Source organism: Thermobia domestica, chromosome 7, assembly GCF_964235325.1.
Source record: "Thermobia domestica chromosome 7, izTheDome1.hap1.1, whole genome shotgun sequence".
Classification (NCBI taxonomy): domain Eukaryota; kingdom Metazoa; phylum Arthropoda; class Insecta; order Zygentoma; family Lepismatidae; genus Thermobia; species Thermobia domestica.
Window position 1 is genome coordinate 58,891,235 of NC_137460.1, and position 144,179 is coordinate 59,035,413.

The 144,179-nt window shown below is 35.9% G+C and overlaps 2 protein-coding genes across 2 annotated transcripts; both read left to right on the forward strand.

The window, feature by feature from the left end:
- The first annotated feature begins 14,964 nt into the window (after nucleotides 1-14,964).
- LOC145689198 (prostaglandin G/H synthase 2-like) lies at nucleotides 14,965-79,066 on the forward strand. Its single transcript, XM_081763333.1, has 6 exons — nucleotides 14,965-15,105; nucleotides 16,536-16,607; nucleotides 35,003-35,131; nucleotides 44,543-44,686; nucleotides 77,231-77,374; nucleotides 78,984-79,066. The coding sequence occupies exons 1-6, from the start codon at nucleotides 15,093-15,095 to the stop codon at nucleotides 79,064-79,066; spliced, it is 585 nt and encodes a 194-aa protein (XP_081619459.1). The 5' UTR covers nucleotides 14,965-15,092.
- A 20,351-nt stretch (nucleotides 79,067-99,417) lies between these two features.
- On the forward strand, nucleotides 99,418-132,961 carry LOC145689199 (prostaglandin G/H synthase 2-like). Its single transcript, XM_081763334.1, has 6 exons — nucleotides 99,418-99,421; nucleotides 101,691-101,878; nucleotides 106,491-106,821; nucleotides 108,300-108,586; nucleotides 120,420-120,633; nucleotides 131,677-132,961. Exons 1-6 carry the CDS (start codon nucleotides 99,418-99,420, stop codon nucleotides 132,009-132,011), a joined length of 1,359 nt encoding a protein of 452 aa, XP_081619460.1. The 3' UTR covers nucleotides 132,012-132,961.
- Nucleotides 132,962-144,179: the final 11,218 nt, after the last annotated feature.

A 144,179-nucleotide genomic window follows, 5' to 3' on the forward strand; every position in this document is an offset into this window, starting at 1 on the left:
ATACTATTTTGCTAGTTATTTGTGTATTCTTTAAAAAGAAGTGTTTACTTTTAGGGTTGGCTGATTTACACCAACTTTTTTTTTTAATAACTGGTTTAAACCACAAAAATAAAAAGAATGAAAAATGCGAATCGTGTGAACTTCATGGTAACGTTTCCAGATATCAAACCACCTGCAATAGTTTTATTTCCCTTTCACCTTTTAATCAAGGTGTCCCATGTTCAATTCTCGGTCGAACCACAATCCTTTCATGCGTAACCCAAGTAGCGGTTCGGATGTCAGTTTAAGCGAAAGTCTTCTCCTTGATAACCTCGGTATTTCGTAAGGATGTTAAGCCTAAATATACGAAACAAACCAAATTGTATATTTCTACATGCCTAAATGCGTGTTGTTTTATAAAGAAGCCAATATTGCTTAAATATATTGATAGAAATTGGCAAAATTTATCGATTGCCTACGCAGCTTCCAACATTAGCTCTGATTGGACTTTCAATGATATCTACGTACCGGTACTAAATTTGTAATTTAATACCTCAGTTTTAGCGTACTGATTATGGTACGTTGACCTTTAAATTTTACATGCAAAGCAATAACAGGATTTTCCCGTTATTGTCTTACATTTCAAGTAATGACGGGATTTTCCCAATGGCTAGGGCGGGAGATTCTCAACTTAAGAAATTTACTGACCGCACTTCTTTAAGCTTATGGGAGTTCTTCCGGCATAACCCCGCTGTTGCATAATAACATCAAGGCGAAACAAACTTAGGCTATTTCTGTGAATATGTAATATAAATACATAAAGCAAAAAATCTAAGTCAAAAAAGCCTGGTTTAAACCAAAAAAGCCTGATTTAAATATCCCCCCAAAAACGGGTTTTTGGCATTTTCAAAAACAACCACGGTTCTTGCCAATTCTGCTTGCTTTTGTATATAGGAGGTTAAAAAATTCTTATTATATACATTGGTTAATCCTGTGGAATTCATAATGTAAATATGTTGAAGAAAAATTGTTTGAAATATTTTTTCGAAATTCATAGTTTATTTTCGATGTTTTATATTATTATCAGCATCAACCACTAATTAAATGATTTTTTGTGTTATAGAAAAGCGATACGAAGTCTGTTTCATCAATTTAAAGCAGTATTTTGAAAAAAGCCCAAAATTTCCGAAGCAAAAAAGCAAAGCAGAAAAAACCGAGTTTTTTTCCAAAAAAGCCGGTTTTTTTCCGAGCCCTTGCATCTCTACTAACTTGTTCATCAATGTTAATGGCCCACCGCTAGACAAGTTCAAAGTAGACGAGCTAGTTATTTCTGGTTGAAGGATGGATAGCATTCCGCTGCGGATGATTTACCACGAAAAAGTCCTGGAGGCCAACAGGAAATAAACCCGATTTTAGATTTGTTTTAAGCTGACAAATTACGAGTTATGGAAAATGTATACTTGTATTACTAATGGCTTATTTGTGTTTTTTAGGGATGGGGACGAATTCGAGTCAAGTTACGAGTCGAGTCAAAGGTAATTTTCTCGAGTCGAGTTCCGAGTCGAGTCACTGCTTTGAGGTCGAGTTTCGAGTCGTGTCGAGTTTGATACACGGCTGGTTCGTTCAGCTCGTTTTAGCTCGTTTTGAAATCATAACCTGACTAGACTGGAAAGCGAAAGCCATGAGAAATATAAGTAGTAAAGTGGATTACTTTTAATGTTGCTCACGAGAGGGAACATTGTTCGCGTCTCGTCTCGTCTCGATAACGAGACAATAGATTTTTATAACGAGACAGTCTCAAATGTTGTGAGCACCAATAAAGTATGTATACTGTGTAGATCTTACTATCAAGGCTGAGACTTGTACGGTCGAATTTTTGAGCCCAAACCAGGCAGTGATGTCAACAGGCTCAGCTCGGTTCAAGTGTGAGAACAGCTCGATCCGGGTCGGTTGGAATGATCCATCGGCACGGCTCAATTGAACCGATAGCTTAAGCCGGTTTGGTAGGGATGACCATCGACTCGGCTCAATTGAGCGAAGGCTCGAGCCGACTTGTTTGGGGTGAGCCACCAACTTGGCTCAAGTGAGCCGATGGCTCGAGCCTGTTCGGTTGCAATGAGCCATCAGCTCGGTTTGGTTCGGCTCTGGTGAGCCATCAGCTCGAGCCGGCTCGCTTGAGGTGAGCCATCGGCTCAGTAGACATGACATGCAAACGATTTTTCTGAGATCTGCTCTGCGGTGAACGAGTCGTGAGCCGACCCATTTAAACCAATTGCACCATTAGAGTCGGCACAGATGATTCAACATAATCAAATAGATCGAGTTTGTTTGTTCACTAGAAATCAGATGTCGCTTTTATTGAAGTGACTGTATACCTGGATCAATCGATCTTGTATCTGGGTCCTAGTTTAAAGAAATGCTTGGTTCGGATATAAGGAAGACTATTACAAAACTAAGTTCTTGTACAATCAGGTGTTTCCAACTCGATAAATTTCTTGTGAGCTACACTAAGAAAAAAATGTAGGAAGCGTACTTAAAAAGGTAGGTTACATGCGTAATTCCTGTAGTTTTTGAACTTAACTTACACCAGACTTATAACTGAAAACCTATGTTTTATAATACTTTCCGTATAAGTGTTCCATCTATACGTACTTTTCGTATGAAACAATATAGGCGGTCAGGATCTCATATACAAATGGACGTATATAACATATAGCTGAGGAATGTAACATAAATATATGCATGTGATATACGGAAAAACTGTTAGATGTCAAACATCCTGCAACGGCATGATGTAACATCTAAGGACAGTGCGTATGTAGCATATTGATAACGTATGCTCCATACTGATTTCTGTAGTAAGCAAGAGGATTCCGTGTATTTGTACAATATACCGCTGTCCGGATAACGGATTTTTCTCAGTGTATCTTGAAGAATTAATGGATAGAAGCAGTGATCAGTAGTTTTCGTTGGTTCAAGTTAGTGAGGCCATGGCAGAGGCGGATCTAGGAGGTAAAAACTAAGGGGGGGCGCAGTCGGAACCAAGATTATGATAAGAGTACCTTGTTTATTATAAACTTTCAAAGATATGTAAATAATAGTTTAAATTATTTTTGTCACTCAAAAAACTGGGGGCCTAGGCGCCCCTGACCCCTGCCTAGATCCGCCACTGGGCCATGGGTCCCTAGCCATCCCTTTCTGTATGACTCTGGTACTTTAAATCGTCTCCTTAACTTTGAGAGCTTTTTGTTCATACAGAATATCAACCGGAAAAGAATAAGAAACTTGCTTCTACCGCCTGTTCAAACCGAAGCAAGCAAACTGTCGAGAATAGAGCCGGGACCGCACACATAGAGGGCAAGCATATTCGCCATTTGGCAGGAAAGAGGTAGCAAAAATGACCACTGTTCCCAGTTAAAGTTTCCTTAACGTAACAATTTTCACTTTAGACCTATATACAATACTCAATTATAGATACAAATGCATACATAGGTAGCAAATGCATTCATCAAGAAATTACATGAATGCAATAATAATAGAGAAACCTATAGGAGAGACTCGATAGATCTTAGGTTTAGCTGTTTATCACTCATCTGCTAACAGCAATGCTTCATGCAGCAATGTGATAGTATTAGAATAGCGGCAAGTTCAACAGTTGATATCTACATAAGGTGAAACAAAGGTCGAGTTTGTTTGTTCTATGGTCATTATTTTCTATTTATGACAGACCTCTTGTAGGATGGAAGAAACCTAAAACGGAAGGGAGAAAAGGAAGGTGAAGACAGCGAAACATTCTTTTGACAGTTATCAGTCCTGGCATTTTCTCCCTAGAAAGATACCTTCCAGGAGTAAAATATAGGCCTTGCATAGTTCATTGACCTCACTGAAAAAAAATACTATGTGCCACACAATATTTTTAAGTATATTCTCCTACACTACAGAAAATCTACAGACCACACTTTTAAAAAATCTGGTTTTCCGTATTGCGACGAAAAATCCCTAGATCTAAAAATAAATAAGTAGATCTGGCAACCTGTTATATCCGCATCTGCAAATGGGGGTTATACTTTATCTGTGTTCCTGAGTCTTTTACAGTTGGGAGGGAAAAAATAAACTTTTTCTCTGGAGACCGACGGGTTATGATTTACATGCTGTTTGGAACAATGTATTTACTGATATGTTTCGTATTTTGTGAATCTACCGTCGGCAAATCGGACAAAATGTTCTTTCTTTTTTGTGTCCTGTATGTTTGTTTGAAGCGGTAAAACCTCCAAACTTCTAGATAGTGAGAGGATTGGGCCACAAAAAGTCAACAGAAAGATGCGGAAAGAAAATACTTATAAGCTTGTCTAAGTAGCGGCCTAGCTGATTTGAAAGAAAATGAAATTAAATATTTAAGTTTTACGTTCCTCGATTATGTCAACTAGGCTAAAGAAGACAGTGTTGATGAGAAGTGAAAAAATCGTGGAATGAAGAAAGTGGGAGGAAACGGGAGAACACCGAGAAAACTCATGCACACAGTGTTTGTCCACCACAAAGTTCACTTGGCACGAGCTGGGATCGATCCAAGGACCCCATGCACCAGAGGTGAACGCTCTATCACTAAGTCACTGCGGTTCACCTAGGTGATTTGTCCAAAGGACATGCCTATAATATTTTTATAGTAATAATACGTAGCGTTTGCCTCGAACATGAAAAAATATTGAATATTTCAATAGATCCTGGGGAATGAGTGAGCTAATCTTTTTCAGGACTAAGGATGTAAGAATATCTAGAATAATATGGGAAAAAATATTGTTTATAACACAAAAGGACATTAGAAGTGTATTTCATTTAAGTTTCCCAAATTTTGCAATAAAATAGTGGTTGCCCTGAGTGACTCTTTGCATCCCCAGTTTTTTCGAGGGAGATACCATTGAAGTTATAAATTAAGTGAAGATCAAAAGCATCACAAATTATAGTTCTGAAATTAGAAGGTAACTTCCAGTTGTCTTACGCAAAGAAATCTCGTCTAACAGATTTCTCATGATCGAGACCTATCAGCCTTTTGAATGCTTCTCGATGAAATTTCAATCAGTGCATGTTGTGGAAGTAGGGAGGGGAGCGCAGAACAACAGTCCACATGACATTAGGTCTCTTTAAACTATAAAACGTTCTTTTTATTTTAAGTGTGTTCTGTTGTCTAAGCTATTAGGATAAGGGAGAGTGAAAAGTTAGGAACAGAAAAGGTGCTATAATTCTCATTGTGGATGGATTTTAAATTTCTGGGCTTTCGCCATCTATGGCCATTTAGCCCGTCACGTTTGAGGGATGATATACCTCGACGAGCACAGTCTCCGGGGAAAGGGAAGGAAGGAAGCGGCCTGGGATCTATATATTAGGTACCACACCGGCATCGGGCTGGTTTAAATGAGAAAAACCTAATTCAGGATGATTGGCCTAAAAAAGCTTTTTACACATTTTCGACCGAGTGCCTCCAGCGGAAAGTAAACCCGGAACCTCTAGCACCGAAGAGAATTTTCATTGTGTAATACTATACTGTTTTCAATCATTACGCAGGAAATTAAGCTGATCCGAGGTCTACCAGCTTCTGGTAGAGATGGCAAGGAATGCACTTTCCCTGGGAATGTACTTGATGTCTTAGGTCAATTAATTTGGTGGGTCCTATAAACGTATGACCCAATGAATACCATCACTCTCCTTCGAAATATAAACCCGGAACCTTGTGAACGAAGTCCTTGCCTCTTAGACTTCACGACTACCGAGATTGGCAGTCAACTAGTTTTTAGTATCCATATACAAACCACTTCATATTTTTAGATGATGTCATAATAATAATAATAATAATAATAATAATAATAATAATAATAATAATAATAATAATAATAATAATAATAATGATAATAATAATAATAATAATATTATTATTAATAATAATAATAATAATAATAATAATAATAATATCATTGTAGTAGTATCATTGATAATAATTATATTGTCTATGTAGGATACTTGAAGAGAGTATTTAGAACTACACACAGGAGTTGGCTGGCTCGTTTTGGCTCGACTCGACTCGAAACAAATTCGAGTTGAGTTGGAGGAAAGTTTTCGAATCGAGCTGAAAGATGTACGTTTCGAGTCGAGTCGAGTTTCAAAGAAAACTCGCTCGAACTAGCTCGTACCCATCCCCAGTGTTTTTTCAACTTTGTACCTAATTTTTAATAAGTCTCTTCTTTCCTTTTATAAACTAGAAGGTAAACTACTTCGAATAAATATTCATAATAATTGCAATTATTCATATTTGCAACTTAAATTTAACGTGGTGTTTTAGTGATTACACAAATTACAATTATGAGCATACTTTATGGAGATGCTCTTACAGACAGTACCCGAGCACGTTTATACGCTATGGAAAACTGATTTTTCAAGTCTTTTGGAGAAAAATACTGTGAACTGAGAAATCATAACCTTTTCCATATTGTACAGGGGTATTTTCCTGCGAATAGAAGTTTCTTTTGGAATGCGTTGAGAAATTAACACTCGCAAGAATACTCTCTTAGTACAAGTATATTTTAGGCACACACTAATTTTCCCGCACCTCGAAATGCTTCAATTTCCTCACTGACAAACACTTCACCATATTATATCGTAAAAGTCAGATCCACCTTTATTGTAATAGAGTGGTGCTTGAGCGATTGACCGTAGAAATTCAAACTCCGATTAGTGACAATTTCACAGTCTTGTTTTATTACAAGTGTAAACTCTTTAGACAGTAGAAGAGGCCGTGGATCATGTGTAAGAGTTGATGACGAGATTTTGGTGAGTCAGAGTAGGTCACAGTGGATGAGAATGGTTGATGGTGGGTGGTGGGTCAGAGTGGGTCGTGGGTCAGAGTGAGTCATGGTGTGTGGTGGGTCAGTGGGTCATGGGTCACGATGGCTTGTGGGTCAGTGGGTCGTGGGTCAAGTTTACATTGACCAACGCCAACTCTGGTTCTGAATGTATAAGGGCAAATCAAAGTAATGTAGATACGAGTAGAGGTGACTAAGATTCCTCATGAGCAGACTGGTGCACACATAAGTGAAATTAGAAGAAATTGTACTTCAGAATATCGAAAACCCAATAGAATTTTTACATTAGTTACAGCAAAATTTGAAACTATATTTGAAACGTCGCTTATACTTGCCCCCCCCCCCTTGGAAACTACAACATGGGCGCCCTTGGTTGGAATCGAATCTGATGACTGTGTTCGAACTTCGAATGTCACGTCGAAATGTTACCACTGCTTCAGCAATGTTGCCAGTTATGGACAATGTCTTTGTTAATTGCACAATTTGCTAGCCTGAAGGTTGATTTATTTCAGCAGATGGCTAAAAATCAACAATAATTTGAAAGCCGAATTGAAAACGATAATGCTAGTTTGAAATGTGATGTAGCTCAATTGAAAAACGATAATGCAAGTTTGAAAGTTGATTTGTTTCAGCAAATGAATAATCTTGATGGCAAATTCAGCAAATGAATAATCTTGATGGCAAATTATATCAAGAAATACAGAGCATTACTGAAAACTTAAACAAAAGAATAGATGTTGTAGGATTTCAAATCAAATCTGTAAGTATAAATCTTTAATATAAAACGAGTGATATTGGTTTCCGATTGTCTTCTTTTCAGCTTCGTGTTGAAATAATTTCGAGAATAGATTTGAGAATCAAAGTAAAAAAAAAAAAAAAATCTACTATTACTGTAAATAATTTGAAGCACAATGTAAGGATCTTTCAACTAAGATTGACAGTATAAGTGGGGAAATTGTAGATTTAAGAGTTCATGTAGACAGAAAAATATTGAGTTTGAATGTCGATATTACTGAAGAAACAACAAAATTAGCTTCTGAGCTTCTTGTTGTTAAAGCTAGTGTTGAGAATGACACGTTACAATACACTGAAAAATTGCGAACATTGGAAGCTACTGTACAGAGTTTATCAGGTGATGTAAATAAATTATCACCGGAAATGGCAGTTAGGTGTGGTAAATTACAACGCAATGCTAATGGTTTTAAAAAGAATTGAATCTGACACGCTTAATAGTTTCAAAACTATAGAAAGTATGAATTCTTTCCTTGGGAAAAGTATTTCTAGTAGGCCTGATGAGATTATTGAAGAATTGCAAACCGATGAACGTGCGCCCTCGCCTACTGGTCCGACCATAAAACTCACGTGCACAATTATAGGGACAAAGATGTTCATATTTTTGATAAAGCTGAATCTGATAGTAACGACGATGAAAACAATTTTTCGTTTGTGACGTCGAGTGTCAGTCCAGGTGCATTCACTTTCAGTCACAACCATTAGTTGTTTTAGTAAGAGAGACTTTTTCTGGTTCAGCCCCTTGAATCACCACTTTTATTGTCTTAGTTAACGCCGATATCCCTATTTTTCACAATACAAATGATACCAAAGAACCGACAATAGTTCAAAATTTGAGTCCGTGTGAAACACGGGGTTTGGTTTATAATTCGCTTGCGCCAAATTCGACTTCGGGCCAAAGGCACTGATACTTTATCTAGTTTAAAAATGCATTTCACAATTAAGTTTAGTTATCTTAAACAATTCTCAAAATTTGAAGGCTCTTTAATTCATGAGCATGCCAGTAATTTTTTTTAGAAGAACTGGTGCAATTTATGAACATGTTTCAAGTCCTTGAATGAGATCTGGATTCAATTGCAAGACGTAGACTTTATGTAATGACTTTCTCTTCGTTTCATACCATACAAGGGGCCATCCACCTATATGCAATTAGAAAAAAAAATATTTTTGCATATTACCAAAATGTTACTGTACCTGCATTATCCTCCGCCATCCAAAACTCTATGCCTCGAGGTACAACATGGAAATAATGTTATAATTCTCTGCACTTTACACTTATCACTATTTACTACGTTTTTGAGACAATATGCGCACCCACGGGCAAAAACATATCAAATTTGTCTTCTGCTTAGTTAGAGATTCCAGCGGGACAATAGAATAAAGTGTCATCCCAAACGGCGGGCAACTGTCAATCACTTTTGTGTCTGAAACAAGTTAGGTGGGAGATGAATGCAAGCAAAGGACATAAAAGTGTTAAACAGAGAAGCTTCGTCTGGGTTGCTGAGCAGACAGTTGAGGAGGCAAGATGGTGACACGTGTATGAATCACTAAAAATGTATTTTTACAGTACTTTTCAACTTGTTTCTAGAGAAAGTGTCCGTAATACAGAGGAAAATAATACATATAAAAGACAGGAAAGACTGTCCGTGTCCGTACTAGAGAGTGTCCGCTTTAGAGAGGTTCGCCAATATGTTTTTTCCTATTACAGTGTGTGGGAAATACAAAATGTGTCCGTTACGGGAGGTGTCCGCTTTATAGAGGTGTCCGTTAGTAGTGGCTTCACTATATAATAGTGTAACTGTATATTTTTTTATAATGTAATGACTCCATGTAGTACTGACATTATTGCTACCTCTGAAGGCGTTGACTGGTACAGTCTGTCGCGATTTTAACTAATTATTATTGAATTTTTCATCGTTTTTAAATTCTAAAATTTCGTAGGAGACTGCATAACACACCAATGTGTCGCGACAAAACAATTGAGAACCACTGCCCTAATCTACTAAAATACAATCTTTCTCTGTAAACCATTCTTCACTCTTGAGCTACGTTGTTGTTACATGGTTAGCATACGCGTCTTCGACACGGGAGATCTTGGGTTTGATTCCCGACGGGAGGCTATGTGTTTCGGAACTCACGTCTCATCTAGCATCGGTACTGAAAGGGACGCTACACTCTAATCTAACCGAGCAACCATTATTCACTGTCTCCTTTAGATATACTATCTATTAAATACAGTAGCATTGGCATAAGACAACATTTCTGTCAAACTTTCTTCCAATTGCATGCACCTTTGTTACCTTATCTCCTATTCTAATTCTTAGTTATTGACTCATAAGGTTTGTGTAACTCTTCGGATCTTCTTTGAAATCTTGACTCTTTTTTATCACTTTCATCAACAGTTCTCAGTTTAGTCTTTAAAAGAAGTTTCTAGATCAATAAACATTACATATAGAACTTTGTTGCACTATTCTATTAATAGTGTTGCCCCGAGACGAGACTTCAGGGTGTCTCGTCTCGTCTCGTGCAAAGCATGTCTCGTCTTGTGTCTCGTCTCGAAAAAATGTGCTCGTCCCGTCTCGTGTCTCGTCTCGTCTGGTCTTGTCTTGTCTCGTAAAAAGTATAGCAGCATACCATGGGAACGAAAGTAAAATGTAGCAGGCTGCACCATGCTAATCAAGATACAACTAAGTTACAAGTATTACTCAGAACACACAAGACAAGAAATGTCACGGTAGCTACACCATGAAGCCTTCACCTCTGGTGTATGTGGTAGTCGGTTCGATCTCGGTCAGTGCCATGTGTGCTTTGTGATGGACAAACATCGAATGTGTGTGGGGGCCGCTGTGGCTCAGTGGTAGAGCGTTCACCTCTGGTGCTTGGGGTCTCGGGTTCGATCCCAGCCCTTGCCAAGTGAACTTCTCGGGGTCTTCCCGTTTCCTCCCACTTTCTTCATTCCACCATTTCATTCATTACTCATCATCACCGTCTCCTTTAGCCTAACCGGCATAAACGTGGAACGTAAAACTCAAAGATTTCATTTCATTTTTCGAATGCGTGTGTTTTCTCGAAGTTGTCTAGTATCCTACCACTTTCTTCATTCCACTAATTTTCGCATCATCATTCGGGGTGGACCAAAGTTGCCTAAAGGTCTTAAAAATAAATTCAAATAAGCTCACAAGGCAAGGACAAATAGTTTACAAGATAATATATCTCTGCTGTTAGTTGTGTGAGGCTTCTCGACCTTGGCTTTTTTTTTTAACCATTCTGAAACATTGAAATTTGTTTCACCAGTTTCAATATACGAATATACAGTAAATTGCTCATAGGTACGTCGAAGATGAAGACATGAAGGTTTCATAGTGTTAACCCATACCAATACAAAAACTACTTTCCATTTTAGCATGTTTAGATTTGTTGCAATTATTTTTTTTCTCGGAACCAAATAATTTTATTGAGTAATGGAAAGTATTTGATTGAAATTTTATATGTTACTGCACAGTAAGATCTACTGAAAGTGCCATAGTAATGGGAGCTGAACGACACATCGGTCGAAAGAATGCTTGGGGCCAGTCTTCACCTCCATGGTTCAAATCTGTTCCCATAACCGCGGGGTGTGTTCTACTATGTGGTGGTTGCCCCGTTTGTGTAACAAACTCATGACAGTACACCCAGATTAGCTACTGGCTAAAAAAAGTTGATTTTTGTTTGGCCATTTTATATTAAAGTTTCTTATATTGTCGTGATCTATACGCAATCATACAACGTACATCTTCATACCAAGCCGAGCGGTCTGCGGTAATAGACCATCGGCTTGAAGGCCCCGGGTTGAGTCCCGGAAGGGTCATGTGAATGGATTTTAACAGCATTTGTTTTTTCGTATTGTCAGGGGGCGAAATGGTACGGGATAAAAGGATTTCAGTCTGAAAAAATTGGAAAGAATATCCTCCCCAGGACACTTTCATAGGAGTAAGGAATTAGTAAAAGTATAAGATATACATTTTATAGCAGGTTTAAAATTATGGTTTGGGTATCCTATTTCTTTTCTGTTAATTATGTTCTTCAATGTTTGAATTTTGATCATTCTCATATTTCTGCTTTCAACGGAGTTCCATGAATATTAAACCAAATGTTCTTTACACTCTGTAAGAAACCATTTCTGAAGATAATTCAAATCCTAATGAATATTGTTCACTAGAAAAAGGGAAGTATTCCCCTCCTCTCAACATGGAACCAGAGGGCAATTTCGCACTCTGGTCAGATCAAACATTTCCGCGTAACAAAACGAAGGTCCCCCTGTAAAACCTCTTCACCTAAAGTGTTATTGTTAGTATCATAAATTTGCTGATAGCAAACAATTTGAAGGGTTCGTCGATAATATCTTTGCTTTATTTGTCCTTCGCCCGCCTTCCAAACGAAGAGGTGCATTTTACAACATGACTGTTGTATAATAAGCGAGCGATTGGTAAAATGGTAAAAGTGTGTTTTTATGTGTGTGTGTGTGTGTGTGTGTGAGAGAGAGAGAGAGAGAGAGAAGACAAAATTTTAGTTGCAAGATGACATACTTCAATTGCCGTTTTCGGTTAATTTCGGTTGATATAGCAAAAAGAATACCGCCACCAGAGAATAAAGACAAGTGTAGTCTTCTGTTCTCTTCCGCCATCTCAGCCAGAACTTTCAACTACAGCCTGTAATGAGTGTAGACCTTACCCAGCTTTCAAATTGAATAGGTGGTGGTGGTAGTTCGGTTTCTTGACCTTGTAAAAATTTTCCCTGTCTTTGATTTTGTTTGTCATCATTCCAGCGAGAAATGAAAAAAATGAGAATTCCTCAGTTTACAGCAAGGGGAATTGGGGACAAGACATCAAGGATGATATTCCTGGAAGCCCATGTATCACGATTGTTTCATTCAATAGACAGAGGACACTTTTCTATGAAGGCTTTTCAAATGTTCTATCACAAAGGGATTTTCCTTTTGCAATCTATATGACCACTGGCAATTTCAATCTTGGTCATTCCCGCCAGCGTTTTCATTTTCGAGACACGAGACGAGACGAGACATTTTACGAGACGTCTCGTTTTCGAGACTGGACAATTAGTTTGTCTCGTCTCGTGTCTCGTCTAAAGGGTTCTGTCTCGTCTCGTGGCAACACTATCTATTAACTTTTCACCGATTACTGTCACTAAGCCAATTGCATTCTTATATCCTTACTCCTCCTACATTAAAAGTGTTTCTCGTCAACTTTCATATTTGTTTCTCCATACAAACTTCTGTGTAGCTGATTTCCAAGCATTGTTTTTGCTCCATGCGATATGAGGATGGCCATCACATTTTTTTTAGAGGAGTTTCTTGATTGGTTTTTCGTTTCATTACTGAATCGGAATGATTGTTTAATTCCTTTTCTGAACTCAATTAGTATATTATCTATCCCAGTTAGCTTTCCATGTCTTATCTCATACATCGTTATCTTAAACGACGAATTATGTAAAACCTTTCTCATCCTCGATTACTGTTTTCCTCTTCAGCACCTATTGTAAAATACTATCTCTTTCCTTACTCAAGTTCTCACTATATTCTTTCCATTTTCATAAAATTTGTTCTACTTGGTGACTGTATTCTCTTTTACTGTCATCATTACGAGTCTTTCTTTCCTCCCAAATTTCCTAAAGTTTCCTCCCTGTGCATTGTACTACTCTTTTTAATTTTTCTATAGCCTCATATATTTTTTGTAACATTCTTTGCTCTATTTATTTTTCTTTTATAATTTATTTAACATTCGTATTTTCTGTTTTCTCTGTCGGTTTCATCTTGTTTACAGACTTCCCTTTCCGTCATTTTCTGCAGAATCTTGGAGCTTTGTGATCGAAGAAAACGATAGAAAAAAAATCAAATTTTAAGACTTTCATGGATTTCAATGCTTCATGACTCTTGGACGTTAGAAGAGTAATTTTTCGCTGTTCGTCCTTGTGTGCAAAAATCAGAGGTTACACTAACTAACGTAGCGGTTATACATAATTTCCAATTTTAAAAATATTTCCTCACTCAAAAACAAATGTAATTTACTGAAAAGTGAAAATCGAAAATTACGAGTTTCTTTACATTTTATATGTAAGTATTTCATTAGTAACTCTATAGTATTGCACTTTATTGGTTTCTCAGAAAAAAACTTTTGTACTAGTACTACACTGATGGGAAGTTTTATTCGGACAATTTTGTCAAAAATTATTCAGGAAATTTTGCACATAATCTATAACTACTGTATTTAATTAACAACGTTACATTGTTAAGTTCTTATGTTGGAAAAAGCCGAAAAAAAGTAGTTTACTAATGAGGACAAATTTCGTTCGGATAATATTCTTTAAAATTACTGTACCATTTTTGCCTATAATCGGTATGATTATCAGTCGTACAATATGAGATAGTTCATTTGTAACTTTGTTACAAATTCCCAGAAACGGTAGTTTACTTGTTGGAACGAGATTTGTTCGGTTGATTTTTTTCAAAACTGTTTTAACAGTTTTGTTCTTATTTTGTAAATGAACATTTTTTTATTAAAAACCCGCAATATGGCATTAGCCATTTCTCTTTTTTAAAAAGAAAATGTGATGGGAGTGGTGGTAGTGTTTTAAGGTGATTTTCTCGTAAAGCGTTCGGGTGATTTTGTTCACACTTCATACACGAATAGTTCATTATTAAAACCTATAATACGATGTGAGCAATTTGTCTTCAAAAACTTCTGGAAAGCTAGTTTCTTAATTGATTTGAGTTTTGTTCAGATAATTTTCTCGAGAATAACAATAGTTTGCATATCCTTTGCATATCCTTTTCATATCCTTTCCTTTTTTACATAAATGTTTCCTTATCAACCAGCATTTCCTTTTTCCTTTTCTTAAAAGTTCCAGATGATTTTGTTTTCCTTCTGCATGCTGGCATGCTTTATATTCATTTGTAAGAAATTACGTGTTAATATTGTATGTTAAATATTCATAAGCTCTGATTAAATAATCATATTAAACTGTACTAATTATTCAATAAATTTCAAATGCTTTTGTTTTCAAAGCTTATTAAGGAAAATCACATTTCATAACAACAATCATAATATTTATATGCAAAAAACTATGAACATAAGGTCTATTTGAATCATTTATCTTTTTTTTACGCACCGAATGTCCTTCTCATAATTTAATGGCAACATTTAAGAGATCCAAAAGTATATTTGTATTCTTTAGGAACATGTATTTTTTTTTTTTAAAAAAAAAAGTATATTATGAAAGGTTAGTAAATAATTCAGATTAAGAACTAAAAGTTTTGTTTCTCTTTCTTTTTGGCACACAGGATGCTCAGACTTCCGTTCCTAACCACAATTCTTCCTCTTAGCGGAAAAGCATTTGTGCATTTAGAGTGATTTGAGCTGAAGGTTGGTAAAGACTAAGAAAAAGAAGATCGAACGTTTTTGTCTACAATAGAAGATGTGGCATATAGGTAAGCTTGTAAAACAAAATCTTGCAAGGATACAAGTCGTTAGGATTCTGAATAATAGTGTACCCAGCCTAATTGATCATATATATGGTAGGCTTTAGATAGTTGAAGTTGAGGTAAGCAGATCATCCAAGATCTGAATATTTTTTCGCCTTTGAGAGTTTTTAAATTTGATAGAGTATAGCTATTCTACACTAAGTATAAAATATGTTTTGCAATGTCTGGTTACTTTGTAGAGAAAACAAACTAATGAAAAACATGTGCTTCATATTTGGATCAGGTTTAAAGTATGAGAAACATTGATCATTTCTGTAACACCAAGAATTATATATATATATATATATATATATATATATATATATATATATATATATATATATATATATATATATAGTGTTTTCAAAATAACAACAACGTTTGGGAGATCCTTCCTGAACCAACATAAAGCAAAAAAGTGTAGACCAACCTGGATGCCCAAATGTTTCCTTTCGAAGTTATAGCCTGCCAAACACATGAAAAAAAATGCACTTTAAAGGTCCATAGCTAACATACTATGGGATTACCGTAGTCGGGTTAATCCTTGGGATAGTATGTGCTCTATCCAAATATCCATGTTTCAAAATCCTGTGGTATTTCCGCAACAATTTTTATAGAGGTAGTTGGTGACTACTTGAAATTATATGCCCGTACCCAAACTCCTTCTATAAAAATATTTACGTGAGTACTGCAGGATTCTGAAACATGTATTTTTGGATAACGCACATATTAGTTCCTAAGTGAAGTCTTGACCCGACTACGGTACGTCATATAGTATTTTAGCTATGGACCTTTAAACTTCATTTTACCATGTGTTCGACAGCCTATAACTCCGAAAGGAAGCATTTATGGACCCAGGTTGGTCTATACTTTGTCTCTTTTTGGTGTCAGGAATCACCTCCCAAACGTTGTCCGTGTTGTTTTGAAACATCCTGTATATATATTTACAGTTTTACTGGCTCACGGAGCCGTACTGATATGAGCAAGGAGGTTGGTGAAGACTTTTCGGAAAGACGAATTTAGCCAACATGGCCAGTCCGGCACTGCTTGGAAGTGAAATCTGTTAGGAATGTCCTAATGTCCCAACTAATTTCTCTTCTTGTTCTCAATAATATCTAAAATTGTTCTTCTAATGTATAATTCCTAATGAAATGATAAGTCCAGTCAATCAACAGCATTAATTACGAACATTTCTCTTCCCTAAAACTTTAATACAATAATAACACAAGGTGCAATTTAAACAAAGATGTGAACAATATAAGGAGCAATTTATCTACTCTTACAGTATTTTGATCTCTCATTGGACGTTGTTTTAAAAATACTGTTTTCGTTTTCTTTACATTTTGTTTTGTCTTAAGAATACATTTAAAGGAAATGCATATCCTTTCTCGTTTCAGCGTTGCGCTCAACGTTGTGTGTTCAAATTCTTCTGCTATTATTCACAGTTTCATCTCCAGACAACACAGATGGTAAGTTTGAAAGTTTATCTTCTTTTAGTAATAATAGTAATATTAATAATAATAGTAGTAGTTGTTGTTAGTAGTAGCAATCAAAGATGGGGTGGTCAATGGAAACTTGACCCATGACCCACTGACCACTACCCACCAAAACCCATCGTCATCAACTCTTACCTATGATACACGTCGTCTTCCTCACTGATTAAAGAGTTTACACTTATAATAAAACAAGACTCTGAAATTATCACTAATCAAAGTTTGAATTTCTAAGGTCAATCGCTCAAACACCGCTCTGTTACAATCTGTGAATCTGACTTTTACGATATAAAATGATAAAGTGTTTGTCATGAGCCACATTAGGATGAATTTCAACTTAATTGTATATGTTTATTTCCTTGTTAAATTACAGATTCTTTTCAGTTGAAAACAGAATGAAAGTTGAAAGCCTCAAATGCAGATAAAGTAGGCCAACGTAAGGGGAGAAAAAACAGTGTAAAATTCGACTGTGTCTCGAAAGCCTAGTAAGTCCTATTGTTACTATTATAATTACAAATATCAATATCCAAAAGTGCCTGAAGTTCTTTTTTCACTTACAAGGGACATCACCCAATTGTCCGGCTCTGATTTCAATGATTTTTTTTTTTTTTTTGCTGATAGAGGACATGTAGGGTGAGTTCGCAAATAGTCGACCGCTGAAAAGAAAATCTTACTTTTAAACATTTATATAACATGATGATTTCATAATATTTGACAAAAGTGAATTATATGCTTTATTTGGGTTATTTTGTACCATACAGTATGTTAACTGCTCACTTTTAACATTTTTCAGTGATATAAAAATACGGTTTACGAAAACTCATCAAAATTCCCACTTGTCGACAACCGTCGCTCAGTAGTCGACCGCATTCATGCTATTAGTCGACCGCGCGCGATTTCTATGATTTTTATCGCGTATAAGTAATTGATTGTCTTAGATGATTTGGAAAGTGTATTATTCGTGAGATTTGAACTTGACCAAATGGTTATATAGATTTTATTTAATTTTCTTTAAGGTTTTCTCCTTAGTGATTATAAATGAAAGAATCAGGCTATTAGGGTTTGATACATAGCTACTTTATTTGGAATAATGGATTTGAATATTAAATGGTTCTTCCACGTGAAACAAGATTTCTCTCCTGTGACGTTTTATCTTGTTACTTGTATTAGAAATTCTAAACAAAGTACGAGTCACTAATAATTTAGAAAATCCTAAGTGTTCACGTTTTCCTCGAGTGAAATAGATTTCTCTCCTGTGTTAGGTTTCTCTCCTGATGTGTTACTTGAGCACATCGAGTTTTCTTCTCATATATGATAAGGTATATCTCCCGTGTTAGCTTTCTCTTCTGAGTTACTTGAGTACATTAAGTTATCTTTTCATGTAATAACAGTAAGTTCCTGATTGTTCAAATAATTTATATGCTACAATCCGCACACAGGAACAGTCTATCTGCAAGATATTCCCATGCATAGCCAGATAAATAGGTACATCGAAGTTGGAACTATTTACTGTATCATATTGATTGCAACCCACTGGTTTATTCTCACTTTCCAAAGCAAAATCGTTAATTATCACTCCATGTCCTGCGGATATGGCTCCATCGCCATCACGTCTTCTTCATTGTGATGTTCTTCTACAACAGCAGTGGCCGTCTTCTTCGATCTTTTCTTTGGATTTTCCAGCTTGTTGCTCTTTCTTGCTGTTCTTTTGTTCCTTTTGCATTTCTTTTCCTCCTCTAGTTTCTTCTGTTCTTGTTTTGCAGACAGTACTCAGTGATATTCTTCTGAGCTAATTGCAAATGGTATCTTCTCTACCTTCCTCTTAGGCTTTTTGACTGGAGAGACTTTTTAAAAGTTGACATTACGTATATTGGTCTGATAATTTTAGGCGTTATTGCGATATTTTTCTGACTTGATTCATTTGGTCCAGCAACAGCATCGCTTTCAATGCCCTTTGTTTCTTGTTGTGTTTCTGGTATAGAAGCCAGAGATTCAGTAGGAGGTTCTTTGGGAGTATAAGTATGTTGCCGAATATACTTTAGGTTCAGTTTCACTCAGTGGAGTTCATGTGTTACATTTCTTCTCGTTTGATGGCACAAACTCTGAAATAGAAGCTTTCTTTCTCAGAATAATTAAAGACCTCTCTGATTCTGTTGTTGGAGCAGACATGACTAATTCTTGGTTTGTCACAGTAATGATTCCTTCTTTCTTCTGTGCTGCAATGGCGTGGGATTCCTGAGGTTTCGTTGATAGAATAGGTGCTATATCCACTTTGTTTTCAGTTGTTACGCTTGGATTGCCTTCAGCGAGACAAGTATTCATTGTTATCATCAACTACAGGTATTTCACCAACTACAACTTCGTTATCTACTGGTAAACCGGCACTTTTATCGTCAGTTTGTAGTGCTTCATCCAGCGGCTCTTCTGTTGAAAGTTTCAAAACTTCAAGGACTGTGTTGAAGTTAACCGCAGCCTTTTGAAGTTCATCCTCGTACACAATAATAACTTTTCTTACAGTACGAAGATCTTTACTAACGTTTAGCTTAGTGGAAGTACTCTGTTTTAGCATACGATTTTGATGAATTTTGTGCAGTCAACGGAGTCCGGATTGAAAGGATAGCTACATTCTTTATAATTGGCGGTGTACAGTGTAGCTGCTGATAAGTGATGCAAACTGAACTCTTGTAATGAAAGATAAATTATGCTCCGTTAGATAGCTGCGGACAGCGAATTTCCAATTTGTTTTTAACACCTTAAAGACGGATACATCGCATGGTTGCAAGATACGCGTTGCATGAGGGTACAGGGCATACAATATGATTTCGTTGTTGTTACAAAACTTGCTTACTTCATAAGTTAAGTGAGTTTAGTGACCATAGAAAAAAAATACAGATTTAGGTAAGTCGTGATCTAATAGCTATTTATTGAAACAATTGGCGACTCACTCAAAGAATGTCTTGCTAATCATCCAGCCAGATTCGGATCGTCCTATCACAATCGATGAGGGAATATTAGGCACAATATCTGTGTACTCGCGACTTGTATGGATAAACGATCATTGGAGGTGAAGCAACTGTTTATCCCGAAGCATTAAATGTTCCTAGAAAAGTAAGATTTTTTTTGCTTTATCTTGAACCTCACAAATATTCTTTTAGCCTTTTGGTCCCAAAATTTTCCCGGATGATGGGCACAATTGAAAAGAAGATTCATACGCGTTAAAAAAAAATTCTACGTGGATTTTCTAGAATACAACAACACACTGATATGTTATGCAAGGTTATGTGATAATATGTAACAAAACACGCAATCACGTAACAGTTTCGACACAAAAACTATGTTTTCATCAGACTTCCACTCCTTCTCTGTGGAAGATTCGGGAGGAAAAGAAAATATATAAATAAAATGGAAGGAAAAAGTAATAAAAAGTGCTCAAAATCAAGGGAAAGCAGGGTATATTTTTGAAAATTTTCTTACGATTCGCGTTAGCCATGGTGGCGCTTTGCAACTGGTCTGTCAACTTCACTCATATGTATGGGATCGCAGTAGTATACTCTCGTCCCGGGTGCTTATTTTCCACGGAACGGCACTGACTGGAACAGCCCAATCGAATTTGCTTAATAGGAAACACGCACGCAAGGTTTTACAGCAAGCACTATAATTACAGGAGATAGTGATCATATAAATTTATATCCAGTGCTGTAAGCCTAAAATTTTCACATAGTATACTCTGTTTTGTGAACATCTGTAATTGACATAAAACACATATCATATGCATATGATTTAAAAGAAGACAGAGAAAATTTGTACCAGAAAGAATTAAGAAAATTGTGATGAGGAGTAAGGTGGAAATACGAATATCAAAGTTAAACAATGATTTCGTATCGATACATAAATATATTGTGACACAAAAATTGATAAACTTGTTTACTTTTTTCTACATTTTAATAAACTATATCAAAATTCAGTCAATTTGAACAAAGAACTAACCCTTCAAAAACCGACGTTGAAATTTCACGCACTTTTTTCGTTCTTCAACTTGCAGCACTGAAAGAAATAGCTAAAACTAGCAACACAATTTCTCAGCAAAATAAAAATTAATACACTCTTACGAACTATATTTATTTTTCGCACTTCTTTATTTTTCATCTAGATGTACTCTAGATGTAACTCCATCGCACATCCATGGATATCTGAGAAACCTATGAGTCGATCGGCAACTGGCTAACCTGAAAATCCATTAGAACATTGGTAGGTGAGGCAGACATAAATACCGTATAAGCCATGATTCCCGTTGCCAGCAGCCAGTGGTTTCTACAATGTTGTCACATGTCTAGTCCAGAGACTGCATACAAAGCAAGACAGAGTACACACACACAAATCCTTCAGCGGCTGTATCTTATTACGTACTCATGAAACTTGCATCATTAGAAGAACAGACTAAACTGTAAAATTATTAATCTTAATTAATTTATACGTGTTATAATAATTTCTTCTCCCAATGTTTTAGGACTATTGCCGGTAGGTCCAGTAGTCCTCAATATACGCCACTGTTATGTGGAATTTTCTTTCGAATCTTTTCTTCTCCAGTTTTCACTACTTCGTTCAAACAGAAACATTTTATCGTCGTCTTCTTACTTTTTCCTTGATGTAGATATCAACTATTACAACTGGTGGTGTTTCGTTAGACTCTTATGTAGTATTACTTTGCAGTCCTTTGCACCACCTAAGTTTTCTCTTTTCTATGAGATGAAGTTTATATGAAATCTTGAGGTACCATCTTATATATACACTCATGTCCAAAATCATTGTCGTATATCTATAACTGTCTTCTTGTAAGAATATAATTTGATAATGATTTTGCAGGGTACTTTTAATACTGATACTATGTATATAATCGGGAAATGTATATTTGAGGTAAATTTCACAGGAAAAGAATTATAAATACGAAAATTAGAGCGAGTAAAACAAAATGTTGCTAAATGGACAATGAAGTTTTATTGTTCTTATTTACTGCTCTTTTGACATGAAATTTGCCACATACATGTCTTTGCCTATTATACACATACTAACATTATAAGAAACACCGGGCGAATTCGTTATCAAATTATATTCCTACAACAACATATTTATAGACGTGCGACAATAATTTTGGACATGAGTGTACGTAGGTAATAAGATGTTCTTCCTTCTTCTTATAGAAGGTATTCAGAATAGTAAGATCGTATGCTCCCTTCACTTGCAATATGTTTTCACCTTCCATATGTCTGTCTTTTAATTCATATTCTCCATGTATTATTTTATATCCTTACGTTAATTGTCCTACATTTCAATTTAGATTTCCTGCTAAGACAAGCTTCTCATGAAACGAACAATTCTGCAGAGTAGTATCTAACTCTATTCAAAATTCTTGCTTTGTCTTCTCAATTCTTGTTTTGTCTTCTGGCGTATAGGCGCTGACTCAGAAGTGTACACTATAAAATATTTACCCCAAATGCAAGTTTCAACATATTTGTAATATATCACACTTATAACTGTATATTTTGCAGAGCAAATATATATATATATATATATATATATATATATATATATATATATATATATATATATCCCGATACCGATGGAACGACCATACATTGGCGATTTGCATTCCATCAGGCGACCTGGTCGATCAGGCGACACTATATGGTCGTCCAGTGGGAAACCGTGTTAGACGGTCTCCTCTCACCACCACTAGTGCGTAGAAATCAACTTTGAAAATTGACGTTGGTGGTCCCAACGGTGCTGGGATAACTTTTTCTTGTATAACTGTAGTTCAGGGTTTCATCGGCAGGTGCGCGACAGTCGTGAGCGTATAGCTTGTCGAGCGTATAGTTCTATATACATCAAGGCGCGTTGGACCACCGGAAGTTCTCATTTCGCAGTTGGCAGCTGTGCTCACCATTGGCTCGTGCATGCACTTTGTTCTGTTTGCAGATAGAGAGATTTATCACTGTTTCGGAAGCTAGAAGAAACAACATGAATGAAGGAATCAAACAATGATTAAAAAATAACTGAAAAGAAACTGACAGAATATTTTATATAGTAATATACAAGACGATAAGAAAAAGTTACAATGTTTTTTAGCTTTATTTAGAATACATGTGACTATCTACAAATAATTATTATAATACGTTGTTTCAATTATTATCATACATATTAATCGTGAGGGATGTCAAATACTTTTGCAAGCAGTGTTGGGCGTCTTTGGGCCACTTTCACATAATAAAAGCCGAAAGTTACTGGCAGAAGTTTAAAAATGTTTTATATCCATTTATAAGAAAATTGTCAATCGTTTTATACCAGTTTCCTTAAACCTCGGATCTGTTTCCAGCAGAGCCATAGCAAGAAGGGGACGCGCGGGGCGGTCGTCCCAGGCGCTGATGGCTAGAAAGCGCCGAACGAGAAGAAAGGAAAGAAAAAGTGCTAGAAATGATTAAAAAAAAGTATTGACGCCCTATTAAATCAATGTTGTCGGTTTTGATACAATTTGATACAACTGTAACACTCCGACTTTGATAAAATTTGGCAGTTAGATACCACACATAAAATACACGAATACGTGTTTTTTTTTTCTTTTATAATTTTCTGTGGAGGAGAAACAATTATTGGGGACCAAAGCCCATATCCAATATTTCGGAAGTTGACGCCCGAACGCAGTATGAAGTGGACCGAAGTGAATGAAATTGTACACAGATATTGTACCTAGTAGATGTAAAATGAGGGAATACTTGTTTCGTATTTTCCTGAAACAAAGAAATAAATGGGTGGGGCAAAGACCCTTCCAAATATTTGATTACGAAATATGAAAAGTGCTTATGAGTATACTTTCGAAGTGCCTAAATTACATAGAGAACGCAACGAAAGTATGCTAAGAAACGATACACAAAAATAAGCTAACCCGTGTTTTGTAGTTTGTGCGGAAAAAATGTGTGGATGCCAAGGTCCTCTCCTAAAAAAGTACATAATAAAGCAGAAGCGCAGGAAGGAGTGGACCGAAACGAATGAAATTATACATAGATTTTGTATATGTAATATAAGGCAATACGTGTTTCGCAAGTAGCTAGGTGGCGCTTACTTCAGTCTTTGAACTTGAACTTTTGAGAGCAAAAACACGAAACACTCGAAATTCACTGTATTGATTCCTACTTTTAGGTCATCTATCTATTGCTAAAATTTCACTATTTTCACATTAGTTTTTTTTCTACATATAGCGTATTTTATAGTATTTCGGGATGCGCCTTTAACAGTGCGTCTTATAGTGTTTTTCCCATAAATAAAAGCACGTGCCGATTTATTTGCTGTTTACTGTTCGATGTGCAAATTTGAAACAAATCAGTACGGAACACTTGGGAAACACGAATTACTTTATTTTACATATATAATATCTACACACAATTTTATTCGCTTCGGTTTACTCCTTCTTGCGCTTCTGCTGTAATATTTACTTTCTTCGGAGGGGCCTTGGCCCAACACTATTTTTCCGCAGAAACTAAAAACACGTGTTCGCTTTTTTCTTTTTTTTTTTTTTTTTGCCTATTGTCCTTACACAAAGTGTTGTAGTAATTCTCCTTATCCCTTAGGCACTTCTAATATATACTTATTCGCACTTTTGATATTTTGTAATCAAAGGTTTGGAAAGGTCTGTGCCCCACCCACCTATTTTATGTTTTTTTTTTTTTTTTAAGAAAATACGAAATACGTATTTCTTCGTTTTAATTCTACGGTATCTATGCATAATTTCATTTACTTCGGTCCACTTCTTCTTGCTTTTCGAGCGCCAACTTTCAAAATTCTGGGATTGGGCTCCTGCACCCTAAAGCTGTTTTTCCGTAAAAAAGAAAATACGTATTCATTTATTTCATGTGTAATATCTACCTGCCAAATTTGATCAAAATCGGAGTGTTACACTTGGGAATTGTTACATGTTAGTACTTAAAGAAAGTTATTGCTGTATATGATTTTTAATGACGATGTGATATATATAAGGTGCTAAGTAATGATGTACTCAAGAGCGTTTTCAAAATCAGAAACAGTCAAAGTCTGAGTCTAAAATACGTTGGTGGTGATGAGTTTGCTTACTTAATCATGCTTTTCTACCCAATGGGATTAATATTTCTTGAGAATGAAGATACAAAAATGAAAGGAGTGAAGAGACACGAGAGAACATGCAAGTTGCTGTTTGCGCGGGAATATTAAAAATATAAGTAAACAAGAGGAACAATAACACTTTCGAACTTCAAGCAGTTGTAAAAAAGGAGTCAGCAAATTTTCTCTTTTCCAAAGACTGATCACTACCAGTGTTTTTTTTTTTTTTTTTTTTTTTTTTATTCCTTTGATAGGCTATATGAAATGCTTCCAATTTAAAGGAATTTGTTGGAATCATTTCTCCATCAACCACTTGTATCGCCAGGATATTTTCTTTTGTGCATACGTATCTAGTTTTGTAGTTTTTCTATCAGCATACATACCAAACGTATACACATATATAATATATATGTGTGTATGTGTATTAGTGTATTTTTAATATTAATTAATAATAAGCAACCTTAAATTCAGAACTTTTATTGATTAAGAGATTAAGTAATTACTATTATTTCAAAATGTTGTAGCGAACTATATTTTGGATTTGAAATACAACATTAAACATATTCTTTAGCTCCATAGATCAATATTGAGAAATTCGCAAAGAAGGCTCCTTCTAAATGTCCATTACATTTCACAAATGGGCCGCGGTAGCTCAGTGGTAGAGCGTTCACCTCTGGTACTTGTGGTCCCGGGTTCGACCCCAGCCCCCGCCAAGTGAACTTTGTGGTGGACAAACACCGTGTGCGTGGGTTTTCTCGGGGTTCTCCCGTTTCCTCCCACTTTCTTCATTCCACCATTTCATTCATTACTCATCATCACCGTCTCCTTTAGCCTAACCGGCATAACCGTGGGATTTCATTTCATTTTTACATTTCACAAAATATTTTTTGTCGTAAAAGAATTGAAGTTAAAATCCCATTTGCCTACAGAATAAAATTACAAAAGTTTACAATTATTACTGGAAATTCTATAATTCAGTTCGAACATTTTAAAAGTACATAGTTTCTACTGTACTGAAATATCATTTCTTACCGATAGTATGAAATATTGCAAATAGTTGTACTGTAAGTTTCCATAACTGTTCTCCAAATGTATTTGTATAGAACCAAAGGGAGTTTTGTCAAGTTTAACAAAAATTCCAAAATAAACCTCTTGAAAGCAGCTCTCATTTGTAAAAGAATACATAACGATCGGTTTTGGCTGTTTGATCTTTTAAGCAGCTTAATAAAAATTCAGTGTAGCATAATAACAAAAGCTGCTTTTCTTATGTAAAAAAAAAAAAAAAAAAGAAAAGAAAAGAAAAGAAAAAGAAAAAAAAGAAAGCTTGGTAAGGTGTCTGTACTGGCTACCGAATTCTACTTCACCCCGGGCGCCGAAATCTCTAGTTACGGCTCTGGTTGACAGTATTTTTTTTAAATAAAAAGTTCGAACGGAGTGCCAACAAAACGGAATACCAAGCTCATTCATGGTGTATGGCATGTTTTAACAATGAGAAACGCACATAACTTTAAAACGTCGGCACAATCAAGCCCTTAAATGAGATATGAACTTCCTTTTCTGAACATTTATAATCTCTAGGTTGAAATTGGTAAGGGTAATTTTAATTTTTCATTGTTGGGTAAAGACAGGAAGATTGTGCTGATATATTTACTGCTACAGTCAACTGCTTTCGAGTTTCTTTAAAAGTACGAGTAATTTCATGTGTTTAGGTACAACTCTTCCCCATTGTTCAATCACTCATTTTCCTCCTTAATTATTATTTTTTTTGTTTGTTTTTGGCTGGGGTTAAAATAATTGAAGTAAATGATGTAAGATGGTTCTCAAAATAATTTAGTGCAAACATTATTGGTCAAATAATTAAGTTCTATTACTGACGGTTTTATTCAAAGTAACATAATCTTTCATACTGTGTGTAAATTGAAGAAACTTTTTCTAATAAGAAAGTAATTTATCAATACTTGTATTTTCACTTCCAGTATGTCTTTGTGATAATGTTTGTGACATTTTACATGTTACAAGCTTTGCTTACTTAATATACATTAATATCATCACTGAGCAAATCAGAATGTTTTAATTTAGAAAGTTGAACATTCACATGGGTCAGTGGGTCAAGATTTGTGAGCGGGTCAGTGGGTCGTGGTCAGCAGGACGTGACCCACTGCTACCTACCAATCACCGTGACTTACTCTGACTCACCGACACACTCAGACCGACTGACTCACTCTATTCAGTCCATAGTAGACAGCATCTCCTGAACACTGGTGAATGTGCCTGTGTTTCACTTTCAATGCATCCATTTTATTCATTTTTCATTTTTCTGTTCACTTATCTGAGATGAGTATATCTATGTGAAAAAAGAACTTCAGGTATTTTGGATATTGATATTTGTAACTGTTGTAACAACAATAGGACTTTCTGCCTGGCTTTCGAGATACAGCCTGAGAGTTTTTAGAGGAGCTAACTACTGAAAAAAATACATTTTTGAATCACCTGTAATACATGAATTATTACATAAAAGCGAATGTAACTATGTGTGAGTGATGATCACGGACAAATGGCAAAGCCAAATGAAATGAATTTTGGTAGATAGTTAGACCCTAATCTCAACTGGGATGTTATCATATCGTTTTTATTATAATACATGTACTAAAGGGGGAGAGGAGGTCCAAGTTTTTACGAAAAATTGAGTATCTCACAAGTCGTTCAACTTAGGGAGTGAAATTCAGTATATTAACTCTTTATTAAAAATAAACAGAACGTGTTCTAGCAGTTTTTTAAATTTCTCTTCTATGGGGGAGACTTTCTATATATGGGAAATTGGTAGTGGGTTGATCTGTAAAACTAATCAAAAACCATCGATATTAGTTGAGAAAAAATTAAGAAACAATTATTAATTGAGACAAAAAAATACAGTCTCAATTAATTAGAAAGCAGTAATAATTAGAAAGCAGTGGTATCATATATCCACTACTTTCTAATATAATAATTTTTGAATCTTATGTTTATTATATGGATCCTTCACAGCACAAGACACTGAAGCTATAAGGTTGCGAGAAATATATATATATATACAAAATTTGTACTGTAAGTTTAATTACATGGAAGTCTTAAGTTTTCACTGTATACTTAATTATATGGAAAACTTTACATCTTTATTCACATTTACTTTGGTCCACTATACCTTGATTTGAGACTTTCAAATTTCATCCCATTTTCCACTGAAAAGTATCTGTAATTCAGCAAGGAAATAATTATATATAATATTTCAAATTCATCGTAATTTTACCCATAACAAACACTTTACCATTTTATATTGTAAAGGTCAGATCCACCTTATTGTAACAGCGGTGCTTGAGCGATTAACTGTAGAAATCCAAACTCCGATTAGTGATAATTTCACAGCATTTGTTTAATTGCAAGTGTAAACTCTTTAGTCAGTGTGCAGGAGGACGTGGATCATGGGTTAAAGTTGATTACGATGGGTTTTGATGGGTAGTGGGTCAGAGTGCGTCACGTTAGGAAGTGGGACATATTGGGTCAGGTTTGTTGAAGTGGGTCATGGTGGATGGTGGATCACAGTGAGTCATAGTCATGATGGGTGGTGGGTCAATGGGTTGTGGGTCAATATTTCATTGACATACATCATCTGAACAGTGATCAGAAATAACGAATTGAAGCAAGCATCATTCCTTCTGATCACTGTTCAGACATTTTCTCCTTTATATATTTTCCTTGGAAGAACGTAAACATGATAGTCTAAATTAATACTTGAAGGCTTTGAAGGTTGCCATCACTTTTTCAAGTTTGACGTATTATAAGAAAAGTAACAATGCACTGTAGTGCCTTTCTTTGCTAAACAAACGCATGCTTAATTAGATGCGTAACCGTAGTCTCAATTAATGCGGATAATCAACACCATTGCATTGCTGTCACTACTGGAAGTAAGATTTCTTTATAGATTAATTGGTATTTTAGACTTCAAGACTTTTACTTGCCTCCTGATGTGACACTCGTCAGTGAGCACGTAAGGTTGTAATGAAAAATGAGACTGAATTAAATTGTCCATTACGAAGTAACAGCCTGAAAAAGGTTTGATTTAAAGAGGGTGTGTGTCAAGAAAAAAAAAAAAGTAGATTTTGTTGCGGAGGATGATAGGTAAATATAAAAGTTCGTAGTAAAGCTATACGTATAAGGGTAAAATTTTTAAGGGATGACAATAGTTTCAAGAAGCAAAGAAATATGAAGTTTGTTTACAGGGTGTCCAAAAAGTCCCGTATCATAGATGAGAGCGCATTTGTTCAATGTGCCCTCTGTTGAATTATACCCATGTTTTGAAGCGGAATGGTAAAGAATGAAAATAGGGGGAGGGGACAATTTGGGCAAATTGCTTCCCTTATATATCCTTTGTTTTCGTGTAAGATGAGCCCCGTCGGGAATCTATACGCTGAATTACAACATAGATTAACCGTACTCCCAGAAAGTGTAGTTCATCGAACTCAAAGTAAGCCTTGGGCTCCTTGACGATCAATACAGTTTGCCTGAAATCTAGTGTTCAAGTAGTTTAGTATGAGCAAGACGTAGTGTGCTAGGGCACCAACTTGCATGAACCATGCATTCTTTATATATTCTACTAACAAAGTGCAATATTCTTATCCATGTTCAAGAAATGACCATCTTATCCTCCTGTCCTCCCTTCGTTTTCAAATACCGTATTTACGCAATCCTAAAACGCACATTTTAAATTATTTTTCAGCCCCAAAATTGAGGTGTGTCTTACATTCGAGTTTGTAAGTTTAGGCTTACATTTTGCACTGTCAGTAAGGCCCAATTTACAGCAGAAAACGATTGAGTTTTGACGGAGATAGCTAATCTCGTTAGTTATGATTCTGTGAAAAATGTGTACTAGGAATACCCACATTTTGCGAAAAATGGGAAATTGTTTTATCCGGAAATTGGAAACAAAATGGAAGACGAAAAATTTTCATTGTGTTCACATGTTTATTTATCTTTTTCATTCTTAAAAGTCAATGCCGAGTAGTTTTTTTTTTTGTCTCACATTTGAGGGCGTTTTAGACTCGCGTAAATACGGTATCTAAAATGTCCTGCAACCCGCTTTAATTAAAACCTAAGCTTGAAACTGCTAAACTTTTATTCTTATGAACTTTTAGTTGAGATGCATATTCAACAATTTTTCCAATGGCCACGGACTTTCACCCCAACGAAACTATGTTGGGAACCTCGGAAACACTTAATATATACAGAAGTGAACATAATGTTTAAAATTGTACAAATTTTGTTCTCACACATTTTCACCGCAAATTCTGTTTTACCAATTTCTTGTATATTTCAGCACTTTTGAAGCATTCTGTAGATATATAAATGAAAGTCCACGCTTTACTTTTACATAACAGAAAATTACATTTGAAGAATAAAACGCCATACAGTTTACCTCAGTTGCATATTCACCCATTTAAAGGAAAGTAAACATTTTATTTTCAAAGAACTGATCACTGTTTGAAACTGAAATAAATGTTTTCAAGCCTCAAATGTTATTTCACTTAACCCATTTCAGGAATTATGCAGAAATTTTAAAGTAACATGTATACAGGGTGTATCAGATCACACCGTCCCAGGCTTTTTCTCGGCTCGTAGTGCCCGTATACACTTCAAACAACAAATGGTGATGCTTTCATATTTGGTTCTTCAACTGAGCAAACTAGCTTCAGGCATTCTTATTATGATAATGTCATTAAGCGATCAGCTAACTGCTTCACATGGTATTTGATACATAGATTTGGTGTCTCAAATACTTCTCTGCAACACAGACTGTCACAGCGAAAGCAAGGAATGAAATTACCTGTTGCGCGTAAATTAGGATTTGAGAAAATACTTTCCCCGATATGTATGGAAAAGAGCTGAAATGCCATGTGAAACAGTTAGCTGATCGTTTAATGTCATTCTCAGGTAAGAATAAATGAAGATAGTTTGACTTAGGTGAAGAACTAAATATCAATGACAGGTTCAACAAAGATAAACAGAGTGCTGTGAAAGATTGTTATACGAGTTTAAGAACTGACTTCCCAATTTATTTGTTAGAACACCTGTGTCTACAAGTATATTTAAATCTTTGAGTTTTATTTCCCACGCTTATGCCGGCTAGGCTAATAGAGACGGCAATGATGAGAAGTGAATGAAATGGTGGAATCAAGAAAGTGGGAGAAAACGGAAGAACCTGAAGGAAACCCACACACACGGTGTTTGTCCACCACAAAGGTCACTTGGCGGAGCTGTGAACGAACCAAGAACTCTATGCAGCAGAGGTGAACGCTCTACCACTGAGAAACCGCGACCTGTAAGTATATCGTGAACAAGTTTCAATAAGGAACAAATTGCAAAGTTCTATACAAATTAGTGCACACTGGTGAAGAAATGTTCTTTTCCACCATCACGAATACTGAACGCTCATAAGATGGTTTATCGTGTGTTCATATTAATTCCAAAGTGATATGTGAAAAACGGAAACGAGTTCTGGGCAAGTTGACATCGGGCTGGGGTTGCCAGACTTCCCGGTTTTCAATGAAAGAATTAACTGTCCCGAAAAACGCTTTCAGGACTCCTGTTTTCGCTCTTCAGATTGAAAAAAAAATCAGCCCGCAAGAACTAGTATTTCTTACCTGAAAACGGAAGGTAGTATTTCTGACTCAAATGATGACGCAACAAAGAGTATCTCTTCAATCATAAACGGGAGAGTGTCGGAATTCGGAAAAGGGGTCACCAGGCAACTCTCCCGTTACCTCTCCACATTTTTTATACATCCTTTGTGGGGCTTCATTTGTGCTAACTGTTTATAAAAAGAATGAACTGGAAAATTGTAAGTAGCTACTAATCTGAAAAGACTGGTATAATAGATTCTTACCAAATGAGTAGGAACCGTGATCTTAATGGCTGTATAGCGTGAGATTGGTGTCCGGGTTTTTCGCTTACAAAATCTGGCAATCCTACGTCGGGCGAAAGAGGTCGGAATATAACATTGATATTCTGCGTGAGTGCTACTGGTCAGTTTGTACTACCCCTCTTCATAGTCGTATTTCCGCGCCAGACGAAGAGTGAGGGACTGTTTGTTGATGCTCCACCTAGGGATGCGCACGAGTCGAGTCGAGACAGAATTTTCGAGACACAGCTCTTCCAATAAAAAAATATACATTTTTCGAGTCGAGACATCACTTTTACAGCACATTTTCGAGACGAGACGGTCTCAAATCTTGTCTCGTGCGCATCCCTAGCTCCACCTGAGAGTATTGCTGTAGCACTGATTGGATAACGATTGATATTTTTTTAACTTCGTTGCAACACTTTGTAAAATTCTGTCATCCTTCCCCTCACATCCCAGTTCTGCTAATTGTTGATGGATATGGCAGCCATAAAGAACTGAAAGTGATTAAATATGCGAGGGATCACAGGATTCACTGCTCAGTACTCCTCCACATATCACTCACAAGACTCAACTCACTGATAGGTGTTTTATGAAACCATTTCAAGACACATACAATGATGCTTGTTCACTGTGGATGCGCAAAAATGCTGAAGTAAAGACATCCGAATACGATGTAGCGCATCTTGTTTCAGAGGCACAATAAAAAGTATGTCACATGGACGTAGCTCTCAACCGATTTGCCTTCACCAGAATATATTCACTGAACCCTCAGATATTCACAGACACTGACTATCTGTCCGCAATCGTTCACGAGTATCTGATCGGCACTTTGTGTGCAAAGGATTGGGCACGTCCATCCTCACCACAACAAACGTCTGGAGATCAGGTGACATGTTCAGGATAAACGGTCTCTCGACATCCTTGATGCAGTCTTTATGGTTCCCCAAATCTCAAGAGGACGATTAGCTAGGGATGCTGCTATGAGCCACATAATGATTTCGAGGACTCTGAACAATAACGCGTTAAATCCTTATCATGTTCGTCTGCACCAAAAACTCCGAGAACAAGATTTCCATAACCATCTGGAGTCAATGGCTGAGCGACAGGAACCCATGTTTCACCACAACATTCTGTGTACGGATGAGGTGACCTTCAAGATTAATGTAGGTCAACGTACACAACGCTCACTACTAGTCCAGCGAGAATGCTCACTGGGTACGTGAAGTTGACAATCAACATATCTGGTGTCTAAATGTCTGACGTGGTATAGTGGGAGGCCAAATTGGTCCTTATTTCTTCGAAGGTACTTTAACAGAAGTAGGATACGCTAATTATTTGTCAGATATTCTTTGTGAGCGCTTGGAAGATGTCTCATTAGCAACTCGTGAAATAATGTGATTACAAGACGGTTACTCTGCTCATTTTGCAACAGTTGTCGGACAAACTGTTGCTCATTTATTTCCAAACAGGTGGATCGGAAGAGGAGGCCGTTTCCTGGTCAGCTCGTTCTCCGGACCTGACTCCTCTCGATTTTTCTTTTGGGTACGTGTCAAGGAGCTGGTTTAGCAAGAGCGTCCTACTACAAGGGAATACATAATGAACAAGATCTATAATGTTTGCCATGGACTAAGAGGAAATGAAGTGTTAAGATAAATCTACAATGTCCCGGTGCGCATTCGAATGTGCATCGCACGTGCTGGACGATCCTTTGAACATTTATTGTGTTTTATTTTTTGGGGGGGAGTACGATATTTTGGTGAGAATGTTCAGAACTTGCAGTTCATGTTATTTATTTTATTTATTATCTTCAGTTTGTTTATTTTTATTATTCTTGAACAATTGTTTGTGCAATGAGTTCCGAAAAGTGTTTTATTAAAATGTTTACACAAGTTAAGAAGACTAAGAGAGTGTCAGTGATTTCGTAAGTTTGATTTTTTTGGAGCGGAGTTGTTGGACTTTACACCCAAATTTCTTTCATACGTAGTTTAAAACCAAAAGGTGTTTTTCTCTGTTTTCTGTTTTAAATTGGTTCAGATTCCGAAATTTAAACTAGTACTGTCCTGTAATATTGTTTTCGTTTGTTGATAAGTAGACGAGATATGCCCTAACGTTTGATACTAAATGCTATAAAGAGTTTTCAACAACTATTTAATAGAACATGTGTTATCTGATGTTCTTTTGGAGTCATTACCAACTAAAACTGTTATTCTTAGTTGCAATTCAACAGCAAATAATACATAGATGCCAAACCGTAAAGTTAACGACAAATGTTCCTGTAAAAGTTATTTCCTTTTCAATAATACTTTCAAATAAATCGAAATTGGTACCACTCTCCATTTGAAACTTTGGAGTTGATCCCCCGCGGAAGTATTCTCGCTACGCCACTGAATATGAAAGAATCACAGTTTGATTCTTCACATACGATTTGGTCATTCATTTTTTTGTTTGTTTGTTTGAAGTTTCTACCTGCACTACGAAGTACGAACTGAGAAAAATGAGTGGGACGGGTGGTCTGATTGCAATTCAACAACAAATAACACACATAGATGCCAAACCGTAGAATTTAACGAAAAGTGCTTCCTGCAAAATTGCTTGTTTTCTATAATACTTCCAAAGAAATCGAAACTGAAGAAAAATTTCCATATAAATTTTTCGAAGTTGATCCCCCGTGGAAATATTCCCGCTACGCCACTGGATACGGAAGCACCACTATTTGATTCTTCACATACGCTTTTGGTAGTTCATTTTTTGTTTGAAGTGTCTACGTGCACTACGAGGCGAGAAAAGTGCCTGGGACGGGTGGTCTGATACTCCTTGTATATAGTAAAAAGCTGAAGGAACAGAATAAAGAGCTCGTCGCTCCATCAGATAAATACATACATATCTGCTATCATAACTAGAGGTGCGTAAAACATCTATACACAGCTTCGCCGGAAGTCCGCTTCATTGTAAGGCTAATTCGACGCCCAAGCAAACGTTGGTACTTCTGCTTGAATGGGCGCAGAAATTGCCTGAAACTGTACGCAAAAAAGCATCTATACTGGACTCCGAAGAGGTACTTGAGTGAATTGTCTCCAGAAGAACACCACTTTGGGAACAGGCAGAAATACATTAATTTTGAAGAAAAAAAGTTGACTACGGTGTCATCCTCAATGTCTAGAGACGATATATCCAAAAACAAATTTCTATACTCCAGCCGTTCTACCGGTTGCAAAAAGGATACGTTTTATAACGGTCTCTATATTGGTAGAGGGATTTAAATATATATATATATATATTTAAAAATCTTGTACTTATGTAATTTTTCTTATAGATTCAGAAGATTATAATCCCTGCTGTTCTTATCCATGTCAAAATGGAGGAGTATGCGTATCATTACCGGGCAATAAATATGAATGTGATTGTACTGCAACAGGATATTACGGACGAAATTGCGAAACACGTAAGTAGATGTAGGAGTTAAGAAATGATTATTAAGGGAGACATTTTACACATATTATCATATAACCATCATAATCATAGAGCAACCCATATAATATTTTTTTTTATTAAATTCGAAAAAAGATTATTCTAAATTCGGCTCGTTTATATATCGATTTTGATTATTTGTTATCGATATATCGATTTCGAACATTCTTATTCTTGTTTGAAAGAGTACAATTTACCGTTGGTTCCATGTGAACTTCGTAAGAATTTGATTACAGTCTTTGGAGGTAGGTTCACGCACAACTTCAAGCTTTAGGTGTTTCGATTTTGATGATTGAATCTTTGTTTAAAAGTGTGTACTACCGTGGTATTCCCATGTGGATTTCATTAGGTTATGATGATAGTATTCGTAATTGATTGTACTTTGTATGATCATGTATAATTTAATAGGCGTAGAACGATTTGAAAAAGAAAATATTTTTCACACATATTTCGTAGGTCTACTCGTTTAACTGAAACTTAATGTCGTAGGTTCCTTTGATTTTCAGTTTAGTGTCCCTTTCAGCAGCAAGGCTATATGAGATGTGGACCTACAGCTTAATGTGAAGTCCGAACAACATGAGCTCCCTCCGGGAATCGAACCTGGGTCTCCCATATCAAAGGCGCGTAGGCTAACCGCTTAGCAAGAAGGAGCTCAACACTTAGGTGGAAAAAATCGAATTTGTAAAAAATATTAAACGCCTTTTTGGACAAAAAATTGCTGAAGAGCAGAAGATAAAAACTTTTTATAAAAATAATTTTAATTGACTTCAAAAAAGCGCTTAAAAGCGAAAAATAATGTTAAAAAGTGCTTTAAAGCGCTAAAAGTTAGGGAATTATTAAAAAACTCTCAAAGGTAGATAACGATTTTTAAAAAGCGCTTAAAAGTTACGATAATCAATAGGAAATTTGAAGTCTGTAGTAAGCCAAACGAATTAATGTAAATAAACTTACCACTATAATTTTGTATTAGACAGTAATTTGTTAGCATGGCACAATTTCAAATTTTGGATTGATTATGGTAACTTTAAGGGACTTCGTTTAAAAATTCTGCTCTTTCATACTTTTTAATTATTTTCTGAATTTTAGTGATTTATAAGCACCTTTTATTATTATTATCTGCTTTATAGCACTTTTTAATTATTGCCTTAGTTATTTATTTTAATTATTTACATTACTTATTAATTATTTAAATATTTAAACATTTAGCGCTTTTCTGAAGTCAGTTATCTTTCTTATAAAAAGGTTTTATTCGATAATTATGCTTTATCTCTTTGCATTATGCATTATTATAAGTTTGCTTTTTAATATAAATGATGAAAAGTAAATATTATGTTCTAAATACGTTATTTTGTGTTTGTTTATTTATATTTAATGCGTAACAGTTACTTTCATTCCAATAAACTGAAATTAAATGCAACTACCAATGTCATAAACTGATTTTTTTTTTTTTTTTTTTTGTGACACTGTAAGGTGATATAAATATAAGAGTACACACTCCAATAAGCACAAAGCAATATTTAAGAATAACAATCTATATTCACTATGTTATTCTTAGTGACATCTGAATGACACTGAAAGGGTTGGTTTTTTTAGGGTGGATCGAAAAAACATTTTTTCGAAATTGATTTTGCAATAGGGCTATTTTTGTGTTTTTTTACCTCAATATCACGTAAACAAAATCTTAAGTCGATTGGTGACGACTTGGCTCTCATTTTTTTTTTTAAAAAAAAGAGAGAATTTGTAGATTTTTCACTTTTTTTAAAAAAAAATAAACATGTGATATTCGTTTAGCGGTAGGACTATTGTTTTTGTTTTCCTGCTCCCTTAGCACGTAGAAGAATTCCAGTTCGATAGGCCATATCGTTCAGGTGACGACTTGACGCTAAAAATACGTTAAAACGTGTTAAAATTTGAGAAAATTCGATGATATACCAAAAATTCATGTCAATGTTTCCATCTTGTTTTACGGTAACAATTACCAAACAAAAAAAGAAAAAGAATAAAAGAAAGAAAGCTTTTTAAAAGTATGAATACCTGCACCACGCACGAGAAATCCACTGGCGAGGAGGAAGGGTGTGATATAGTAAAGTTTGAAGTGTACGCAAAGCTCATTCAAATCATAATTCATTTTTATTTTTGATTTTAATTTGTCGTTTTAATGTTTTTTTTTTTTTTTTGCATTAAATTTTCAAGAAGGAAATACTTTTGTAGCTCTTCGCTTATTTCTAAACTGTAGTAATTACATATTTGAAAATAAGCCAGAACTCACCACGAGAAGGGGGCTGCAAATCGAGTTCCGCCCACCCAACCACGTGACTTTATCAAGTTGGTAGATCACTGTCTACTAGTGTCTAGAATAGTGCTCTCAAACGGGTCGGGTCGGGCCAACTCGGATCGGGTTGTCGGGTCGGGTCAATCGGGTCAGCTCGGGTCGGGTCAGTTCACTTTGGTCAACTGTGTTTAGTTTGAGCTTAAACTAGGCTGGAGTCGAAAGCTGTTGTTTTTCACTAGCTGCCTAATTAAAAATAGCAATTTTCAATTGATTTTATAGAAGCCATAAATCTATTTTGAACACTTGCAGCTAGTGTTTTTATAGTAAATGCTTATTTTTGTACTTGTGTGTACTTTAATTTTTAAATGTGGAAGATTGATTTCACCAATCGACTGTAATATTAATATCTACGCCAATTTGGAGTCTGGATTTAGAACTTAACTAGAAGTTGTTTAAGCAAGGCCAAAAGAAAGATTGGATATGGACGACCAAGCCCAAGCGGGACCGCGGTGGCTCAGTGGTAGAGAGTTTATCTCTGGTGCATGGTGTCCATGGTTCGATCCCAGCTTGTGCTAAGTGGGCTTTGTAGTGGAGAAACGCGTGTAGTGGGTTTTCTCGGGGTTCTCCTGTTTCCTCCCACTTTCTTCATTCCACTATTACATTCATTTCTCATGATCACCATATCCCTTAGCCTCGGTGCAGAATCGAGGGACCTTAAACTAAATATTTCAGTTTATTTCACCAAGCCCAAGAACATCGATAAAAGAATAAGATAAAGATTGGATATGCAAGACAAAGTGCATAGTAATCTTGCTCTTGGTCTTGTTTTGGTGATCGCCAAGTAGCGATGAGCATATTTTCTTGCTTTCCGTATAGTATGAAAGACCATAATCAAAATCACACTTGGTCTTCATTTGTACCGATGAGGCGAGCATTCTTGGCTCCTGTATAGCATGAAAGACCACCAAGACTACGAAATGCAGGACCAAGACTTGATTGTGCAAGAAAAAGAATAAGGCGCAGTATTGATGACCAAGACCTAGGGTGCGAATTGTTTGAATTTCACTTGTTGGGCTGAAAGTGATGAAATAAAATTAGTACTTTATAATTAATTATCATACTGTATTTTTAAATTTTAAATTACAATATTCATATTATGTATCTTCTTACTTGCAACTATATATACTGTAAAATACGTTTTAATTACCGAGAAAGAAAACTCAAAGTGGCGCGGGTCCCGGAATCATAAGAACCTATTTTGAAATGAAAGTTGAAGGGTTGGAAAAATCACAGGTGTTCTCCCGTTTCCTCAAACCTTATCATTGTAGTTAAACGATTTCCTTTTATCTCCTCCAAGAGACTCTTGCTACTGCCTTCCGAGAAGACCCCCTGCCGTCCGAGCAGGTGAGAACACTGACCTTGAATAAAAATTTCGTCACATAGAACTAAAGCAAGAAAAAAATAAATTTCTCCCACGTCAGACATTGGTATCAGTTATAAAAAGAAATAACCAAACCTCAAAAGTGCCAAATATTCATTAAGATGCATACACAAATCACCCACTTGATCTAGCTAGTGGTTAACGTGTAAGACTTCGGTACACGTGGTCCGGGTTTAATTCCCAATGGGAGTGCATTTTGGCGTGACCATAGTGCTTTCGGTCTTGACCCGACCCGACCCGACTCGGGTCGGGTTGGGTCAACTCGGGTCGGATTGTCTGGTCGGGTCAATCGGGTCAGCTCGGGTCGGGTTGTCGGGTCAGGTCAATCGGATCGGATCACGGGTCGGGTCGGGTCGGGTTGTCGGGTCAGGTCAATCGGACCGAATCACGGGTCGGATCGGGTCGGTCTTCAACCCGACCAGTTGAGAGCACTAGTATAGAATACAGGGCGTCAAAATGGAACTATTGCCCACTTGGAACATACTCTGGGAACAGCAGTACAGAGATTTGTTTATATATTATACACCGACGAGTTGCTCTTTAGATATCTGTTCGAAAGATTGAATGGGAAGAGCACCGGCTCAAGTACATATTCTGGACCTATTGGAAGATTACCAGAATTTTGCTATTTCAATCAATTTCAATCAATTCAAAAAAAATTCAACCAATTGTAGTTGATTTGATCGACGAGTTTCAAGGTTTGGTCAATTTGAGCACCGACCTACAGTACCTACTCAACATTTGGAGAGCAATCTCAACAGGACAGTGTTCTACAGACCTAAAAAGAGAAAAAATGGAAAGATGCACAAAATCCGGTGGTTGACAACAGCGGCCCGAATTCTGCGCCTTTACTTAGTCATAGACGACACCGATATAAAAAAGGACAACATCAGTCCCTAGCTTTCTACATTATGAAAGTTTATACTCCCATATGGTTTCTCATTAAAATAAAACCATCTTGCACAGACGCACCCCGACACCTCTGGACACTAATTTCACTATCCCGAGCAATGGCGAACTCAACGAAAGAAGTAATCGATCCAGTTATACGTAGGAATGCATACTTCAGTCATCCGGAGAACCTCCTACGTGCTTTAATTAGTGACGACGAAGCTGACAAGCGACGATTGGGGTGGCGAAGACTAGAATTTTCAAGACTCGAAACTGTAGCGCTCCAACAACTGTTCGAAAATTTGAAGTCCCAAAGATTGTGAACTTAGACGCCACGTCCTACGTTGATATGGTTGACTGGTCAACAGTAAATCTGACAGAGACCCTTCTTAACAAATATTTGAACTTAGAGGAGATAAAGGAGAATATTAAAACTACAGCAATGGCATCTGAAAAAAATTAAGTCTTTTCCCTGTCACACATAGAAAGTGGAGAGAATGATAAAATAAGTGATTGAGGCGGCATCTTGTGTGTGTGGACCGCAGGCACATGAGTTCGTTCTGGCTACCTTAAAATCACAGCTGCACATGCCAAACTTTTCATCATAGTCTGACTACAAGGCTGATCAGCAGTAGACACTAGACACGAGTAGACACTGACACTTAGTGATCTACCAGCTTGATAAAGGCACGTGGGTGGGTGGGCGGAACTCGCTTGCCAGGCACCTTCTCGTGGTGACTTCTGGATCATTTCCAAATATGTAATTACTACAGTTTAGAAATAAACGAAGAGCTGCAAAAGTATTTCCTTCTTGAAAATTTAATGCCAAAAAACATTAAGACAACAAATTAAAAACAAACACAAAAATGAATTATGATTTGCATAAACTTTGCTTACACTTTAATCTTTAACTTTATTACATAACAACCTTCCTCCCCGCAAATGGATTATTGGTAATTTCTCGTGCATGATGTAGGCATTGATACTTTTAAAAAAGCCTTTCCCGCCTTTTTGTAGTTGTTACTGTAAAACAAGAGGATAACATTGACATGAATTTTTGGTATATTATCGAATTTTCTCAAATTTTAACACTTTTAACGTATTTATAGAGTCAAGTCGTCACCTGAACGATATGACCTATCGAACTGAAATTCTTCTACGTGCTAAGGGAGCAAGAAAACAAAAACAAATATTCCTACCGCTAAACGAATATCACATGTTTATTTTTTTAAAAAAAAAAGGAAGTGAAAAAGCTACAAATTATCCCTTTAAAAAATGAGAGCCAAGTCGTCACCTGAAGGACGTGACCAATCGACTTACGATTTTGTTTACATGATATTGAGGTAAAGACAAACAAAATAGCTCTATCGCAAAATCAATTTTTAAAAAAGTGTTAGTAGAAAAATGTATCTCAACTCAAGCAGATGATGGATTGCTCTGATTCAAAATGGACTAGTAAGCTTTACATACTATAATATGATCTTAACTGTTCTCCTTTCCTCGAACAGCTGATATTTTACTTTTAAATTCTGAAGTTTCAAATTTCAGCACAGACAAGCTTATGTGGGAAACATTTTTTTTTTTTTTTTTTACTCATCAAAACAGATCGTTGAAGTTCCTAACTTATATTATTCCTGGAATTAAAATTAAAATAATAAATGAACTCCCTCGCAGGTATATGGTAAGTGTATACACCTTAGGAGTGGAGAACCGAGTTCAATTTCCACACTAAACTGTAGGTCCAGGTCAGCACGCTAATATTCCAATTAACCAATCAACTAAAATAATAGATTTAATTCTTAATTACAATAATTTATTAAACTAGCAATTAAACAGGTAGTCAATTTTCCAATAAGTATGCTTTATAATACTTTTAAAATTAATTTATCTGGATCCTTAAATAACCAAAATAAAGTATAGGGTAACAAACATATATATGTCTAAAGCAATGATTTCCAATCGATGTCGCGCAGTCCCATAGGTTGTGTCGTGAAAATTTAGAATTTTATAGTCTAATAATGAAACATTTAATAATAATTAGTTAAAATTAATTATGAGACAGATTGTACCAGTCAACAACTCCAGCGAAAGAATATACAGAGTCAGCAGTATAAGCTTACACCTTATAATTTATATTATTAACAAAAAAATTAACAAATGTGTCGCGACGTACTAAAGTGTTGGCATTCAGTAAAGTGTCTCGTCAGTCTAAAAATGTTTGAACCACTAGTCTAAAGTATTGTTATACTTTTAAGTTTTTAGGTTGCTCTAATATTAATCAGTATATTGTAAAATGCTGCTAGAATTAGGCTGGTAAAGAGAAATAAATTATGGTACTCGTGATTTAAACTTTCTCCCACAACCGCTTATTATGAAACTTCACTACGTATAACACAACACACTTCACTACAGTATAATCCTTTAACAAAGACAATCCGAAGACCAAAGTGACCCTGAATTTGATGAAAGGTGATTAGGATTGTTCCAGAATTCAGTCGCAGCTAAAGGACAGGTTAGGTAGAACCTCAGGACCCGACTAGCCAAGAGGTTGGTGTATTGTTTCTTTCAGGACCCAGACGCAGTAAAAAGAAAAGGATTGGGTTGCTCTCAAGGTCCAGACGCAGACAAGTAAAGAAAAGGTCATGAGTGATCAATCTGTCGTCTGATGACGTCGAAGGTGGTGCGGCTTTTTTTTATATTGAATTTCGTGAATCCTCAATGATCTTCATGAGTGATAATGCTGTAGTCCTCTTGGGGTCGCATGTTGAGTTATGACGTTTGTTATCTACTGGGTGTTGTTATAGTTGAGCACGTGGATTGTTGTCATATGCAGAGGATATTACAATATTATTATTATTTTATTTTTATTTTTCTCTATTTATCAATGATCTACCAGGAAAAATCAATTGCTCAAAAATATTATTATTCGCAAAGTTCTTTAGAGTAGCTAATAATGAGTATGATAATAATCTGCTGCAGAAAGATTTTGATACAGTAAATCATTGGTGCGAAAATAATTTATTAATGATCAACTCTTTAAAAAAAAACTAAATATATGACATTCACTAATAAAACGCAAATATTTTGTAAGTAAATGTAAAATTACTGAAATTAACAATAAACAAAATAGAACAAATTAAAGATTTTGGTATTATATATTACAGAGAATTGAAATTTGATAATCATATAAATGATATAATGCAGAGTAGATTTTATATTTTATCAATGGCCTAATTTTATAAATGGTTGTTCTTATGTTTACTTATATAAGACTTATTAGATCCAAACCTGAATTTGGTTCAGTTGTCTGGAACAGTTTATCTAACACACTTGTTAACAATATCGAAGCTGTACAGAAATGTTCCATAAAGCTACTATGTTATACAATGAAAAAGCATTATTATGTATATGAATGAATATGAATATTGGTTAATTTTGGGGGGACTTCAATTCCTATCGGAAAGAAGGAAAGTTATTGATAAATTCTTTATTCAATTAGTATTCGATAACAAATATACTAGCAAATATTCTATTGCTTAGAAAATATAGGAATAAGAGTGCCGATTTATAGTGTTAGGAATCGATCGACATTGACAGCACTAAAACGTGAAATACTGAGAAGAGTGACAATGTTTTGCAATAATTGAAAATAAACGTATGTTGGGAGAAATAACACAGCAATTTTTACAAAAATTAAACTGTTTTAACTTTATGGTAAGGGATCTAACTGCCAATCTTGATTTTGTGGTTACTATGTATCTGCAGTGCATCTTCACTTTATAATCTTCTATTCAAAGAACCAATCTTTTATGTTCAAATATAACAAGTGACCAAGATTCTTTGCATGCCGAAACTCACACATGGTCAACTCAGGACCGAAACGCTATTCCCAGAATTGTATTTCCAAATTTCCTTCAGACAAACACGTAACACATATCTTTTTCATACAGTACGACCTAGACTTTCACTAGTTCAACGTTCTCTGTTCTACAGGCTTCCTAAACTATACAACCGAATGTCCCATACACCCATAGATTTATTTCATTCTGAAGCTGCATTTAACTCTGCACTACGACGTCGTCAACCTTCTTGTTATCACTTACATATTGTTATTTTGTTATTGTTCCTATTATTGCTATGTGATTATTATTATTATTATTATTATTGTATTATGTTTCATCCCTTAGATTTGTTGGATATCCCAATGTAAACTGGCGTTGAGCTGTATCTGGAATTGTGTTCGTAAATAAATAAATAAATAGGCAATTTTAAGCACGGTTGATTCATTCTCTTAAATGGTAGTTGAACGAAATTTTAATTTGTATAGTTCTGTTATTGTTATATTATGAAATTGACTATGTTTTTATTTTAACCTTGTTTTGTAAATTAGTTTGAACCTTATAATTTGAATACATTAGCCTTCTGACAAGGGCCTTAACCTGCTCTAATATTCATTCTATATTATAAATTTACTGGTCTGTTTAAAATTATTATAATATAGTGCTATAAGTAATATAGTGCTGTATTTTTACCTATGAGCTGTTCATAGCAATTAAAATAAAATTATTTGTTATTATTATTATTATTATTATTATTATTATTATTATTATTAAGTTCATTTTTTCTAATTTCGTTGAGCATGAGGGAGAAAAAGATTTTACTATAATTTTGCAAAACTGGTTCGTCTATTGGGAAAAAATGTATGTAAGTAAAAGAAAAAAGCTAGTTCAACTTAAATACTGATTATACACTTAAGTAACAAATGACGATTTCTTTTTTAGGTACTTGGAGTCAGTTAATTGGAGGTATACTTGAACCAAACGAAGAAATTTTACAATGGGCCGCCACTCGAATGCCATGGTTGTGGGCAATCTTCAACAAAGTGGGTTTCCTTCATGATATGATGATGACGTTCATTTATCGAAGTAAGTATCCAAGCTGAATAAATATTTATTTAAGCAAGCTCGTGGTCAGTGTACTTTTGGCTATTAAGTACTTATGACCATTGACGTAGACCAGGATATTTTTGTGTGGGGTATGGTACTTAAAATTGTCTGTACTTCTGAGTTTCAGTCCATGGTCCAATTATATTCTAGGGAACCATTATTTTTCTAGGAGCCCCCACCACCACATCTATTTACAATTATACCTTGTGAATCTATTTTCATCTTTATTTCGTCACGAAATTACCTTTTGCTTTAATAAATGAATTATAATATAGTGGCTATTACTTTTCCACTTATACTATCAAAGTGATAAAAAGTGCGGATAGCATGCAATTCTACGTGAGATGTCGTGACGAGGAAATAGTGAGGAAGATTCTATACTGTGAGAGCTGACTGTTCATGATGATCCACCAACTGTACCGGATTCAAGACTCTGTTAATCCGCGCCGGATTCAAATAAATTATTTCTAACATTGTTTGGTTGTGTAATCTTAAGTGACTTGCACCTAAAAGATTGTCAACTTTCTTCCACTTTAAAGAAAACCTTTTATAAGTCAGACTTATGGTTGATTTTCCACTCAAACTTAATTAAAAGCAGAATTTTATTTTTATATGTGATTCGGAGCCTACATTATCAACACATCCCTTCCATTATAGCCTCAGCACTGCACATGGACGCAAAAGACATAAACACTCAAACTTAAACTCATGTCGGGAGAAAATAGTAGCCTCGCTGCAAGTGTCTCCCTAACAATCAACATGAGACGCATTTGTGTATATTCGTGACTCATGAACGCGTATTGTCCATTCTTTCTTATATATATATATATATATATATATATATATATATATATATATATATATATATATATATATATATATATATATATATATATATATATATATATATATATATATATATTATGATTAAACCTGCATTATTTATTTAATTTCATCGCTTGGAAGATGAACTTCACCAAATATAATGGACAGGCACGTACGCAGAAATTTATTGCGGGAGGTGGATCCCAAGCTTCATATTAAACTGGACTCTTCCAAATTTAATATGAATATAAATTATATTAAAGTTTGTAAAAATCACCACTAAAACTATACTAAATGTACAGGAAAGTCTGGATTTCGTAGAGGGTCTGGATCCCCAGGACATCCACCATACTCTTAATGATGGGGTTTGTTAACCATAACTTAATAATTGACAGATTTTATGAATTTTACTGGAAGAAGTTCATATCTATCGACTATGTAGCAAATTTCACTGTCAACTAACAAATTATTTATCTATTGTTGTTTGTTGTTTCCTAAAAGTAACACGGATTTTTGTAATAGGATAATCAACAAATTTCCTACAAAAGCTTTATAAAATTTATCCATTTTTTATTAATGTGACAATAATTCAATTGGGGAGACGGTAGGGGCCAGTATAAGATATCGGTAGTAAATTAAGATACCTAAAACCATATAATATACCAGCTGTGAAAATTTAAAAATAAATAAGTTCCACTGTATTATACTGAAAACGGGTTTATGTCTACAAGGATATCTCAAAAGTAATTTATTCTTAATTCGACTGCTGAACGTGACATGTACAGTATATTCTTTCTGTACTGAGTGTAGGAAAAAAAGGAATGTCCTGAAAAGATTACCTCGGGTAGAAAATAATCTCGGAAAAATGACACCGAGAAGAATAGCCCCTATTGTGATGTGCAGGTAGCTAGAGACGAAACTTAGCATACCAGAGAAACACCACCACTATAAAAATGATAACATTAAGGTGGAGTGGCTAGGGATATTCAAAATAATACCAAAATTTACCTAAAATGCAAATAGAATGCATCAGCATACATAATTCCCTGCTTGGAGATAAAGGTGACCTCCTGTGGACGCCGCCACTGCCACTCTTAATAGTCGGTAGAGCATATGTAAATAAATATAAATGAACAAAAGATCTCAGGGTATTCTTGAACTACAGTCATGGTCTGGAAGCTACTTATAGAGAGTTTTCAAAATAATCAATAGGTTAAAAGAAAAAAAATCTAGCTTCAAAAACAAACAGGTAGCAGCCTGTTAATTACTCTCTATACTCATGACGGTGTTCTGTTAGTTCTTTGGGCGTAATTCTCCCTGGGCCCCATTCAGGGAGATGGTCAGATGTACAAAGACAAGGAGAAATGTTTCCTTGACTCACACTCCTGAAAACAAAACATAGGAATTAGCATCAGGTACTCACCATGCAGGAAAAACAGACCTCTAGAAATACCTTGGATAGATGAAGGTTTATTGTTGTCTTGGTAGACCATTGGTGAAAATCAACACACTTAACACTTCGATTTTTCTATACACTTATATTGAATTTCTATTCTTTATGGTGCACCACACACACACTCTTAATTGAAATTTCGCACAAATTTTCCTCTGAGAAATTTATAAAATTAAAAAAAAATGATGATAATGATTTTAACTGGAGATCTGTTAACTCTATTAATTGATCTGATACCCTACATTAATATGCACTCCTCATCATTTTTAAGTTCACTGTCTCTGACTGTCTTTCAGAGAGGAGGATGATTATAGCACATAAATAGTAATACACACTTGATATGTGAAAATAAAATAAAAGGAAAATGATCAATATATATATATTCGCTGCACTGTTCATTCGGTAAGTTGACGCACAGTTCCTGCTGGAAAATCGCCAAGGTAGTGTCCACATTTTCATTCCACTAAAACCAGGAAATGTTCCTGGCGATTCAGATTCGCTGGATAGTCAAAATCACGCTGGAGCTGACATAAGAAATGTCAGTAAAACAGGCAAATTCAGATACTGCTTGTTTCCTTGTGCTAGAGTCCAAGGATGGCACTGCCGTAATAGCGTGACAGGCCAGAAATCTCTCTAATAGAGATTTGAATATAAAATTCCAATTCCATATTGGGAATTAGTGAAATGCACCACTGTGCTACTAAGAAAGTTTATAGACGAATAACTGCTACTTGGTACTGCTGACCAAAATATAGCTACAAGGCTATAGTTAAGTTAATGTTTGAAACTATCATGTTCAGACGTAGCAACTGAGTATAACGTAGTTTTCAAATTTTTAAGGTTGACACTGTTCAAATGCACTTGAGGTAACTCACAATCAAATAGGTGGGTATTAGCACTGTTCACTAGAACAAATAAGTACCCGATACATGTCGGTACATGTATAATAATACACAGGAATCCAGGGGAACGACACTCTCACCTTCCTGGGTCACATTTCCCGGTACTTGAGAAGTATTGAAGACTTCACACACGATCGTTCGAGGTGTACTCCTCCAGATCTATAGATCTATCAAACAACTTCCTCCTGTTCAGCCAGTGAACAAGGTTATTAAACTATGAAATTCCAAGAAAAGCGGGACTCGCTCTTCTCGGATTCTTCCCACAAAGGGTCTGATGCCGCGGGCAACATCTACTGGGTGGTCTCCTGGAAACAGACCACAGCAACTTGCTTCTGACTGCACAGTTAGCCAGACACCTATGAGAGGTGCTGCCCTCAACTTGATGGCGGTAACTATGAAAAGCTTCTGACCAAAACAGAAGTCCATAGCATTTACACATAAACATTAGTTATTTTCACTCAGAACCAACACTTTGCATAATAGAAACACATGATATTATATACAAAAATAAAGAAAAATATACACAGAATACATTGATATTATTATACAGAACTGTCATCTCTCGTGGCATTAAAAGGAAGTCTCCTTTCCTTTGGCTTCCCTTCAAACTGTCTGCTACCAACACCCGTAGCCATGTTTACAAGAGAGAGAGAGAAGAAAACATCTTATGTTACTATTAATTTTGAAAAATACAAGAGCCAAATGTCTTGAACGAAGGGAAACACGTTGACAAATATAGTCATGAATTTAGAACGGTCTTTCCAAGAACTAGTGAGCGTAATACGTTAATATTAATATTTTACATATAAAATGAATCAAAATAAATTACCATTTTTCAAAGCTGCTGTGCATCCTGGGAAAATTTCTTAGGTCCGCTAGCTGACGGGGTAACGAACTTTGGTGAAGAGGGGTGGAATGACGCTTTGAGCTTGCTACTCGAGAAATTCTTTTAAAACGCGAAGAAATCACACCTTTACAAATACAAAATCTATCATGTTGACGCTAAAATTTTTACAACTTTTCCAACAAAGCATGTTGAGCGTCAGTCAGCAATGTATCCAAATCAGCATTGCTTTTCACGAGGAAGTGAACAGGATTCTTCCTATATGTAATGAGTCATTCTCTTGCTCATTTAGTGATTTCTTCAAGTGTGAGTTGTCATGGACCTCACATGCAGTTCTTGATGCAGCCAAGAGTCGCCAAGAAAAAAAATTCTCTGTCCACGTAGCTCTGTACCCAAAGTTCAAGTGACTGTGCATGAATCCATTGTATATTCTTTGATTTCTTCTTTAATTAATCGAATGTAGAACAGTTTAATAACTATCTCACTTCATTTCCATATGTAATATATACAATACAATGTCCCAGTAAATGAGATGCACGCAATAATAAAGGTTAATTAGCATATAAAAGAAGTAACATACATAATTAAATACAATATACAATAATATTGTATTAATACTTCCGTATTACGCTCGGTGTTTACCCATTTATATTTATAATCACAAGACAATATTTAATATGAACGCTAATTTTTAAAGCAATTAATTTTACCACAAATTAATATATTTAAATAATGATATGTAAATGTGCCCCTCATCTGCATTTTGATATGCAGATGAAGGAGAAGGAACTCGGCCTTCTACACTATGCTCTGAAATGCAGAGGAGAAGATAACCCCGTACCAAGCTTGCTGAATGATAACCTTTTGTTAGCCCTCCGGGAGCTCTTGCAGTTACTGTATATGTGATTCGTGTTCCGTTAGATATGTTATACGTTGTTGAAAAGTCATGAGAAGCTTTCCTGTTTTCGTTAGGAAGTCCACATTGGATCTCTCCCTAATGTGGGATGAGTGGTGTTGGATTTTGAACTTTCTGTAATGCAGACAATAAAGACAGTTTTGGGGAAGAATGTTATCAAGCAGGGATATTTCTAGCACATGACGTAAGCTGCTGCAATTCCTTGGACTCTCACAATGTCATCTCACATATGACTATTTCAAACAATTTTGCTACTAGATTGATCCTCTACCATTTCTTCCTATAGAAGATGTGAAAGATGCGATGTTATATCAACGTGAAATTGTTCCCCCAGAAGGAGCTCAGTTCCTGGACTATTTTGATTATGCTTTTATTAATGAGGCTACCAAAGATTGCGAAATACAAAAGAAACATAACATTGCTTCGCTGTTCTTTTCTTTTCTTAATATCAGTTGCTTTCCTACTTTCTTAATACAGTGAAACCTCTCTTAACGGACTTCTTAATAGCAAACATTTTCATAATATGGATAAAATTTCTGTCCCGGCAAAAATATGTAGAGATAGCCTTCTTTTTACGCATACCCTTCTGTGCGGACACGGACAATATTCTTCTATCCGCAACGTTTTAGGAACCTCTTCATAATAGGCGGGAATTATTCTCAGCGCTTACATATTTAGTACAGGAAATACTTTCTGCAGTTTTAAAGTAGATTTTCAATTGATCCCTTCAATTGGTCCAGGAGTTACAAGCAAATTTTGATCAGTTGCTAGTGTCCTCAGACTTTTTAAAGTAGACAATCTTTTTCCTAAGAAAATCATAAACCGTCATGATTGATTAGTTCCATCTACATTTTCAGTATTTAATAATAATATTGTATGTAGTGTACTTACTGGGTTTCTATTACCGTTAGAAAAGTCAGTAAATGAATTAAAGGATTTCTAGAGAGGTGTCGCTTGTACTTAAAAACAAAATGATCAGACAAGAATTTCACAGCACACGCAGATATAAACACATCTGTCAGGGATGTTTTTGTTTCTTTACAGAGGGAGAGGGGGTTTCACCTCATTTCATAAGTAATTTGAACACAGAGTTTTAGTATTCTGATATTAGCCTGTGTTTGCATTTATAACTAATATATTTACTGTCTATTGCATACATTTAGCATATGAGCTGTGAGAAATCTAAATTTATGTATACTCTGTTCACTATCCTCTTATACAGTTTCAGAAACTCAAAGGCATGGTCCCTTTCCCCCCAAAACCGCAAAACAGCACTGAAATAACGTCAGCGGACAACTCTCCCGCTGTCAAAACCGATCCATCAATGCTTGTACGACGTTGCCTTATGTCTTTTCAAATTGTCAAGAAAGGGATGGTCAGTGACTATTTTTCCTTCTTCCTTTTTTCCTTTTTTTCGGTTATATATTTTTTTTAAAAATTCACAACACACTTTTCTTCTACTTTCCCGTAACTCAGATAAACATTTTCCTGGAAACTAAAGCAATGTAACACAATAAGCATAAACGTTTTCCTTGAACACTGATTAAATACTATAGCAATAGAATATAAGCGTTATATAAATAGTAACTATTGACTGTAGCAAAACCTAAGGAACGTACTGTAATAGACGCACTCTCCAATTTTGATAAACACTGAAGCTTATTGTGTAACACAGTTCGAATACTATTATCAATATAATAAGAAATACGTCTGATATAGTGGTGTTCACGAGTCGACACGAGGAATAGTGTTTCCTTATCTAAATTTTGTAAGTCAAATCTCGTTTCTCTTGTCGAAGAATTTTTTTCTCTAGTTTCGATTATCGAAAAAGATGTCCTCGTCTCGTTTCATTTTGTAAATTCACATACAAAATTTATGACCTGATTTTTTAGATTTTCAAACTATGCTATGCATAAGTGCCGGAAGTCTTACAGAACGGGTTTGTCCGTCCGTTCGTCTGACGTCAGTTATCACAGCCAAAATAATAGGAGATACCGAGATGCGGATTTTGCTATCGACGAGACTTGCGTATCTTTATAAAAATGATAGATGTTCTGCACTGTGTTCGTACAATCATTCTATCAACTTATGATTTTATGTTATGATTCATGTATCAATAAAACAAAGTTTGAGAACTAAGAGTGGGATAAACTAGAGTTGCCCGCCAGACTCGTGAAATTTATCGTCTCGTCTCGATTCTAGTCTCGAAAATGAGACGACAATGGTAATTTTTCTAATCTCGTCTCGAATTTAAAAATATTTCTCATTTCGGGAACAACACTAGTCTAATACTATATATCCTAACAATAAATTACGCTTAATTAGCCTTGTAGGAAAGACATAGAATTAAAGCAACACTAGGAAAAACTCTAGGAACTAGTGAAAAAATATAAAATAACGTTCCAGTAGCATTTGACTGAAATAAAAATTAGAAATGAACGTCTGCGTGAATTCATGCTATTGTGCTTTTGTTATAATTACGAAGGTTTATTTCCTGGTCTGCACAATTCCAATTGCTTGTTTCTTAAAGTCATTACGGATTCACTAGTTAATAAAAGAATCATTTAAAACCTACTTAGGGAATCTGTAGGACAAACGTAATACTTAAATATGGATAATAATAATTATTATCAATCGCTAACCACTTCTAGGGATGCGCACGAGACAAGATTTGAGACTGTCTCGACTCGAAAATGTGCTGTAAAAGTGATGCCTCGACTCGAAAAATATATCTTTTTCTATTGGAAGAGCTGTGTCTCGACTCGAATTTTGTCAGGAAAATTCTGTCTCGACTCGACTCGAACGCATCCCTAACCACTTCTCTATATATTAGCAGTTTTGCAACCGTTTCCTCGTATACAAAATTCTTAGGTATTGTGTTTAAATGTAATTTTTTTAAAAGAAAAAGAGCTCTAGAAATAACAAAAGTGAAAATTTGGCAACAACAGATCTGTCACCCTCACTGAATTTCCTTCGACTAGCCATAAATAAGCCCCCATACTGAGTTTGGTGACATCCTACACCACCCGCGGTGTGTCGGCATCGGACACAACTGTATACCAGGATAGCGGACGTACTATAACTTACCTTTAATGGACATCTTTCATTTGTGAACGAATCATCATATCTCATCAGTGCCCGTATTTCAGAGGTTTCACTGTATGTTATAATTTTCTTTGTTCTTTCGATAATACATTATAATTTTCTCCGTTCTTTCCCTTCAATATATTAGAATTTACACGAAATTGTATATAAAATTCAGGGTTATTACTTCCGTGCCTTTTTTTTTTTTTTTTTTTTTTGCGTGTTTCCGCTTGTTAGCAAAATCGAAGATCATTTTCTTCGCAGACACTTTCTTCAGAACCCCTTTTTTGCTTTTTAATCATCATTATTGATTGACATTGTAACCCAAAGAAACAAAATAATTAATTTATGCTGGATTAAAAGCATTATGTTCAACAATATGTTGTGTTGTGTTATGTTCAACAATAACTTTCTTTAAAAAATCTGTTTTTCACAAAACATGACGTATCTTTTCTTTCATAATTGAGTATCACCTTTATTACTTGAAAGTGAAATCTGCTAGGGATAAAAGAATAAACTAACCCAACCTTTAAAAATATCATGATTCATTTACTGTACACTACATCGCTGTGTATACTTTTTAAAAATAACAACATAAATAAATTTAAAAAGCTGGGCAACAAATGTAAATGTGATCAGCTGAAGATGCTGTTTTACCTATATATTAGTGCTAAGTTTATATGTTTGTCTCCAATCCTTTCGATAATAAGATCACGAAAACCACAAGTGCTAGAAACGTGCCGTTTTCGCTGGTCGATTTCAAATTTTGTGTAGATTGTCCAGTTCTAATTGATTAAAAAAAAAAGAAAAAAAAACATGACCATTATTTCTTTATTAAATTCTTAGAAGTACATTGGAAGTGTTGAATTTTTTTTAAAAAAGTAAAGCATCATATTCTATGAGTTATACATTCCAACATAACAGTTGAATACAAGGGTTGTAAATCTCGCATGCGGTTTTTCATGGCCAAGTGATAATGAAAAACGAAGGATAACCATTTCTCCAGGCTAAAAGGCATCTTTTATTGTTTGGAGTGTTTTGCCCAATGGACACCATATATCACTGACATAATTGTGCGTATAATGTATTTGTTTATTACATACTGCATGCAAGAAGAAAGAAAACACTGATCATGCACGAATTAGAAATTCCAACCAGAAGTAGGCTCAAATCTTGCAAACGGTGTGAGATATTGAAAAAATCTTCCCTTTATGGTACCCCTTGCCGATTTTTAGGTTCAGGTAGTATTTATTCAAAATTTAATATTAACGTGTTTTGAAGCTTTTGCTTATTTCATAACCAAAAATCAACCGAAATGACAAAATACATTATGTGCTTGAATTAATTCTCGCTATTGACTGATAAAGTGCAGTTAGTTGTGGTATTTTAACATAGCAGAAAAGTGACACTAGACATATGTAAAAAATATTACCAACAGGCAAGCAAACGAAAACAGTGGACTTGGGATGTTTTTCAATTCAGGTCCTGAATTGACACCTGATTCATTACGACAATCCTAACAAGGGAAGAAAGGGAGATTATGTATCAAAGTGGAAAATGGCTTACATACCAATCGAAAACACTAATGACGCCTATTACGAAATTGTAATAAAAATTTTCCGAATGCGTATACTGTGCGAGTTATATGAATATACAGGGTGTCCAGAAAATCCCTTTCTATCCCTAGAAATCGCAAACGATAAAACAGATGCCAAAACAGGGAAGCACGTGATTGATCATTTTAAAAGTACAACATATCAAAGCAAATGTCTTGTCTCAGGGCCACCCGCAGGGTCCCAGGCAGGGTCCAACTCAAAAATTGGAAAATGTGAGGGAGTCAAGAAGCATATCGTTGGAAACCTGTTGAGAAATGATGGAAGACGGAACAAGTCTCGACTCTCTAAAATTACCGTGTGCAAAATGGCTACCGGTCAAAATGTCACCAAAAACGTCATTGTAAAGTCTATGGCCACCCCCAAAAGAACCTAAAACGGTGAGACGGATGTCAAAACAGAAAAACATGTGTGTCATTTTTTTCAAAAGTACAGTGATTGAAAGTAAAAACATTTGTCCCAGGTTCCTTCACAGTGTCCAAGACGGGGTCCTACTCAAAATTTTCAAATGGCAAGAGAGGTCAAGTAGCATATTGTTGTAAAGCTGTTGGAAAATGAAAGAGGACGGAACAAGTCCCGACTCTAAAATTACCCTGCGTAAAATAGAGACCGGTCAAAATGTACATCTTCATTTCGATTCTCGAGACATACACTTTCCATTTTGCAATCGGCACTTGCTGTCATTGTAAGACATTTGCACGTATTTACTGTTCAGGGTGCAAGAAATGGCTTTGTTTGAATCATTTTATAATTCGAATCCCGCTGCCGGCCATCCTGACTGGGGTTTTCCAGGGTTTTCCTCAGTTCTACCAGGCAAATGCCGGGATGGTACCTACTAAACAGGCCCTGGCCGACACCTTCCCAAATCCTTTCCATTGTTGTTGTTGTTGTTGTTGTTGTTAGATATCCAGTATAAAATGGCCTCTGAGCTGTATCTGGTGGTTGTTAAATAAATAAAATAAATAATTGATAATCCAAACAACGAGCCTAAGTACCACAATTGTACAGTCATAAACATAAATAAGTAGAGGTAAGGGTCTTTATTTCTTATTACTAGGCTTCGGATTTTTAGGTCCCAAAAAATTTAAATTAGGATTTTAAAAAGTGCATTTTAGGATTTTATAGGTTTTTAAAAACACGGTTTAGGATTTTTAGCATTATATTACTGAAAACGGAATATTACTACACTTGAAACACTTTGTTAGCTATTTCATACTTAAATGGTAACCTTAATTTAGTAAGCTTTATGCTAACCAGTCTTCTGCGTAATAAAAATAATAAAACTCTTCTTACCTTGTACTTTTTTTGATAGCTGAAATATAGTTTAACATATGTATGGCCTGTCGTACTATAGTAGTAGTAGTAGTTTAGTTTTTGTCAGTTTTCTTATATTTGAAATTTTATACAACACCACAAATATTACTTCACTTTTCTAACGATGCACTGAGGAAATACGAATGTTCAAATATTGTTTTTCCGGCATTTTTCATGTTTTCTATAGCTCAAAAAGTGGTCACTTCACTCTCTGTAATGGCACTGAACAACAAAATATTTGGCAAGATTTTGTATTGTGAACTTTTTCCTGTCGTCTGACAAAATTCTCTTGAATGCAGAAAAACTGCGTTCCACATCACACGATGTAAGAGGCGCATATTTCATACTGGCTAATTCCTCGGGATTCCATAGCAAATTTTCTTGGACATTGTCTCCACAAAGAATTTGGCCCACTAGTTGTATCTGTGTGAAATCAGGACTGCGTTTCAAAACCGCCTCCAACTTGTCCGCAATTTTTGTTCCAACTTCCCCAGGTACTTTTTTCTCTTTCACTTCTTGAAGAATTTGAAGAGTTTCTGTTAGTGGAAGAGACTTCTTCTCCAATTCAGTGATGGCTTGAGGCAGATGAGAAAAGTTGGCTTTAATGTAACTTAGTTGTTGTACAGCAAACTGTGACTTCAGTGTTTTTTTTGCAGACGTGATTGAAGCGGCTTCAATCTCGTCGAGCGAATCGATGACCTGAACAATGCTTTCAAAATTATCTGCATAGTACAGTGCTGCTGAGAGCCACGTTCCCCAACGAAACACAACGGGCTGTGGTGGCAGTGGTGTGTTTGGAAGCATACCTTGAAGGTAGCTACTCCGTTACGAGCTTTCAAGAAAACCTTCTTTACAGGTGGAATTATGTCGTTGACGATTGACTACGTGTTTGAAAGTATTTTTCAAGTTAAAAATAACTATAAAGAATCATTTAGGACGTTATAGGTTCTAAAAGCTAATTTAGGATTTTTAAGGTTCTAACCCCCCAATTAGGACATTTTAGGTCCTATAAAACCAATATAGTTCTACTTATAGCAACTTGAAATGTAAAGAAAACACGAATTTTTTGCATTCACTGTACAGGAATAAAATAGGTTCGAACCTAAGAATCCGGAGCCTACTTATTACTCTAACCTCTACTTATCGATGTTCGTCGTTGTATATACATTACGGTATATGTTCACTAGTCAGTTCTATACTCAGAGATGTCAAATGTTATGTCGTTTCTTTCGTTTTCTTTATTTCTTAATTTGCTTTTATTTTATATATTTTATTTATTTAGAAATTATTGGGCCCAAAGAGCAGAATATCACAGTAGGGACATTTCCTTTCTTTCAGTTGAGTACAATAATTAAAATGAAAACAAACAAAAACCCGACTACAGAAAGAAGAAGATGTTTGCACAGTGTTCGCAGAGCGTCCAGACTTGTTTCACCTGCTTTCATTTAACAACAGCTTTAAACGATGTGCTACTTGACCCCTCCTTGTCATTTAAAATTTTTTTGTAGGACCTCGTCTGGAACCCTGTGACAAACATTCTTACTTTCAATCATTCTACTTTTGAAATGATGACAAACGTGTTTTCCTGTTTTGACATCTGTCTCACCATTTCAGGTTTTCTGGGGGTGGCCATGGACTTGCTGCCATTTTGAACGGAGGCCATTTTACACAGGGTAATTTTAGAGAATCGAGACTTGTTCCGTCCTCTTTCATTTTCCAACAGCTTTCCAACGATATGCTACTTGACCTCCCTTACCATTTGAAAATTTTGAATAGGACCCCGTCTTGGACCCTGTGGAGAAACCTGGAACAAATATTTTTACTTTCTATCATTGTACTTTTGAATAGTTGACACACATGTTTTTCTGTTTTGACATCTATCTCACCGTTTCAGGTTCTTTTGGGGGCTGGCCATAGACTTTACAATGATGTCTTTGCTGATATTTTGACCGGTCGCCATTTTGCACACGGTAATTTTAGAGAGTCGAGACTTGTTACGTCTTCTCTCATTTTTCAACAGGTTTCCAACAATATGCTACTTGGCCCCCTTACATTTTCCAATTTTTGAGTTGGACCCTGCGGGTGGCCCTGAGACAAGACGTTTGCTTTGACACGTTGTACTTTTAAAATGATCAAACACGTGCTTCCCTGTTTTGGCATCTGTCTCATTGTTTGCGATTTCTAGGGGTAGAAACGGATTTCCTGGATACCCTGTATGTTCATATAAGTTGCACAGTATATGCATTCGGAAAATTTTTTATTACTGTTTCGTAATAGGCGTTATTAGTGCTTTCGATTGGTATATAAACCATCATCCACTTCGATATATAATCTCCCTCTCTTCCCTTGTAACTGCAGGAAATCATGAACACATCCCGGCGAATCATCGACATCAACGCCACAATAGGGTATTTATGAAAGTGTCATACTGTGCATTTGATGAGATGAAGTAGTGTAGTCTTGCTGCAGCTGGGTCAAGTAGTTCATTCTCAGCGCCATCAATTACAATTACTCATTTTGAATAGAACACAATAATAATAATAATAATAATAATAATAATAATAATAATAATAATAATAATAATAATAATAATAATAATAATAATAATAATAAAGCCGCCCACATTATGCCAAAAGACGTCAAACCTATATTGTTCTCCATGATACTGCTAGACCACGTATTGCAAAACTAGTCAAGGAAACAGGGTTGCCAACTGGCCGGTTTTTGACAGGCCTGGCCGGAAATATTGCTGTTATTTTGATTAAGACCGGTGACCGGTACAAACTTCTTACCAGCCGCTTTATGACTGTTTTTTTTTTTAATTTGTAATCCAGAATAAAACACGGAATCTTTTAAGTACTTTTCGCACTTGAATCTAAACAAGTCATTGCCAAGTCTAGAAGAAATTAAACAGATTGCAAATAATCTTCAATTTGACGAGGATTTCCTTTACGAGGAAGTGTGTAAAGGAAGTCCTTGAACATAACAATAGCAGTAGCGACTGCCAAAAACTCCATAACAAATATAGGGTATTGGTGTAAAGGAAGCCCTCCTTAAGAATAAAGTTCATTTTGTAAATCCAAAATTGTCACGTAAGGATTAGTATACTTTTGTTCATCTGTTTTGAAAACTTTAAAGAAGTGGCAGTTATTGGTAAATACAATAAAATCTTCAATACCGACTTTAGTTTCTCACTTATAGCACAATGTATCTATTAAGCTCATTAGTGAATGTACTAAAGATATGCAGAATACAGGTGCTAATGCACTTTTTTCTACGATAGTACATTTCCTTCCCATGAATGGGTATGAACAGAGATATTTGACACTTAGCCCCCGGTATTTCTTAGACACTTAGACAGTGGCGGATTACCAAATAGGCCCACTAGACACGTGCCTCCAGTATATATCCAGTATATATATATATATATATATATATATATATATATATATATATATATATATATATATATATATATATATATATATATATATATATATATATATATATATATAAATATAAAATGTCTTACGTACGCAGTAACAATTTAGATCTTTGAAACCAATGTTTCAAATCAATGGTTTGCAACACTTTCGCTTCATACGAAAGAAATCTTGGTGTATCGTATATGTGCTATCGAGAAATGTTTCGTCTGCTCTGCCTCCTTCAGATTCGGATTGAGGGGTCAATCACTTTGTTTTTTAACCCGTGCTGTGACTTTTATCGCTTGCAATGCAATAATGCAAGCCGTATAGTCGGTCATTTCTGAGACTACTGTTAAGTGAGTTAGTGCATCTTTCGCATGGGCCTAAAAAGTGGTTCTTTTATAACCGTTATTAATCTATTCGGAGATACTTCTGTTATATGCAGACGAGAGTATTGGTGCTTTGCAATAAATTATTACACAGATATCTAATTCGATGCAACTAGTTTTTGCCTTACTGTATTTTCTGGTGCATTCAGTTGGTTGCTAGTGCGTTTGCGATTTGGTGTTTTTTTTTTTTTTTTTTTTTTTTTAGTTCGTAGGAGTTAGTGATTGTGACAGTGAGAGCGCAACTTTGTTAGTGAAGATACTGCCGGGTAGTGTCTGAATGAGTCTACAATTGACATTCTTCTAAGACGTGGAATTAATCAGAATACTGAAAATGATATTTCTAAATTGCAAAGATTCATAGTAGGCAAGACAAGATTTTTAAATAAGAGTGTTTTTTTCTTTCGTGAACTTGTAAATGGCGAATCGATTTTGCGGAATTATTTGGTATATTCGTGTAGCACTGGCGCCGTTTATTGTCCAGTATGTAGGTTGTTTAAATCAAGACAAAGATCGAAACTCACGGCATTTCAGATTAGAAAAACATTTCAATATTCTAGCATCACACGAAAATTCTGAACACAAAAACTGCGAGTTGGCACTCTTAACAATGCAGAAATCTGTTGGGACCCTGGGGAACCATTTTCAATTCAGGGGCGGATCCAGGACGGACTTCTGGGGGGGGCGGTCGGCGGTAATACTGCTACTTTTAAGAGCTCCAAACTTGTTATGGATGGGTTTATTTATATATAAAATAAGAAAGTTTCCTCTTGTGGGGGGGGCGATCGCCCCGATCGCCCCCCTCTGGATCCGCCCCTGTTTCAATTACACATTCAGACAGAACAAACGTACTTGGTCAGTGTCTTAACAAGAGTTTTTTTTCTGTCGTAAAGAAGTTGACAAGTCGCGGGCTTCCTTTGCGTGGTCACGAAGAAAAATACAATTATCTGCACAACGGGCAATACATGATGTCTTTAGAGCTTATTGCCGAGTTTGATCCATTTCTTGCGGAACACATTGAACGATATGTAAATCCGGGGGAAAGGTCATACAAGCTACTTGTCTTCTACAATTTGTGATGAAGTTTTTGAACTACTTGCTGATAGAGTGAGAAAAGAAATTATTAATGACATAAAACAAAGCAAATATTTTTCCATAATAGTTGATTCAACTCCAGATATTTCGGATACTGATCAGTTATCTTTTGTGTAAGATATGTGAATGAAGAGGGTAAACCTGTTAAAAGGTTTCTTTCGTTTCTGTCAAATCGAGATCACAAGTCTGAAAATCTAGCCGAAGCTGTAATAGATATTTTGACCAGACATTCTATTGACCTTATTAATTGCAGAGGTCAGTCGTACGACAATGCCAGCAATATGTCGGAGGCATATACAGGTTTACAGGCTCGAATTAAAGGAATAAATTCTAAAGCGTATTATGTGCCCTGCGCAGCTCATTCTTTGAATTTGGTCGGAAGTAGTGCAGCAAGCAGTTGTAGGGAAGCATGTGCTTTTTTCAATATGCTTCAAAATATTTACATTTTTTCCAGTTCAACAAAACGCTGGAAATTAAAGTAGTATGTAATATAAAAGTAAAGCAAGGTCATAATTATGTATTCATAACACGTAGCAAGCTGCTTTACTTTTCTGACATGGTAGCACTTGGTAATGCACGTTTTAAAAAATGGATACACCCTTTTTCCCCGCATACTAATGACACATAATGTATGCAGGTGCGGCCGGAGGTAACATGACATATAATAAATGTTTCCGGTCAAAAGAAATGTTAATTGGACAAGTAGAATACAGAAAAAACCTTTTCGGAAATAAAATATGCAGATCACACACGTAGAACAAGGTAATTCATTAATATTCAGCACATGTAACGCGACAGCTGCTGCTGGAGAATATTGTAAAAATTTTGATCGTCGGAATGAGTGAAAGAAAGCACTAGAAGCTTCCAGTTCTTTTTTTCTAAGCTTATTATTGTTGGAATAGGGGAAAGAACACACTCGAAACTTCTAGAAAGATTGAAGGGTATAAAAAATACTGATGCATTTGCATGATGTGTACATTTAGAAAGAATACAGCAGGAACATCAAGTGTTAAGTTTGCGAAGAAGATATTTTACTACTAGGAGAGATTGGAAGATTGGTAAGTACTAACGTTGTAGTTTTCTTGTAGTATACTTGTTCATTTTTATATGGGAAAGGGACATATTGTAATTGTTTGGAGTATAAGGGGGACGGAACTGTTTGGTTTTATCGGGAATTGATTGCGGATTTTCCGGCATTGAAAATGATATGACTCGGTGTACTTTTATGGAATTATAACTTGACTAAGATATAGTATAATGTTATATGTAGGGTAGAGGGAATCATTATTAATGATTGCACCGGGACTCGAATGAGTATTCTCCCACGTGGAGAACCGTACGCTAAATTTTATGCTTGCAGTGCGAACTTGTTACTTATATGTAGCTATGAATTGTGTAAGACATAACAGGTATATATAAATTATATCGTACAGAAAGTTAGCAGAATGCGCCCCCGGGACTCGAATTAGTATTTTCCCACGTGGAGAACCGTACGCTAAATATTTTGCTTAGCAGATATTGTTACTTATACATAGCTATGAATTGTGTAAGACGTATAACTGGTATTTAGAAAGTATATGGGAAGTTTTATTGAGCAGGGAGCCATGATACTGCCGGAACTCGAACCAGGGCTATCCCACGTGGAGAACCGTACGCTAATTTTTATGCTTGCAGTGTGAACTTGTTATTTATATATAGCTATGAATTGTGTAAGATATAACAGGTATATATAAATTATATTGTACAGAAAGTTAGCAGAATGCGCCCCCGGGAATCGAACCAGAGCTTTTCCACGTGAAAAGCCGTACGACAAACATTTTGCTTAGCAGATGTTGTTACTTATATGTAGCTATGAATTGTGTGAGATAAATAGGTATATATTAATTATATTGTACAGAAAGTTAGCAGAATGCGCCCCCGGGAATCGAACCAGGGCTATTCCACGTGGAGAACCGCACGCTTGCTTGCGCTGTAGACTTTTTTCAGTTATAAATGGTATATTTTACAAACTTATATTGGATAGATAGTTAACAGAATCTGCACCGCGAATCGAACCATGGCTCTCTTACATGCAAAGCCAATATGGTTGAGAAGGTTAATGCTACGTTGAATATCATATTTTTGTAATTTGAAAAGTCGTAATAGGGTAACTAAGTACACTTTTTTTCTTTTCTGTTTTAGGTGCTGAAGCAAATAAGTGATAGGAGCGAGAAAAGCAGAGAGCACGAAAGGCGTGGATTTGAATTGGATTATCACTTAAACAGAGATAAATTAATATTCGGTAAGTATTATTATTATTATTATTATTATTATTATTATTATTATTATTATTATTATTATTATTGTAAACTGTTGTGTTTTGTTTCATAAACGCTAGTGTAACAATGAGGATATATGGCGACAGAACGTTTAACGTTATCGCAGATTGAACTTAAGGTTTTTTCATGTTGAAAGCTAATGCAATAAAAAGAGACCCGAGATTGTTTGAACATATTACCCAGGACGAAATGTAGTAGTGAAGTTGAAAGGGAAACTTTATACGTATATTTTGTAATTGGAAGTTGTAATACATCAAATAACTAATTCTTAATTTCTTTTATTGTTTTAGGTGGTGAAGGAAATAAAAAATTTTAATAGAAACACTGGAGAACAAACCTTATTTTCCTGAATTGTTCGCTGTTGAAATATAGCGGTGTTTTTAGTGAAAAGGAGTTATAGATTGGTTTTAAAACATGGATTCAATGAAACCGTTGGATCTTAGTACAAGAGGTGAAAGTGATCTCGCAGAATCATCATCTTTGCAGGGGACAGAGGTTTTATTCCAACCGGTGGTGATTTCGCACTTTCCACCACTGGAAACAGAAGTTACCCCGGCCAACTTGGATGTATTACCGGGAACAGAATTTTCATCCCAACCGGTGGTGAGTCCGCAACCTCCGCCACTGGAAACAGAAGTTACCCCGGCCAATTTGGATGTATTACCGGGAACAGATTTTTTATCCCAACCGGTGGTGAGCCCCCCCCCGCCACTGGAAACAGAAGTTTTCCCCTTACTTGATGTTGAAAACGAAATAGAAGAATATCCCCCTACACCTTCACCAACAGTGAGTAATTTCCCGGTGGAGAATTGGGAGTTGGAAGAATTTTTGAAGTTACCATGTGACTGTACTGTGGAACATACATCATTGGATTGTATAAAAGAGTGTATAATATATTGGAAACCAGACGATATTTGTATTTGTATTGCATGCGGTTTTTTGGAAGGTGGACAATTAAAGCATGATTGTTTGGTGTTGGATACGGAATGTCTTGAACGGAAAGCTATAGAAACCATAACAAAAGTTGAAGTTCGTAAAGAATTATTATCAATTTACAGAAAAAAGCATGGACATTTGTTTTTGATTACATGGAACTTTATTGAACGTTTCCGAGATCTTGTGTGTGACTTTGAATACAGGCCCACTCTATTAAAGATTTTACTAGAAAAAGATTTTGGGAAATATACTGATATGGTGTAAAAAATGTACAAGAAGAATGTACGAAAGTACGTTAAAAGTAACCTTAGTGTGAGTAAAAGATTTTTATATTGAATTAGAGTGTAGAATATATTACCAATAACAATAAGACAAATATATATTTTTGCATTTATGTATTTTATTATAATAGAACATACATCGTGATGTTATATTAACGAATTGTTTCTTGGAAAAGATTTATTTTGTATTGCCCTGAAACATATTATTAAACAGACAATTCGAATAAATTATTATTGATTGTAATATAAGACGGAGAATGCATAGAACACTTTATTAAATGTAAGGAAAAAAATGTGTTTTACACATGCGCAGAAGCTTTTATTGTAGGTATATAAATAGATGTATCACACTTGAAAAATTATTGTATTTGATTGTTTTGCTGAAGAGCAGAAAAATGACTACCATGGAGACTGTTTATGTTTCACCTAGAGAAAAAGAAATTCAGCGTGAAAACGAAAAACCTATACTGTTAATTCACCCGTCTGACCCCGATTTGCCAGATGAATTACGTGATAAAGTGAGAATCATATATCCATCACAAGAAATAGAAGAAGTGTATTATTTTAGACGCTATAATAGATATAATGATGAAATACTCCCGGAAAGTGATGATAACAATGTTTCATATATTAACTGTTTTGAAGTGGAAGCTAATGACTGTGAGTGTACTAGTGAAACTATTAGTGATACATGTGTTATACAATTATTTAATGAGTACACACCAAATTTAGCACTATTATGTGAAGCATGTGTTGAACACAATGAAAATGAAAAAGATCACAACTGTTTGCTGCAGTATGATTACGAATTATTACAAAAGGTGTGGACGATCTTAATTAAACGTGAAATGAGAGAGAAAATCTATAAACTTTATTTAAAGAAGCATTTTAAAGGTTGTAACATTAAGAACACTTATACTTTGGAGAAAAAATTTAATTTGGTATATGAATACATTACAGAGTGTGATTGTTATATCAAAGAAATAGTAGAAATATTTTTAGAGAAAGATAAACAATTATTTAATTTGTAAATGAACACTGAGACACTGTAGCATATGCATTTGATTGTGTATGTATAGAAGAACATATTTATCCTCATATATATATTAGGGCTAAATACTTTGATGTAAGTTGAGAAATTACAAAGGGTTACAGAGAATTGAACTGTTAACTATATTATTTTATAAATGGATAAATTTGTAGTATTGTAATATTAAGAATTTAATAGATTACAAACATTGGACTGACACATGTAAATAATAGTTAGAGCTAAAATACTGAATTACTGGCAACTGAATTGTCAGTGAGAGTAATGTATTGTTTTCTTTAAAAGAAATAAATAAACTGATACTAGAAAAAATAATCTTAGTTGTTTTGTATACAATATGAAGAAACTAGTGTTTAAGAAGCAGTGCATTAGAAGAAAAAATAATGGTTTTCGAAGAATATGGTAGGAAACTGAAAGTATTTAATACTTTATTTTAGATTTTTTACAGACATTACCAACGTAAGTGAATGATGACCTGTTGTTCATTGAACAGGAGGTACTGACTTTGATACCTTGTGTTTATGAAGACTTCAAAACCTTTCTTTAAGCATTTACTTTAAATGAAAACAACATATAATTTTGTATACAAAACGGATTAAATTAAGGGTGTACCCACGCGAGGGATTTTTTGGACGCGGACCACATTTTAAAACGCTATATAACCCAACAAACATTTTAATACTTTTTAAGAGAAATATGACTGCAGTAGGAGAGAAATGCGTGATATACTGTAGAAAAGTCGATGTTATAGTACCCATGTACTCTTTATGTCTTATAAAAAAAGAAGTTAGCGTACTCTTTTGCTGAGAATATAGATGACAATATTGTAAAAATTACGTGTCGTTTTATTGCAACTAGAATAATGTTACTTCAATAATGCTTAAACGCAGTGACTATTAGTGCAGAATCCACCCTCCAACAAAATTTAGGATGTGCAGACCCTTACTTGGTATATGATTTTAAAAAGAATAAACATTGTACGGTAACCTCTTGAAACTTGTAGACCCACAGTGAAGTATAGTCGGATATGGGGGGAGGGCACGGTGACTCAGTGGTAGAAGAGATTTTGATGTTTGTGATTTAAAACCGACCAAATGAACTTTGTGGCGGACAACATCTTTTTTTCCTGATATTTCCATTTCCTATATTTATTTATTGGCTTAATTAGCTTATTCGATCTTTCTCTCTTGCAATAGAATCATTACAAGGCTATGATCATACCTTATAATTATTATTAAATAATCCTTATTGAAGGTTTAATTTACTTCACGATTTCTTTGGAAACAACAAAAAAAATTACTTGAGATGGATTGTTTCTCAGGGAGGAAATGTCAGAATCATGAGAAAACTTGCTTACATGCTGTGTGCCAAACATAATAAACCTTTGGCGGGCTAAGATCGAGCCATGGACCCATCACGCGCCAGAGGTGAACGATTTGAAGGCGATGAAGAATATTTTATAATACCACAGTAGTATCAATAATTGTTTGAGATTCTTACTATACTATGTGATACAGGTTACACGAATTTTATTGTGTTCTTTTGAACTAATGTTTAAGAGGACCAGAAGGATAGATTTCAAGAACTACCTATGGTTCACGGATTATAGTTTTAATTTTACAGCTTTATACACATGCATTCAAAAATTTAGTGCCATTAGATGGTTGTATAAGACTCTTCTTGGAATAAGGGGGCGCGGTGACTCAGTGATAGAGCGTTTACCTCTGATGCTTGGGAGTTCCGGGTTCGATCCCAGCTTCCGCCAAGTGAACTTTGTTGGGGACAAACACCGTGCTCGTGGGTTTTTCGGGGTTCTCCCCTTTCCTCACACTTTCTTCATTCCACCATTTCACTAATCTCTCATTATCACCGTCTCCTTTACCCTAACCGGCATAACCGTGGGACGTAAAACTTAAAGTTTTCATTTCATTTCATTTTCTTCTTGGAATAAATGTTTTCGCTGGAACCTTTTTTAAAATTTAATGTGAAACTATAAACATAATGAAGAAAATAAGAACATGCTAAGGTGAAATAAACTTGAAAACTCCCACCGTGCAAAAGAATTACGGAAAACAGCTTCTGTTTTCAAGCTGAAACTATCCGTGGTTGAGATTGACCACCAAATATATCGATTATTTTTCTCAGATGATGAGTTTGTATGCTTATGCCAGTAGCTAAAACTGGAAAAGTGAACCAGGTAGTGTTTGTAAAATGGTATTGCATGGTTCAATCTCAGAACATGTGCAATTGTGATGGACAAAAATTCCATGGGTAGTGGTGCTGGTGGACAACAACAACTTCACGAAACATCTGTTGGTATTAAAATTAACGATACATGAACTTTCAAAAGACGAAATGTTTCTTTATCTGGACTCTTAATACGTATTTGAAATTTCATCAGAACATGCATTCAACTTAAACTATAATAAACGAACGAACTATCTAGTTTCATTATAGGAGGACGATACAGGTGTGGATGAAAAGTTTATGTATTGATTTTTGAACACGAGTTGTGTGCGAATAATTCAATTTTATTTAACTTTTAATATTAGAGATTATTTTATACGACCATTTAATATTTTATTATTTCTTATACATATTCGCTTTCATCATTTGTCCATTGTAATATTAGTAGAAAAAATGTTTTATTTAACAACATACGCACGAAAACCTACAAGAAAACTATTAGACAACATTCATAATTATCACTGTACGGAATACTTCTTTGAACGGAAACAGTTTTTTTTGTCCATTAGTAGAGTGTATCCATTTAGCACGAGGATCCATTAGTTCAATCCCAGACCATGACAATTTGTGATGGACAACACCCTGTGGATTTTCTTGGGGTTCTCCCTTTCCTAACACTTTCTTCATATCCAACATTTTTACAATCATTAACCGTTCAACGTTGCCTACTTGTAAAATGTCTCAAGTAGATGAGTATATAAGACTCATGCCAGAATAAGTGTTTTCTCCTTGCTCTCAAGCCAGAAAAGAAGAAACTCGTATCCACGAAGTGAAATTTCTCGAGTTGCTACTCGCCAAATTTCACAAGTTTCGTGGATACGAGTTTCTTTTTTCTGGCTTGAGAGCAAGGAGAAAACACTTATTCTGGCATGAGTCTTATATACTCATCTACTTGAGACATTTTACAAGTAGGCAACGTTGAACGGTTAATGATTGTAAAAATGTTGGATATGAAGAAAGTGTTAGGAAAGGGAGAACCCCAAGAAAATCCACAGGGTGTTGTCCATCACAAATTGTCATGGTCTGGGATTGAACTAATGGATCCTCGTGCCAAATGGATACACTCTACTAATGGACAAAAAAAACTGTTTCCGTTCAAAGAAGTATTCCGTACAGTGATAATTATGAATGTTGTCTAATAGTTTTCTTGTAGGTTTTCGTGCGTATGTTGTTAAATAAAACATTTTTTCTACTAATATTACAATGGACAAATGATGAAAGCGAATATGTATAAGAAATAATAAAATATTAAATGGTCGTATAAAATAATCTCTAATATTAAAAGTTAAATAAAATTGAATTATTCGCACACAACTCGTGTTCAAAAATCAATACATAAACTTTTCATCCACACCTGTATCGTCCTCCTATAATGAAACTAGATAGTTCGTTCGTTTATTATAGTTTAAGTTGAATGCATGTTCTGATGAAATTTCAAATACGTATTAAGAGTCCAGATAAAGAAACATTTCGTCTTTTGAAAGTTCATGTATCGTTAATTTTAATACCAACAGATGTTTCGTGAAGTTGTTGTTGTCCACCAGCACCACTACCCATGGAATTTTTGTCCATCACAATTGCACATGTTCTGAGATTGAACCATGCAATACCATTTTACAAACACTACCTGGTTCACTTTTCCAGTTTTAGCTACTGGCATAAGCATACAAACTCATCATCTGAGAAAAATAATCGATATATTTGGTGGTCAATCTCAACCACGGATAGTTTCAGCTTGAAAACAGAAGCTGTTTTCCGTAATTCTTTTGCACGGTGGGAGTTTTCAAGTTTATTTCACCTTAGCATGTTCTTATTTTCTTCATTATGTTTATAGTTTCACATTAAATTTTAAAAAAGGTTCCAGCGAAAACATTTATTCCAAGAAGAAAATGAAATGAAATGAAAACTTTAAGTTTTACGTCCCACGGTTATGCCGGTTAGGGTAAAGGAGACGGTGATAATGAGAGATTAGTGAAATGGTGGAATGAAGAAAGTGTGAGGAAAGGGGAGAACCCCGAAAAACCCACGAGCACGGTGTTTGTCCCCAACAAAGTTCACTTGGCGGAAGCTGGGATCGAACCCGGAACTCCCAAGCATCAGAGGTAAACGCTCTACCACTGAGTCACCGCGCCCCCTTATTCCAAGAAGAGTCTTATACAACCATCTAATGGCACTAAATTTTTGAATGCATGTGTATAAAGCTGTAAAATTAAAACTATAATCCGTGAACCATAGGTAGTTCTTGAAATCTATCCTTCTGGTCCTCTTAAACATTAGTTCAAAAGAACACAATAAAATTCGTGTAACCTGTATCACATAGTATAGTAAGAATCTCAAACAATTATTGATACTACTGTGGTATTATAAAATATTCTTCATCGCCTTCAAATCGTTCACCTCTGGCGCGTGATGGGTCCATGGCTCGATCTTAGCCCGCCAAAGGTTTATTATGTTTGGCACACAGCATGTAAGCAAGTTTTCTCATGATTCTGACATTTCCTCCCTGAGAAACAATCCATCTCAAGTAATTTTTTTTGTTGTTTCCAAAGAAATCGTGAAGTAAATTAAACCTTCAATAAGGATTATTTAATAATAATTATAAGGTATGATCATAGCCTTGTAATGATTCTATTGCAAGAGAGAAAGATCGAATAAGCTAATTAAGCCAATAAATAAATATAGGAAATGGAAATATCAGGAAAAAAAGATGTTGTCCGCCACAAAGTTCATTTGGTCGGTTTTAAATCACAAACATCAAAATCTCTTCTACCACTGAGTCACCGTGCCCTCCCCCCATATCCGACTATACTTCACTGTGGGTCTACAAGTTTCAAGAGGTTACCGTACAATGTTTATTCTTTTTAAAATCATATACCAAGTAAGGGTCTGCACATCCTAAATTTTGTTGGAGGGTGGATTCTGCACTAATAGTCACTGCGTTTAAGCATTATTGAAGTAACATTATTCTAGTTGCAATAAAACGACACGTAATTTTTACAATATTGTCATCTATATTCTCAGCAAAAGAGTACGCTAACTTCTTTTTTTATAAGACATAAAGAGTACATGGGTACTATAACATCGACTTTTCTACAGTATATCACGCATTTCTCTCCTACTGCAGTCATATTTCTCTTAAAAAGTATTAAAATGTTTGTTGGGTTATATAGCGTTTTAAAATGTGGTCCGCGTCCAAAAAATCCCTCGCGTGGGTACACCCTTAATTTAATCCGTTTTGTATACAAAATTATATGTTGTTTTCATTTAAAGTAAATGCTTAAAGAAAGGTTTTGAAGTCTTCATAAACACAAGGTATCAAAGTCAGTACCTCCTGTTCAATGAACAACAGGTCATCATTCACTTACGTTGGTAATGTCTGTAAAAAATCTAAAATAAAGTATTAAATACTTTCAGTTTCCTACCATATTCTTCGAAAACCATTATTTTTTTCTTCTAATGCACTGCTTCTTAAACACTAGTTTCTTCATATTGTATACAAAACAACTAAGATTATTTTTTCTAGTATCAGTTTATTTATTTCTTTTAAAGAAAACAATACATTACTCTCACTGACAATTCAGTTGCCAGTAATTCAGTATTTTAGCTCTAACTATTATTTACATGTGTCAGTCCAATGTTTGTAATCTATTAAATTCTTAATATTACAATACTACAAATTTATCCATTTATAAAATAATATAGTTAACAGTTCAATTCTCTGTAACCCTTTGTAATTTCTCAACTTACATCAAAGTATTTAGCCCTAATATATATATGAGGATAAATATGTTCTTCTATACATACACAATCAAATGCATATGCTACAGTGTCTCAGTGTTCATTTACAAATTAAATAATTGTTTATCTTTCTCTAAAAATATTTCTACTATTTCTTTGATATAACAATCACACTCTGTAATGTATTCATATACCAAATTAAATTTTTTCTCCAAAGTATAAGTGTTCTTAATGTTACAACCTTTAAAATGCTTCTTTAAATAAAGTTTATAGATTTTCTCTCTCATTTCACGTTTAATTAAGATCGTCCACACCTTTTGTAATAATTCGTAATCATACTGCAGCAAACAGTTGTGATCTTTTTCATTTTCATTGTGTTCAACACATGCTTCACATAATAGTGCTAAATTTGGTGTGTACTCATTAAATAATTGTATAACACATGTATCACTAATAGTTTCACTAGTACACTCACAGTCATTAGCTTCCACTTCAAAACAGTTAATATATGAAACATTGTTATCATCACTTTCCGGGAGTATTTCATCATTATATCTATTATAGCGTCTAAAATAATACACTTCTTCTATTTCTTGTGATGGATATATGATTCTCACTTTATCACGTAATTCATCTGGCAAATCGGGGTCAGACGGGTGAATTAACAGTATAGGTTTTTCGTTTTCACGCTGAATTTCTTTTTCTCTAGGTGAAACATAAACAGTCTCCATGGTAGTCATTTTTCTGCTCTTCAGCAAAACAATCAAATACAATAATTTTTCAAGTGTGATACATCTATTTATATACCTACAATAAAAGCTTCTGCGCATGTGTAAAACACATTTTTTTCCTTACATTTAATAAAGTGTTCTATGCATTCTCCGTCTTATATTACAATCAATAATAATTTATTCGAATTGTCTGTTTAATAATATGTTTCAGGGCAATACAAAATAAATCTTTTCCAAGAAACAATTCGTTAATATAACATCACGATGTATGTTCTATTATAATAAAATACATAAATGCAAAAATATATATTTGTCTTATTGTTATTGGTAATATATTCTACACTCTAATTCAATATAAAAATCTTTTACTCACACTAAGGTTACTTTTAACGTACTTTCGTACATTCTTCTTGTACATTTTTTACACCATATCAGTATATTTCCCAAAATCTTTTTCTAGTAAAATCTTTAATAGAGTGGGCCTGTATTCAAAGTCACACACAAGATCTCGGAAACGTTCAATAAAGTTCCATGTAATCAAAAACAAATGTCCATGCTTTTTTCTGTAAATTGATAATAATTCTTTACGAACTTCAACTTTTGTTATGGTTTCTATAGCTTTCCGTTCAAGACATTCCGTATCCAACACCAAACAATCATGCTTTAATTGTCCACCTTCCAAAAAACCGCATGCAATACAAATACAAATATCGTCTGGTTTCCAATATATTATACACTCTTTTATACAATCCAATGATGTATGTTCCACAGTACAGTCACATGGTAACTTCAAAAATTCTTCCAACTCCCAATTCTCCACCGGGAAATTACTCACTGTTGGTGAAGGTGTAGGGGGATATTCTTCTATTTCGTTTTCAACATCAAGTAAGGGGAAAACTTCTGTTTCCAGTGGCGGGGGGGGGCTCACCACCGGTTGGGATAAAAAATCTGTTCCCGGTAATACATCCAAATTGGCCGGGGTAACTTCTGTTTCCAGTGGCGGAGGTTGCGGACTCACCACCGGTTGGGATGAAAATTCTGTTCCCGGTAATACATCCAAGTTGGCCGGGGTAACTTCTGTTTCCAGTGGTGGAAAGTGCGAAATCACCACCGGTTGGAATAAAACCTCTGTCCCCTGCAAAGATGATGATTCTGCGAGATCACTTTCACCTCTTGTACTAAGATCCAACGGTTTCATTGAATCCATGTTTTAAAACCAATCTATAACTCCTTTTCACTAAAAACACCGCTATATTTCAACAGCGAACAATTCAGAAAAATAAGGTTTGTTCTCCAGTGTTTCTATTAAAATTTTTTATTTCCTTCACCACCTAAAACAATAAAAGAAATTAAGAATTAGTTATTTGATGTATTACAACTTCCAATTACAAAATATACGTATAAAGTTTCCCTTTCAACTTCACTACTACATTTCGTCCTGGGTAATATGTTCAAACAATCTCGGGTCTCTTTTTATTGCATTAGCTTTCAACATGAAAAAACCTTAAGTTCAATCTGCGATAACGTTAAACGTTCTGTCGCCATATATCCTCATTGTTACACTAGCGTTTATGAAACAAAACACAACAGTTTACAATAATAATAATAATAATAATAATAATAATAATAATAATAATAATAATAATAATAATAATAATAATAATAATAATAATAATAATACTTACCGAATATTAATTTATCTCTGTTTAAGTGATAATCCAATTCAAATCCACGCCTTTCGTGCTCTCTGCTTTTCTCGCTCCTATCACTTATTTGCTTCAGCACCTAAAACAGAAAAGAAAAAAAGTGTACTTAGTTACCCTATTACGACTTTTCAAATTACAAAAATATGATATTCAACGTAGCATTAACCTTCTCAACCATATTGGCTTTGCATGTAAGAGAGCCATGGTTCGATTCGCGGTGCAGATTCTGTTAACTATCTATCCAATATAAGTTTGTAAAATATACCATTTATAACTGAAAAAAGTCTACAGCGCAAGCAAGCGTGCGGTTCTCCACGTGGAATAGCCCTGGTTCGATTCCCGGGGGCGCATTCTGCTAACTTTCTGTACAATATAATTAATATATACCTATTTATCTCACACAATTCATAGCTACATATAAGTAACAACATCTGCTAAGCAAAATGTTTGTCGTACGGCTTTTCACGTGGAAAAGCTCTGGTTCGATTCCCGGGGGCGCATTCTGCTAACTTTCTGTACAATATAATTTATATATACCTGTTATATCTTACACAATTCATAGCTATATATAAATAACAAGTTCACACTGCAAGCATAAAAATTAGCGTACGGTTCTCCACGTGGGATAGCCCTGGTTCGAGTTCCGGCAGTATCATGGCTCCCTGCTCAATAAAACTTCCCATATACTTTCTAAATACCAGTTATACGTCTTACACAATTCATAGCTATGTATAAGTAACAATATCTGCTAAGCAAAATATTTAGCGTACGGTTCTCCACGTGGGAAAATACTAATTCGAGTCCCGGGGGCGCATTCTGCTAACTTTCTGTACGATATAATTTATATATACCTGTTATGTCTTACACAATTCATAGCTACATATAAGTAACAAGTTCGCACTGCAAGCATAAAATTTAGCGTACGGTTCTCCACGCGGGAGAATACTCATTCGAGTCCCGGTGCAATCATTAATAATGATTCCCTCTACCCTACATATAACATTATACTATATCTTAGTCAAGTTATAATTCCATAAAAGTACACCGAGTCATATCATTTTCAATGCCGGAAAATCCGCAATCAATTCCCGATAAAACCAAACAGTTCCGTCCCCCTTATACTCCAAACAATTACAATATGTCCCTTTCCCATATAAAAATGAACAAGTATACTACAAGAAAACTACAACGTTAGTACTTACCAATCTTCCAATCTCTCCTAGTAGTAAAATATCTTCTTCGCAAACTTAACACTTGATGTTCCTGCTGTATTCTTTCTAAATGTACACATCATGCAAATGCATCAGTATTTTTTATACCCTTCAATCTTTCTAGAAGTTTCGAGTGTGTTCTTTCCCCTATTCCAACAATAATAAGCTTAGAAAAAAAGAACTGGAAGCTTCTAGTGCTTTCTTTCACTCATTCCGACGATCAAAATTTTTACAATATTCTCCAGCAGCAGCTGTCGCGTTACATGTGCTGAATATTAATGAATTACCTTGTTCTACGTGTGTGATCTGCATATTTTATTTCCGAAAAGGTTTTTTCTGTATTCTACTTGTCCAATTAACATTTCTTTTGACCGGAAACATTTATTATATGTCATGTTACCTCCGGCCGCACCTGCATACATTATGTGTCATTAGTATGCGGGGAAAAAGGGTGTATCCATTTTTTAAAACGTGCATTACCAAGTGCTACCATGTCAGAAAAGTAAAGCAGCTTGCTACGTGTTATGAATACATAATTATGACCTTGCTTTACTTTTATATTACATACTACTAATTACTTGCTTCTTTCGTGTACCCAGGAACGAAAACACTAAAATCTTTATCACAGACACGTTGGTCAGCACGAGAGGAGGCTTGTACATATATATATGAAAACTGGGATATTGTAATTCAGACCCTTACTCATGATCCTTTTGAGAAACCTCTAGTTCGAAATGAGGCCTTATCCCTCTTGAATCAACTAAGCAGGTTGGAAACAGCTTTCATGATCACTTTTTGGAATGACATACTGCAGAGATTCCAGAGTGTCACTGTGAAATTACAAAGTGTCAACATAGATTTAACAATAGTACATGTTGAATCACTTGTGAACTTTAAAACTTCTCTTCATGCCATGTTCAACTCTTATGAGCGAAAACCCATGGAGAAAATTGATATGGATTACGAATGTAGTTATAAAAGGTTTAGAAAACGTAACATTCAAGCCGATGAAGTAAGAGACAATGAGGTTTTTCTAACAGGAAGAGAAAAATTTAAAGTTAATGTGTTTCTTCCTATTCTTGATAAATTGCACGTCGAATTAATTAGAAGAAAGGAAAACTATAAAATGATGTCTGAAACTTCATGTTTTCTAGTAAGTTTCTGCAAAGTTCTTGTCATTTCGGAGCGCGCAGCCAACCTTCAGGCTACAAATGAAACTGATCTCGAATCAACATTTTCAAATGAATGTGTGCATTTTGCGGGACTTTTGAAAATTAGAGGAATCTGTGACTCACTAGCAGAAATGTTAGCATTTACACGGAAAGAAAAGTTGCGTTCTGTGTTTTCAAATGTGGAGATTGCATTAAGAATATTTTTGTGTACTGCTGTAACAAACTGTTCCGCTGAACGTTCGTTTTCGGCTCTAAAAAGACTGAAGACGTATCTCCGTTCAACGATGTGTAATAAAAGACTAAACGAGTTATCTATTCTCCACATCGAAGCAGACATCTTGATGATGGACACATCAACTTTGAAGAACTTATATACGAGTTTGTAGCAATCAAATTGAGGCGGAAGCACCTTCATTTATGACTCGTGAATTTAATTTCTCAATTTAGGTATAACACATAGTTTTAGGTATAGCACATAGTATAACAAATAAAATGAATTGTCTGGACTAGGCCTATTACTTTTATTATTGATTTTTATACTTTGCTTCTTATTTCAGTATGTTCACTAATTTTATATTAGCCTTAAAATACTGCAAATACTGTTTTTCTTTTGAGAAGGGCGCGCATTAAATTTGTGCCTAGGGCGCCGACGAAGCTTAATCCGCCACTCCACTTAGATATATCATAGGGAATTTTGACGGGTTGCCGATTATTTTATTTTCCAGAGTTGGCAACCCTACAAGGAATCTATGGGGCGTCTGTTCCATCTGTCCTATTCACCAGACGTCTTCTTCAAATTACTATTTGTTTCGATCGATGTAGCAGCATGGTCTGCTTTCTGAACATATCAGATCTTTTGAACATATTGAAAAATGGATCGATGGGTAGATCGTTTCAAAAGAACCTGATTTTTCTTTTCATAATGCAATTCACGTGTTACCCAAAAAGTACAGAAAAGTGTAGCTTTAGATGGGTAGTGCTTTCATTAAAAATATAATGTGCCGTTGTTTTCAAATAAACATGAGTTTTTGTTAAGAAAAAAAGGCGAGAATTAATTTAAACACCTAATAAGATCTAGGGTTATTATGTGAAAATATGTTGATGTTTTCTGTCTGCTTAGTGGGAGAAATTTCATACGCATTTAAATGGTGTCGGTAAGTGTATAGTGAGATTTAAAAAAAGAAAAGTTTACACACAGCATCAGAGAAAAATGCGTGAGGGATTTAAACCGTAGATGTAAACATAAAACTCATTTGATTTTTCTTTCTTTTTCTACAGGTAGAGCAAAAATGATAGATAACCCGGTGAGATATAACTCGGGATACGACTATATCACATTGGAATCATATTTCAATCGTTCGTACTTTGCACGAGCTCTACCAAGAGTTCCCGCCAATTGTCCAACTCCTACGGGTGCAAAAGGTAAGTAAAATATGTCACTTCTTTGACAATTTTGAAATCCAAACAGGAAATTTTAAGTAATTTCTTTAAAATAATCACCATAACTGAATGTCTTTTAAATTAAATGTCTTGTATATTAATGATTAAAATATGAAATATGTATTTTCCATATAGGGGAGAGGGGGGGCATTGGTACGATTTTTACTTACCCGAGATTTTAGAACATATCGTCAGCTTGAGAAACATGATTTTTTTCCTACTTAAACTGTGATTCTTTAGCTACATTTACAATGTACAATATTGTTTCTACTAATGTTCTACCTGGAGTAAATTACATTTTACGAAAGGTCTGCAATCAGTACCAATCTTCCCCATGTGAGGGCAGATTGGTACTGGCTTGGGGCAGATTGGTACGAGCAAAATGAAATATCACACAGACGTTTTGATAATAGATATAACGTAATTTTTTTGTTTTATTTTTCCACCAAATATTTTGAAATATAATATTCTATTTAACTTTCACAAACTCAAGTATTTTAACAATAGATTTAGGGACCTACAGCAGCAAAAATGCAAAATAAAAACATGTTTCATAAAAGGAATGTGAAGATTTGTCAGAATTTTTGGCTTAAGTTTAGAGTTGCCCCTCCAGTCTGAATTTGCCCTTGGACTTTGCAACATAAAAAAAACAGCGCTTAAAGTATTAAAAACTGTTACATTTCACTTAACTTCAGTACTCCGTGTACTTAACAAAAATTTAAAAGGTTTTCTTCATTATTTTTGAGCATCCGTTACACCTATTCGCCATATTTTACAATAGGGGAGGAGCCAGGGGTCCTCCATGTGCACCCCCCCTGATCCTTTGCGACATTTATTTTTATATTACTTACAGTCCAAGGAAAATTTTAAGCCATGTTCCCAAAAAAGAAAACTGGCTCTACTATAAAATAGCGGGCCTTTCTTTTTAACCTTTATAAGACCAGCAGGTATTTCACGGAAAGCGTAGACCTTCACTTTGACGGTCCTAGAGATTCCCCTAATTATCACAGGGTCATGAATAATACCTCGTTGGAAAGCTTATTTTACGTAGATTCCAATGAGGTAACAAGTGAGGAGATTGTGCATTATATGTAGAAGAATAAGAGGAAGTAACCCCGCAAAAAATCTGAAAAAAGACGTTTTCTGGAAATCGTGGAATGCTGGCAACACTTGCTACCATCGTACGCAGGCAAAATCACTCTAATGTATACACTGTACGTTGGTGTCAATAATATTAAAAAATCAAATACATTGGTGCAATAGAAAGCGAGTTAAACATTCGATACTCGTCAGTACTGAGGACCGTCCTGAATAAGGTTTTTTAAGGGCTAGAAATAATACTCATGTTGATGACCCTGGTGATCTCCCTATTTAACACAGGACCATGAACTACATTTTGTTGCAAACTTTTTTCAACCCAGAGTCCAGCGAGGTAACATCTGTACAGATTGTAGGATATTTGTAGAAGAGGAGGAAGAAGCTGCTCAAGAAATTGAAATATAAATTGGGAACAACTGCACTGGCAACACTTGCAATTATCTTACGCAAACAAAATTACACTAATGTGTACATTATATTTTTATATTAACAGTATCCAAAAATTATAGACATTGGTGCAATAGAAAGCAGAATAACAGCTGCATACTCGTTAGTACTGACGATTGCCCTGTCTGAGTAGGGTTGGAGTGAAAGGCCAAGTTGTTGGTGCCAGGTGTGGAGTTGGCAAAAACGGCAATGTGATTAACGCCACTTAGTTTAACTGTTTAAGAAAAAACATTTGAAGATTTGTTGTTGGTAAGTAGATATATGTTGCGTTTGGGTAGAGAAATGGATGGTGACGAATTAGGTTCAGATTGGCCTCAGTCTAAGAAGAGAAAAACTGCTGAAGATTCTCAAAAGTGTATTATTCATTTTAAGAACTGTAAAGGTGGACATTTCACTCATATTTTGAAATTACCCAATGCGCAAGAACGGATTGATAAGTTACTGGAAGTGAAAAGTAAAAGACAGTTACAAACGTCACCAACAGAAAGACTTGATGAGATCTGTTCCCAAATTCCAGATACTGTGCAAGAAAGAGATGGTTATCACAGGGAGTGTTATCAAAAATTTACCAAAAACCTTGATCGACTTAAAGCTCAAACATCTACCTCCTCAGTCAAAGATGAGAAGTCACTCAACGCCACGACGATCACAGTCTAAAGATCGAATCCTCTTCCACCCTGATTGCATTTTCTGTAATGTAGCTGAACCTAAACGCATTTATAAGAATAAAGCCAGAACAAGTGAAAAAACATCTCTCTTCGAGTATGGTGGTGGAAACACTGTTCTAATGTGTGCTGAAGCGAAAGGTGATGAAAAGCTTTTAAGGAGAATCAGAAATGTTGATTTATTTGCAGTTAAAGCCAGATTTCATCCATCTTGTAGGAAGTCCTACTGTAATATTGATACCCACTGGAGAACTAAGAATGAAGAACAAAAGCTGATACAAATGCAGATGGAGGAAGCACACAAAAATGCTTTTGAAATAGTTCTTGAAGAGGTTAGAATGAAAGTCATACAACTCAAATTGATTATGAAACTTAAAGATTTGAATGGTTTGTACATTGCAGAATTAGAAAAGTCAAATTGTCGGAATCCAAATCATAGATCTGAAAAACTAAAGGCAAAATTATTGAAACATGAAATCAGCCAACACATCTCATTTACTCAGAGCAAGTGTTTTCAAGCTGTCCTTGTTTACAGTAAGTCCCTTGATATTGATACCGCAGTCCAAATGGCTTTTCAACTAGGATCAGAAAATAGCATTGAGAATGCGGCCAGAAATCTTCATGATTCTATCATTAGAACATTCAGAGCGGAAGGAGACCTTAAGTGGCCACCAACGGCAAAAGAACTTGACCAAGATGTCAAACTTCCGAAGAACTTGGAAAATTTTCTGTCCATTGTCATATCCAACAGAAAGGAACAGCAAAGTGATAAAACCAAGAAACTTATTTCTTCAATAGGCCAAGACATCTGCCGGGCCACAACCAATGGACAATGGAAGATGCCAAAGCATGTGTTACTCTGCATGAGTCTTAGACATTTATTTCGAAGCAAGGAACTAATAACCCTCCTCAACAAACTGGGTCATTGTGAATCGTATTGGTTTAGTTTGGAGGCAGAGACTGCAATGGCTAATGAGGTTTTGAGTAAATCTTCTGTTGTATCTGATGCTATTGTAATAAGGCCAAGTGGGAAATTTCTTTTTCATTCTGAGTTTGATAATTTTGACCAGCATGTGAATGAATTGACGGGTGCTGGCTCTGTTCATACAGCTCATGGAATAATGCTGCAGGAAGTAGAGGAAGATGACATCAGAAGTGAATGTATCAAAGATACAGAAGTAAGGACCAAACAGAGAAGCTTGAATTTAACAATTAACCATGACTTACCTGATTGCTTTGTGCACATTCGAAACAGTCCTAAGTTAGTCATACATCAAATTCATTATTCAGAGGGGGAATCAGCTTTCTCAAAAAGTCTTCAAAACAACTTGTGTTGGGTGTGGCTAAGGTCTCAGGAAACATCTGATTTGAATAAAATACCTGGATGGAGTGGATTTCAGTCAATCGCTGGTAAGCCACCCAAGAAGCTCACAATCATAGGTTACTATCCAGTCATTTACAAGCCAATCACAGACTACAGTACAGTGAAGGAATGTTTGAGATTAGCAGAAGAAGCTTCTCAAGCTGTTGGGCAAGATTATGTAATTACAACCTTTGACTTAGGTGTGTGCATGAAAGCATTTCCATTAATTTGGAACTCTCCTTTGGAATACAGGAAGCACATAATTCTTTTAGGCACCTTTCATTTAACATGTGCCTATTTCTCAGTTATAGCAAAGAAAATGACAGGGTCAGGTTTAGATGATGTTATGATAGAAGCTGGACTAATGACATCGGGATCGATGAAAGGAGTATTGAGTGGCAAGAACTACAGTAGAGCTATGCACTGCTATACAATAGTTCTTGAAGCTTTGGAAAGAATGCTTCTCAAAACCTTTCAGTATAATAAAAAAGATGATTGGAATATGTTGGAAAATTTGCAAGATTATTTTAAGCAAGCACTATTAGAACCCAATCATGACAGCATTAATTTGATCATGCAGAATGAAAAAGTTGCTCACTTTTGTAAAGAATATCAAGATTTCAGACAGGAAGTTAAAAAAGGATCACTTGGTAAAACAGCTCAGTTTTGGGTGTCATTTATGGATCACGTGTGGCTGGTTTTGCAACTTCATGAAGCTGTTAAGAAAAATGACTTTTATCTGTATGCAGAGTGTTTACATTTAATATCACCTTTGTTCTTTAGCTACTCTGCTCAAAACTATGCACGATATACTACAATGTTTTCAGTTATGATAGCTAACATTGAACATACTCACCCAGGTGCAAAGGAACTGTTAAAAATGGGTGCTTTCAGTGTTGCGAGGAGTATGGTTCCAGGGTGTAGAACAGATGTAGATAAAACCATGGAAGAAACATTCATGAAGCATGCAAAGTCAAGAGGAGGTGCTGGAGGTAGTGGAGTAGGGTTGACCGGAATCACAAGGAACTATGGTGCATACCAAAGATGGATAGTGACAACACATATGCGTTCGGAAATGTTAGGAGCAACTTTGCATATGGCTGGTATGAAAAGTAGAAAAGGAAATATTCATCGAGACTTAGGAAGATCAGCAACTGAAAGAGGGCACAAGAAAGTATTGCGAGTAATAGAAGCTTTTGAAGGTTACATGAATCCCTTTGACATTAAAGAAGATCGGTTATATGTAATATCTTCAGGTGTTTCTGTGTCTCCAAATATTGAGGAAGATATTCTCCAAGCTGAACAGCTAGGGAAAGGTGCCAGAGATACTTTTGTACAAGAGCGATTGAAAAAGAATGAGAACTTTTTTGAGAGCATCAAAAAACTGAACTTAAAAACTATGGCAGACATGCAAATTAGTGTCAAGGTGGCAACAAGTACAAACAAAGTTATAGAGTACAGACATCAAGGAAATATTCTATCTCAGCTACTAGTGAAGGCACAAGAAAAAGACATGAAGATAGATTTGAAACAGCTTATGACATATTCTTTGTCACCAATACCATACAGCATCGGTACCACTAATGGATTTCTTGCCAAGACCAACAAAGCCAAGTCGTTTTTGTACTTTGCAAAAGATGTTTGTGATGAGGCTTTTTCCCCTGATCCAAAAATGTTGACTGTCGAAGATGGTAATGCATACTTTCACATTTTGAAAGAAATTCCACCAACTTTCAAGGACATAGCTTTGAAGATTTTCCATATGACTTCTAAAAAAGGTGATGTCATCTTCAGTACTGATATGTACAGCAAGATATCGGTAAAAGCTTTGGAAAGAAAACGAAGAGGAGAAGCAGAAAAGTTGATTGTGTCAGGCCCGAAATCCAAGAAATCTAAAGACTGGAAATTGTTTTTGAAAAATGAAGAAAATAAGCAACAGTTAGTAAATGTTATGCATGATGTTTGGTCAACAGAGAAAGAAGTAAAGGATTTGATAGGAACTCGCAATTTTATTTCAGTAAAGAATGGTGAAGCTTTCAATCTCTCTGTTTCCAAAGAAGCCGTATTGATACCAGAATTGACATCAAACCAAGAAGAAACAGATACGAGAGTCATTATCTATTGCATGTATGCTGCTGAAATGGGTTACGAGGAAGTGAGAGTTAAAAGTCCTGATAGTGACATTTTTTGGATATTGCTTGCTCATGCAAATAACATCAGATGCAAAATATTGTTTCAATCAGGATATGGTAACAAGAAAAGGTTACTCAATGTTAGTAAACTGTCAGAGGATTATGGTGCTGAGAAGTGTTCTGCTTTACTGGGGCTTCATGCCTTTACTGGGTGTGATTCAACAAGTGCCTTCAAAGGAAAAGGAAAGATCAAACCTCTAAAAATGCTGCTCTCTCAGAAGTATCAATCTTATCTTGCAGCTTTCCGAAAACTTGGAGCATCATGGACTGTAGACGACACACTAGTTTCACTCCTAGAGGAATTTACATGCGCCCTTTATGGATCTAGAAAATGTTCCTCAATTGATGAACTTAGGCTGCTCATAGTAAACAACAAATGCCAAGACAAAGATCTCACCCTTTCAATGGAAGCAAACGTTGACTTTTCCATGTTACCGCCCTCAAAGGCCTGTTTAATTGAACACATAAAGAGATCCAACTATCAGGCCCGGATTTGGAGACTGGCCAATACAAGACTTCAAAAAATCCCGAACCCTTGGGAAGGTCATGGCTGGAATAAAAATGGGGAACCCTTTTGGTGTGCTCCCAATAAAATTCTTCCTCCAGTTTTAACAGATGTATTGAAAGATTTTGACTGTGGAGAATCAGTGGAAGAAGGTGATGAAACAGGTGAAAGTCCTAATGTACTTTTTACTGATGATATATTGCTGGAAATTCTCAGTGATGAAAGTGATAGCGATTGTGACAGTGATGAAAGTTTTAACCAATGACTTTGCACAAGTGCCCACAATTTGATTTGTCCATTTCGTGTATATGAAATAAAATTTGGTTTTAGGATTTTGACAGTGTATATATTTTAATATTAAAAAATCGTAAGACTTCTACAATGCACTTAATTTAAACTATGAGAGAATTGAGTACTAAAAGTTTTGTTGTTACTTCAATGTCAACTGCATATTATAAAAAACTTTAGATGAAAGATTTACTACAAGAGGCAGTGGCGTATTTACGATTTTGTTTCGGGAGGGGCTTTGCTAACTTTTGGGGGGGCTTTGCCTGGAAATATGAAAATTCTGCAAGATATTTCACTTACTTTACTATACTAAGTAAGATTTCGGGGGGGGCTTAAGCCCGGAAGCCACCCCCCTAAATACGCCACTGACAAGAGGTGATTGGCCCGTTGCTAAATACACTTTTTGCACTGCGAAACCTTTTCAGTTATAAAAGTGAAAGTGATTGTGAAAGTGATTGCGTTTGGTGAATAACTGCAGAAGTGCCCCTAATTTGATTTGTCTATTTGTACAGTGAAGATTTCGTTTTATCTTCTTCGGCAGCATATACAGGTACATTGCATCTTACTCCTATAAAAAATAATCAAACTAACATGCACTGTAAGGGTTGGTAACGCCAGAAACTGTCAAAAAAAATTTTTCTCTTCGATACTAATAGCGTACCATTCTAATTGCAATCTAAAGGCTATATTCCCCCCCCCCCAATTGGGCAAAGTAACTAACTAACTAACTAACTCTATGGCCTATGGAACCCGGAGGTTCAGTGCCGCGTTCACAAAAGCTCTCCACTGACTTCTATCCTTAGCTAATTGGATCCAGTTTCTACTTTGGATTCCTATCTCTGCGAGATCCATCTTAATATTATCCTCCCATCTGCGCCTAGGTCTTCCTAATGGTCGTTTTCCTATGGGTCTACCAGTCAAGACTTTGAAAGCGTTTCTACTTTCTTCCATTCTAGCTACATGACCTGCCCACCTAAGCCTCCTAGACTTGACGACCCTAACAATGTTGGGTAAACCGTATAAACTATGTAGTTCCTCGTTATGAAGCTTTCGCCATTCCCCATTCTCGTTCCTTTTGGGTCCGAATATTCTTCTCAGGATCCTGTTCTCAAATACTTTCAGTCTATGTTCTTCCCTCAGAGTAAGCGACCATGTTTCGCAACCATACAGAACAACAGGCATGATTATCGTTTTATATATTTTAAGCTTCAAATTCCTCGACAGAATTCGCGACGACAAGAGATTTTGAACCGAATAGTAACACGAATTCCCTGCTTTTAGTCGACATTTAATTTCTTCGTGAATATGATTTTCGTCTGTTAATATTGATCCTAAATATTTGAAAGTATCCACTTTATCAAAAGTATTATTTAATATTTTAACGCCTCCACAATTTGCCGTATTACGGTCCCGACGCACTTCCATGTATTTAGTTTTCTCTGCATTTACTTCTAAACCCATGTCCCTGCAAGCGTTTAATAATATCTCTGCATTTGTTTCTACTGTTCTCCTATCATCCCCCATTAAATTTACATCATCAGCATATGCCATAACCTGGTGAATGCCGTTCAACTCTAGGCCCTGGTTGCTATCTTTGATTTTCCTTATGGCGTATTCCAGCACAAAGTTAAATAATAATGGCGACAACGCATCTCCTTGTTTCAGGCCATTTTCGACGTGGAAGCTCGTGGACAAAAATTTTCCTACCCGGACTTTATTTTGGGATTCACTTAAACATGTCTTAATTAATCTAATTAGCTTTCTCGGTATTCCAAGCTCTGTAAGAACGTTGTATAATGTTTCTCTCCTAACCGAGTCGTAAGCCTTTCTAAAATCAATAAATAGTTGATGTACCGGGGTATTGTATTCCCACTTCTTTTCGAGTATTTGGCGAATGGTAAATATTTGGTCGATAGTTGATCGATTTCGTCTAAATCCGCACTGATAGTCTCCAATAATTTCATCTGCGTATGGGGTCAATCTAGCTAACAGAATATTTGAAAGGATTTTATAGGATGTTGACAGAAGAGAAATGCCTCGATAATTATTACAGTCAGTTTTGTCGCCTTTCTTGTGAATTGGAACAATGATTGACTCTTTCCACTCTTGTGGCAATTCTTCCTTGTTCCAGATAAGGAGAATGAGTTTGTGTATCTTGTTCCACAATTTTTCGCCTCCAGCTAAAATTAATTCAGCCGGAATTTCATCTACCCCCGGAGATTTGTGTTTCTTTAATTTCTTTATAGCGGCTTCCACTTCTATTCGATTGGGTTCTGCAATATACGGTTCTGCGGTGTGTATCTCCTTTTCTCCACGCACATTAGTTTTTGGCTGCGTGTTCAGCAAATCGTCAAAGAAATCTTTCCATCTATTTAAGAGGCTATCCGTATCAGTGAGATTGTATTGGGCAAAGTAACTATTTTTTTAAATCAGAATTGTTATTGGAAGATATCAAACGTAATAACGAAGATTCATGTGCGTAGTTCTAATAAAAGGGGGGAGAATATTGGGGAGTAATAGTTGTTGTTTTGTAAGTCTAATAAAAATGGTCTGAAAGAAATTTGAGGTTCTGATTTTTTTCTCACGTTATATTTTGCTGATCTCTATGATTGTTGCATATGTTTGACATATCTATCTAGAGAATACGCAGAAAAGATTTCGTTGACGTGCAGCTAGTGCAAGGGTTGCCAACTGCCCACGAATCTTAGAATTTTCAGAATTTTTCAAAAATTTTCAGGTTTTTTCTTCTTCTTCTTCTAGAAATGAAGCACGAAAGGTGGAAGCATTACCCCGTTGGAATCTGTGTTCCATAAGCTTTTCAATGATGTATCATTTATGACGATGCGATATTTAGGGGGGGAATAAATCCATCAAAGTGAAGGTTAACTATTTTCTATATTTTGCAGGCAGATGTACATAGGTTCTACTAAATAAAGGCAATTCTTTAGGTGTAGAGCCAGTTTGTTTTCTTGGGAACATAGCTATAAATTTTCTTTAGACTATGAAGATTTAAAAAAGTATGGTCTCATAGAATCAGGGGGGGTGCACATGGAGGACCCCTGGCTCCCCGACTACAACTACCATGCTTCTGAAACCTTCCGCAATGCTTCCGCATCCGGCAAATAGTACTAACTTCCATATATCTTTTCTCGTATTAAACATAACTCTTCTGCCGAACTTACATTCCTAAACATCACATAAAAACTTCAAATTATCATTTCTTACCTCATTTCTCCTGTAAAGTTTCCTGATTTTTATAAAAAGCAGAGGGGTAACTCTAAACTTAATCCGAATCTTTAGTAATTCAATAGATCGAGTTCAACCTGTTATATAAAAATAAAAAATAAATAAAAAGTCCAATGCTTGCTTGTGTTCTCATCAAAATTTAGAAGTTCCACAAGCTATTTACAAAGATAAAAACGTACTATACATAAGGTTCTGTCTCTATAAGGAAAAATAGAAGTAAATAATCCAAGGGCTACCTACAGTTTACAAAATTTTGAAATCTTTCATACCTCAACTGTTAGGTTGTAAATTAATTCAACAGACAAAGATATTAACTTTTTATACTCTTACTAATAATCACCAATGATGTCAAAACAACTTCCAAACTACTTCAACCATTTACTGTATCTGTATATCACTGGCTACATTAACATATACTAATCCAACCACTAAGGTTCAGAAATAGACTTGAGCAACTAACATCGAAAACTAATCAACTCAGCCACTTTTGGCTCATATCAAATCTATTCATAATCTCAACCACTTACAGCTCGTAACAAACCTAATTACCACTTCGGCCACTTCTGGCTCATTTCAGACATCAACTCAATTACACATATAAACAATCACATAGTTATGCTCTTCCTTTTCTAAACCTAATTACGTTCTTCTTTTGTTTACACTATTTATATACTAACTTTTAACACTTTTTACTCCCAACATCTTCCTCGGTACCACCTAAAAACGAACTGCACCACCTGACTCCCAACATCAACTACTAACTGGAAAAGATGTTATAATATTAGTTCGACCGCCCTGTTGTCTCCAAAGGAGGCGGAGCTTTGTTATTATAAAGGTAGCCAAGAAAGTTTTGTCGCTTTTTCACCCACAACCTTCGAACATCGATATGTCACCTAAGACGTATCTGGAAGATCAAAAAGAGTCCCATCAGCATCGGCGACATTCTGCCAACGCTCTGGAAGGCCATGGATTTAATCGTGGTAGAACAGCTGATAATCGGATGGTGCGATGTCCGGGGAGTATGGCGGATGCAGTAGTATTTCACATAAAAGGCACAGTATGGTGCCCCGGGTCATCCTAGCCACATGGGGCTTAGCGTTGTCCTGTAACAGGGGGACCCCTTTGCGATTCAGATGTGCTGGTTCTAGAGTTTTGAGTTGTTCTTGAATACAAACCAACTGCTCACAATACATAGTTGAGTTGAGTTGATTTTGAGTTTAACGTCCCGTTCAGCAGCGAGGCTATATGAGACGTATAATACACAGTTGAATTGATGCTTTGACGAGCTGATAACAGTTTCCGATTCACGATCCCACAAGCATTCCATCAAACACACAGAAGGACCTTCTTTTGGAGCAGTGCTGGTTTTGGCTGTTTTTGAACCGGTTCGTGGGATGCTAACCAATGATGATGATGCCGTGGAGCTTCGTATAGAACCCACTTCTCACCATGTGTCAACACCCTTCCAGAAATTTCTCCCCTTCCTCACAAAAGACAGCAAAAAAAAAAGGTTCTGAAAGCATTCTGGCTCAGATCCAATCATGTGGAACTCATCGACTCAACTTGTAGTGCTTCTAAAGATGATGGAGGTGCTGCCGAACGGTTTCTTCACTCACACTGAATTGTAGTCTGAGTTCCTCACATGTCTGGCCACTGTTCGCCCTAATTGCTACCTGAAGATGTTCATTTTGTACATGTGTTGGTCTTCCGGCACGTGATGCGTCTTCCAGTGTCCCGTCACCATTTTTAAAGTTGTTAAACCGCCGTTGCACTGTCTGCGTAGTCACGACACTCTCACAAGAGACCTGGCATATCTTCTCCCTTGCTACAGCGGCGTTTGACCCCAATTTGAACTCGTACACCATGCTCGCTCTTAGGGCTCTCTGTGGAGATTCCATGTTTACTCTGTCCTTAAGCAAATTCACTGTGTAACTGAACTGCCACAATCAGGTAGTGTGTTGGGTATATCCACACCAACAACTGACTTTCGCCTTATCTATATTCACATTCAACTCACGGTGTGAGAGCCAATTAAACATAGACCTCCACAAAAAGCGACAGAACTTTCTTGGTTACCTTTAGTGTTGCTACGAGACGAGACATTTCTCGTGTTTCGTCTCGTCTCGTAAACGAGACGAGACACGAGACGGGACAGGACCCTTTTAGACGAGACAGAGTACTTGTCCCGTCTCGAAAACGAGACGGGACGGGACGTCTCGTAAATGTCTCGTCTCGTCTTGAAAATGAAAACGCTGGCGGGAATGGCCAAGATTGAAATTGCCAGTGGTCGTATAGATTGCAAAAGGAAAATCCCCTTTGTGAGAAAACATGTTGAAAAGCCTTCATAGAAAAGTGTCCTCTGTCTATTAAATGAAACAATCGTGATACATGAGCTTCCAGGAACATCATCCTTAGTGTCTTGTCCCCAATTCCCCTTGCTGTAAACTGAGGAATTCTATTTTTTTTTTTTTATTTCTGGCTCGAATGATGACAAACAAAATCAAAGACAGGGAAGGTTTTTACAAGGTCAAGAAACCGAACTACCACCACCATCTATTCAATTTGAAAACTGGGTAAGGTCTACATTCATTACAGGCTGTAGTTGAAAGTTCTAGCTGAGATGGCGGAAGAGAACAGAACAGACTACACTTGTCTTTATTCTCTGGTGGCGGTATTCTTTTTGCTATATGAACCGAAAACGGCAGTTGAAGTATGTCATCTTGCAACTAAAATTTTGTTTTCTCTCTCTCTCTCTCTCTCTCTCTCTCTCTCTCTCTCTCTCTCACACACACACACACACACACACACACATACACACACATACATATAAAAACATACTTTTACCATTTTACCAATCGCTCGCTTATTATACAGCAATCACGTTGTAAAATTCACCTCTTGGTTTGGAAGGCGGGCGAAGGACAAAGAAAGCTAAGATATTATCGACGAACCCTTCAAATTGTTTGCTTTCAGCAAATTTATGATACTAACAATAACACTTTAGGTGAAGAGGATTTACAGAGGGACCTTCGTTTTGTTACGCGGAAATGTTTGATCTGACCAGAGTGCGAAATTGCCCTCTGCTTCCATGTTGAGAGGAGGGAATACATCCCTTTCCTAGTGAATAATATTCATTAGGACCTGAATTATCTTCAGAAATTGTTTCTTACAGGCATATAAAACCTCTCGAACTTGATAAGTTTAAAGAAATTTGGTATAATATTCATGGAGTTCGTTGAAAGCAGAAAATATCATGAGAATGATCAAAATTCGAACATTGGAGAACATAATTAACAGAAAAGAAATAGGATACCCAAACCATATTATTAAACCTGCTATAAAATGTATATCCTATATTTTTACTAATTCCTTACTCCCATGAAAGTATCTTAGGGAGGATATTCTCTCCAATTTTTTCAGACTGAAATCCTTTTATCCCGTACGATTTCGGCCCCTGACAATACGAAAAGACAAATGCTGTTAAAATCCATACACATGACCCTTCCAGAACTCAACCCGGGGCCTTCAAACCATGGTCTATCGCCGCAGACCGCTCGGCTTGGTATGAAGATGTACGTTGTATGATTGCGAATAGATCACGACAATATAAGAAACTTTAATCCAAAATGGCCAACCAAAAATCAACTTTTTTTTTAGCCACTAGCTAATCTGGGTGTACTGTCATGAGTTTGTTACACAGACGGAGCAACCACCACATAGTAGCACACACCCGCGGTTATGGGTACAGATTTGAACCATGGAGGTGAAGAACGCCCCAAGCATTTTTTGGTCCGATGTGTCGTTCAGCTCCCATTACTATGGCACTTTAAGTAGAGCTTAGTGTGCAGTAACATATAAAATTTCAATCAAATACTTTCCATTACTCAATAAAATTATTTGGTTCCGAGCTTTTTTTAAAAAAATAATTGCAACAAATCTAAACATGCTAAAATGGAAAGTAGTTTTTGGATTGGTATGGGTTAACACTGTGAAACCTAAAGGCTGGAATATATGAAATCAAAGTGTACACACATATCTATCTCTCTATTTATCTATATATCTCTCCATCTCTCTCTCTCTCTCTCTCTCTCTCTCTCTCTCTCTCTCTCTTTATATATATATCTATATCTATATCTATCTATCTATCTATCTATCTATCTATCTATATATATATATATATATATATATATATATATATATATATATATATATATATATATATATATATAAGCAAATGGGCTGATAGTATACGATAGTGTCGGGGATGGTGACACCTTTACATCGAACTTTGCTTGTCGTGTAAACATTATTTGACATTAGTGTCTTCATCTTCGACGTACCTTTGAGCAATTTGCTGTATATTCGTGTATTGAAACTGGTGAAACAAATTTCAATGTTTCAGAATGTTAAAAAAAAGCTAGGGTCGAGAAGCCTCAGACAACTAACAGCAGAGATATATTATCTTGTAAACTATTTGTCCTTGCCTTGTGAGCTTATTTGAATTTATTTTTAAGACCTTTAGATAACTTTGGCCGAATGGATGATGATGGGATAACTAGTGGATTGAAGAAAGTGGTAGGATACTGGACAACTTCGAGAAAACACACACATTCGAAAAATGAAATGAAATCTTTGAGTTTTACGTCCCACGCTTATGCCGGTTAGGCTAAAGGAGACAGTAATGATGAGTAATGAATGAAATGGTGGAATGAAGAAAGTGGGAATAAACGGGATAACCCCGAGAAAACCTTGTCCACCACAAAGTTCACTTGGCGGGGCTGGGATCGATCCCGAGACCCCAAGCACCAGTGAGCCACCGCGGTCCCCACACACATTCAATGTTTGTCCATCACAAAGCTCACATGGCACTAACCGAGATCGAACCGACTACCACATACACTACAGGTGAAGGCTTCACGGTGTAGCTACCGTGACATTTCTTGTCTTGTGTGTTCTGGGTAATACTTGTAACTTAGTTGTATCTTGATTAGCATAGTGCAGCCTGCTACATTTTACTTTCGTTCCCATGGTATGCTGCTATATTTTTTAGAGACAAACGAGACGAGACGGGACAGAATCTCTCGAGACGAGACACGAGACGGGACGAGCACATTTTTTCGAGACGAGACATGTTTTGCACGAGACGAGACAAGACAGCTTGAAGTCTCGTCTCATCTCGTCTCGTGGCAACCTTACTACATATTTGTGAGTTTATCTCCCTTATACCACTGTCCCACCCTCTCCCCTAAGCTATCAATCCACTCATCAATAGATGAATATTAGGGATGGCCAATTCCGGAATTTTTACTTTCCGGAATCCGGAAAGTAAAATCGGAAAATTCCGGAATTCGGAAAAATTCCGGATTTCGGAAAAATTCCGGAATTCGGAAAAATTCCGGATTTCGGAAAAATTCCGGAATTCAGAAAAAATCCGGAATTCGGAAAAATTCCGGATTTCGGAAAAATTCCGGATTTCGGAAAAATTCCGGAATTCGGAAAAAATCTGGAATTCAGAAAAATTCCGGAATTCGGAAAAATTCCGGATTTCGGAAAAATTCCGGAATTCGGAAAAATTCCGGATTTCGGAAAAATTCCGGAATTCAGAAAAAAATCCGGAATTCGGAAAAATTCCGGAATTCGGGAAAATTCCGGATTTCGGAAAAAATCCGGAATTCCGAAAAATTCCGGATTTCGGAAAAAATCCGGAATTCGGAAAAATTCCGGAATTCGGAAAAATTATTTTTTCTTTTTGTAATCCTAAGAATTTTGTTCAAATGCAAACGAACAAATTTCCTTTTTGTAATCCTAAGAATGTATGATGCAAGTTAAGCTGAAACTTACATCCTAAAGTATACACTACTCAATCTTCCCATGGTTAATGAGATGTAGTCCAAAAGTACGATGTACTCCTAATATTTAATTTTTGTTTTACTGTGATATTGTCCAGAGGTAAGACAAATATCACATTGAGATAAACAACTTGACATAATGAAGATGTTATCATACGCAGTTTTCCAGAAAATCGTGAGAAACGATTTTTTATGAAGTTAAAATATGCGTCGCTTGTTGCCAGTGTGATGCAATTGATAACTTTTATGCTGGAATAGTCTTATTATTATTATTATTATTATTATTATTATTATTATTATTATTATTATTATTATTATTATTATTATTATTATTATTATTATTATTATTATTAATCGTTTATGTACTGTAAAAGAAAAATATGAACCGTTAAGTAGTAGATTTTATCTGTTGTTTTTTGATATCTTCTAACAGTAATAACAAATTGCTTGTAAATACGCAATGATTATCAAGGACAATGGCATATTAATGTAAGGACTACTCTGCAGACTAGCAATAAACAATAAACAATAACAGATAAACAATAGTCCCCCCCCCAAAAAAAAGTAACTAACTTGGGCACGTCAGAATGTTCGCGACAATATAGGGACGCATTGAGACTAGCAAAAAACGTGGTGTTATTATTACTCAAAGGGCCGTACGATGGAGGCTTTAACGTTAATGTTAATGGCACCAATGAGTACTTACTTGCTCTAACGGTTAACCTCATTTTTGAGATGATTCTTAGAAGTGAGCGTGTTGGCATGCAGTTGGAGTACTAACGATTTGCGTCACTATCGAACACTAACGTAGCACTAGCGACGTTTAAAGTCGAAATTGGAGTCTGACATAAGTGGCTTGTCAACTTCACGGACATTATATTTTCCTTGAATGCGAGAATTTTGCGCCCTACCACAAAAATAGGAAAAAATGCGCTCGCAATATATTTGCACTGGGATGTTTGCGCCCTACCCCAAAAAGAGGGGAAAATGCGCCGGCTATATATTTGCAGTGGGATGTTAGCGCCCTACAATTCAACTTATTATTGTATTGTGTAAAGTAACTTCCACTCGCACTTGAACTAGGCTTGCCTCTCATCGTCTCAGTGAGTTACTCCATCCGTTATAATATTCCGAACAAATGAAAAAAATACAATTTTATTTCACTAAAGGGCAATCCATACAAATACAATTTTTCATTATACTACAAAATTTACAATAAACGTATAAATGACTGATATATAATTATTTATTAATATAATCAAAGAGTATAATTTAATCTACAAAAGGCTGTTTGGCTCTACCCAGATATCTCTGTTCACAATCCTTGCGAGTTGTTTGGCTTTTCAGGACACAAAATATAGAAAAGAAAATGTAAAGTGAATGTAAAATCAGTTCAGTAATATTATCAAGAAAACTATGTACAGTGTGTTTACTTGCTGGAATTACACTTCAAACACAATTGCGTTCAGTCGTTCTTTCAGGAAAAATGTTCCGGGGGGCACATTTAGTATTCCGGAGGGGGGTCACTGTTGGTACTATTCTATTTATTATTATATTATAGACGTATTATTTTGGTCTCCTCCGAGGGGGCACTCTGAGAGCTCTGGGGAGGCCAGTGTTCCCCCAAAATCATCTCTGGAAGAAGCAGTGATTGCGTTGATCCGTTGTGTTCTTTTGGCTTATATTGAAGTTTATTCTCCCCTTATATAGCCACAATGAAAATAAATCACAAATGGCATGGTTGTGGGGGGAGGATTGTTTATGCTGTAATGTCAGCCCCTCCGAGGAAATGCGTAAGCTCCAATAGGTTCTTTTATTTCGCAGGGCTCAAACTTCCCGGTGGAGGTACATCGCACGCGCAATTTTCCCTGTTCTTGAGGTAGGGCGCAAATTTCCCAGACGCAAAATTCTCGACCCCGTTCGAATGACCTCGGAAGACGATATCTTTTTGAATACTTTTTTTTATATTCTTTTACTCGAGATTTCTTCATAGCTTCTTATTAAAATACTTACTAATATATCCTCATTTTATTGTCCTAACCAATCAATATGGGTATGTTGTCAGTAAAATATGTAGATTGATCGAGCCTCTGGTGTGTAACCACAGTATTTCATATCATGCACCCATTAGAAATCTTGGCTAAACGAACCAATATATGTTGCCAATAAAATAGTTTAGAATGATTGAGCCCCTGGTAAATAACCACAGTATTTCGTGACAGTTCCCCCCCCCTCCTATTACCATATTCTAGCTACGTGCCCGACTCAGCTAATTCTCTACTTTCTTTACCAAGCACACATTTTCTAAAGCGGAAAATGCTCTCTAAATACCTAAGCTCATTATTTTCAGCAGATACACAAACTGGGTAACATTCTATCTACATGAATGTTATATATGTCGATTACTGGAAACCGCTTCTCGCTATCTATTACCATATTTACTATATAATGATTAACGTTAAAACCGGAAATGGTTGATTTGTACCGCTTCCGGTTTGAATATTACATTCATCAGGGAACTCGATTCTTAACTATTGACTCTGTACATCATGGCCAAAATTGATTGGTAATCCATCAGATAGTTCTTGAGACTGTTTGTTTCACTGACGGACAGAATGAATATATGGCTATAGAGTTTTGATAAACTAAATTCGTTAATGAGTGATGATGGAACAAATATAAGAAAGGGAACCAAGAGTACCACCGGGAAAATTTTCGAACACAAAATTAGCCATCGAAAACCCACATGTCCTGAGTTAGAATACCATAGATGAAAACTCTACCACTGAGTCATCAATCACCCGCTTATTAGTTTTGTTAACTATGAATGCCTGCTTATGTTAATTATTGAACAATTACATTGTATACTTCGTAAAGTCAAAAATTATAAATTTGTATTTACTGTACATACAGTGAGCGCAGAAAGTGTTCGTACACCTATGCTATTGAAACGAGAATGCCTGCGAAAAAGAAACAGAAAATTTAAGAAGTGTAATAACACACACAATATGAATAATGAAAACTAAGCTTTATGAATATATCAATAAAGAACCACAAAGACAAGTTTAATGGTCAGAAAGTAAATAAATTCCGTAGAAAATGTATAGAGTAGACGCAAAAAGTGATCGTACACCTGACGTACGAATACGAAACAAAGATACCACAACTGGGGTTCACTAGTATTCACCTGAGTATACACCTCTGTATAGCATGACGAGTAACAGAATGAGTTTAGTTGTGAATAGGAGTGAAAAAACTGCATGGTGGGCTGTCGAAATGGGAAGCAACCGAACAGAAACAAATGAGGAGACAAGAAAAGTAATTACTAAAGTGCATAAGAAGGGTAAGTCTTTGAGAAAGATAGCAAACCTCAGGGGCAGATCCAGAGAGGGGCGATCGGGGCCATCGCCCCCCCCCCCACAAGAGGAAACTTTCTTATTTTATATATAAATAAACCCATCCATAACAAGTTTGGAGCTCTTAAAAGTAGCAGTATTACTGCCGACCGCCCCTTCCCCAGAAGTCCGTCCTGGATCCGCCCCTGTGTAGAGTAGCCACAACCGAGTATTTTCCGCTGTATGTTTGGAGTCGTTGTCTTGCTGAACAATAAATTGTTTTCAAGAACCATCTTCTGGCACTAGTATGGAGATATTCCTTTAATATGTTAATATACACTTTGTGGATCATCACTCCATCGATAAGGTGGAGACGACCCTCTCCTGAGGCACTCATACAACCCCAGACGAGCACGGACCCTCCTCCGTGTCTTACTTTAGGGACGAGATTTTGAGGATTCATCTCTGTATTCACCTTGCGCCATACCATACGCCTCCCATTGGACTCGATAAAATTAAATTTATTTTCGTCCGAAAATATGGCCCTATTCCAGAAAGAAGCCTGATCCTTTATCTTTATACTCTTTTTCAAACTTTAGTCTCTTTATACGATTTGTCTTGTTCACCCAGAACATTTTCCTGGCTATCCGACCATGATACCCTGCAAATATTCCGCACTGTACTGGCTGATACTTTAACACCGCGTGTTTCCAGATCCGTTGCCAATTGCACAGCACTACTTTTTGGAACCTTTTTTCTTTCCCTAATAATGTAACGTTTAACTTGTTCACTCAACACTCTTGGTCTTTCAGTTCTTTTTTTTATTATTATTAAAAAGTAGTTTGCAGTGCTTTGCAGCAGCTGCAGGTGGGAACGCGATAATGTTTGAGACATACCGGCGACTTTTTTGTGTGTCAAAATAAGACCTTTCTCATAAAGTAGTAAATAACTGCAGTAGCAATTGCCTACGTAAATGATAAAGACATATCCAACTATTGGTCTAGGAATTAATTCGTGCGGGTGGACAAGAGATGGCGCAACGAACGGAGCGTCCCACAGTTCCGTGTATCCACACATGTGTTGCAAACCCCTGTCATCGCGTATCGTTCGTAGTATAGGGCAGTGGATTAAAGCGTCAACAACACCAGTTTGTAGTTAAGTGAACATGGCGCAATTTGTGCCTGATAAAGTGTTTTTGCGGGGTGTCCTGCTGCATTACTTTAACATGCAGAAAAGTGCGACTGAAAGTCATCGTATTTTGGTGGAAGTGTATGGTGACCATGCTCTAGCTGAGCGAACGTGTCAGAAGTGGTTTGCACGGTTTAGAAGTGGTGATTTCGGCTTGGCAGACCAAGAGCGAGCTGGACAGCCAAAAAAATTTCAAGACGAAGAATTGACAGCATTGCTCGAGCAGGATTCGTGTCAAACGCAGGAACAACTTGCAGCAGCATTAGGCGTTGATCAAACAACAGTCTCCAAACGCTTGAAAGCCATGGGAATGATTCAAAAGATGTCACATTGGGTTCCACATGAATTGAAAGACAGAGACGTTGAAAGACGAAAAACCATTTGCGAATTGCTGCTTCAACGACAGAGCAGAAAAGGGTTTCTGCATCGAATTATTACGGGTGATGAGAAGTGGATCCATTACGAGAACCCTAAACGAAAAAAGGCCTGGGTGAAACCAGGTGAACCAGGTCCATCACAACCAAAACGAGATATTCACTGTGCAAAGGTTATGCTGTGCATATGGTGGGATATGAAAGGTGTGGTGTACTATGAGCTGCTGCAACCGGGTGAAACTATGAATGGAGAACGTTATCGACGACAATTAATGCGTTTGAAGCAAGCTCTGGCCAGAACACGACCAGAATGGGAGAACAGACATGATAAACTTATTGTTCAACATGATAACGCTCGCCCACATGTCGCAAAACCGGTCAAAACCTATTTAGAAAATGTCGGATGGGAAGTTTTACCCCACCCGCCGTATTCACCAGACGTTGCTCCTTCGGACTACTACTTGTTCGATTGCATGAGCAACGATTTGATTGGACAGCGGTTTACTTCTTCAGAAGATATCGAAACATGGGTCTCCGACTGGATCGCTTCCAAGGATGAGGACTTCTTTCGCCACGGAATCCGTACATTGCCTGACAGATGGGCGAAAGTGGTGGCTAGCGATGGACAATATTTTTCTTAAGGTATTTATGTATTTTGTGTTTGTACTACAGCTTCAATGTGTGCGTACCAACCGCACGAATTAATTCCTAGACCAAATACAAGAAATTAATACACTATATATAGCCTATTCATTATTGTGTTTCTCTTTTAACAGCTACTAGCTAAGGATGGCCAATTCCAGAATTTTTAATTTCCGGAATCCAGAAAGTAAAATCGGAAAAATTCCGGATCTCGGAAAAATTCCGATTTTTTCTAAATTCCGGATTTTTTCCGAATGTCGGAATTTTTCCGAAATCCGGAATTTTTCCGAATTCCGGATTTTTTCTGAATTCCGGAATTTTTCCGAAATCCGGAATTTTTCTGAATTCCGGATTTTTTCCGAATTCCGGAATTTTTCCGAATTCCGGAATTTTTCCAAATTCCGGAAATTTTCCGAATTCCGGATTTTTTCCGAATTCCGGTTTTTTTCCGAATTCCGGAATTTTTCCGAATTCCGGAATTTTTCCGAATTCCGGAATTTTTCTGAATTCCGGATTTTTTCCGAATTCCGGAATTTTTCTGAATTCCGGAATTTTTCCGAAATCCGGAATTTTTCCGAATTCCGGAAAGTAAATTTTCCGATTCCGGAAAACAAAATTTCCGGAATCCGGATTCCGGAAAAATTTGGCCATCCCTAATGAATATACAATATTTTTTAAAAAAAGAATCCATTTTGTTTCAGCGTCCTCAAATTAGCATAAAAAGCACAATTGAACATTTATTAAAAGTGAGCATTTTTTTTACCAGCAGCACGAGCGTTAGTTCTTTGTAGAAATACTCTCTTTATGCTCTAGGCATATCTGGATTTTGCAAAATGGGTAACTAAGAAAGGATGCGAGAATCGAATGGTATTTTTTAATTTGGGATAGCGGATCATGTCCAAGATCTCCGACAATGTTAGTAGAACTTTGAAATCTTGTAGATGTGTTAATCTCCTTGACCACAACTCACTCATTCATTAATCTCCTTGACCACAACTCACTCATTCACAGATCTTCGAAATTATTAGGTGTTAAACCTTGAAATTCTGTATAAATATTTTCCTTGGGTCCTAGGCCGTATAAGATAAGATTTTGCGACATACAAGGAGACATGCCTAAAGGGAACAGGAGGGTGATTTTTTTTCTTGGAATGCATCAGATTAAAAGTATGTGTAGAATCTGAAATTTTATATAAGTATTCTTGGATCCTAGGGTTTTGATGAGACAAAATCTTGTAACATGAACCTCTTAAAATGAGGAGAAGGGTAGATTTTTCTCATCATATCTCCGAAACTATGCGTAGATCCTTCAAATTTTGCATAATTATTATTCTTGCTTCCCAGACTGTATATAAGATATGTATGCAAGGATTGAAGCTTTAATGGTGTAAAGGTATTCACCAGCTATCTGAAACTATTAAGCATAGAACCTTGTAATTTTGTAGAAACATTCTCCATGGATCACAGACTGACAGTGAAAACAGTTTTACGAAATGCGACACTTAAGGATCGAAAGGAATTTTGAAAATATTTTTTGTTATTCACCACATTTCTCAAACTGGAAATAAATGATTGAAATTTTGTATACATGTTTCCACTAAACATAGAAATTTACAAATTACACCCCAAGGGGGTGAGAGTACGGTGGAGTGCTGTTGGATCTAGTTTTTGCCGTTTATTAGATCTTCGTTTTTTTTTTTTTTTTTTTTTGTTTTTTTTAAATGTTTATAGAAATATTTTTCTTGTGCCCCAGGCTGAGAATAACACGAAGTTCTACTAAATGCAACTCCCTACGGGATACATAATGAGACACCTGAAAATTTGGTTAAAATTTTGTAAAAGTAGCAGTAAAAGAAGAACAAGAAGGGTCGGATTCGTGCTTGAGGCAGATAAAAAATGAAAAAAATGAAATGAAATCCTTAAGTTTAACGTCCCACGGTTATCCCGATTAGGCTAAAGGAGACGGTGATAATGAGAAATGAGTGAAATGGTGGAATGAAGAAAGTGGGAGGAAATGGGAGAACCCCGAGCCCACCACAAAGTTCACACGGCACGAGCTGGGATCGAACCAGGGACCCCAAGCACCGGAAGTGAACGCTCTACCACTGAGCCAACGCACCCCCCGCAGATAAAGAGATCAAAGAGACAAGGGTTCCTAAAGGAAGAAAAGATGCTGAAAATTTTTCTCTGTTTTGAGCTGGAAATAATATTTAACACCGCTGATACCTTCGGATTGCTATTTTTTTTTTCTCTAAAACAAAGAAAAAAATTGTACTCTTAAAAATGAAATGAAATGAAAAAAAAGAAATCTTTGAGTTATACCTCCCACGGTTATGCCGATTAGGCTAAAGGAGACGGTGATAATGAGTAATGAATGAAATGGTGGAATGAAGAAAGTGGGAGGAAACGGGAGAACCCCGAGAAAACCCACACACACGGTGTTTGTCCACCACAAAGTTCACTTCACTTGTCGGGGGCTGGGATCGAACCCGGGACCCCAAGCACCAGAGGTGAACGCTCTACCACTGAGCCACCGCGGCCCCAACTCTACTCTTAAAAATCCTAACTCTAGTTATTTACTTCTGAAAAATTACAATTTTTGCCAGTAATAAGTTTAATAAATCTTATTTTAAATTATTCTCTAACAACTGAATTCTGTAATAGTTTATTTTACCAAAGTCACGAGACAAGTAATATTAGTATTCGACTACTAACTCAAACCAATTTGTGAGTTTATCCGCCTTATGAAGAGTCGTTTTGACGTATGATTAGCGTCCAATTTGTAAGGCTGTCGGTTGTATCCCCTGAAACATATTGTCTACGACCGTACTACCTCTACTAATAATATAAATTTTCATTGCTTGCTGATTAATACAGTTAATCTAAAATTGTGCAACTTCTTGTTTTGTTTTGCAAAATGTCAATAATTTGTGCCTGTAAAATTATATTTTATACAATTGTAGCTTAATATTATAAATTTGTGAACTTTATAAGCTCTCTATCCTTTATTTCTTGTTAACTTTTGAAACCCATAATAAATTACAGATGTAGGTTCATGTGTAGATTTCTCTAGATTTTTAAAGTGGTCTTCCTACGTTTCGTTAAAGGAAAGAAGAACTTTCCGGAACCGGAAGAACTTCTAAAAACAGTCTTCTTGAGGAAGAAATTTAAACCTGATCCACATGGTACTAATGTATTGCTGTCAACATATGCTCAACACTTCACTCATCAATTCTTTAAAACTGCCAGAGCTGATAATAAATTTTTACCAGGATTTCAATGGGGCAATAATGCAGTAAGTATTGGTAACTTCGAGATTCCGATCAGAACACGGATAAATTTGTTTAACACTTTCCGGATCCGGTGTTTTTGGGCTATTTTTTAGATTTTCAGTCAAGCAGCCACTGCATCGTCACTATTTATCCTAGGATCATGGTTCATACCTCATTCTCTTTAGAATAAAGCTGGCTTTCAAATGGTACCACTTGCATGCTCATACCATATACCAGGAGCGGGAAAAATGATGTCAAAGGGAAAATTTTGGAGGGAATTTTTTTCCTCGCACTTTGGGCCCCTCTGGAGCGGCCCGGTGTGAACTGTGACGCTGAATCCAAAAATATGGTTACATTGCTCTTTATTGAAGGAATTGAGAAGGCTATTTTGGATTAATATGCATTATAAAAGACATGTTCTCTCTCTTGACTTGCTACAAGCTAGCAACAGAAACAGGAAATACGTAAAACTTTCTGAAAATGACTAATGTTGCTTTTGCTGCGCAATTTTGTAGGAAGTTTACTTGTCGAAGATTACTCATAAGTCATCCTACAGGATACATAATCATGATTTTGGCAACGTGACACCGCATTAATATGTTGAAATTGGTTATACAGATATGAATCTGTAGATAAGTCTAGAGATCACGCTATTGAATTCTTCCGGCTGTGACAGTACACGTATGTACATGTGTGTCACGCCACGTATTTTGGGTGCGGCAGTCTCTAAGAGCCAATCAAAATGCAAAAGAGCAATAAGTTTCCATATTTGTGGAGATGATAAAACGGATGTACTGACGGATGTGAGGCTTGGGTGTGACCCTCGAGAATAATATAAAAGAACCTCAAGGTCTCAAACGGTTGATCACTTGTTCCGGTGCAAGGGTGTAGAGGTTCGAGACGTCGGTTGTGGCCAGACAGAATCATCGTCAAAGTTTCTAAGAGTTACAAGAATACTACCATAAGGTATGTATAATCTCTTGATGCATCATAAAATTCAAGTTTAGAGATGTCATGCGGTACTTCAAAATGAATTGTGTACCTACCATAAAACTTTCAAGATTAAGAACTGTTGTCACATACTTGTATTTCATCTTCCGTTTCTTCTAACTTAAATATTTCAATCTTTAGCCTGTCAATCAATATATATATAAGTTAGGTATCAATCTATCAAATGAACTATCAGATATTCCATTACTTTTGTTGAATCACTAAATCAAATGTTGTTATATATTACCATTTTAGTTATGTAATAAACTTACTTTTTATAAATAATGTTGTCATTCCCCTAGATTAAAACCACCTTTTCCCATGAAAATAATGGTGTAATTTAAGTATATTTCTTTGTGACATCCGCTACAGAATTAGCGTGAGCAGATCTCTACATTATGGTGGAATAAAACGAGCTAAATAATTAAAAAGAGTCTGCACATCGTCACAGAACGTAGCCATCTAAAAAAAAAATCTGATAAATAGTACTTGGTATACTGAATGTGTGTGCCAAATTTCAAGTTTCTATCCTGAATACCAAGGGCGGGAGAAATTTTTTCAGGAATTCCCACCATGCCCCAAATTACCCTAAAACACCATCAGATAAAAAATTTCCTGAGACATCCCTAATTACCCTAGGGTCATGTTTCGCCCATCATTCCCTTTAGAATAGAACTGCCTTTCAGGCGGTATGACACGTGTCTCCATCATGTATCTAAGGCGGGAAAATGAGGAAAAACGGGATTTTTGGGGTAAAAATATCCTTTTTTTCAACTTTTAGCCCCCCTGGACCCCTCTGTTTTATCGCAGAGATCTGAAAAAATCTGGTAAATACTACTCAGTGGGCTGAATGTTTATGCACAATTCCAATTTTCCAGGTGCAAAAGTAAGTCCACCAAAAAAAAATATACCGACAATATCCCATATTCCCGTATACAGAGGGAATTTTTAAACATTCCCTGAGACATACCTAATTACCCTAGGGTCATGTTTCGCCTATCATTCTCTTCAAAATAGAACTGCCTTTCAGGCGGTACCACTCGCTTGTCCCCATCATGTATCTAAGGCGGGAAAATCCCGTGAAAGGGATTTTTTGGTAAAAATTTCCCATTTTCAATGTTTAGCCCCTCTGTACCCCCTGTTTTAACGCAGAAATCTGAAAAAAATCTGGTAAATACTACTCGGTGGACTGAATGTTTTTGCACAACTTCAATCTTCTAGGTGCAAAAATAAGCCCGCCAAAAATACTTTACATACCCCCCCCCAAAAAAAATATTACACGAAAATATATATTTTAGAATTATGACGTCATCACCTCCTATGTCTCGACGCAGGAAGATGTGAAACCATACGTAATGTCTTCTACAATGAATCTGGACTTGAAAAACAAAAAAAAAAAAAAAAAAAAAACCGGACGAAAAAGCTCAAATAGGAGAGTTATAACGCAATGTACCATGAAACACCCCGTATGGTACAGATTGTACCATGGGATCCCCAAAGGGTTAATGTAAGTCCAAGAACAATCAAAGTCAATAGTATGAGATCTCAATTACTGTGATATCATTTGGTGCAAGTCAGCTAAGTGTAAAACCGACTTTAAAATGTGAACCATCCGATGTTGAACTCTCATTCTTATTTCCATGTCTTCAAAAAAAGGTACTAGTCTTTTTCATTCATTCTAAACATATATGACATCTTTATTCTCCCCCTCCCCTGCAAAAAAAAAAGCCACATATAAATCATTTTTAGTTTTACCAGGTAGCGCCTACTACAGTCCGGCTCAAATCTCCTGACGTTTAAGGCGTGTCCTCCTTTTCATAATATCCCATGCAAGTTGGATGACGTGTCTAATAGCTTTATTCGTGGATTAGAAGAAAGCAATTTCAAAGGTGCGTCATTATGATATATGTCACTACAGAATGAATAAATTTGTAAGAACGAATTTGTTTTTCAATATCTTAACTAATTTCTCGCCTTAATGTTTCACGTTATGTTTGTACAGTACATGAAAGGAAGCCAAATCCGACAACGTCGCACCTGCATACCATTGGCTTTCGATAGACGTCAAGAGGTTTGAGCCGGACTTTAGTGATTATTGAGTCAAAGGCAAATACGCCTAATAGTGACTACTGAGTCAAAGATGACCACGTTTATTAATGACTATTGAATGAAAGGCAACATAACCTACTAGAGACTACCACGCCATGAATATTATGAGATTCGTATGCGAATGTAAGTCAATTTTTAAAATTGAAATAACTTTTATTTTGACTCCTCTTTTGAAATAAGATAATTTCCTATTATTTCATTGCTTGGCTTATGAAGATCCTACATACTCATGTAAGTAACAGAACGTGATCATTAATTCGTTCATGATAGGAACTTGTGTGATTCAGATCTCTCGTTAAGTAATAAGTTATGTCTCGTATGTATAATATCTACATTTAAAATTTTTATTCAACTTGTAACAAACAACAAATCTATATATATAAAAGAGAACGCACAAAATCCTTTGTCCGCTCATCACGCTAATACGGCTGAACCGATTTCTTTCATTTTTGGGGGGTTGTTAGGATTTGGACCCTAGATGGTTTTTATCATATCACTTTAATTTTCAATTACCAGTGTCTTGAGATAATTGACCAATCAGGTGTCAATACGTACAAAAAATCCTTTGTTCGCTCATCACGCTAATACGGCTGAACCGATTTCTTTCATTTTTGGGGGGTTGTTAGGATGTGGACCCTAGATGTTTTTTATCATATCACTTTAATTTTCAATTACCAGTGTCTTGAGATAATTGACCATTCAGGTGTCCATACGTACAAATCCTTTGTTATTAGTTCATCATAGGTATAAAAATAAACGTATTTATATGCAACCCGCATGACCCTGTGACTCGGCGGGTTAACATAACTGACAGGCGCTATAAATCACTTGAAAGCGAAAAAGTAAAAATTATCTAAGTAACAAAGTTTATTGCGTTCCGGGATGACCGCAGCGAAGCGGGGCGGGTTGGGGTGACCGCAGCGAAGCGGGGCGGGTTAACATAAATGACAGGCGATATAATGTTAACATTAGTGCATTCTTCTATGGTTTTTATCATATCACTTGAAAGCGAAAAAGTAAAAATTATCTAAGTAACAAAGTTTATTGCGTTCCGGGGTGACCGCAGCGAAGCGGGGTGAACGGTGCTAGTATGTATATATTTACAAGATGTTTCATGAGCATCCTCAGTATTTTCACCTAGTTCATCTTAGTATTCCAAACTAGAGGTGTTTTCATTATTTTAATCACCATATGTAATTATGCACAATTTCACATAATGTTATATTGGATACAATAAGAACATCTGTGATTATTACAGTTCAATGGAATATTCCTTAATGATACCGTCAAATTTTAACTTTGTAAGAATGGTCCGTAGGTGAGAACGTGAGATAGGAACACCAAGACTTAACTCAGGTGGGGTCTCTGATTACTGTATAAGGAGCGTTTAAAAAGAAACGAGCCGAATGCTGTAATGTACACACCAGTGCTAGAATGGTAATATTGTTATATAATAAAATAATAAAAATAAAAATATAATAAAAAGTAAATTACCTTATTCTTAGCACTTAATTTATTATCGAATACTACTTACAGGTAGATGTTTCACAAATCCATGGCAAAGACGAGGCAACTCGCAGAGCCTTAAGAAGCTTTAAAGACGGAAAAATGAAGACGCAGATAATAAACGACGAAGAATTTCCTCCATATCTTGATGAGAACACTCAAGTGGAAATGTGGTATCCACCAGGTTACAATGGAAAGAAGTTTGCCTTGGGTCATCCATTTTTTGCTATTCTTCCGCATTTATTAGCGGTTGCTACTATTTGGCTAAGAGAACACAATCGCGTTTGTGACGTACTCAAGAAGGAACACCCTGATTGGACAGATGATCAACTTTATGAAACTACCAGGCTGATTTTGGTTGGTAAGAGCATATCTAAGTAAATATTAAGTGATTTTTTATGACTCTATTTTCATAAGGAAACTATAACTTCTAGAAAAATATTTAGTTACTCAGGAAAAAAAAGTGAAAATTATCTTTAGTCTTTTTCATACAGAGATGAGCCTAAATGTTAATTTGTTTTCTTTCTTTCTTTCTTTCATTTTTGATAAATTCCTTATTACCTGTGTTTCTGCCCTCTTCGATATGATGTTTTGATATTTAGCTTTACAATACACATTCTTAAAATTCGAAGAAAGTTATACCTTAGTACTATATAACACCGTTTGTAAAAGAGTTTAAGTTGTAGAAATTAAGCACAAATACAGGAAAAAATAGTTCAGATTTGAGGTGCGTTAATCTTAGTCTTTCAATGTGTGCATTCTTGGCTAACATACCACATCCATATTGGTATTATGGTCTACGATATATGTGTTTCTCGGCCACGAAGATTTTCGAATGACATGGTTAATAACTATGACTCAACGAAGCCGCATATAAGGGGTAATCATAATCATATTGTGTGGACGAGATAGCTGTAGAAATAGGTAAAAAAAAAAAAAAAAAAAAGGCCAATATAAGCATAATACAATTGAAAGATCATTCAAATCCACTTCTGTGAAATGAGAGTGTATAGTATTTTTAATGATATATAGCTCAAAATTATTAAAACTTTAATTTCCGTTTAACAAAGATAATGTCCAAAGTTGATATATATATGAATCTATTGATGACATCAAGTTAAATTGAAATGACATGTTTGAGGATAAATTCGGATGCATAATTATACATAAGTTCTAACGCTGTTACCCCCAGCTTGGTTCCACCCATTGCTTATCCACACTGACTTAGAAGCAGGTGGAGTTAATGCTGTGTTGCAATTTAGCGCACATCTCTGAATTTTCCCAATCAGTCACGGCTGCACGGCTTTTACTTATTGACTAGTGTTTACTATACGTGGCAACAGCCGAAATGTTTTCAATGACATAATCTTCAGAAGCATCATCTTCTACTATAGGCATTAGTACTAGGTAATTGGAGAAAGGTTCAAACAGCGACACAACTATAACATTACTGAAGGTTCAAACAGCGACACAACTATAACATTATTGAAGGTTCAAACAGCGACACGACTATAACATTATTGAAGGTTCATACAGCGACAGGACTATAACATTATTGAAGGTTCAAACAGCGACACGACTATAACATTATTGAAGGTTCATACAGCGACACGACTATAACATTATTGAAGGTTCAAACAGCGATACGACTATAATATATTTGCATCTATTATTGTCTGTGTTCTAAGGATTACACTCACACATCTAACATTGACACGGTTATAGTACTTCTATCAGTTCTACTTGCAATATTACTGATCTTTAATAGTTCATTATAATTATTTTTTTTAAAAATTAATCTTACAATAAAATTAACAATTATCCATTTTTTCATTTCAGGTGAAACCCTTAAGATAGCAGTAGAAGAATATATTCAACATTTGACTCAGTACCATTTTCAATTGACTTACGAACCCGAAATTTTGCATAAGCAACCTTACCAGTATCAATACAGGATTACTGTAGAGTTTGATCATTTATATCATTGGCATCACTTTATACCTGACGGAATAACTGTTGATGATTACAGATATAGTACCAATGAAACAGTATTCTCCACGGACCCAATTTTCAATCATAGTCTCGATAAATTTATTGATGCTATGACAAGGGAAAGAGCAGGCGCTGTAAGTAAACTTAAAGCTGATTCATTATGATAAGACTAATTTTGAAATTAATCCTATATTTTAACGGTAATTGAATATCTACAGGGTGACCCATAATTACGTATGTGATGTTTTAAAGACTGCGGTAAAAAAAAAAAAAACTAGTAACATGAACATAAACATATTTCTCTCATACCTTTTCTTACAAGTATTTCAACTTCTGTTCTCCATGACATAGTCCGTTAACGCACTACGCAAATCGATACATGCCTGGAGACGAAGAGGAACATTGTCACAAGCAGCTTCACAGATCTGTACTATTATCCTGTGGAATTCTTCTGTGATAGCTTTAAGTAGTTCGGCTAAATTGCATATATGGTGTTGATACACTTTGTGCTGTAAAACAACGCCTAAGAAAAAGTCAGGTGGTTCAAATCGGGAAATCGAGCTGGTCACTCCACAGACTCACGTCGACTGATCCATCGGTGCGGGAATGTTTCGTTCAGCCACTCACGCACTGATATGCTATAGTGTGGCGGTGCTCAATCTTGCTGCCATCATAGATCCCCATTCTAACGATACACAGTGTTGCCATATCGAAACTTTTTGTCCAGGATTACAAATACTACAGTCAGTCAAGCATCATATACATAATTCTGGGTCACCCTGTACATGATATTTGCTTTGTAGCACATTGATACATACGGACAATTATTTTTTTTCTTTGAATTGGAGAGGAATTTTTTCGGATGTCATGTTACTGATTTCTTCTCAAATCTAATTAAATGTTCATTTGTTTTTTAAAAATAAATGTGCATTTTACATATACATTTAATATTACTTAAATTAAATTTGAATATGAAATATTGCAATTATGTACAGTATAATACAATTTAATTTTTATGAAGTAAGGAACATTTAAATATATTTGAAAAAGGAAACCAGTAAAACCAAACCGTTAAAATTAGTATTATTTTTAAAGAAAACAAAATATTTTGTGATTATACCGTATATAAATCAATGAGCCAAAAGCAACAGATTACACAGGTATTCGATACATTAAAAACAATTGGGATTTTAATGTAAAAGGGAATGTTGAAATTTCTTCAGGTTTTTGGTATCTTGATCTCTAGGTAAAAGGGTAAAAGGATGTGATTTAATAAAAATTTAAAAAGTAAAAAAGTGCTATTTCTAATAAGTAATACAGCCACCTCCCTTTCGATTATTCATATTAATAACTGACTGAATGCACCTAAAATGGTATCTTACGAAGTGAGGATATATATACACAGAGTGTCTCAAAAATCCCCTGACATAGGGTAACTCTGTTATTATCAGAGTTACAACAAAATGTAAGAGGGAAAACAGTCTTCAAATATGATGTTTTCAGTCTAAAGTGAAATATATATATATATATATATATATACCGGGTGCACCATTTATAATGTCCCACCTTTATAACAGAGCAACCAAGAGAGAGAGAGAAGCGAAACTTTGCACAAAGCAACTACACGAAGGGGGACATCTATCCATATATTGGGTAACATCACCAGGTGAACAGTGTTGCCAACCCAATATAAAGTTATGATTTTTTAAATGGAATGACCTAAATTAAATTTCATAATTCAAATCAGTAATGAAAACAAAGACGAAAGATATGACACTCGCAAATCAGTGTTGCATACTTTTTGAGAAATATTGTTAAACATGTGTCAAATTTAAACACCTCTAACACACACAAGGAATGAAGTAGTAACTATTTCTGCACATTAAATGAAATACTGGGAAGAGCTCTTTAAAATGACTTGAAGTTTAGAAGGATCAGTTAAACAGTGTTGCCACAAGAGAAGAGAGAAAAATTGAATTTGGAAATAGTGCAATAACTTGGAAAAGGTTCCTAGTACAGTATGGTTTAAAATCCATAGAGCAAATCAGTATGTCATAAGGAGCATTGTCACGTTTATTTGAGATCGATAAGTCAAGTACTTACCGAGATATTCGGTACTTTGTAAAAGCTGATAATTTTGTGCAGTAGAAGATGGTAACGCTGTTTCTAAATTCCCTTTTTTCCCTCAACCTTGGAGAAATCGTGAAGAAATGATTAAAATGAAATAAATTTTAATCAATGGACATACAATAAAATGAAACCCATTTGAGATCCTGAATGGACTAATTCAACGTAATAAGGATATAAATTGTTCTTGTGTTAGTAATACGAATTCACATTTCAACAATATAGTAGAAATACGTTTACGAGAGTTACCTAATAGCTATTTGTTCGGTCAATATACTCATTCTCGTGCAACTTTAGGGGCGTAATATCGAAACAATTCAATATTATCTGTAAATATTACTGACTTGTTACCATTTCTTTTTTAAACACGAATGAATGAAACAAGTAACAGTTTGTCCTAATAGAAGCAATACAAAGAATGATTTGCCCACACAATTTCTTTGGTTGTGTTATAGCTGGTGGGTGTAGCTAAGTGGTGTAACCAAAATAATTACTCACTTTCTTCGTTTACACATCTAAGGGGATCATTCGGAAGCAATGTTCAAGAAATTATACATACAAGAAATGCAATAAGTCATTATAACTGCTATGCTGATGATCACTAGCAAATGTTAAATATTGCTTTGCGTTGACGCAATTCATATCGGAATAGTTCCCCTAGTCTCTCGCATTACCCATCAGGTCACGAGAGAAATTGATTTGTACAGATAAACTCTCACTTAAGAATTTAAAATTTTAAAGTCATTGGCCCTAACTGAGTATTTTTTTTATTTATTATTATTTTGCTATCATATTATAAAACTCTGCAAAGGTTAGCTATATGAGTTGTAGCCTATATGCACCAATGAAATAGGCAATTTTCTGGAAATACCTAATTATATGTAACATAAAATTCGCGTTTTTTTTAAATTTCTACTTTGCCGCCAACTTGTCAATCTGCACGTTATCTTCCGTATTTGTCAGCTCATGTATTGAATGTGTAGTTACAAATCACCGAATAAGTTTGAAACGCGCTACTGCCTTTCATATGAAGCTCGATATAATGTTTTAAGCTCATTTTTAGGAATATTTCTCGTGCAGCTTTACTTTTGCCACACCTCTCGAAATAATTATTCAAAAATTACAATTCTTTCACAAATTCCTTCTTATTGTTTACTAAATGATTTGCGTTGACCTACATGGAAACACGTCAAATGGCATAGTTAAATTTCAAGGGAACCATCATAATCAATTCTTGAAAAATTAAAATTCTTCTAGGATTTGCGTGTAAATACGGCATCCGGATGTATGCATAAAAACTGCAATGCAAAAAACAAGAAACAACCTGTGCTAGTAGGCCACTAAAAAGGACGAATGCTATCTTAAGGAGTCACGGCAGGGCGGGTGCTCTAGAAATAGGGTGAATCCGAAGAGAGTAAGTGCGTCAGCAAAGGTTGGCATATGCAAAAATGACGATAGTGAAAACGAGTGGATTTTGGCATTGATATGAGTTTCAATAATAGTTGTCACGGTTTTAGACTTGTAGAGTTCCACTTGTAAACATAAAATACAACTTCTGTATACTGTGCACAAATACAGCACCGGTGTAAAATAGTTTCTAATACAACCATCATTTATATGCACTCAATTATTTTATCCGTACTAAAGTACTCGTAAGGATTTTACACTATACTCCGCGTCACGCGAATTGGCGTGTGGCATCAACCAATAAACTCACAGTACGCTGTTACTAAACCTTCAGGGAGGAATCCAATTATTCATAATTAATTTTGTTGGTATTTGTGGACAAGTATGAATGATTAGATACATCCCTGAAGGTATAGTAACAGCGCACTGCGATCTTGTTGGCTGATGCCATACACCAATTCGACGGACGCGAACTATAGTAACCTACACTTGTAAACATAAAACACAGATGTATTACTTTGTATTTAACTCTATCGCTTGCAGAAAATTGTTCTTTATATCTTTTTATGCGAAGTACGGAATTTTACCTGTAAATCTTTCAAAATTTGGTGCACTAAAAGTAAACCAGCACCATACCTACTATAAATTCAAGGGTAAATAAATTGACCAAAATGCATGTTGTAAGACTGACATAATGTACTATACACAGGCTCACGCACAACAATGTGTGATATGTTTAACTTTTGTAATATAGTACTGATGGGGTTCACTAAAATTTTACTTAGGTGTTTTATCTTTCTTTTTGACCTTGAACATAAAATATGACTTAGGATACGTAGGTTGGTTTTGGTTAGCTTAGTTTAGTATACATTTGGTAAACTCCTTGTATAATACTGCAGCAAACGTAAAATTTTGTGAATTCTGCATTAATATCACAAAAATCATAGGTTCAAGTTTTCTCTTACATACACAACTGCTAGGTCGTAATTAATGGATGTCTTAAAATGTTTTATACGGCTTCATTCTGCAAGGGGTTGTGTTAGCGAAATGTAAAGTATGGATTTTTTTTTTTGCGATACTCGGTATGCAATTATAATTATTTATTGCATTATGTGTGTTCATATGCGATCCGCAAATTTTGCGAACATTATATGGAAATTAGACTCATATACTGTTATTTAGCGTGGCACATAGACTGTTATTTGTTATGGTACCAATAGTTTCTAATGTTTCCATTTAGTGTTTAGATGTATCGTTACGTACAATATTATGTCCTAGTAACTGTTCGAAATATTTTTTGCAATATATTGTACGACAGTCATTTCAAAAGTTCTGCACAATGAAAGATGTTATGCAAGCTAATAATTTATTGTACAAAATACCTTTACAGGCCTTCAATACAATCTCCATACTTGTTTATGACAGCTTCCCAACATTTGCCAATTTCTGTATGCTGGATAGGGCACCTTCATTGTTGAGGTGTCTGATCACTCGGGTTACCTCACTGAAAGCTTCGTCAATCGAATCTAAACGTTTTCCATAGTATGGTTCTTTTGATTTGGAAAACAAATAAAAGTCTGGTTGGCTCAAATCAGGACTACATTGGGAAGGGAAGTATTTCCCATCCATACTTGTTAAGTGTCACCCTTACTTGTAGAGCAGTATGCGGCCTTGCATTATCATTCAGAATGAGGACACCAGCTGCAAGCATGTCAGGATTCCTTTCAATAATTTTCGGGCGCAAAACACTTTGCAGAAACAGCTTGTAGTATACGCCTGGTATAGACATCCCCTGTGTCACTCTATTGTAGCCATCTCTCCATTTGTATCATACACGAAGATCATCGTGAGTTAAACGTTTGATTGCTGCTGGCGGAATTTCTTCGGGCATGAAGAGTCTGAACTGTTTTATTGTGACGACTGAAACTTCAGTTCTGGTTCAAACTCTCGTATCCAGGTTTCATCAATTGCAACAGTCGTTTGGAAAAACTGATCTCCTTCTGTTTGCGATTGTTTTGCAACATGCTTTCTGCTCTTTACTCAGATCATGCGGAACCCATCTCATCTTCAGCTTCACCTTCTCAGTAATGATTCTGTAAAGTGAAGTGACAGATATTTTGGCCTCATATGCAATTTTCTCATATGTTTTCGTCGACCCTCTCTCAAAATGTCATTCATAATAATCTCAGGAGTGTAGTCTGTTGCAATTGATGGTCTTTCATTTCTTGGGGTGTCCGCAGTGCTTACACGATCTTCACGAAAACGAGCTGAGCATCGAAATTCAGTGCTATGATCCACTGCACTATTTCAAAAACCTCCCGCAAAGGATTGTAAATTTCAGTTTGATTTTTTTCACATAGAGTTTCGATGTTGATATAGGAACGCTTATCATCATGTGTAAGCGAACCTCAGTCAGGTTCACCACTGAATTTCTCACAATACATCTACGCAAACCAGAAAACACAGAAACAGTCGCCAAGCCCAAACTCTGACCCCCAACTAACCTAAAAGTGAACTTGATCAAACCACTCAAACGGTCGTGCATAGGCTGTGTGCAAGACTTTTGAAATGGCCCTCGTACTTATATCCAGACCCTCTCATTTCGTAATGGTTTGCGTCAACAGAAAGCGAAAATAGGCATTTCGGTTTTACTTTCACGTGGTGACGTGTTCGTTTCCTACGGACACAGTTCCACGTTTGGTTATCCTGAACTCCAAAATATGTTACATCATAATGACCACGTAGGACAGGATTGTGCTTGTCTCTCTCCCTTGTCTTCCTTTATGCGTATACACACTGTCGCTGACATGCCTCCTCCATACGGACAGATGCCCGTGTGAGTTTCCAACTTCATTCTGTTCAAATAGTGACCAACATGCAGAAGTTTGTACGTATTTTTCCGAGAATAATCGCTTTTCAGACATATCATTTTGCAGTATATCATAAATCTGTATGCAATTATTGTGAAGAATTATGCAAAAAGCAAAAGATTTTGATTGAATTATTATAGGAAAATTGTGTGGTTATGCCTTCTTAAAGTTAAGCTGCGAGGGCACGGTTGCTCAGTGGTAGAGCGCTTACATCTGGCGCATGGGGTCCCTGATACGATTTCCGGTCCAGTAAGTTTGTGATGGATAACATCGTGTTCATGGGGTTGTCGGGTACTCTCGCTTTCTCTCACATTCTCATCCCTTTAATTCTTCTATCATCAGTCACTTGCCTTAATCATTGTCCACCTTAGCCTAAATGGCATAATCGTGGGGCGTTATACAGAAAGTTAAGCTCTGCTAAGGAATACAATGTTGCATATAATTTACAGAAGATCTATGAAACATTCTTTACACAGTATGTTTACACTATTTCGCTTACAAGCATACCCACCTTTGCTATCGCGCCCGGTGCCTATAGACACCTTGAGTTTCCACTACTTTAGGGCATATGTTTAGCAAAAGAGGTCCACAACTTTTCTCTAAAAAATGTTACAATTTTGGTAATTTCTGTTCACATTCGGTTAGTTTAGAGTAGGTTATGTTTGTTTAGGCTAGCTTAGGTTAGTTTAGTTTATGTTAAATTAGTCTAGGGGTCCCGCATAATTTTCCAAAAAATGCTAGAATTTCGCTTATTTCCATAATATTAGGTAAGTTTAGGTTAGTTCAGGTTAACTTAGGTTAGTTTATGTTAGATTTGGTTAAGTTATGTTACGTCCAAGTACTTGTATCATTCATTTCTCCTGTAAATTTTGTTTTTTACGTGCTTCTGGACCCTTGTACTAAACATACTCCTACTTTAACCCTGCCCTGACTTGGTTAAATACTTTCATCCTTTTTGTGGCCATCCAGCACAGATTTGATTTTTGTTTTTACATTACTCGTTTACTCATCAGCTCACTACGAATCAAACTGTTCATGGACCCACCAGGTTCTCCGTTTCTTAAACAAACAGATACTTTTCTTGTTTTTAATGACCACCTAACAGGGGTTGTTTGGTGTTTGTTCCACAATAGCTTTTATGGCATATTTCTATATGCTGTACTTTTACTCATAACGTTTGAGTCCTCATAAGGGAATCGGCACCTATGAATGCATAAATGCAACTCACTTCTTAAAAAACAATTTAGACATTATTTGTAGTTAATTTCGTGGTGAATGAAATACAAACTAAGTTGTGTATCTTCCCCTAAAATTGGACGTGTAAATATTGGATGATCTGAAAAATTTTGCTACCATTTAGGAGAACTTAGCCTATGTATTGTCAATTAAAATTTTACAACTATTACGTTTTATTGTCTTTTCTAACTTATATACAGGAGAAAGAAATTAAATGATCAAGAAACAATTATTCATAACATACATTACAAAGTTCATGAAACAGAAAATATATTCTGTTTCCTTTCTTAAATAGTCTGCTTTTACTCGACATGTCACAGAATATAACTTGTGTCACAGATTAGTACTTTAATATTTCTCCAACTCAGAGGGAAAAAAGGGAATTTTGAAACAGCGTTACCATCTTCTACTGCACAAAATTATCAGCTTTTACAAAGTACCGAATATCTCGGTAAATACTTGACTTATCGATCTCAAATAAACGTGACAATGCTCCTTATGACATACTGATTTGCTCTATGGATTTTAAACCATACTGTACTAGGAACCTTTTCCAAGTTATTGCACTATTTCCAAATTCAATTTTTCTCTCTTCTCCTGTGGCAACACTGTTTAACTGATCCTTCTAAACTTGAAGTCATTTTAAAGAGCTCTTCCCAGTATTTCATTTAATGTGCAGAAATAGTTACTACTTCATTCCTTGTGTGTGTTAGAGGTGTTTAAATTTGACACATGTTTAACAATATTTCTCAAAAAGTATGCAACACTGATTTGCGAGTGTCATATCTTTCGTCTTTGTTTTCATTGCTGATTTGAATTATGAAATTTAATTTAGGTCATTCCATTTAAAAAATCATAACTTTATATTGGGTTGGCAACACTGTTCACCTGGTGATGTTACCCAATATATGGATAGATGTCCCCCTTCGTGTAGTTGCTTTGTGCGCTTCTCTCTCTCTCTCTTGGTTGCTCTGTTATAAAGGTGGGACATTATAAATGGTGCACCCGGTATATATATATATATATATATATATATATATATATATAAATCGGATGAGCCGTTTGGGCTATATACTCTTTATTTGCTCAATGTTAAATGAAAATGCAACGTTATCATTTACCTGAACACACAACAGAAGCAGTGATGCCAATTTAGCCTATTTTTGGCTAAGTCTAGCCTATTTGGAGAGGTATTTAGCCATACAAATTTACGAAATGCTCATAGCCTCAAATATAGCTTATTTTATGAAACTCTTTTGCCATTTTTGTCTTTTTTTATTGGCCGTTAAATTAATTGTAAAAATACTTTTTCTTTCAAAATAAAGTATTATTTTTTAAAAAATAGCCTATTTGTCATTACATATCATTGTATTGATTGATTTCTCTATAAAATAGACAGAGAATATTTTATTACGCACAAACGTTTTATTCTTCTTCTTCTTCTTCTTCTTCTCTCTCCCAATCCACAGATTTACAACTATTTAACAATATTTATCGACTCAGAATTTCAATGTCGCTCCCGTAATAGCCCCATTATTTGCTACTTTTTAATTATTTTCATTTTCACATTTCATTACAAGAATGAAAGTTTTCTAATACAAATTTAGTAAGCTGTTCGTTTCTTCAAGCTACAAAGATTGTTTTTGTTTATTAAGGAAACAAATAGGATATCTAAGTAGCTTCATAACTCTCTATTGATTCATGATGATTCATGCGGATGTACGGAGAAATAAGAAGTGTTTATAAGAACTATGACCTGCCGAAAGAAATACTACTGAAAATTCGGACAATGGCAGGCTACATAAACACAACCCATCCACAATCCAACGATGGTGCATCCAGTTCCAGCGCCTCGGCTAGCTGCGATGTCATCGATGATGACTTATTTCAATTAAACTGATAATATGGCTTTTGATTTTCACAAATCAGATGAATTGATAGGTTTTATTGTAATTTAGTCATGTATGTTGCTCGTTAGTCTTCTGCGAATAAAATTCAACATTTCATATTTTAATATAACTCACTTATAATCCTACACACAAAAAGGGGGTTTAAAATCTACAATGTGGGTTATAGGTCAGCAATTCAAACTCTAGCCATTTTTTGCCTAAAAAAGCTATTTCTGAAGACCACCTAGCCTATTTTCTTCAGAGGTTGTTGGCAACACTGAACAGAAGTGAATGAGGTTACTGTTTGAAATAGGAGCTGACCATCGACATGTTAGCGTAAAAGACAGTAACTTTATTCATTTATGTTGTGTGTCCAGGTAAATGGCAACGTTGTATTTTCATTTAACATTGGACGCACAGTGTACAGCCCGAACGGTAATGAAATGAAATCTTTAAGTTTTACGTCCCACGGTTATGCCGGTTAGGCTAAAGGAGACGGTGATAATGAGAGATGAGTGAAAATGGTGGAATGAAGAAAGTGGGAGGAAACGGGAGAACCCCGAGAAAACCCACGAGCACGGTGTTTGTCCACCACAAAGTCCACACGGCGCGAGCTGGGATTGAACCAGGGACCCCAAGCACCGGAGGTGAACGCTCTACCACTGAGCCACCGCGCCCCCCCACTTTAGATTGAAAACGTCATATTTGGAGACGGTTTCCTCCTCTTATATTTTGTTGTAACTCTGATAATAACAGTTACCCTATGTCAGGGGACTTTTGAGACACCCTGTATATATAACAAAACTGAACAAGATTAAGAGCTTTTGAGAGTAAATTCTCATCTTTTTTCTTTTTCTTTTCATTCTTTTTTTCTTTTTTTCTTTTTTTTTTTTTTTTTGTAAGAAAAACGAATATTTACGACACTCAAATGTAGTGTTAGCTACGAAACGATACGAAATAAAATTTTCGTGATGGCACACGAGACGAGACTGCCCTAATTTTTTTCTCATGGGCAACGCAATAAAAAAAAAGTATATCATTTGTTGTCAATAGTTTATTTTGCTGCAAAAAAGGTATATATTGAACCCTACTTTAAAAAAACGAAAAAAAAAAGAATGCATTACATAGAGATTCATTTCATTGTCTTCTCCTAATGATGATGGACATGCTGTCGCCAGCGACACACAAGCTCCTGTGACACACATACTTCTCATAACATTTAAATACCACTGATGAACCAATGAATACCGCTAAGTTGACACTATCTGTGAAAGATCGATCTTCTTGATATTCCTCTAGAAAGTCGATAGTGACTAATTTCTGAGGATTTTCCTTTTATTGACGTATACAAGCTATTATCAGTATGCAAACGAAGTTATATTTACTTAGTTCTTGTACGTATGTAGAGTATTCATAATCATAATTGCAACCTTACCTTCACTGTAGACAAGGGTAAAAGTGGATTTGAAAAGGTAGGGGGATGCAGGACGTCACGCCGTCCCCCGCGTCTATCTTTGCCCATTGTATTTTCTTTAAGAAGTAGGGGACGCCACGGATATTTTCCGGAAGCAGGGGGAGGCGGTACCCCCACGTTCCCCTCACTTTTACCTCTATTGTAGATAGTTTTGAGAACCTGCTACATTCCTAAAGTAATATTTCTTCCTCCTTCTTCATTATCAGCATTATAAAACCACACAACAGTAATAAATTGCTTTTCATTAAAATAGTTTCCTGTAGCCCTATCTGAATTCCATTTATTCATTTGCCTTGTTAATATAATATATGTGTCACTTAATTCTAAGAATAAACTTAGTTTTGTAATGTTATGGTTGCTGTTTTCCGTTTGTTGATTTTTATAAATAGCAGTTGCTTTGTTTTAATCCAGTATTCTTTGCTTTTTATGCTGATAACTTATATCGGCACTTGAAGAGGAAAGAGTTAAGATTCAAAACAAATAAATAATATTCTATTGTATATACAGTAGAGCGTCGATTATCCGAAGTAATTGGGGGACATGGGTGTTCGGAAAACTGGTTTGTTCGGATAATCGAACTGTACATGTTTATTTGCCATGCGCGGAGCGGAACGCCTCAACTCTAAGCTGGCGCAGCTGTTGCTTTGAACAGCTTTGATACTGCCGCTACTTCTACAGCCAGTGCCAAACCGACAGAAGTGTGCTGATTGTTGAAACACAGCGACTGGCGGCTTGGCCGGTCAGCAGCGCCTTATTAAGGCCCAATTAGAAGCAATATTCCGCCAGCGGTGGCTCAGTACGGCGATACTGTGGGAAACTTGGTTTGGGAGTGAGGGGGGATGATGGACGGTAGGGTGGGAGAGTAACAGGTGCGAGCGAGTACACAGTTCGGTTAAGCGGTCGTTCGGTTGACCGACGTTCGGATAATCGACGCTCTACTGTACCTTGTATATTATCATTTCAGATGACTAGTAACAACCTTCATCCATATCTGTTTGCAACGGAGAAACTCTTGATTCAGTGGGGCAGAGATTTAAGGATTCAACCATATAATAACTTCCGTAAATTAGTGGGACTCTCGCCGCTTACCAGTTTTAGCCAACTTACCGACGACCCAGATGTGGCGCGTGCGTTAGAAGAGTTTTACGGAGATATTGATGCTTTGGAATTTACTCCAGGTAAAATATATATATATATATATATATATATATATATATATATATATATATAGTTCTTCCTTTTGAAGCTAGATTGTGAGCTTTTTATAGCCTAGATCTATATATACAAAAGAGAACGCACAAATCCTTTGTTACCTCATCACGCTAATACGGCTGAACCAATTTCTTTTATTTTTGGGGGGTTATTAGGATTTGGACCCTAGATGGTTTTTATCATATCACTTTAATTTTTAATTACCAGTGTCTTGAGATAATTGACCATTCAAGTGTCCATAACGTACAAATCCTTTGTTAGTTCATCATAGGTAAAAATAAACGTATTTATATGCAACCCGCATGACCGTGTCACTCGGCGGGTTAACATAAATGACAGGCGATATAATGTTAACATTTACTGCAATCTACTATGGTTTTTATCATATCACTTGAAAGCGAAAACTTCCGGGGTGACCGCAGCGAAGCGGGGCGGGTTAACATAAATGACAGGCGATATAATGTTAACATTTACTGCAATCTTCTATGGTTTTTATCATATCACTTGAAAGCGAAAAAGTAAAAATTATCTAAGTTACAAAGTTTATTGCGTTCCGGGGTGACCGCAGCGAAGCGGGGTGAACGCTGCTAGTAGGATATATATTAAGACCTACTACCATCATCCTAATAACATTACAACCTTATAAGACCTACTACCGTAGTTCCAATAACATTACAATCTTGTAAAGCCCACTACCGTGATCCTAATAACTTTACAATCTTATAAGATCCATTAGCGTAATCCTAATAACATTATAATCTTATAAAGCCTACTAGTGTGATTATAATAACATTACAATCTTATAAGACCCACTAGCGTGATCCTAATGACACTACTATCTTCTAAGACCTACTAACGTAATCTCATAACATTACAATTTCATAAGACCCACTAGCGTGATCCAAATAACATTACAATCTTATAAAACCTACTTATGTTTTTATAATAACATTACAATCTTATAAGACCCACTAGCATGATCCTAATGACATTACTATCTTCTAAGACCTACTAACGTAATCCTCATAACATTACAATCCTTTGAGACCTACTAACGTAATCCTAATAACATTACAGTCTTTTAAAGCCCACTACCGTGATCCTATTAACGTTACAGTCTTATAAGACCCACTAGCGTGATCCAAACAACATTACAATCTTATAAAACCTACTAGCGTGATTATAATAACATTACAATCTTATAAGACCAACTAGCGTGATCCTAATGACATTACAATCTCATAAGACCCACTAGCGTGATCCTAATAAAATGAGCACATGAGAATGTTAAAAAAGGGGGGGGGGTTGGTAGACTTTAATTACTTTTATCGACATCCATAAGAAAAGTTCTGCTTTAATTACTTTTGTGCTCATCCATATGCCCCCCACCATACGTTCAGGCTATACCTATATTGTGGTTGAACATTTGTTAACACATTAAAAAGGAATCTATTTAATAAGTTGAGAGATCGATTGGATCAACATTATTTTTATGAGTACGAGAAAACACAATCATCAAATTAGAAATCATGTCGCCTGCCGGAGATAAGATCTTTCAAGGGGCTCCGGGACATAATTTGCCTATCATTTGGTTATTGCGATCATCACATTCCGGCAAAACGAGGGCATGTTGACCCAGTGATCGAGCACTTTTCTCTGATGCGTGAGGTTCCTGATGAGACCCCGACCATGTAAGATTGTAGTGGACAACATCGTGTCCGTGGGGTTTCTCGGGATATTCCTCCCATATTCTCATTCCACTGATTCTTTCATCATCATTCATTTGTCTTAGTCATCCGTCTCCCTTAGCCTAAAAGGTAATAACCGTGGGATGGTAAACTGAAAGATTTCATTTCATTTTCATTTCATTTCGTAACGGTGAAAGTGGCATGACTTAAACATTAGCGTTCGGATTGCAATTTGCTCACCGTTGATCACCGTCAAAAACGCTTTAGTGTGAAGTGAAAAATATGGTGATTAGAACTATTGGAAACGCGTAATATGGTCCGGTGAGGCCTATTTTACCTTATTTCTAACAATAGGTCATGATTATGTACGACGAAAACCCAGAGAAAGTTACTTTCCGAACCGTCTCTTACTTTCCGTGAAACATAGAGATGGCGCTGTAACATAGAGATGGCGCTGCTGTGGGCCTCGTATTCCGTGACTCTATGGTTACACTCATATTGCTAGTGATTATTGATATATGGATATTTTAGGTGACCTGGTGCATCTTAGGGTCCAGATGTTCGTTCCGAAAAACGACATAAAATTCAAAAATGGCAATACGACAAGTCACATCACTAGATCCATTCGTAAACATTAAAGTGACTTACAACACTTCTTCTAGCTCGTTCAATCCCAGATCTCAACATTATTGAACATCTGTGGTCAGTTCTACAACGAGAAAAAAAATTCTAGGATTTAAGAAGAATTCTTGGAGACTGGAGTGAAACGTCCTCTGATGGTAGTGTCCTAGTTAAATACGGGTGTTTCGCTATCGTCTGAGGACGTTGTACTCCAGTCTTGGCATGGTGTTTCTACCAGAATGCATATTAACCAAGAATTCTTCTTAATAACTCCTACACTGTTTTTACTCGATTGTGGAACTCAGACTCCGGCTTGCTACACCCGCGCCGATAGAACTGAGTGCTGCATCTAGTGTTGCTTGCGAGACAAGAAGAGACGATAAATAACGTTTTTCTCGTGTCGTTTCTAAAATTTATGTACCAAATTTAAGCCTTATTTTTTCCAATTTCATCTGTAAGTTATGAGAATCCTTCCGCAACACAAGGATTATATATTATTAGTTTGGTTTATCAAAAGTTCCTTTACATATTTACTCTCTATCCGTGTGTTCGTCCAGAAGAACGCCGTGTGGACTTTGTGGTGGACAAAGACCGTGCTTGTGGGTTTTCTCGGGGTTTTCCCGTTTCCTCCGTCTTTCTTCATTCCACCATTTCATTTATTTCTCATCATCACCGTTTCCTTTAGCCTACCCGGCATAACCGTGGGACATAAAATTAAAGATTTCCTTTCATTTCATTTTTCGTCCAGGAGAAGAACATCTCAAGTTAGCAATCAAGTTTGTTAGTGGAGAAAAACATTTCTGTCCAGTACCGTGCCATGGGGAGGGTGGAGCGGGGCGACGGCCCCGGGAGCCGAAGTAAAGGGGGCGCAAAATTCGGGAGAGAAAAGGGAAAAAATAACTTGGAATATACGTATGTGTGGGGACGCTGTCGTATACTCTTGCCCCGGGCGCTGATTTTCCACGGCATGGCATTGTTTCCGTCAACGTTGATTGTTGAAGAACAAGAAAGCCAGTAGGTAGCGAGCAGTGCGATTTTCTGCAGTCGATTAACGGTCCCAATAATACATTTAGTCTCTATCCATAACCCTCTACTAAAACTGGAATTGATATAAATTCACTACAACTTTTGGTTTCATTGTTGTTTTACATAAAGCAAAAAGGATTCAAGATAGCGAAAAGTGTTTTTTAAATCAATTTAAAGTTCTAAAACTAGGCTTACCATCTTTTCTCTTAACCCTTTATTCAAACAAGAAGTTTCAGGAATCAACCACTTCCGTTTTAATGTCTATTTATAAAGTAAAAACAGTAATAGATAGCAAGAATCGATTTTCTACAATCGATTAAGCGTCCGAAGAACCTAGTCCATCTCTATACTGTACTAAAATCTAGGGATGGCCAGAACCGGTTCCTGGTGGAACCGGTTTTCGGGTCTGAATGGATCCGGTTCGAGAAGATCCGGTTCCGGAACCGATTTTTCGGATCTAGGTTTGGAACCGGTTCCTAAGATCCGGTTCTGGAACCAGATTCTCGGATCCAGATCTGGAACCGGGTTTTCGGATCAAGATCCGGAACTGGTTCCAGAACCGGTTCTGAAAAGCAGATCTCCGAGAACCGGAACTTTGTGGCCATCCCTACTAAAATCGGAAATGGCTGAAATCTGCTACTTCTTCCGGTTTCAATATTAATTAAGAAAATATTACGCCATTTAACCAAACTGCTTTGCGTGGGACTATACTCATACTCGCGGTCAATCAGAATCGGACTCAATAATTGAGCGTGAGCCCGAGCCCCAATCAAATAAGTGCGCGCGAGCCAATTGAAAGAAGTGAGCGCGAGTCCGAGTGAGAGTGGACACCTTGAGATTAGGGAGCTGAAGCCCAGTTGAAAGAAGCGAGCGTGAGTCCAATTGAAAGAAGTGTATCATTGCAAGCTCGAGTGAGCCCAGTGCAAAATGGCCATTTATATGTGGAACATACTGTAACACACTACTATTGTTTAAAAATTTAATTTAATTCATTAATATTAAATGTATATATGATGCAAATTTAATTTGATTGGTTCGTTGGAGTTCAGCGTCTCTTTCAGCTGAGAGACTATATAAGAGGTAGATCTATAGTTTAACGAGAGATTCGAATCACATGAGCTCCAACTGAGAAACGAACCCAGGTTCTCACAATAAGGCACGTAAATTAACCATATAGCCACAAGAAAGCTTAAATTCATTTTGAAAAACCGAACTAATTTAGATGGACTTGGAGAAATAATCAGCAAAATCAAACCGTTAGAATTAAAGTAGATTTGAAGAATAAACAAATAAAGTGAAACCATTAAAATGCCAGTAGATTTGAAGAAATCAGTAAAACAAAGCATTAGAATTTCAGTAGATTTGAAGAAGAAACGAATAAAATGAAACCATTAGAACTTCAGTAGATCTGAAGAAATCAGTCAAATCAAACCATTAGAATTCCAGTAGATGTGAAGAAGAAACTAATAAAATGAAACCATTAAAATTCCAGTAAATTTAAAGAAATCAGTAAAACAAACCATTAGAATTCCAGTAGATTTGAAGAAATCAGTAAAATGGAAACATTAGTTCCAGTAGATTTGAGGAAGAAAGCAATAAAATCAAACCATTGAAATTTCAGTAGATTTGAAGATTACGTGTTGTTTGCCACGACTCGATTTTGGTGTTGCTTGCCATGGTATTGTCCACTCTTGCTTATCTTATATCACAATCGTGAAGATTTATACAAAATCGACTCATAAGCTGAGGGTTGCCAGATGAACATATTATAACAATCAAATCTATTATATTTATAAATAGAACACATACAATACAAACTGTCCCAAGCACGTTATTGGGTTGTTGCGCTATTGGCTGTTAACGCCAAAGTTAAATTTATTCAAGGTGAGTTCAAGCACTCGAGATAATATATTTCCTTAAAAACTCTCAAAATGCACTTGATGACAGGACACAGTCCATTCCATACTTCATCATCTAAGAGAAGATGGTGACCTGAGAAAATGTCTCACAAGTAAACCTTACGTTTGGGTGAATCGAGTTGCTAACTGAGACACATATGAGAAAGTAGTACTAAATATGGTCAGTATTTCAGTGAAGTTGTAAGTGCGAAGCTCCAGGGGTTTAGGAGATACAGGTACTAGAACATCGCATAGAAGTACAGAATAGTCTTCATACAGTTGGAGGTAAAAGCTCTGTAAGATCTCTTGTAATGACATATGGGTACATATTAGGACTAGTTGGAAGTCATATAGTAAGGGTATATCTGACGGCGGCCATCTTGAAATCCGCCATTTTGAATTAAGGTTAAGTTTTTAAAATAGGAATAGGGTCATGTGATACATGATTTAAGGCGCAAATTTAATCAGAAGAACAATGGTGACGTTACTTTTGATTTACGTGCTATTAGTAAAAAGTTACAGGGAAATTAAATATTGTTGCAGCATATGTATTATTCCTTTACCACACCTTGTAAATTTTGTGTTAATGATAATAATTAAATAAAAGCAGGTGGATAAATATTTGGTCTATGGTAAGAGTTGCCTTGATGACGGCCAAGTTCGAATCCGCAATTTTGAATCAGACAAAAGTTTTAAACAAAACGCATAACATTGACACCTTATTAGTAGCAATTTTTAGCATAAATCCAACGGTATAACTATTTTTGCTTTATCATTAACCAGCATTTGTTATCGCATAAACAAGTTGCTAATTTAAGGAAAAATGACCAAAGTGGAATTGAGTCATAATTGAACTTGGGTCTTTCTTCCAGAAAAGTCCTCAATTAGCACAATCAATGTGTACTTCAGAAAAGAGTGCATGACTTGCACAAATGCTCTGCTCACAGTGAGCACGCCTGACAAAGGCAATCGAGTTACACTTGACACATTTGTCGTTAACAATTCCGTCAAAGCAGTAGTCGTAAGGAGCGATCCAATGTCCAGGTTCTTCATTCAAATATCCAGCCTGACTGAAAGCGAATCGAATCATATTGCGAAAACGAGGAGCACTGAACTGGTAAATTGTAAACGACTGAAGTTGTATGAACCTATCACGATGCCATATGTTCACGTCACTTTCTGTTACTGCTGTATCACCCCGAAGACTATTGCATTACTCTATTCCCATTTAATTTTGTGCTGGTTAATGATAAAGTAAAAATGGTTATACCGTTGGATTTATGGTAAAATTTGCTATTAATAAGGTGTCACTGTTATGCGTTTTGTTTAAAACTTTTGTCTGATTCAAAATGGCGAATTTGAACATGGCCGTCATCAAGGCAACTCTTACCATAGACCTAATATTTATCCACCTGCTTTTTATTTAATTATTATCATTAACACAAAATTTACAAGGTGGGGTAAAGGACTAATACATATACTGAAACAATATTTGATTTCCCTGTAACTTTTTACCAATTGCGCGTAAATCAAAAGTAACGTCACCATTGTTCTTCTGATTAAATTTGCGCCTTAAATCATGTATCGCATGACCCTATTTCTATGCCCTATTCCCTTTTAAAAACTTAACCTTAATTCAAAAGGCGGATTTTAAGATGGCCGCTGTCAGGTATATCCTTACTATATGACTTCCCCCTAGTCCTAATATGTACCCATATATTTGTTATTCACCTTTTGTCGTTACAAGAGGTCTTACAGAGCTTTTACCTCCAACTGTATGAAGACTATTCTGTACTTCCATGTGATGTTCTAGTACCTGTATCTCCTAAACCCCTGGAGCTTCGCACCTACAACTTCACTAAAATACTGACCACATTTAGTACTACTTTCTCATATGTGTCTCAGTCAGCAACTCGATTCACCCAAACGTAAGGTTTACTTGTCAGAAGATTGAGCTTTGTACATAAATTCAGTAATCAATAGAAGCATTTTACTTCTGATTTATAATTTTCTTCATGAACGACGTACAGTTTGTACAGAATACAGATGACAAGGTTCCAATAGGAGCCGCCTAGGAGTATGAACCAAATGTGATGTGCTGTTATAGACATTAGTTTATTTCATGCTTCTGGGCTCCCTGTGTTATTACTATAGAAAGCCTGCTGCAGATATTAGAAACGAGTTAGAAATAGCAGAAGGGCTATATGACATCAACTTTGAGCTTCGTAAGGTAACGTATATACTTGTGTTATAATTGGTATTTGTAACTTCCTATTGTTACGACCGCCTGAACTACAGGGTGTCCATTATACAATACAACCCGGAGTTTGGGATAGTAGAACTTTTGAATCTGAAGCAATACCCAAATAATGGTTACACCAAAATGAAGCCTTGTTCATCCACATATTTTTAAACTAGGAAGCAACGATTGAAGTATACTAGGAACCACACAGTGTTGCGAGATGTAACCGAAGGTTAAATCAATTTTTTTGCAAAACATGTAAATTGACTCATAACTCATACGTATGGATGTTCTGTCGTTAATTTTCAGTTTGTTTAGTTGGAGTAGCTTAGAAACTATGGAGCAGAAGAAAAAAATCCATTTCCACCGATAACTAATCGGATTAGGCCTTTGTAAGAAGTAACTAGGGAAATTGTAGTTTTCATAAATTAACACTCTGAATTGGCAACCCTTCTGATGTTTCAGTGCATCGAAAGCTGTGTTAAGGATCTGTCTACATTATGCAATTCCTGAAAACAATGGAAAACAAACTTTGAAATTATCATGATAAAACGTTTACTTACATGCACCCGTCAACACTGCTACTATCAGAAACGAGTTACCAGCTCTACAGCGGATGCTGCGAGTGTCCCCTGTTTTGATTCAAACACAGGTTCACACGTTTCACCAGGTTGGCAGTAACTTTACGAAGATTAGAAGCGTTAATGTTCTCAATGGAACTGCGAATGTTTGTTTCCAAGTCTTGAATAGTTTGAGAATTGTTCTTGTATACCTCTTGCTTTAAATAGTCCCATAGAAATGAATAGTAGTGTTGTCGGGTGCATGTAAGTAAAATTTTTACCATGATAATTTCAAAGTTTGTTTTTCATTGTTTTCAGGAATTGCATAATGTAGACAGATCCTTAACACAGCTTTCGATGCACTGAAACATCAGAAGGGTTGCCAATTCAGAGTGTTAATTTATGAAAACTACAATTTCCCTAGTTACTCCTTACAAAGGCCTAATCCGATTAGTTATCGGTGGAAATGGATTTTTTTTCTTCTGCTCCATAGTTTCTAAGCTACTCCAACTAAACAAACTGAAAATTAACGACAGAACATCCATACGTATGAGTTATGAGTCAATTTACATGTTTTGCAAAAAAAAAATTGATTTAACCTTCGGTTACATCTGGCAACACTGTGTGGTTCCTAGTGTACTTCAATCGTTGCTTCCTAGTTTAAAAATATATGGATGAAGAAGACTTCATTTTGGTATAACCATTATTTGGGTATCGCTTCAGATTCAAAAGTTCTACTATCCCAGGTTGCATTGTATATTGGACACCCTGTATTATATATATATATAAGGGAGACAGGGGTATGCTTTGATTATAAAATTAAGATTTCTTATGTATAGAAAGGTTGTAGTTTCCCCGTTTGCTAGAGGAAAGTCAAAAGTAACATTTTTGAACAAATAAGTTAGATGTTATAAAAATGTACCTGTGTTCGGCATTGCCCCAGTGGTCGGGCTAATTCCGAACATCCTGTTTACTTTAAACTTTCCTTTACGAAAATTGAAATACATTAAAATATATTAAAAATATACTGTAATTTAGTATTTAAATATTTAATAAGAATTATAATTACAAACGTAACTCAAGTTAATGAGAAACATGACCAGACCTCATCATCTTTGAAACCATTACAAATGAAAGCTAATAGGTAATAGGCTAAACAAGATGTACTCTTATGAAACAAATTCAGAAATAACGATGCATTAAGTAAAATATTCATTAACATGAAAATATTATTTGGAATTGTAGAAATATTTTGCTTCCAAGGACAGTATTCTTTATTAGTTCACTGTTCCAATGCGGTCAATAGGCTGAACAAAATTTACTAACTGCTAATGGACGCTACTAGGGTAAGTATATTTGTAAAACACTTTGTGAATCACACACAAAAGAATTGCAGCCTATGATGAAGGATCAGATATCTAAAATAGGGTTACTGACTATAGAATAATGAAGTAGGCTACTAATGGCCTAAAATAAATAGGGCCTATAGCAAACTATTCTAATTAATATAGCTAATAACGCTTATTACCAAGACATGATCTATTTCCCAAACCGATTTCATTAACTTATTAATTAATTTTCAATTTAAAAAATATTTAAAATCTTGATAATTTATTTCACATTATGGGGCAGTTCCGAACACTCCGGAGTAATGACAAACATTCTGTCTGGTATTTCCCCATGAGACGCCATTTTATTGTTAAATTTGAAACTAATTGTTGACTGCATACAGGTTAGTAAGATTACAAAGAACTAATGCTCAAATATAGAGGAATATAAAGTCTTATCTGAAACAATATAGATAAGATAAGAGCCAAGTTACCATCCTCAGATTGTTGATTCAACGTTATAAGTGAATCGACAAAAACAACAAAACGTCTTCTTCCTGGCAATTCACTCAACTGATTATCACCAAATTTATGCTACACTTTTCCAGGTCTCTCCGCTAGCGTCAGCAAAAACGTCTGTTTTCTAACGAGCTTCCTTGAGCGTAAACTTGGGTGTTCGGCATAACCCCAGTATTCGCGAGTACCCCGGTTTCCCCTATATATACATATATATATATATATATATATATATATATATATCACGTAGGGGCAAAAGTGGCTCAGTGGTAAAGCATTTCCAGCTCGCGCAAAGTGGGTTTTGTGGTGGACAAACGCCATGTGCGTGAGTTTTCTCGGGGTTCTTCTGTTTCCTTCCACTTTCTTCATTACAATATTTTTTCATCCATTCACATCATTGCTACATCCTTTACCTTACACGACATAAGAATGGGACGTAAAATTGAAATTTTTCATTTCATTTTTCGTAAGTATATGAAACGCAGTTCTTTAGTCGCGTAATATAACGGAAAACAGAACATTATATAACAGGAGATGATATTAAGAACTCCGTTAAAAGAGAAAATGCAATTACATCAATTTACTAAGCTATTGTGATACTAATGATGTTTTATGTTGATATGATTGGAGCTTAATGTTCTCTTTCAGCAGCTAGTCTAATGAGACCTCTGTCGTCCCAAAGGCGAGAACATTTACCACTTGTTCCAAAGGATAGAAAACAGGGGTGCCTGGCAACTCTTCCTTTTACACCAGATGTGTGAGAATTTTCACGATAATGAGATATAAGATCGAAATGCAAATACTATGGCAAAATCGTGGCAAACAAACGAAAATCAAGTCGTGGCAAACAAAACGCAACCGATTTGAAGAAGTCGGTAAAATCAAACCATTAGAATTCCAGTTCATTTCAAAGAAAACAAAAATAATTCATTACGTAAATAAATTGGCTAAAATAAGTATGACCTTGGCACTGAATGCCTTTAATTTTTACGTACAGTATATGAGCTTATGTATTCTGAAAATATGCATAGTGAAGTGTCATATATATATTCATGATTCATATAATGCACATTTAAATTATTGGATACCGTGCTTACATGTCAAATTAAGTTTTAAAATTTCCTTTCTAGGTGTGATGTTGGAGAAAACTGGAAGAAATGTGTTGACTGAGTCAGGACTTACAATCGCCGGACCATTTTCCATAAATGGCTTAATGTCCAATCCTATCAACAGTCCTGAATATTGGAAACCCTCTACATTTGGCGGCAACAAAGGATTTGAAATCATCAAAACCGCCACACTGGAGAAACTCTTCTGCCAAAACATGAAAAACAAATGCGAAGGAGTAAAAATCGCCTTCACTGTTCCTGACTTTAAGCCAGAACCTTATGATGACGACGATGATATGAATCCTAAAGGCGCTTCTTTCCTATCCAGCTTCATGCAAAGTTTAAGATTTAACTAACTCTGAAAGTTAACGTTTACATTGATGGAATTTGTATGTACAGTAGCTTTAATAGTGGAAAAATACATACTTTCGAAGAACGGGAGAAATAAGGCATGTACGAAAGAATGAAAGAAATAGGGTTTAAATCTTTAGATCAGGGATCGGAATCTACCTCACTTTTCCCGTACCTTGTACTCAAACCATTTTTTCAAAGTTTGCGGAGTAATTTACAAGTAATATTTTGAAAAAGTCTTATTTGTTTCAATAAGTAACTAGTAGTAATATTTATTTGAAGATCAGCAGTGATTCAAGATGAAATATTGAATCTCGCTAATTTGTATGGATAATTATTATTATTAATAAAAAAATTGGTTTATGTTTAGGGGTATACGTAAGATCAGAGTGTAGGGTGACTTTAGCACGACAAAGTTTGCTTGTTTATCGAAGTTTAGCGCCCCTTTTCAACACCGAGGTTATGTAAAGCGAGATTATGCACCTCTAGTTTACTATGGAATCTGAATCACCGTAATGCATTCAATGGACTTTCACTGGAAATCAAATCAGGAAACTCGTGCACGAGAAGCGGAAGCGTTAACAATTTTTTAAAATATGCGTTAACTGGAATACTTGTCTCCATTGTCTTCTACGTAATCTTATGCAATACGACATGGGCACGAACACAAAGGATTTTGAGGACAGTCAAAAAATGCTCGCAATTTTCAGAGGAACTTGAATCACCAATTGATTTCACCTCAGGGTCGTCAGTCTAACACTTCACACTGCTGGACCACACCACTCCTACCACTAAACAGAAAGGGCTATCACGTCAAATAGGCTATTTCAAGTGTTTCCGACTCCTGATTTAGACATACCGAACCGTAAAGTAATTAAATATTTTAGTCCTTTCATTTTCTTATATTACTCGAGATGCTTTAAACTAGAATAATTGCTGATATGTAAATATATATATATATATATATATATATATATATATATATATATATATATATATATATATATATATATATATCATACCTACAATATATGCTGATAAAATGTATTATTACCCATATTTTTAACGTTTAGTTGAAGAATACCTCAATATATGAATCATATGTGCACCTGTGTAAGATGTATGTGTACACTTCATTTTAATTTTATGGTGACTAAAGAATCGCTATCGCTAATAATCAACAGATGGCACCACATGTCTTTCTAATGTATCTTGTAAGGAGCAACAACATTCAAAATAAATCAATCAAATTCAAGAGGTGAATATTCAAACTTTGTACAAAGAGAAGATACAGATAAAATCTGTGAGATTTTTTTAAATACTTAGCTTCTTTCATTGTTGAAATCAATTAATTTTATTCATCCGAATCACTTCCAATAATGAAACTTTCAACAGCTAAAAGCTAAACGCTGAAAGTTTCATTATTGGTAGTGATTCGGATGAGTAAAATTAATTAATAAAGAAGCTAAGTATTAAAAAGAAAATGCATAGATTATTTCTTCAACTTCTCTTGTACAAAGTTTGAATATTCACCTCTTGAATTTGATTTATTTTGAATATTGTTGTTCCTTACAAAATACATTGGACAATTACTGGGCACATGGTGCCATGTATTAATAATGGTTGAGACTTTACCTTAACGAGAAATAGTGATATCTAGGGGTGAAAGTGAGGGGAACGCGGAATAACGCTGTTTCCCCACTTCCCAAAAAAATCTATGGTGTCCCCCATTTCCTAAAAGATTTCAATAGGCAAAGATAGGCACAGGGGACGATTTGACGTCATCATTTTCAGATCCAATTTTACCCATGGTTACATCATTTTAAAATGAAAACACGAGGGGAAGAAGGACATCTCAGGTATTTGCTTGTGTAAAATACAATGTATTTTATATTCTGCCATGAAACTAATTGTTACATTGTATCGTTTACTATTTTTTGATTAGTTCAGTTCATCCTTGTTATTAGTATACACATAACTATGAAAGAATTATGAAGGCAATAAATGTTTGCTTTCTGTTACATGCGAAATAAAGTTGTAACTTTTTATGTGTAGTTTTTGTGAGTGTATGTATACCAAGCCTAGAGTTACAATATGACTGTCTTTAAAAGGGGTTCTTTTTTATTATTTCACAAAATATTTTTACTACTCATCAAGTCTTTACTAACACAACGAGCATATGTAATTTAATTTAATAACTAAACTTCTACTATTATATATTGGTTATGAAATATTAAGTTTCTTTCCTTCAAGCTTATAGCTGGATGTATTTGCAGAAGCGTCGTTTGGGGAGGGCAGAGGCAATTCCCCCCTGAGCTTGAGAAGTCATACTTCTTAATTGGTTGTATGCTAATATAGTAATAAAAAGGTTAAACTCTTATGACAATGGGCTTCTTAGCCCCCCTAACAAAAACTAAAATGACACTACTGTACATGACGATAATATTAAAATTAACAATTATGTATAAATACATGTAATATTACGAATCTTAAAATTAAAGCAGTTGTCTGTACCCCCTAACCCCCATCCAAAAGAAAGAGAAAAGTTTTCCCACTTTCCTTAAATCTGTTCCGAACCATTTTGTAGGGTCTGCAATACAGGACATATCCAGTTAAAAGATTGTTGACAATATTAAAAACGTACTGATATAGAATGAAAATGTGTGGTATCACCACATCTGAACTGAATGTTCTATTTAATAATTTTAAACACACTTTATAACCACTGACAAACATCCAAAATGTAAAGAATTCGATGAACAACCCATAATATGACCATTTAACCCATTAAGTCATTGAACAAAGAAAATTATGGAAGTTTAGTAAGATATTTATTTTGGACATGATGTGCCTCGAAAATTTTTAGTCGTAAGGAGAGAGGGCAGGTTTTTTGATCGACTTTTTTTTGGGATATTCTATTCACATTCGGTTAGGTTAGGTTAGTAACATTTAATACAGACAGCATTGCCGAGCGAGCGTTAGAGAGTGTAGGCGGGTTAGAGCCCCGTAGGGCACGATATTTTCTGTCTTCGTTACTGTTGGCCCACCATTACTAAACAGTTACCAGTGAGACTACCCATATAGCCCTTAGGACTATTGGTCTGATATATATTATTTGTATAAAGTGTCGAGGCAATGTTTTTGGTGAGAAAAAATACCGTTTTGGTAGAAAATTGTAAGTTGAAAAATTATTTAGTTAGCAGACATCTAATAGTTCCTTATTTATTTCATACCACACAATCACCTTTTCTTCCTTCGTACTTCATTTTGAAAATTGTGAAGCGGTAGGGGAACATTAATATCTTCAGGATCCGTTTCCGGAAAATGCAAGATAAGAAAGATGGAAATGTAAATTACTCAAACTTTTTAAAAAGGAATTTGACCATCAGTGCAGGAAAGTATTACTGTTTTCTATAACAGATAACCCAATAATTTAATATTTTAGAGCAGGGATTTCCTGTCATGGCTGCATCACAAATTGTTAATGATTTCCCAGAAGAAAATAAAAAATCAACGACATTATTTGTGTTTAAGTGAAAAAAAAAGTCCAAGAATGAGATATGTACGAATGGGTAGATCTCATTGATGTAAACAAAATGGTCTGAGCCAATCCACATACGAAATTATCAAGAAAATCGAAGAAAAACTTTTTTTTTTTTTGTAAACCTAAGAATTGATTCTGTATGATAACTACTCACCTATAATTCGGCCACACTTCATTTGTCTTTTATAGCTGGCAACACTGTATTGATTATTTTTTTTTAGTGCCAAAACTTTGTTTACATAGAGGAACCAACATTGATATTAAACCTTAAAAGAACATACAGATAGTGATCAGAAAAATGGAAACACCTGTAGTTGGCAACACGTCAGATGTATGGGTTGGCAGTGGTGTCGTGGCGCCCGCAGCGCCGGACCGCTGGTGGTGGTGTGTTAGGTCGGTCTCCATACTACGCCAGGCGCAGTGGAACAGCAGTGTCCAGTGGCTGCAGCAGACGGAGGTAGTGTAAAATGGGAGACCTCTCAGAGTTTCAAAGAGAGCAAATTGTTGGTGCGCGGTTATGTGGAGTGAGTGTGACGGCAGTGGCTACAGTGTTAGGTGTGTCGCGTGGGACAGTGTCGAAGGTGATGACGGCCCACACAACACACGGGAAAACCACATCGGGGAAGCGGAACAGTGAGCGGAAGAAAATCATGAGTGACAGGTCCCGCCGGGTATTAAAGCGCATTGTCACGCAGAACCGTCGTGCCACTGCGGAGCAAGTGACGGAGGAACTCAACCAGCACCTCCCCCATCCTGTTCCGACAATCACAGTCCGCCGCGAATTACATGACATGAACTTACGGGGTCGTGTTGCACGGGCCAAACCGCTCATCAGGGACCATAACGCTTTCGCACGCCGCAAATGGTGCCGCGACCATGCAACTTCGACCGTTGAGGACTGGAAACGTGTGATATGGTCGAATGAGTCATCCTTCGCCCTATTCCCAACCACGGGCCGTGTTTATGTGTGGAGAACGCCGAAGAAGCTTATGATCTGCAATGTCTCCGCCCAACTGTGAAAAATGGCGGCGGCTCAGTGATGCTGTGGGCCGTCATATCATGGTTTTCATTGGGTCCTGTGGTCACAATTAGCGGACGAGTCACTGCCAACGATTAATTCGCAATTTTAGGAGACCACTTGCATCCTATGGTCCGGATGTTGTTCCCGGACAATGACGCCATCTTCTAGAATGATAATGCACCCATTCACACAGCTGGCATTGTTGCAGCGTGGTTTGAGGAACATCGGGATGAAGTTCAACACCTCCTCTGGCCCGCCCAATCCCCAGATCTCAACATAATTGAACATCTGTAGTCCGTCTTGGAAACACGACTCCGGCGACGATTTCCACCTCCATCCTCTCTCACAGAACAGGCCGATGCCCTGCACGAGGAATGGTGTAAAATTCCACTTGCTACCATTCACGACCTCTATGCCTCCATCCCACGTCGCATCAAGGCTGTTCTGAAGGCGAAAGTTGTCCCGACACCATATTAATCTGGTAAGTTGCAATTTCGTTCAGGTGTTTCCATTTTTCTGATCACCATCTGTACAACTCTCTTAAATGTTAACTTAAAATTGATGATGCAAAAAATGTTTAAACCATAGTGTTATAAAATTCTGATTCAAGCTCAACATTCCAAGTAAAATGATTCGAGTAGTCACAATGTATAAATTAACGGAAAAGTATTCATTAAAATTAAAAGGACATATCGTCGACGGCGTCACAAATTGTCGTAACTCAGATTTCTAAACTTTTCAAGAGAGCGATTTTTAAGGTTTTTACACAACTTTGAACAGCCATAACGCAAAATCTATTTTACCGAAAGGAGTGGAAATTTACGAAGTTATAACTTAAATCCTAAAAAATCAGTGTAGAAAGTTTTTGAAATTTGTCTGTAAAACCTTGTGCAAAATTTGGCGGGAAAAGATATGACAGTTTGTGACGATGATAATCCTCTCTTGTATGAAAGATACGATGCATATTTTTTATACTGAGAACTACATTAATAGATGAACAATCAGAATATATTCAGGGGTGCCCACAAAGGGGGGCTATGACGCAAACTGCGTCATTGAAATATTTGGGGGGGGTAAAATCTATACAAATACGTTTGATGGGATGTAAAAATTAATCGAAGTTTTTTTTTCATGGAAGAACACCTACGGATAGACCATTGAGGGGGGGTGCGTCATGGATATGAGGGGATATATTGCACTTTTATTGAAAAACTTCGTGTTTATTACCGAAAATAATTTAACAAACGCTTCCTGAGAATCTTGAGGGTAAAACGAAATTCCTGAGAACACACAAGAAACACAACGTTAAGAGAGTACCGTACTAACCATAACATAAAATAATGCTACCGAGTTGTCATTGCCAGAATATAAAATCTTGCAAAGTAATTGTAAATTGCATGCTTTGATATCGCACTTGACATGGATGGCTAATGTGGTAAGTTTCTGTAAAATTGAACATGTTCAGGGTTTCAAATGATTGGAGTTGGGCCCGGACGCAATGATAACCAGTTTTCATACTTCTTTTTCAGAAGTCTGCAAAATAGGAACTTCTATCTGGTGAATTCAATCTGTGTTCTTTGCAGGGGAATAGTTCTGTAAGTGTCCTCCGAATGACTTATAGTAGTATGGGCTTGACTATAGGACACTTTTTGGCCCCTGGGTCCCTGCCTCAGGACCCATGGTCCCTGGCCCGGGGTCAATGACCTAGGGGTACATAGGACCACCCCCTCTAAATTTTGGCAGGGGTACCATGGCCCACCCCCTAAATTTTGGCAGGGGTACATAGGACCACCCCCCTTAAATTTTGGAAATTGCCAAATCTAAAAATTGGGTATGGTAGCCTAGGACCATAGTATGTACCTCTATCAGTATTGGGTGTCTATGTCGTTCCCTTTCATGGGTAAAAAATTGCCAAAAATTCAAATTTCGGGGTTTTTTGACCTAATTTATCCCCTTGGATGAGGTGTTATTACCTTACATAGTTATATGGGCGTATACAGGGGTTCATTACCTTTCATAAGACATGGGTATATTAATGCACCCCTTGAAAAATTTGGGAGGGGTACCTTGGCCCACCCCTTAAATTTTGGAAATTGCCCAATTTCAACATTGGGTATTATAGTATAGGACCCTAATATGTATTATGATAAATTTGGGTGGTCCACCTCATTCCCTTTTAGGGGTACAAAATTGCCAAAAATATAAACGTAAGCAATACGTTGTACCACGTGTTTGGTTTTCGACCTAATTTATCCCCTTGGATGAGGCCCTATTACCTTATATGTTTATATGAGCGTATACAGGGGTCCATTACTTTTCATAAGATATGGGTATATTAATGCACCCATTGAAAATTTGGGAGGGGTACCTTGGCCCACCCCTTAAATTTTGGAAATTGCCCAATTTAAACATTTGGTATTATAGTATAGGATCCTAATATGTATTATGATAAATTTGGGTGGTCCACCTCGTTCCCTTTTAGGGGTACAAAATTGCCAAATTTTAGTACAACCACGTGTTTGGTCTTTTGACCCAATTTATTGCCTTGGATGAGGTCCTATTACCTTATATGGTTATTTGGTTATGTATAGGGGTCTATTACCTATCATAAGACATAGGTACATTTGTGCACCCCGGGAGGGGTACCTTGGCCCACCCCTTAAATCTTGGAAATTGCCCAATTTAAACATTTGGTATTATAGTATAGGACCCTAATATATATATTACTATAACCTCGTTCCCTTTTAGGGGTACAAAATTGCCAAAAATATAAACGTAAGCAATACGTTGTACCACGTGTTTGGTTTTCGACCTAATTTATCCCCTTGGATGAGGCCCTATTACCTTATATGTTTATATGAGCGTATACAGGGGTCCATTACTTTTCATAAGATATGGGTATATTAATGCACCCATTGAAAATTTGGGAGGGGTACCTTGGCCCACCCCTTAAATTTTGGAAATTGCCCAATTTAAACATTTGGTATTATAGTATAGGACCCTAATATGTATTATGATAAATTTGGGTGGTCCACCTCGTTCCCTTTTAGGGGTACAAAATTGCCAAATTTTAGTACAACCACGTGGTTGGTTTTTTGGCACAATTTATCCCCTTGGATGAGGTCCTATTACCTTATATGGTTATATGATCATGTATAGGGGTCCATTCCATATCCCCTTAAATTTTGGAAATTTTCCAATTTAAGCATTCGGTATCATAGTACATGACCTCAACATGTATCATGATAAATTTGGGTGGTCCATCTTGTTCCCTTTCATGGGTAAAAATTACTAAAATATAAACATAAGCAATATGTTGTACCATGCGTTTGGTTTTTGGCCCAATTTCTTCCCTTTGATGGGGTTCTATTACCTTATATGGTTATATGGTCATGTATATGGGTTCATTTCCTATCATAAGACATGGGTACATTGACGCACCCTTTAAAATTTTGGGAGGGGGTATCTTGGCTCATCCACTCGGTTTTAGAAATTGTTTAATATAAGCATTTGGTATCATAGTACAGGACTTCAATATGTACCACTATAAATTTGGATGGTCCACATCGTTCCCTTTCATGGGTAAAGAACTACCAAAAATCGAATTTCGGAGGTTATTGACCCCTTTGATAAGGATTTAGCACGTTATATGGTTTATTACCTTTATATGTTTATGTTCCATTTTAATTTTGGGAATTATCAAATTACAAAATTCGGTAAACGTTTTCTAGGACCCATTGGTGTTCCTCTTATGGCCAAATATTCAAAATTTAAATGTTATTGACCGGCTTTATTATTGAATAAGTACAGGATTTATTACTTTTTTCATAAGACACAGGTGTATTTGTGTACCAATCTTAAATTTTGGGAGGGGGTACAGTTCTTATTGTCGTATCAATAATTGGTAATTGTTCTTAAAATTGGATAGTATCTCATTCATTGGGTAAATCATTGTCAAATATGAGTATGATCACGTGATCTGTTATTAACCTATGATGGGATTAGGAGTCCAGGACATTGGTACATTAAAACTTTGTAGTATAATTTGAGAATTGTCAAATGAAATTACGTCATTGGTTTTGATTATTCACTCCAAATATAAACGTAAGCAAGACGTTGTACCACGTGATTTGTCCTTGATGAGGTAGTGTACAGGGATTCATTTCCTTTGTTGTGGTACTTCTTAAGTTTGAGTACACACACTTCTAGAAAACAGTTGGTTCTACTCAGGTAAACAATTGACGGACATTATTGACCTTATTGAACATATAATGATATGATTAACTCTAAGACTTAGGTATATCAAGAGAAGTATTCTTTAAATTTGGGAATGGTGATAAACAGAATTTTAACATAAGACGCGAAATTTGAAACAATACATTGAACTTTAGTCACAGCTCATAGTCTAAGATCATTGGTGGTGATTGATTTGACCTTGAGCTTTAGAAATCTGATAACTAACCTTATTGAATCTTATGACTCATAGACGAAAGGCAATACATGCTACAACAGTTTGAAATTTAATCATAAGGTGATGTAATCTGACACTAGCAAAGTTATTGTTAATGCAATTTGATTGACTGATCACTATCTTTCGTGCAATCTGATTGGTTGATCACTATCTTTCGTGCAATCTGATTGGTTGATGAGTTTCAAATCTTTGCTGTATTCAGTTTTTAAGTTTTGTTTTACATTTAAAAATCTTGGTTTCGTTCAACATTTTCCACTCACTGATAAATATGATCAAAACCGTTTATTTGTTAATCGAATATTTAAAAACCGGATAAAGTTTGACGGTTAACCGTGAAACGTAAAAATTTTTAGTTTGAAATTTTTTTTTTTTGCTTGAAACATTTTGTTTGAAAATTCTTGCTTTCAAATTTTTTGCTTGAATTTTTTGTTTCAGAATTTTGTTTGAAATTTTTTTTGACAACTTTTGTTTCAAATTTTTTTTTGTTTGAAATTTTTTCGTTTCAAAATTTTGTTTAAAATTTTTGTTTGAAATTTTTCGTTTCCAAATTTTTTGTTTGAAATTTTTTGTTTCAAAATTTTGTTTGAAATTTTTTTTTTCGTTTCAAAATTTTGTTTGAATTTCTTTCGTTTGAAATTTTTTTTCGTTTCAAAATTGTTTCAAAGATTTTTGTTTGAAATTTTGGTTTGACATTTTTAAAATTTGTGCACTCATTAGTAAAGAACCGGAACTGTTTAGAACTAAAACCTCTGGCAACATTGTGGTGCAATAGTACACGTCAGAACATGATAACGCAACGTCATCAGTTTTGCATCATATATAAGTATCGTTCGAGTTAGTATTCATGATAACGTCATCATCGCTACTTGTCTGCAGTTTCTAAACACACGTGATGTGATGAAATCATTTACCAAGATTACTGATTTGCAACAGAATGTACCTTATAGAATCTTAGCTAGCCAAATGATCCCTACAAAGTTTGGATTAAGAATCGTAGTGAAGCTTGAAAATGATAAGAATATAATTTTACCAGCAAGATATTTTCCCATGGAAGCATCGAAACAAGAAGAACTGCTGCGTTTCTTAAATACTGGATCTGTATCTTTATGCTATAAAAGACTCTTGGGTCGAAGTCATCAATTTGAATTTAGTACACAGCCACATTCGTCAGCAATTGTGATGAAATCATGAATCAGCACATTTCTTTGACGTCAGACATAGTTGTATGAATGTGATTGGTCAGCATGACGTCAGCAACTGTGATGAAACCATGAATTCAAATGTCAGCACATTCCTTTCCAATGACGTCAGCCGTAGTTCTATAAGTCAACCAATACCGTGAAATCATTTGAGCAAGTGCTTTTCAGGAGGAAAGATGTGTACTTCTAACGATAAAGAGTTCATCTTCGCAAGCTATTATCCAATAAATATATTTCAAACAAAACATGTGATGATTGGTATCAGTGCTAGAACATTTGAACCTGTGATTCGATTGGGCAAAGCAGAACAATTTGGTGTACAACTGACCTGTGAAGAATGGCAAATATGTTCACGAATCGACCAAATGAACGATTATTTTCATGATGAGCTAAATGTGACCATAGTCAAATCATTAGGCTCAAATCATGAAGTGGTGCTGCGTACAGTCCTCGAAGAGAAGATGGTGCTGTTACGTAAGAAGAGTACATTCCATGTCCCTCGCAACATCGTGTATCTAACGGAAACAGAATGGAACAAATTTATAAACGTATTCCAGTGTGTGAAACATGCAGTGGAAGTGTGCAACAAAACTAGTATATTCCTGAAAAAGTACTATTTTGAAAAATGTGTTATGCATATTGTACAACATGTATCTAGATATTGTGATGGTTGTCAACATCGTTCGTGGGTGCACACATGTATTGATAAACAGTTTATTTGTGATCAAATGGACATTGAGTTTCCACCAATTGATATTGCATTAGACCTTAAAAGACTTCAATTGGAATTAAAATTATATGCTAAAGACAAACTAGTGCAAGAAGTTCAAAATACATTGTATCGACAATATCCAGAACCACTATCTGGTATGGATGTATGTGGAGTGTAATAAAATGATCCATTTCAATGAATTGTGTTTTTTTCTTTCATTTCAAGTACAACCCATGTTCTGACGTGTACTATTGCACCACAATGTTGCCAGAGGTTTTAGTTCTAAACAGTTCCAGTTCTTTACTAATGAGTGCACAAATTTTAAAAATGTCAAACCAAAATTTCAAACAAAAATCTTTGAAACAAAATTTTGAAACGAAAAAAAATTTCAAACGAAAGAAATTCAAACAAAATTTTGAAACGAAAAAAAATTTCAAACAAAATTTTGAAACAAAAAATTTCAAACAAAAAAATTTGGAAACGAAAAATTTCGAACAAAAATTTTAAACAAAATTTTGAAACGAAAAAATTTCAAACAAAAAAATTTTGAAACAAAAGTTGTCAAAAAAAATTTCAAACAAAATTCTGAAACAAAAAATTCAAGCAAAAAATTTGAAAGCAAGAATTTTCAAACAAAATGTTTCAAGCAAAAAAAAATTCAAACTAAAAATTTTTACGTTTCACGGTTAACCGTCAAACTTTATCCGGTTTTTAACTATTCGATTAACAAATAAACGGTTTTGATCATATTTATCAGTGAGTGCAAAATGTTGAACGAAACCAAGATTTTTAAATGTAAAACAAAACTTAAAAACTGAATACAGCAAAGATTTGAAACTCATCAACCAATCAGATTGCACGAAAGATAGTGATCAACCAATCAGATTGCACGAAAGATAGTGATCAGTCAATCAAATTGCATTAACAATAACTTTGCTAGTGTCAGATTACATCACCTTATGATTAAATTTCAAACTGTTGTAGCATGTATTGCCTTTCGTCTATGAGTCATAAGATTCAATAAGGTTAGTTATCAGATTTCTAAAGCTCAAGGTCAAATCAATCACCACCAATGATCTTAGACTATGAGCTGTGACTAAAGTTCAATGTATTGTTTCAAATTTCGCGTCTTATGTTAAAATTCTGTTTATCACCATTCCCAAATTTAAAGAATACTTCTCTTGATATACCTAAGTCTTAGAGTTAATCATATCATTATATGTTCA

What these genes read in the sequence shown, in the direction of transcription:
- LOC145689198 (XM_081763333.1), top strand. An exon ending in CGGACGAAATTGCGAAACAC is followed by an intron (nt 35,132 to 44,542) that starts GTAAGTAGATGT and finishes TTTCTTTTTTAG; the next exon opens with GTACTTGGAGTCAGTTAATT. An exon ending in AACTCCTACGGGTGCAAAAG is followed by an intron (nt 77,375 to 78,983) that starts GTAAGTAAAATA and finishes TTATATTAACAG; the next exon opens with TATCCAAAAATTATAGACAT.
- LOC145689199 (XM_081763334.1), top strand. An exon ending in TTCAATGGGGCAATAATGCA is followed by an intron (nt 101,879 to 106,490) that starts GTAAGTATTGGT and finishes TACTACTTACAG; the next exon opens with GTAGATGTTTCACAAATCCA. An exon ending in TGCTTTGGAATTTACTCCAG is followed by an intron (nt 120,634 to 131,676) that starts GTAAAATATATA and finishes TTTCCTTTCTAG; the next exon opens with GTGTGATGTTGGAGAAAACT.